Source organism: Punica granatum, chromosome 4, assembly GCF_007655135.1.
Source record: "Punica granatum isolate Tunisia-2019 chromosome 4, ASM765513v2, whole genome shotgun sequence".
In the NCBI taxonomy this organism is placed as follows: domain Eukaryota; kingdom Viridiplantae; phylum Streptophyta; class Magnoliopsida; order Myrtales; family Lythraceae; genus Punica; species Punica granatum.
The window spans coordinates 27,808,824-27,953,002 of NC_045130.1; the positions used below are offsets into that span (position 1 = coordinate 27,808,824).

A 144,179-nucleotide genomic window follows, 5' to 3' on the forward strand; every position below is an offset into this window, starting at 1 on the left:
GAGACAGATCATGCATAATCATTGTAGCAATCAATAACTCACGAAAGCGTTCAGGATCAAATGTAGCATCAAAGAAATATCATGGTTAATGAGCAACTGACCAACATCTCGTGTATCCTTACGAACGCATCTTTCACTATGCATTTTCAAATTTCCTGTCCCATATTGACTATCACAAATAAAAATAGCGCCACACTTCTTGCACTTACAACGGCTCTTACCATCAATGGTCCTTTCTGCCAACCTCTCATAAAAGTGCCACACAAGTGAGGTAAGCCTTCTGTTTTGCTTGCCTGTCGATGTCCCTGCCTGAGTTCCTGTTGCAGTGTCTTTGATCTCATCTCCAATGACCTCTACTACATCATCATCTTCGTTTATTGTGAATGAAGGATTTTCCTTCCCAGAGGATTCCAAGTTCACCTCCAAATTATTTTCTGAATTCATTATCCCTAAATAAAACAGACAATGAGAAACCGATTAATGCAAATGGAAAAAGAACACGCAAATGAAAGTGTTCGCAACGCATTTCGAAAGGAATTAGAGGCTCTTCAATAAAACAGATAGATAAATAAATTCCTCCTGCACGATTTGCTATGCTGAAAATTTACAACTCTCAGCAAGGATGGCTTCTCTAATTTGGCTTGATGAGATAAGCATTCATGTAGACATGAAGGCCGGCCAGACTAGCAAAAACTAAGGCGAAAATGTGTTGAAGAGGACAAATCTCAGTGGTCAGAAAGCAACCAATCTCGATGATATCAACAGGGAAAACACTTCGATAGAAGGCGGTGCCTTTTGGAGCACATCAATGTCTATTTTGGCTAAATTGCGTCATCCCAGAGAGAGAGAGAGAGAGAGCTGAAACCCATGACTATATGCAATTTGATTTCGCTTCTTCCTAACCGTACAACAACTCACAGCCGCATAGCTTTGTTCGACGAACGAGTCAGATGCAAGCAGAACCACGATGAGTATAACTTCTCGAGAAGACACAACCTCTGACCGGGGAGGGGAGGAGGTTTCAGCTAAACCCGTATTTATAGTCGCATCGGAGAAGAAGAAAATCAAAGACACGAAATGGAAGGAGAGGAATCGACAGCTCCAAGACGACAAATCCACGATGAATTGCAAAGGGTTCAATGCTCTTGGATGGAGAAGCGACAAGGGACTGAAGGAATCTGTGAGATGATTGTGAATGGAGAGGGAAGGAAAGAGCTTGTATAGTACCTGTAACCCTCCGATCCGCTGATGATTATCACTCGGAGAGAGGATCGAGGACCGAGCTGACGTCGCTTCATTTGAGGTCGGAGAGAGGGCTCGAGTCGTGGGTAGCAGTCGCATGGCAGAGGTCGCAGGGTCGAGCAAGGATCGAGGTCGATCGGAACGGCGGAAAGATTCAAGACCGTGGACGATGGAACGGTGGCACTACAAGAAATTTCATTTATTATGACAAAATCTCTTGCCACAAAGAAATGTTTGTCAAAAGAAACAATTATATAGTGATAAAAGATAAGTTTGTCACAATAATTGTCAAATCGCGACAAAAAATAATTCGTCAGCTCATTTTGTCATAAATAATACACTTAAGGTGACAAAATGTGATTTTATCACAATAGTTTGTCACGGTTGTTTTGGCTGACAATTCGTTACGATTCGTAATTGTAATATTGTGACAAAATTATTTCTTTGCGAAAAATTTATCACAAAAAATCATATCAAAATATACAGTGACAAAGATATGCATCACTAGTGACATGTTATATCGTGACAATTGTATTATGTCTCCATAATCTCATTTTTCAACTAATAGCTACAAATTATTTTTCACAATATATAGTATAATTTCTCATGATAAATGATTTTATCAAAAGAATTATTATTTACTTACGAAACATCCTTGATTTTTAAATTTTTAAATAATTTATAATATTCACGAATTCATCATTTTTATTATAAATAAGTACTTTCTGGTAAAATGTGATCATCTATAGAATAATTTCATAATTTTTAATTTTTTCATATTTGTTATCTGCAAAATATAAACTTTAGTTTTTAATTGTTTTTCAAATAATACGATCTCAATGCATTAATTTTTCAATTTTTCAAAGAAAGATCTTGACTCAAAGAAAGATCTTGATCGCAAGTAGCTCATGAGTATCTCGTTTCAGTTACACTCCTTATCTAAGCGATAACTTTGTCATATCTAGCAAACATAAAGTAAATGGACAACCCTTATAAATGTAACTCGTCTATTCTAAGTTCAAATAGAAGTAGTTCTCTTCTTAGACTTGTAATTTGGAATTTCTTTGACATTTTAATATTATAACTTTGGATTAATAGGTTAATATCTATTTGGTGCTCCTTATTCTAGTTGAAAATGTTTGTATTGCTTTTGTTTTTCACTAATTTTGCACCTCCAATTTGGCCTATGATTATAGTATTGGATAAAATGTAACATTCGTCAAATTAACCGTATGAATTATAGATAAAATAATAATGATGAAAGACTTCGTCAATCCTGACGAAAGAATTCGTGAAAAGAGGAATTTAATTTTATAGATTTTTAGAAAATTAATATTTTCAAAAAATTATTAATTATTTCTAATTACGAATATTCAATTTTATTAATTTTGTTATTTTGACGAATATTCGTCATGTATATTATCACGAGATATTTGATTCAAAAGTTATTCGAAAATTAAAGATCAACTTTTCATGACAAACGACATTTATTGCAACGAAATCATCTTAATATTGCGACATTTCATTTTGTCACGATAAAATGATTTATAATTACAAAATTTAACTTTCTCACAATATGTGATATGATATTGTGATAAAGTAATATTTTGTCACGATAAACTTATTAAGACGAGCTTATTCTAACAAAAGCTATGACAAAAAAAATTTGTCACGAGAAACATTTGGTGACAAATACTAACCATATTTTGACAAAATATTTTGTAGTAATAGTCTAATTTTCTTGTAGTGTGGACGCTTGACTCAAGGACTCAGGGTGGAGGCGAAACTGAAGGAGGAAAGGTTACTGAATACTGATTACAGGAAGTCAAGGACAATCGAAGGAGGAAATTTCAAAATTAGGGTTAGTGGAAGGGTATTTTGGTAAATTCAGTTAAATAAACGGGTTAACGGGTTACACGATTAAATAACATGATTAAACACGTCTAAATAAACAAGTTTAATCGTGTATAATCGGGTTACACGGGTTCAACCCGTTAAGACACGCTTATTAATCGTGTCTAAACGGGTTCAACCCGTTTAGGCCGAATATCAAAAAACCCTAACCCGAATCCGTTTAACTTCGTGTCGTATCCATGTCGTGTTATCATGTCGTGTCAAATACTGCCGGCCCTATGTAAAGCTATTGATGCTGGCAGGTACCACCACGTTCAGCGATTGGAACGTGGGATGTCCTTGATTGGTGCCATAGATGTTACCCCGGAATGAATGCTTGGCTTAGCTTCATCAAGGGCACTCTTAAAGCATTGTTCAAAGCCAAACAGACCACCATTGGTTATCGAGACGCTAATGACTCGTCCAACCATTTGTCGGCATAGTTATGCAAATGGACCCAAAAACTTATCAAATGCAAGTTTGATACTAAGCTTCAGGTCTCGAGGAATTATCTTCTCTCCTATGTGGTAGAAAATTATGACTCACAATTCTATCCTTACTCCTTTTATCATTACCTCCAGGAATTAGCTCGTGGCACCACTAGGATGGCTAGGATAAGTGAGCAATTTAACTTTGCCAAGGAGAAAATGTCTAAAGCAGAGGAGCATCTAGCTAACTTGCATGGCGAATATCAAACTTCTTGTGCCTTGCAGCTTACGATAATGGAGAATGCGGATTATTTCATCAATAAATTCTGCTCCAAATTTTCTGAAGAAGCTACTCCACCTACCTCTTACTACTTGAATTACTTCTCCGATGATTTTGATGGAGAGGAGTAATACTAGAAAGATCCACCTTGCTAGGCTTAGTAGAGATATTATTTTAGTCTCTAACTTTTACTAGCTGTTTTTGCTTGCCATTTCTGTTTCTTTAACGACAGTTATTTATGTGTACTTTACTTTCTCCATTATAAATGAATGGCTCCAATTCAGGTATCAGCATCTCAGATATTGCTTCCACAATTCAGGATATTTTTCTTGAATTTCCTTCGAATATTTGTCCCAAATAAATGGCACAAATTTCTTCAAATACTTGCCATTCATTTGCCTGGTCACCTATGGTTGATTAGGCTTACTAATTAGATTAGCATTCTTACTTATTACTAATTGTACGTGATAAGGTCCTTCCTAAGTATGTGATCATTTGCCTAGTATATGGCTTTTATGACCTATTGAAAATATCATCTTCCAAACAAAGTCACTTGTCTTGAAAGATTTTGGGTGTTCTCTTTTATCGTAAGCACGTTCAACCCTGGATTTTTTATGTTTGATCCTATCATGAGCCCTTACCCTTTTGACATCAAGATTAGCCAATTCGGAGATCACGACTTCTCTATGCTCTTGCTCACTGAGTAGGTCTTGGAACACGACTCTGAATGATTCGGCCACCACCTCACTCGGAAGGACGACGTCCAATCTGAATGTAAGTGAGTAAGGAGAAGCCCTAGTGGACTGTTTTTAGCATGTTCCTAAAATCCTATAACACATTAATCAACACCTCGTGCCAATTACATTCCGATCAATAGATTTTTGGATTGCCCTTTTGATAAATTTGTTGGTCGATTCAGCCTACCCGTTGGCCTGCGGGTAATATGCCGACAAATGAACCAACTTAATTCCGAAAGTATTGGCAAACTCTTGAATTTCGTCTCCAGTGAAGACGGTTGCTTGGTCAAGCGTAATAGTTTGAGGAAGTCCAGACCGAGATATAATCATTTCTTTAATGAATTGATTCACATCTTTCTGATTAATGGACTTATATGGCTTAGCCTCTACCCACTTTGTAAAATAATCAGTGGCAACTAAGTTATACACGTGTTGCATACTTGAAGCAAGATTGACCTCTCTAATAATGTCCATAGCCCAACTTTTAAATGGCCAAGTTTTGATAATGGACTTTAATTTTGTTGTCAGTGCTCAAGTAATATTGCAAAACTTTTGACAAGTTTCACAACCTCTAGCATAATCTAAACAACTTTTATATATTTGTGGCCAATATACACTGTGTCTCCAGAGAACTCGTTTCATTTTGTCTCCAGCAACATGAGCCTCACACAATCCTTCATGAACTTCTGCCATCACTTTAAGGGTAGTATCCCAACCAAGGCATCTTAGAAGCATGCCATCTACCGTCTTCTTATATAGCTCATTTCCTACCAAAATATAGCTTTTGGTTTAATGGCCTCTTTGGTAGATGTTGCATTTTGCAATTGGTCAATGATGGTTTTTCTCCAATCTCAGGACACACACCTCGTGTTATTCATCTTGTTTACTTAGAATGAGTTCACCATGTTGGGCTAGGTGATCGATGGACACTTCCATTCTTGATGTCATCAGAGCTAGACAATTGGCTTGCCTGTTGGCAGCTCTCGGGGCGTGACTTAATATCACATCATCGAAGCTCTCAAGACACTTTATGACGTTTTCCAAACATCTTGCAAGCACTTGATTCTATCACTTATAAACTCTAGCAATTTGGTTTATCACCAGCTGAGAATCTCCTTTAATTTCCGTGGTCCTAGCACCCAATTTGTGACACAATATCCAATCTCAAGATAAGGGCTTCATATTCTTCCTGTTTATGAGTGCATTCTTCTAGAATAAAACATGATATGTGGTGAGGAATCCCAATCGGTGATATGATCACTACACTTATTCCTCTTCCTTTGCTATTCTTGGTGCCACCAAGCCATAGTTTTCATGGCACAAACTCGATATAGGCAACTTCTTGACAAGAATAGCCAATAAAATCTACCACGACCTGCCCTTTTATGGCCATTTGCTTTACTACCTCAATATGAAATTAAAGCAAATAAAGCCTCCTATAATCTCCCTTGTGTAAAAGGAATATCAAATAAGTATTTAAGGACATCATGCGCAGTTATTACTTAATTTCATAAGTTAAAGTGTACTGCCTTCATTTCTTAATTGGAAAGTATAATGCTAAGCATAATTGTTCCGCGAGAGGATATCTTTGTTTCGCATCGTTCATTAACCTGCTCAGATAAAAGACAATATGTTCTTTTCTTTAATCATCATCATGTGCCAACATAGCCCCTATGAACCTTTTAAAAATCGCCACATAAAGTTTCAAGGGTTTCCTGGATTTTGGAGCAATTAATACAGGTAGTGAACTTAAGTACCTTTTGATTTCATCAAAGGCCTTGTGGTATTCTTCAGCCCATACAAATTCATCCTTACCTTTTGCTTTCAACAAAGATAAGAAAGGTTGTGCTTTGGCGGCCAAGTTGGAATATGAATTTTCTTAAATAGTTCACTGACCCAAGGAACCTCTATAATTCTACTTTTGATCGATGTGGCTCAGATTCTAAAATAACTTTAGACTTGTTAGAATCAATCTCAATTCCTCATTTTTGGATGGTAAATCCTAAAAATATTTCAACCTCAGCGTCAAAAGCACATTTGAGGGGGTTTAACTTAAGCTTATGAGTTCGCATTCTAATGAATGTTTGATCTAATTCGGCCAAATGCCCATGCTTCTCTTTGGATTTGACGATGATGTCATCAATGTATACTTTCAAAGTGTTTCTTATAAGGTCATGAAAAAGGGCATTCATAACCCTCTGATAGGTGGCTCCCGCATTTTTCAAACCAAAGGGCATTACTACCCACTTGTAAATCCCTGTTGTTAGGACAATGGAAAGCAGTTTTATGAATGTCATTTTCATTAATATAAATTTGATTATATCCAGAATACCCATCCATTAATGACATGATCTCATGGTTTGCTACTAAGTCAATCAGCACGTTTATAATCAGGAGTTATAGTCGATAATGTCTCCAGTGTCTCTAATAGACCCAAAGTGATAGCCTGCTCAAGCGTAATGTCTAAATCTCTATCTTTTATCTTATTACAGATCACGCTTCGAAAGACCATGCATTTATCTGTGGTGTGGCTCTCATTATGATGCCATCTACAGAATTTGTCGCGCTATTCTAAGGGAATAGTCACCACGAAAGGAAACTAGGGTTGTCTAGTGGCTACCATGTAGTCAAACAACTCATTAGCAAGGGCTGTTTTGTTTTCGTCCACCTGCCAAGCATCCACATGGTTCTGATTTAATAAATTGAAACTAATTATTTCAATCATATTGACTTCCTGAATGACTAGAAATGGATCTTTATCAATAGCCATATCGTACTTCTTTTTGGGAAATTCGAGCTCCTTAGACTCAATCTTATCTTGAATCAAGTTTCTATACAGCACACTTGATAGAAGAATGAGTAAAAGAATCATGTCATTCGCAATATTCTCTACCTTTGAAGTCTTGATCATTAAGAACTTTTCGCTTGCCTTTGACCTTAATCTTACTATTAGCCTTAAGCCAATCGAAGATTTGGTCAGTCTTAGTAATATCAAATGAATATTTTCTTTCAGCCTTGTCTTTGACTAACTTTTGGGCTTTGACATCCCTATGAGTCAAGGCTTCACAAATAATGGAATCTCCCTTAACAAATTCAGCCATTTCAACATCATACTCTTCATTATCAGAGTCAGAGTGAATGTAGTAATTCTGATAAAAGACACAAACATTCCTTTTGCCAGTTTTTTTTCTTTTAGCAAATTTTCACATTGTAAAGCTCTAGTGGCTAACTCATAAAGATCTACAAATTTAAAGCCAATGAACTTATCTCTAAGGTCTATGCTTATGCTTTGGTAGGCCATAGTAGCATAGTCTATTTCAGAGACAATAGCCCTACACTTGATTTTGGCTTTCTTGAATCTCTTAATGTAATCCATAATAGTTTCCCCATTCTTTTGTCTGATTTAGGCCAGATCTCCTACAATTACTCCTAAATTAGATTTGGAGAAATATAGAGCAAACATTGTTTACATATCTTCCCAGCTATGAATAGACCTCTCAAGAAAACACAAATACCAAGTGAAGGCTACTCTAATCAGAGACATCGGGAACATTCTTAACTTTAGAGCCCCATTATTGGAAGCCTCTTTACACTAGCAAGTAAATCTAGCCAGGTGTTCAACAACCATAACATCATCCTCTCCAAAAAATCTAGAGAAGTCATGGATTTTATATCCAGGAGGGAAAGGTTCATCATCTACCCACTCAGGATGGGGTGGATTAGGCAATTGAACTAACACTGGATCATGAATTATTGCATTGGCTCTCTTGTCCACAGTAATGGTAGTTTGTTCTACTTGAGGCATTTCATTCATAGCATCAGCCCTAATGTTTGGCATTATCTCCTCTAGTATTGTGTCAAGTCTATTCCTATTGCTAGCCTTGTAATTGGTATGTCTGAAATCACCATGGGTAGTCTTGACATCCAGGGAATGAGATATTTTGCTTAATCTAGCATTATGAGGATAGGTTGGCTCAAATGGCCTGATTTGAGGTTTGTACTACCGAAATAGGAAGAGACATAATGATTTGGCCAGCTGCTCCCTCTACTGCTCATGTTCCTTAGTGAACCCTCTGGATCTCTCATAGTACAGTCTGAGAAGTGAACTCAGCGACTACTAGCTCTAGGGCCATCATTAGTGGAACTTCCTATCCTAGGAGGGGGATATGAAGCACTAGGAGGCCCTAGCTCAAACATAGATTCTTTCCCCCTAGCCATTGAATTTGCCAAACAGTGGGTGTCCAAACCCTTGTGAGGCAGTTTCTCTAATTAAATTAGCTAGCATTTCATTCATATTTGATTTGACCCCGCCAATCTGGGATGTGATCAATAGATCAATGTGCCTCAACACATTTTGCATCTCATCTCAAGAAGGACTCTTTTCTTGCAAGATACTTTAATAAGTTTGATCAAACATAGATTTATATTTTCCTATCTCGCATTTCATTATGAGGAACTGTTGATTCAGTCCGTGGGTTGTCGCTAGACTATTCTGCTCGGTGACGAGCTGAAGTTTCAGCCTCAGCCTGGGGAGTGACTCCTCGAGGAGTCTATTCTGACTGAATGTCAGTACTTGATTAAGAAACAATAGGGTGATTATCGGGTTCTTTTTCACTATCCAGATCAACAAGAACATTAGTTCCCTGATCTGCCGTTAAGGTTATAGTCTCCTAAGGGCTAAGGGGATCAATGTGATCCTCTTCTTGCATGCATGAGTTGGGATTATGCTTTTTAGGCGGCATCTCTCTAAAGACTTGAAGATCTACCTCTCACTATAGCCGCTAGAAAAACTCTTTGCAAATTTTGACAGACTAGTGAAGGCAGTTTCCAATTTTTAGTTTTCTAAAGGACTTCTTTATGATAAAAACCCTATGGATTCTTTTAGGTAATGCTTTGCTTACAAGGACTACGTGACAATAGAGAGAAACACGATTGCAAAGCAATTAAATGAGAATGAATTGCGATTTTCAATAACAATACAAGAATTACAATTGGAAAATTAAAATATAACAGACTCAAAATAAAGTTACAGATGATGGCCTACTCCGCTTTCTATTGATAAAGGTAGTTTAGGCTTTGGAAACCTTCACTCAAGCTCAGCCAAGTTCAACGATTTGGAAGAATTATGACCACGTTGAGATGCTCGAAAGCAAATACCGTGGGATGGTGAACAACCTTCTTGAACAAGGACTGAAAGAGTCGTGACATTATCGTTGATGAATGCTCTTACCGCCACAGACTTTGAACTTGAATCGTTGATGGATAAGTCATACTGCTAGAAGTTCAGTTATCTAAATTACTCTACTACTATGATAAGAGGGAAGATGTCCCCAAGCTAAGCTAAGCTGCAATATATCAATAGTTGTGTGTTGAATTATTGTTGTTTCGATATCAGGAGATCAGCTAGTATTTATAGGCCTTCAAGCTCCCCTGGTTGTTATGTTGGTTTCTTTGAGGTGCAGATTATGTGCAAAGTGGCTAAAACGAACTTCCTTGCTGATTAAGGAAAATCTTTGTGTGCTCCCTATTCCAAGTAAATCCGTTAGTAACCGTCTGGGTTGTGTCTTTCACGCACATTTTTCACGTGATTTTATCCTTGAGGGTCATGTCTTCGTTTTATCCATGTGAAATGATTGCCAAATCGTTGTTCTCCCACTCAAAGTGATTCGGCCGAATGAGTCATTCGATTATCTTTCACTCGTAGATGGTCCGACCAACCATATCATTCTTTCTATCTTCAAAACGCAGCGTATTATCTCCCTATGCTAGACGACACAAGAATTCGAGTCATGAACTTATTAGTTACTGCAAACAAGTCCCTGATCTTTATCTATTTATACTAGTGACCCCGAATATATTGGCCTATCAGATTCCTGTACGTGGCATGGGTTGAAAAACTAACTTTGTGCTAGCAACAGATTCGATTCTCATATTACTTCTTTATTAACTATTAGTATTTCTATTCCAATATGCTATGCTCAATCGAGCCATTCATGGTATATAAAGACCTAATTACTTTTTACCATCAATCTAATATTATTATTTTTATGGGGTTTTTACCTAAAATGGCACATGATTTGTCCGTTTTGTCAAATCTATCCTATGCTTTTTTTTTGTCAAATCTATCCCATGGTTTACTTTTTGCATCAAATATATCCCGGCGTTATCTTTTTCGTCAACATCTAACGGCCGTGATGACGTGGCACGTGGAGAAATAGTGGGCCACAGTTGCCACGTAAGCGCCACATCAGCGCGGCCGTTAGATGTCGACGGAAAAGATAACGCCGGGATAGATTTGATGCAAAATGTAAACCATGTGATAGATTTAACAAAAAAAAAACATATGATAGATTTGATAAAACGGACAAACCATGTGCCATTTTAGATAAATACCCATTTTTCAATTAATGATTCCAGCGCTTTCTACAAAAGTTGTGCGGTATCAACCGAACTAGGCAACATCGATTTTAATTGCCAATTGCCCTTTTTTTCCTGCCTTCTCCCTCTAGATTTTATATTAGAAATTTATCTATATGAAAATAAAATATATATTTTATATGAATGATGTGATAATTAAATAAACATGTTTTCTCATACAATCATATGTTATTATTTAGATAAGAGTTCAATTTTGTAATAATCTCCTCATTTATCGGATGGTTAAATTTACAAAAATATCATTTATTCTTAATTTAGATACCATACAATTTAAAATAAAATAGAAAAATTGACGGACAATATTGTCATTCCTTCCCTTTCCTCTCATGTGTAAATAAAAAAATATTGGTTGAGTGTTACTCATCCACTAACAACCAATTCGAATGCTTGTCAGTAAGAATACATAGCCCCGTTATGGAGTCAATTTTCCACTTTCAAACATTCTTGTTGGGTGAGAAAGAGAGACAGAGAGAGACGAGAAGCAGGCGAATGGTGGCTCGAGCCGACCACCACCACCTAATCAAGGTCACCGGTGGCCTCACGGGGGCGGTGTTTGCCGGAGTTTGGCCACCAACGCCCCCTCTCCCTTTCTTCGCACATCAATTTTGATTTTTTTTCTTTGTAAATAATTTATAATATTATTTTTATTTTGAGAAATTGAAAATATAATTTAGGGCATCTTGATCATATCGGTCTCATGTCTCAATCCTATGCATACCTTAGCATTTATCACGCACTCATAATCCCATAGCGCCCTCGCAATCCTGCTCTTATAATCTATTTAAACCGAGCGACCAAATGTAGCATAAAGTCGCGCCTGTTCGCACTATTTATGAATTACATAAAAGCACGTAAATCATGCATCCTTGAACGTGGAACTTCAAACTCCCACAGCACGCTAGCCATCCGTTGTCCGGTAGCTTACCTCATTATATTTTGTTTATTTTAGTATATACATTCTGGTAAACTGTCATGCTTTATATGCATTCAATACAATTAATTTATGCTTGGAAATTAATGGATGTAGAGATGGGCCCGGAGAAATTCGACCAACCAAAAAGTGAATGTAGCGCAATGGCGTATGTTCTCACTTGACAATTGAGAGATTATAAGTTCGATACTCAGTGGGACTAGTCGTGCCCCTTTTGTTAACTACTAAAATTTCTATTTTTTTGTACTAAACCAGAGATCTCTTTTATAACTTAAAAGAAAAAAATTTGACCGACCATGCATGGCACGCGAGCATGCACACATATATATTCCACAACTTAATTAATAAACGAGTGATTAGAGGTCGCCCCAATTGCAACATTAAACTACACAATTATGAAGGTTTAACTTAATTCATCAACGGTTCCAATACGTCAGACCCTCTAGTCTATAATAAAAAAAAGAACAAATGAAGGATGACGTGGGAAAGTGTAGGCCAAATGAAGAGTCTGACTTTCCAAAGAATACAAGATTTACAAATAGGGTAATCCAAAAACTTATTGCAAATGCCTGTCAACTAAGATCTTGGGGTTTAATATTAATGGTGAAACTATCTGTACTCTTTTATTAGTTATTATAATTTTTATTTTATTGTACTAATCTCATTGATCTCTCTTGTAACTAGAAAAAGAAAAAAAAAAGTCTAAATTTCCAAAGAATAAAAGATTTTCAATTAGTGGAATCTAAAGACTTATTGCAAATGCATATCACTTTTCTATATTCCAAGAGTTACTAACTTTTTACCCCATAATTAAGGAGGTTTATGCGACAAAAATGAGAGGAGATGGGAAATAAATATGAATGGAAGTTCTACCGATAAGAATTAGAACTAGAATCTCTTGACTCTAAAAAAAAACAAATTTTAATATATTACTCCAATTCCCATTTTTTAATATTAGAAGTATAAAAATTTTTGTCATTACATACTTTTTTTCAATTACAAAAGAGACATATCGATTTTGTACAATAAAATAGAAATCTCAATATCTAATAAAGGGGACGAGTAGCCCCACGAAGTATCGAACATTCAACTTCTAGATAACCAGGTGAGAGTGTATACCATGTGCTACATGCCCTTTGATTTTGTCATTACATACTTATTTCGATTTTCAATATATGATAGGTAATTTCATTTTATTTTTATTTCAAAATCATTTTACTTATATCAATTTTAAATTAATTAAATAACAATTTGAATTAGGAGAATAGACTATTATGTTATAAGAAAACGACATATATATCCTCAATAAGATACAAATGTAAAAAAAAGAAAGATTCATCTAGAAATATAGACATAAAAGAATAAATGTCATAGTTATATTTTTCTAGGAATTATTTATCCATGAAAATAACGTTTGACAGAATAATAGAAATCGCAAACCAACCACCACCTTCACCGAGGCAAACAAAGCTCTTTGATATTAGATTTTTCTTTAATTACCTCATGAGTTTTGAGCTCTTAAAACCCCTTCTTCTTATTCTCCAAAACAAGTCATCGGGGATCAACCAGTCAAATGACATCGAAGTTCGCCTTAATCCTGGCCTCATTACCATTGATACTCTTTGGCAGCAGGCTACGGCACATTTGAAGGCCCCACCTTCTCGACCAACATGTTCATTACCGGGTGCTCAAGAACCTCACTCTTAAGGAATGCCGAGCCCCGAGACCCGAGTGGTGAGTTAACCATGGAAACATAGCACGAATCAAATTATTCGGGGTTGTTAGCTAGATAGGGGCTGTAGTTGAATATTTTGTCAGAGACTCGGGCCTTTCAGAATTGAAGTGGCAATGAAAGCTTAATTTCATTCATCAGTATATACAGACTCCAACACACCAGTCATGGCAAATAGCTACGGAAATGGAAAAGAAGAATTACATAGCCTAATCTGCCTAATGTATGGCTAAATAATATGGTACATGAATAAATGAGAATCAGAAGAAAATCTTCCAATATTAGGGTCTAACTTTAGTAAGAATTGCAAGGCCATCATGGATCTTAACCGATGAAAGTTGCACTGACTGTTTGAGGGATTCCTTTTGAATAATAGAACTCACGGAGCTTGGGTGATGACATAACGGGTGCCACTCCACCTCATCGACAGCAGGAGTAACACATGCATTCCCCAAGAGATCGGCCAATTTCTTGGTGGAAAAGTTACCGACTCTAATCGCCTAAGCCTCAGCCGAACCGCAGAGTCCTCCCATTGTCCTCCCAAGTGCTTGCAATGTCGCCCTTATGACATGAGATGATTCAGTCAAACAGGGAAACGCATCTCCAACGGCAGGCAGATGAACAAAATAATGGCAGGAGCTGAACTAACAGTAACAGCAACCGTTCATTACGAAAGAATTTGTGTATACTCATCAGGAAAGGATTAACCATGGGCCCCAACTTCGGATAATTACTTCAAAGAACAGAGGAAGAAGCTATGAACTAGTTTCCAGAGACTGATGACATACGAATAGAGACCAATATACCTCATCCATTCATATATCATACATTTACATTACAGAACAGTTCTGCAGCAGAAATTTTGCTCGAAAAGCACTTCAGACGCCATTCTAGTCTTAGACAAATCTCAAGTTTCCTTTCCTTTTCCACTTATTCTATTTTTGCCCCCCTTAAAGTTTGGCCTTTAATTAACCGACAGATCCTTCAAGCTTTATGCTCATGAGCTGGTGGACCTCGGCCCCAAACTCGTCAGGCAGCTCGTTGAAGACGTCCTTGCAGAAACCTGAGATTATAGCAGCCATAGCTTTCTCGTAGTCAATTCCCCTTTGTTGGAAGTAGAACAGCTGGTCCTCCCCGATCTTTGAGGTACTTGCCTCATGTTCAATTCGAGCTGTTGGATTCTTCACCTGTCCCAAGTCAAGGTACAAATTTTAGGTATTTAAGGGACAATAACATTGGCACTATCAGATGATATAACTGAATCCACTATCAGTTTCAGTTTTTTGACGAGTTTATGCTTGATACGACCTAAGAAGCATGTACATGGGACTTTTCATGAGCTGAACATCTGGTTCACATACTAAAGTGTGAGGATCCATGCTCACTGTGAACCGGCTAAATCTTCTAGAGAGTAATAGTGGCTTTCAACAAGAACGCACTGAAAATTGTCAAATGGGATTCTCTACAATGCAAGGGCATGACTGGTGCAGTTTCATGAAAAAAGGGAATTGCTATAAATCAGTTAGTGACACAAAATGTAAGGTCCAAATCTAGACCGGAAACAGTGCATGGGCACTAAGAACCAAGAAATATGACCGAGCAAGCACCATAGTCAGCCATACTTTGACCCGTCTTCAATCAGGAGACGGAAATACAGAGAACTAAGAGAACATAAAAGGAAACACATTTAGAAAAGGTTAAATTAAATAACAGCAAAGACGCTTCATTTATGAAACAATTTCACTTTCTTACTTCCATGGGTTCTTCAAAATAATTGGCACAGTTTCAATAGACACGGTCAGTAATATTTTTATTACACAAATTGGGGATAAGGAAGTAATTAGGGTGCTTAGATAGGAATCCGGCTTGTCACGAGGAAGAAAAGTTGGAATGGGTTGAAAAGGTCCCAATCCACACCCAAACCAACTTGCATTAACCACTGCAGCAAAGTTGCCCCCACATCAATTAAGATTATCTATGTGCTATTTCATGCGCGCTCTGAAGTATTAATAAATTTATATAATAATAATAGTTCTATGGCTATAGAGAAAACCTGTATCTTCTAAAGTTTAACCAACAGGTGATGTTTTTCTTATGCTGTCACAAGGTTCTCGAACATTTTCTAAATGTAATAACGCCAAAGCAAATGCTTAGGAGAACTAGGAATGACAAAAAAGATAGAAACAAATTGAGGCAAATAGGACCGCGACATCAAGCATTACGTGCTTATCTAGCAAGACATCAATGTAGCTTTTATTCACTTTTCACCCGCATGGCATGAACTCTACTAGCTTAACTCCATTTTACAAGGGTAATCCCATGTCCTAGACGTCATTTCAAATTTGCCTCTCCCAATTTTTCAAAATACATGAATCGGGTCCAACGAATTAATTCAAGTAGATTTCACAAATCTGTTAAGAACTCTCACTTGGATACAACCCACTGCAACTACAACACCTTCCGCACATGGTTATCTTAGGTCTTTCCCTCAATAAACTAGTAATCTGGTTCTCTAGTAGTTGGAATTTCTAAAGCACTTCTCATGAAGAACAGAGACATTGGAATTTTCCATGATCAGATGGGTAGATTTCCAAGAGGGATGTACAACTACCTAATTGAGTAGTTAACGTAATTGAGTTAATCAAGAGATATCAATCTATCAGAAGGAAATGAGTAACTACTTCTCAACTATTTACTTATGCAGCTAATAAATAAATATATGTATATGCATATACATATATATATATATATATATATATATCTAGATGGAATTATATCAATTTTTGAAATTACGTTTTGTAGTCTATTAAATCCAAACTATCAATCTCCATCACACAAGCCATATAAATGACGTTGAGATAGATATACAACCTGTAAAGTTATGGTGCTTATTGTTGATGATATAGCCAATTAAAGCTACTAACCTGGATATAAGGATAAGTGTTTGCAGCAGCTTTGTCACCAATAAGCATTGAATCACACTGAGAAGAGTTCCGAGCATTCTCTGCCTTCGATTGGACCTGAACCAGCCCCCTGTAACAGTTCCTCGACTTTCCTGCAGAAATACCCTTTGAGATAATCCTGCTCCTTGTGTTCTTCCCTTTATGTATCATCTTTGTCCCAGTATCAGCTTGCTGGTGATTGTTCGTCAAAGCAACAGAATAGAACTCCCCAACTGTGTCATCTCCCTCTAAAACCACACTCGGGTACTTCCAGGTGATTGCAGACCCTGTCTCCACCTGTGTCCATGAGATCTTCGAGCGAGCTCCAGCACAAACGCCCCGTTTCGTAACGAAGTTGTATATGCCGCCCTTTCCTTCCTCATCCCCAGCATACCAGTTCTGCACAGTTGAGTACTTGATCTCAGCTCCCTCTGCACAATAGAGCTCGACCACAGCAGCATGGAGCTGGTTCTGGTCATAAGAAGGGGCCGTGCAGCCCTCCAAATACTCCACAAAGCTGCGATCATCCGCGACTATCAGAGTCCTCTCAAATTGCCCCGTCTCCATTGCATTTATCCGAAAATACGTCGAGATCTGCATCGGGCACTTGGTGTCCTTGGGGATGTAACAAAAGGACCCATCACTGAATACCGCAGAGTTCAGGGCAGCGTAGTAGTTATCCCCGATTGGCACGACTTTCCCCAGATACTCCCTAACTAAATCAGGGAACTCCCTAATTGCCTCCGAAATTGAGCAGAATATAACACCCGCCTCTCGCAATTTCTCCCTGTGAGTCGTGGCGATGGAAACACTGTCAAGAACGGCGTCCACCGCAACATTTGCCAATCGGTTCCTCTCGTTCAGGGGCACGCCCAACCTATCGAAGTACTTGAGCAGCTCGGGGTCGGCTTCATCGAGGCTATTCAAGGTGGGTTTCTTCTTCGGGGCGGAATAGTAGCAAAGGTCCTGGAAATCAATCGGCGGGTACCGGTTGTCTGACCAATTGGGCTCCTTCATAGTCATGAACTTATCAAAGGCCTTCAACCTAAACTCAAGCATCCATCCGGGCTCTTCCTTGAGCTCCGATATCAGACGGACGGTCTCCTTCGTGAGCCCCTTGGGGATCGAGAAAGAGTCGATGTCCACGGCGAAACCGTACTTCTTGTTGTAATCGTTGAACCGAAGAATCTGGGAAATCTTCTCATCGTAAGTGGAGGTCGAAGTCGAGGGATTACCTAGGTTAGGGCCCGAATCGGAGGAGGGCTTGGTGTCGTACCCGACATCGGCACGGACCTTGAACTGCTGCTGCCGCTGGTGCTGCTTCTTGATGGTGCGATTTAGGGTTCTGGGGAAGGAAAGCTTGGAGCTTTCGAATTTCGGGAGTAGCCCTTTCGGGGGATCAGAGGGGGGTTGGGCGGTGAAGCGAGAGATGCCGTTGGTGAGCAGAGAAGCCATTGTTGTGGCTCGGAAGAGAGATGGGAGGAAAGAAGGAATGAGCGTCAGTAACAAACAGATATGTTCGCTGTTTCGAGGTTTCCAGAGCTAGAAGAAGGTGGGCGTTAATTGTCAGCCATAGGTGGACTCTGACTCGTGGACGGCACGAACCTTTTCTTCAAAATTTCACTATTCCCATTTTACTTTAATTTTATCTTTTTATTTTACTTTTTTTTTTTCACAAGATTCCACAACTTACTTTAATTTTATCGTATGTTGCCGAATTTAAAAAAAAAAAAAATTTCGCACGTATTAAAATGTGACGGGAAGTTAACATGATATTCCTTTTATGAAGGCTAATGAATTAAATAATTATAAATAAATCTAGCAAAAAATAACTTAACAAAGTAAATATAAAACTAGTCTTATAACTTTTCCATTGCACAGGCATTGTATCTTTTTAACCTTAAAGGCATCAGATAAATTGTTAAACTTACCATGACTATATGTAGGGGCGGATCCAACATTATGGCGGGGGGCAATTGCCTCCCCCTGGCATTGCGCCAATTTGTTGGAATTGCGCCCCCCACCCCCCACCCCCCCTGCGAGATCTCCCCAATCCCCACCACATATTAAAAAATTCCTCTTATTAAAAAAATCAATTTTAAGTTACTATTATCTTTGCTTGGGCAGGAAAAGAAGACAGATTCACAGTAACAAAGAGACAAGACAAGAGGCTAAAAGAGCCCCAGCAAGCCACACACGGTAACAGTAGTTCTGTGACAGAAGTTTCTCCAGTTTTTGCTTCTCTCAACCATGTTCTTCTCGGAATCTCGGCTATGGTACGTCTTTCTTTTGCCTATTGTATAGCGTTAGATTCTCGGCGAGGATCATTCGCTTTTGCAATGCGATAGCTTTGACAGAAGTCACAGAACGGTCAGATTGTAGAAAAGACCGAATGTCCCTCAGTAAAACTATGGAAGGATAACAGGCCGTTGGAGGTTCCCGTTCCTCTAATCCTCTGTAAAAGCATGGAGACAAAAGAGAAAATTGTAGAGAACTAACTGTTAATGAAGGTGACATATTAATGGAGGTGGGCCAGGTGGCTATTAATAGGCGTTGTAGGAAAATGGAAACATTGAGCAACTTCCCTTATTAAACTATAGGGATTAAATCATTAAACTAAGCTCTGATGTGTCCACATGAATATCAACTACCAAACTTTGTAGTTCATGTGCATTAAGTTATGTGCAGTGGTCGATGGTGGCGGTTGTGACAGTTTTGTTTCAGCAAAACGAAAGGCTGTGGAAATAATATATATGGTTTGTAGGCTGACATTCCTAGCTTCTTTTGGTATGTTTTCCGATATATTTCCAATCTCAGGCTCTTCTGTGTTCAGTTGCTTAAGCAGATGTTATCATTATGTGGAAGTTTATATATCAGAGAATCGAAACAAAGAAAACGGACCTAAAAGATGTTAATATCCTCTTGTGAGTTCTTGCAATTAGTTTATAGTTTTGATCAGGTTCATGTGAGTTTGCTCTTAGTTAGGCCTGATGTTGGCTCTGAAGCATTTACAAATTACCAGGAGCCGGCCTGTCTCTAAGTTTAGGCTTTAACATCTCATAATTCACTTGTTGTAGTATGAGACTCTGAGGGAATGAGGGAAAAGATCGGATTTCTAGCGGAGCAGTAAACTATAATCTTCTTCGTGTCCTCTCCTTCATTTGTAAATGTAAGTCTATGATGTTTAATCTTCGCTTCTCTCAATTCTCATACAGCATAAGAGTAAATACTGAATTTTTTTGGGTGCTCTATTTAGATTGATTTTTTTTCTTGTGTAGTTATGGATAAGTATCTCATAAAGAAGAAATCAACCATAGAAGAAACATTAACGACCAAAGCAAATAATGATTGCTCAAAAAGAAGACATGTGGAAATCAACTTGGAAGATCTCTCTTCGGATCCCGGGCTAAGGAAGAAAATTTTCGATTATCATCCTAATGATCGTGATAGAATTAGAAGGCATTATTTGCAACAAGGTCCATGTCAACTGAAAGGACATGATTTTCCTCAGAAGAAATTTGGGAATATATTCCGGCGCTTTATTCCAAAATGGTTTGAGGAGCATAAAAATTGGCTAGAATATAGTATTGCGAAAGATGCCTCCTTTTGTTTGTGTTGCTATCTTTATAGGCCGAACATTGGAGCGCAAGTAAGTGGTGAAGTATTTGTGTCGGAAGGATATACAAATTGGAAGAAAAAAGAAAAATTCAATGAGCATGTTGGAGGTTCGGATAGTGCCCATAACAAAGCTTGGAGAAGATGCGAAGATTTGATGAATCAACCACAACATATCCAATTTGCTTTTGAGAAGCGATCAGAACAAGCACGTAAAGATTATTGGCTTCGTCCTGACTGCTTCACTTGACTGCATCCATTTTCTTCTATCTCAAGGCTTGGCATTTCGTGGCCACAATGAAACAGAAGAATCGCATAATCAATGCAACTTTCTTCAACTCCTATATTTTCTTGCTAGTCACAGCGATGTTATAAAAAATGTTGTCTTGAATAATGCTCCAGGAAATATGAAAATGATATCCCCAGATATTCAGAAGGATCTTATTCGTACTTGTGCTATGGAGACCACTAATGCTATTCTCCATGAGCTAGGGGATGAATTCTTTGGTATTTGATGAATCTCGTGATGTTTCAGTCAAGGAACAAATGGCGATTGCTCTAAGATTTGTCAATTCGGAAGGGTGTGTTGTTGAGCGTTTGCTTGGCATTGTTCATGTTAGTGACACCACCGCTTCCTCACTAAAAGCGGCTATTCAACTTCTTTTTTTGAAGCATAATTTGAGCTTATCTAAAGTGCGGGGCCAAGGCTATGATAGGGCAAGTAACATGCGTGGGGAATTTAATGGACTCAAAACTTTGATCATGCAAGAGAATTCTTCTGCTTATTATGTTCATTATTTTGCTCATCAACTTCAACTAGCTCTTGTTGCCGTGACAAAAAAAAAACCCGCAAGTTGCTGCATTTTTCAACTCAATGGCTAGTATAACTACTCTTGTTGGAGCTTCATGCAAGCGTAGAGATCTTCTTCGAGAAAAGCAACAAAACAGAGTCTTGGAAGCATTTTAAATTGGTGAATTCTCAATGGCTAAGGGTTCAAATCAAGAGATAAGTCTTCAAAGAGGAGGTGATACACGTTGGGGATCCCATTATAGGTCATTGATAAGTTTGACTATCATGTTCTCATCGGTTATGGAAGTTCTTCAAATCATTGAGAAAGATGGCTCAACTGCAGATCAAAGAGGTGAAGCATTTTCCTTTATTGAGTGTTATGCCAACTTTTGAATTTGGGTTCATCTTGCACATGATGAAAACTATTTTGGGAATCACGAATGAGTTGTCTCTAGCATTGCAAAGGAAAGTGCAAGATATTGTGAATGCTATGGTTTTGATTGAAGTGGCAAAGCAACGTTTGCAAGTTATACGGGATGAAGGATGAGACTCTTTGATAAGTGAAGTATCTATATTTTCTGACAGAAATGACATTGATATCATAAATATGAATGAAATGTATGTGGCTCCAGGACGATCGCGGAGGAAAGGTGAAGCCTTGACAAACTTGAGTTATTTCCGATTTGAGCTTTTTAATGGTGTGATCGATTGGCAACTTCAAGAGCTCAACAGTCGCTTCAATGAGGTGAACACAAATTTGCTTCTTTGTGTGGTTTGCTTAAGCCCAAATGATTATTTTGCCTCTTTTGATAAGTCAAAATTGATTCAACTTGCTCGCTTTTATCCTTCGGAGTTATCTGAAATTGATATTCAGTTGCTTGACAATCAATTTGAGACTTACATTCTTGATATGAGATCTCACGAAGAGTTCTTAAACCTAGAAAGTATCGGAGATCTTTCTCAGAAGTTGGTTGCCACAAGAAAGCATATTGTCTATCCATTGGTTTACTTACTTATGAAGTTGGCGTCGATATTACCAGTTGCTACTGCATCGGTAGAGAGAATTTTTTCAGCGATGAAAATTGTGAAGAACCGCCTCCGTAATAAGATGGGAGACTCATGGACGATTGTTTGGTTACTTATATTGAGAAAAATATTTTTTGTAATATTGACAATGAAAGAATCTTGAATAGCTTTCAGGTTATGAAACCTCGAAAGGGACATTGGTAATTATTTAGTTTTTAATTCACTGAACTTCATATATCTCTATCGTTAATATACATTTGATATAATTTCATATATACGTCTATTTTCTTTTTATATTTTGCCCCCCGAGATAATTCCCTGGCTTCGCCCCTGACTATATGTATATGAAAAATGAAATAATACATGCATTAAATTGGTAACAATTTGGCTAATCTTGAAAGATATAAAAGCAAACTGGTCGGACAACCTTTATTGTTAAAGCCTACATAGCAAAATTAGAGGACAGTTGGTAGTTGACTACATGCAAGTAACCTCCCCCCCCGATAAGTGAAAGTTTTATTCATCCAAACCAATATTTACACAGTTCGCTAACTACATCATTTTAGTCAGACCAAAATTAGAAGCTAAAGCCTAAGGGGCATACATTAGCCTTTAATGCAAACTTAGGTAACGATGTCACTATAAGCCTCTTTAATTTCCTAATCTGCACAACAATACTATCAGAGCTAGAAAAATTCTTTTGAAAAACTCTTCTTGTCCTCGATTTCCACACTGCATACATAACAAGACCTTGTAAACTTACGATATTATAGACTAAACGAGAGAGCACGACCCAAAAGACTAGTCTATTAGGTGAGAGAGCCCATTTAGTTTATAAACCCCACATCAATTGCCAATACAATCAATGTGGGACAATTCTCATGCCTTCAACTAGTTCAGTCCATAACATACGAGTGACTATCTCGAGATTTTCCTTTCCACTGCTGCACAAATAAGAATTCAGCATTCCAATCACGGACCTCTTTGTCGATCCGCAACAGCTGCTGCAACTTAGACCATATGCTTTTGGTGAAATGACAGGAGAAAAAGATATGATCACGAGACTCTCCTTCCAGGTTGCAAAAAGAGCAGCAGCTAACCTGATTTGAACAACCCCAAGCTTCAAGTCGATTCATCGTTGCCAACCTGTCAAGAATCATCAACCAACAGACAAAAGAAACCCACGAAATATGCCCAGAAAACCCAATAAGTTTCTGCCATGGTACCCGCTGCCCTTGGCCTAAGAACTTTCCAAGTATCTGACATAGAAAAAGTTCTCTTTGAATTCCACGGAAACATCACTAGCTGCGGTGCCTATCGAAGAAGCTGCAAATCGAATTTCCCAGGCTTAAGGATCTCTACTTCTTGGCTAAATCCGACCCTAATCACCATTTGATTTGGTCGAATAGTTGGAAAGCAATTAACTCCCTTGTGCAATAGTCTACAACAGGACCCAAATCGCACCATCATACCAAAATGAAACTGTACTACCATCTCCAATCTTGCAACTAACAAGAGGTCTAGCAACTTCCCTCAACTTCAAAAGCTTCCTCCAATGCCAACAGCAGTTGCTTGAAACAGTAATAGACCAAATGTTCTTACCTTTAATTAGATATTTATAACACCAAGCGACCTATAGGGACCCAGCCTTAGTCAGGATCTACCACAGATTTCGTAGAACACAGGCTTTATTCCGTTTTACCAACTCCTTCACTCCCAAACCACCCGGTAAACAAATAACATCCCATTGGACTTTTGCACTAGAAGAGGAAGAATCAACTTCTTTCCAAAGGAAACTACTGCATTTCCATCATGGTTGTGAGATATTGCTCATATTATGTAGGAGGGACAAATCCTATCTTGAGCACTCGCATTCCTCTCCATGCTCTACGGCATACCCAACAACTGTTTTTATAACCAACTTGTTACGGTGGCATTTGACAGCATTAAAGTATACGACATTACATGTAGGAATCCATGGTGATCTCAAGTCAAATGATCACTGCACTATAGTCACTATGAGAACTGCTAATGACAACCACGTAACCCATGTAGCAGTCTCATGGCCAGTTAGTCCAGTACACATTACTCTTAATGTATACCTGCGGGATGACTCAATATCTCCACATCCATGACCTATGGGACTTGGTCATCAATCAACACCCGATAGGAATAGTGTTCATCATTGATAGGATCTCACAATCAAGTCACGCTTGATGCATATCGAACCTACAATTCTAGGGACGTTATTGTGTAAAATTAATATTTAGTACAATCCACACAATAATAGAAATGTCTCGTATTATAATGAAATACATATCATATTACAGAACTGATGACAGATTGCCTCTAGAGCATATACCAATTCTCAACGGATAGACCTCAGAAGCATGTATGTGAAATTTGACGTGATCACAACCGTTTAATCTAAGGACAATGCTTGGGTCCCGTGACACTTACTCTTGTACAACAAGAGTAATAGTTATGTACTTGGCTCGTGACTGAAAATTCAGCCACGGGACCCAAGAATTTCCCTTAATCTAAAAGGTTAACCTTATTAGACACAATGTGGTTTATTTGTTTATTACCCAATATCAGGAACATGGTGCTTTTCACCAGCTGAACATCTGGTTCACTTACTAAAGTGTGAGGATCCATGCTCACTGTAAACCGGCTAAGGCTTCTAGAAAGTAATGGTGGCATTCAACGAGTACAAACTGTCGATTGCGGGAAACAGGATTCTCTACGATCTAAGGCCATGACTGGTGCAGATTCATGAGAAAGGGAATTGCTATCAAAACAGTTAGTGACATACAAAATGTAAGGTCCAAATCTAGACCTGAAACAATGCATGGGCACTAAGAACCAAGAAATATGATCCAGCATCAAAATCAGCCATACTTCGATCCGTCCTCAATCGAGGAGCTGGAAATACAGAGAACAAAGAAAACATAGAAGAAAACACTTTCGCTATCAAGAAAAGGTTAAATTAAATTACATAACGGCAAAAACCCTTCATAAATTTTCCTCATTCCCACATTAAACAACTTCAAATCCTTACTTCCATGGGTCGTTAAAAAAAAAGCACAGCTTCAATAGGGACGGTAGTAGTATTTTTCGTACACAAATTGGGGATAGGAAACTAATTTGGGTTTGCTTAGATAGGAAGCTCGCTTGTCATGAGGAACAAAAGTTGGAATGGGCAGAAAAGGCCTAATCCACATCAAAACCAACTTGCACCGACCACTGGAGCAAGGTTGCCCCCCCTATCTATATGCTATTTCATGCGCGTTCTGAAATTTTTATCACAGAGGGCCAACGACTTTAAACTATATATCAAAGAAGCTGTATGTATTATATAATTTAGATAACGGTAACAGTTCTATGGTGATAGATCAGAAAGTCGTATTTTTCTAAAGTTTAACCTGCAGCTGATGTTTTTCTTATGCTGTCACTAAGTTCTCTAGCATTCACTGAATGTAATAACTCCAAAGCAAAATGCACAGGAGAACTAGGAATGACAAAAAAGAAACTAATTGAGCTAGAGAGGATAGGACCATCATATCAAGCTTCAAGTGTTTATCATGCAAGACATCAATTGAGCTATCATTCACTTCTCACCAACATGGCACTAAACTCCATTAGTGTAATTCCATTGTACAAGACCTCATTTTAGTTTTGCCTATCCCAAGTTAATTCATGTAGATGTCACAAATCCATTCAGAAATCTTTACTTGGATATAACCTACTGTAACTACAGCACCTTCTGCACATGGTTTTCTTAGGTCTTTCCCTCATGAAACTAGTGATCTGGGTTTTTAGTAGTCGAAAAATCGTGAACACTTCTTATGAAGAACAGAGGCCTTGGAATTTTCCATGATCAGATGGGTAGGTTTCAAATAGGGATGTACATAATTGAGTAGTTCACGTAATTGAGTTAGCCGAGAGATACCAATCTATCGGAAGGAAATGAGCCACTATTTCTCAACTATTCACTTATGCAGCTAAAACTAAGATATATATGGATGAATTCAATATATAAATTTTTGGAATTATGTTTTATAGTCTGTTAGATCCAAGTTATCAATCTCTGTCACACAAGCTGTATAAATGACATCGGAATACAAATATAACTGGAAGAGTGGCGCATATGGTTGGTGGTGGCGTCGAGCTGAACTACTAACCTGGATACAAGGGTAAGTGTTTGCAGCAGCTTTGTCACCAATAAGTATTGAATCACGCAGAGAAGAGTTCCGAGCATTCTCTGCCTTCTGGACCTGAACAAGCCCCCTGTAACAGTTCCTCGAGTTTCCTGCTGAAATATCCTTTGAGATAATCCTGCTCCTTGCTCCTTGTCTTCTCCCCCTTATGAATCATCTTTATCCTTGTGTCACTATCAGCTCGCTGGTGATTGTTCGTCAAAGCCACTGGATAGAACTCCCCAACTGTGTCATCTCCCTCTAAAACCACACTCGGATACTTCCACGTGATTGCAGACCCTCTCTCCACCTTGGTCCAAGAGATCCTTGAGCTAGCTCCAGCACAATGCCCCCGTTTCGTATCGAAGTTGTATGCCCCACCGTTTCCTTCCTCGTCCCCAGCATGCCAGTTTTGCACAGTTGAGCACTTGATCTCGGCTCACTCTGCACAATAAAGCTCGACCACTGCAGCATGGAGCTGGTTCTGGTCATAAGTAGGGGCCTCCAACTACATCCACGACTATCAAAGTCCTCTCAAGTTGCCCCGTCTCCATCGCATTTATCCGAAAATATGTTGAGATCTGCTTGGACACTTGATGTCCTTGGGGATGTAGCAAAAGGACCCTTTGAGTTCAGGGCAGCATAGTAGTTATCCCCGATTGGCACGACCTTCCCCAAATACCCCCTAACTAAATCAGGGTACTCCCCAATTGCCTCCAAAATCGAGCAGAATATAACACCCGTCTCTCGCAACTTCTCCCTGTGAGTCGTGGCAATGGAAAAACTATGGAGAACTGCGTCGTCCACAGCAACATTTGCCAGTCGGTCTCTCTCATGCAGGGGCATGCCCAACCTATCGAAGTACTTGAGCAGCTCAGGGTCAGCCTCATCAAGGCTATGCAAGGTGGGCTTCTTCTTCAGGGTCGAATAGTAGCGAATGTCCTGGAAATCAATATGCGGGCAAGCTGTCCAGTTGGGCTTCTTCATAGTCATGAAGGTATCGAAGGCCTTCAACCTAAACTCGAGCATCCAATCGGGCTCTTCCTCGAACTCAGCTATCATATGAGCACGGGCCTTGAACTGCTGCTGGCGCTGGTGCTGCTTCTTGATGCTTCGATTTAGGGATTTGGGGGAGGAAAGCTTGGAGCTTTCGAATTTTGGGAGGAACCCGTTTGGTTTTGGGGGATCAGAGTGGGGTTGGGCAGTGAAGCCGGAGATTCCGTTGGTCAGCAGAGAAGCCATTGTTGTGGCGAGTCGGAAGAGTGATAATGAAAGGAGAGGGAGAGAGAGAGAGAAGAGAGAGAGAGGGAGAGAGATGGTGGAAGAAAGGATTTTCTTTGCTTGCCAGAAAAGAAAATATTCCTGGAAAGGAGGCGGGAACTCAGGAAACACAAATCAAGTATTGGATCTTTGTTTGAAATCTTGGGAGATATTGAGGTTTCTACCCCACTCCAGTGAGGCTAACTTTAGGCTGGGCCGATGCGAATTTCGTGCAGAGTCATCAGATCATTAGCCAAACTCGGCCTAGCCCTCAAACGAGAAAAGGCCAACAACTCCCATCATAGCTCGGGGATCAAAATCAGCCCGAGGAAAATTCACGGCTTCCCGAGCCCCTATCATCTCTGTCAACCTCTAATTCCTGCTCACGTTGTGTAAACTTTGAGGAAATCCATAAGGTGTTGGAAAAAAAGCTTCTGCCATAAGCTACCCTTCATTTTTTTCTTGGTGCAGATATCGAATGTTGGCTGGATTTTTATCTTCAGCTGCAACCATGGCTGTGGTCTTGGGCCAATGGTTTTTGGAGTGGCATGCTGGCTGCTGTGGGATTGGAGAAACAAGGAGCTGTTTGAGGTTGGCATCATTCGACCTGCAAACGAAGTTGCTGCAATCTCAAGAGTAGTAGAGGAGTTCAGTAGGTTGTAATTGATGATCGCATCCTTCGCGAGCCGGTTCGTGAGTGGCGTTTGATCAGGTGATTAAGACCTCCTGTCGATGGATCAAACTAAACTCTAAAGTAACCAGGACCAGCCGGATCGGGTGGATTGTTACATGATGCAGATGGGTGATGGATTCGTGGTTTCATCCAAAACATTGGACTAGCTACAGCTGTTGCAGCAGAGCTGTGGGGCATCAAATCCGAGCTCAAGTTAGCTTGGTCTATCGGCTATAGAAGATTGACTGCAGAGGTGGACTTGGACATTGTGTGCAAGCTCATTTCAAAGTAAGACGTTTGTTCCCCATCTATTTCCTCTTTTGTTGCTTCGGTGCGCTAGCTAATCAATTAGGAATGGGATGTTCGTGTCATATCTACAGAGAAGGAAAAGTGTCTGCTTGCAAGGAAATCCCTGGAATTCTCTTGGGTTTAAATCTATTCCACTCTCCACCGGAAGGTCTTCAGAGACTTCTGTCCGACAATATCAATATATCATAAGGGATAGCATACCTCGCTTTTGCACGGTGTAATTTTACTTCCTAGGCATCTTATCCACCGAAAAAATACATACATGGAATATGACTGCCGTTTCGAGTTTTCCAGAGTTAGAATAAGATGGACGATGTTAAATGTCGACCATAGGTGGACTCAGAGTACTCATGAATGGCACGAACCTCTTCTTCAAGTGATACTTTCCATTTCATTTCATTTTATTGCTTTATTATCCGGTTATAAATCACCAGCAAAATACACCTTACCATACGGTTTTTAATTTTTTTTTTTTTTTAGAAGATAGCACAATTTGCTATAATTTCTCCATTTAGCATGTAAATTTTGAAATTTTTTCACCATATAGCCCACCTGGCGTAGGAGAAAAAAAAGGACTGAAAGACACTTTATAAACAAAAGTTGGGGAGCAATGTGGGTTTGGTCCAGTGATTCTATTACTTACTTCCCTCAAACAAAGTCTCAAGTTAAAGTCTTATAAATAAAGAAAAAATACAATTAGAAAAACTTTACCTCTTGGTGGGTCAACTTAATTGGAACTGAATAATCAAGTCCATTGGGTTTTCGGATACTGGGGTACACTAAATAATAAATGAGGGATTTTAGGGGCAAATTAGAAAGGAAAGAATTTTTTTTTTTCTTTTTGGCCATTAAGGAAAAAAGAATTTGAAGAGAGGGAATTATATATATTAAATAGTTTCAGAATCCAAAATCTGCCATGTGTCTTCTTTAAATATTTAGGAAGATTATTAAGCAGATTCTTTAGGAGGTTTTAGTATTTCTCTTTTGCTCTTTTGACCTTTTCGTGGATTCGTTTATTAGTTGTTCTCTTCTTTTTTTTTGTAATTCCCTTTTTGTTTTCTTTGTTTTCTTTGTTTTCTTGGAAACACATTCTCTGTTTGACATATATATATATTCTTCCCTATCTCTACCGAGGAGGTAATCCCAGCGAGAGAATATACACAGATATAGTGTGTGTGTGTGTGTATATATCCCAAGAAATTGCCTTTTCAGCTACCCGTATTTATTTGATTTGCTGTTTGTTCACTTCACATATTGAAGTCAGTCCCCTTCTTGCCAAAGAGATCTTTCTTATTCGTGCACAAAGCTTGCGGCTGTGGGGACGCATTCATCAACCTGTCGGGCATTCTCTGTTTCTTTTTCTTGGGATTCACTCGCCAGACCAATTCAGAGCCAAAAGCAGGTATTTTATGATGATCCATCTGATTGAGATGCTCCACACAGCGTCAAGTTCACGTAAATACCATCAAGTATATCATGTGGTTATTTCAATTCGTGCTTGTGCTGACTTATGAGTCCAGCGTTTTGCTTATGTGTCCCACGGGGTCGAAGATCACCCAATAATTCTTCATTTTCTTGGTGATTGGTCATTGTTCGACTTGAAGCATTGCCGTTCTTGTATCGTTTCTTGATGCTCCTAGGGACGTTTTACATCCTTCTTTTTGGTTTCGCATCACCCGATAATGTTTTTGTTTGCATTATTGGAACATTGCTAAACATTGCTAATAATGGAGATTGGAGCTTTCTGTAAATGCTAGAAGACTGTAAACTTGTTTGTTTTTTTCACGTCGAATATCTCCATCGAGGAACAGATGGGAGGAAGGCTCGAGCAACATTCTGCATATTGCTTTCTTTGTGAAATTTTGAGGTGACCACAACCTTTTCACCTAAAAGATTAACTTTGTTAGATACAGCCTGAGATGGATTATTTTTGAAGGTGCAATGCGTGAAAATAATTAAATGGGGACAAACTAGTGCGCGACGTATCAAACCTACGTTTTGGTAACATGTGAAATTTTGAGATTGCCACAACCCTTAATCTAAAAGTGTAACCTTTTTAGATATAGTGTGGTTTATTATTTTATTAGTCAATATTCTTGTTTTTACCTTTTTATTTGGATAATCTTCAGGAAAACCCTGTTGGAGTTGGATTTATGTACTTCCTTTTTGCTTGAAAGGATTTGGATTATATTTATGATGATCCGTCCAATTGAGTACCAAAATTAATAATTTGGATCATCAATACATTGGAGTAAGCATAGGAATGTTTAGAAGCTGTTTTGTTAGCACTTTTGGGGTAGTAAAGGTTCTCAAGTCTCAGGTTTCATATTTTCCTTGTACTCATTTCTGAATATTGCTTCTCGATTAACGTTTTGAATTCTCATTGGTAAAAAATTGTTCAGTGTCAGAGTTTCCTGTTTCAGTAAGAAACTACTAGGGATGTATGTAAAATTATCTTACTGAGAAATTCCTTGAATGAAATTATTTGGCGGGGTCAAGCTTTCTGTTCTATCTCTTTCTCCTTCTCTTCATGTCTGCTCACAAAGTGAGAGTATCTTGATAGTTTCCGAGTTCTAGGAAGTATACATCAATCGGTTTGGAGACTTTGCTATTAGTTGTGTTGATTAGTATCGGCACATATAATTAGTTGTAACAAGAAAACAGGAAGCCATCAGATGCCATTCCTCCCTATTGATGAAGAAAGTATGGAAGTTTTGGTACCAAATGACTGTAGCTTCTCTCTGTCATATCTAAGAGTTCATCAATGTCATGTGGACTGTAAATCGATTTCTCCATAGTCCGTTAACAGACAATTATCTCGTTAGCATGTGCTGATGATCTGATCAGCGTAATCCGGTTAATTCTCCCTGCTGGCTCTTCCCCCCCCCCCCCCCCCCCCCCCCCCCCCCCCCCCCCGACTTGTCTATTGATGATTTAGCAAAATGGTGTTGTATCTTGCTTCTGTTGGATTTACGCCGGATAAGGTGTGTAGTTTCACATAATGGATTCTGATGAGAGTGAATTTATACTGACACCTTCTTATTTGGGAAAAAGCATATATTGCAAATACACAAGATACTTTTACTATGTTGACCTTCCAAGAAACTGTTTGAATTCTTTTATTCCCAGTACTCATGTACTTGAAGCTCTGATCTATGTCGTATGCTGCAAACCCTATTCTTTATCAAAGAATTATTTAGCAGTATAGAACTAGGACATTCGCATATTTAGCTTTATCTTCACTCATTGTGGCTTATGGTCAGTATGATCCAGTTAAGTTGAATCACTCAGAAAGCAACCACATTATTTTGCTTGATTAGATCATTCTCCGTGTGTCACGGGGTAAAAGCATAATTCAGAGAAAGGATCTATAAGTGTTTAAATTGTCCATGGAGGGTGGACTTCACAACCACTTCAGAAGTTTATCTGCAGACTTTCGAATCTTTTTATTCTCTTATAAGTAACAAGTTGCTATTAATGGTAACTGGTAGTTATTTTATACTAATCTTCCACCGGTTTTCCATTTGTGCTTCTTGTTTGCATATTTCAGAATTTAATGCCTTTTAATACTAGATTTCCCTGTACATATCATATTAATTCTATCTTTAATTTGTTCTTTCCACTGAAATATGAACTGTTTGAGTCAATGGTTTTTCGATAATAATGATGCTCTTTCAGCTATAAATTGCTTACATGTCTTCTTTGCATTTCATATCTAGAGCCAGTCCTTTCGATTTCGCAGTCCAGTCTGCTTCTCTGCTGTGAGGTTACAATTCTCATCTATACAATAAATTAGTTTAACTGGCTTATCATGGCTTTGTTTCTCCTGTGTTCGTCCATCCATGTTTATTTTATTTTACGTCTTTGAGTAAAGCTGGCTGTCATATTCATCACGGTGATTAGTGTTTCTTTCGTTTTTCTTGTTTATCTTCAAATTAGTGTTCTAGGCACTCAGCTTCTCAAGCTCACCTTCTTATTTAAATTTATCACGTACAAATTGGCTACAAGGTTTGGTGATGTCATGAGCTTCGCTTTGTCTGGACAAGTGAAACATGCAGGAGCAGAGAAGCAATATCGATTCATGGCAGTCCTTATGAATTTCCATATGTTGATGTAGTTTTCACTTAACTTATCCCAACTTCTTTTCACTGTGAAAAAATTTGAAATCTCCTATTGGCCCATTATAATTCTTTCTTACAGAGGCCATGTTTGGTAACATGAATCGATAGAAACGGAATGGAATTAGTGAGCCAAAATGCATCACTTTGTATGGTTGATTCCATTCCATTCCATTTCATGCAAACTTTTTTCTGCTTTTGTTTTCCAAAACAGGTCTTTTGTTGTTTATGAATGAAAATTGCTTCCTTTTTTGACAATCCCGTGCAACATCAGTTGTTTTATGGAGCCAAGCCGGAGGCCATGGATTGGCCTTGGTTTCTCAATGCTAATCTGTCTAGATGTAGCTAAGCTGTAGGACTTCGTTGTGATCAAAGCCAGGTAGATTGCTTTACAAGTAATCCTAGATTTGAGCACAATCAGCATGAATAAGCTTTTCAATGGTTTCTTTCATCGCAATGATCATTTTTCCTATTCGCAGTTCTGTTGGGTTAATTTTTAGAAGTGGAAGACGTTTCTTCCTATTCGGTGACAGCGAGTTCTTATCAGATCCTCTAATCAGAAGTATATAGTAATGCAATCTATATCTGTTAATTTTAGGTTCAATGTCATTTAAGAAAAACTGATGCTCCTATGCAAGGTTGTTTTGAAGAGCCCAATATCAGTTGACATGAGCCAAAAGGGTGGCGGAAAAGCCACACTTGTGCCGGTGGAGCTTCCCATGAAGCGCAAGCGTGGTCGGCCTCGTAAAGGGGAGGGTTCCCCCTCAGCTCAAGTTGAAAAGCCGCAACCTCATCCTCCTCAACCTCCATCATCTGCGCAAGCAAACCAACAAAAGAACACCCAAGAGGTCGAAGAAAAGCCACCCTCACCAGGTCCTATAGGAGGAAACAACAAGATCACCAATGGTGACAACTCTGACTCAATGGTGGGTCAGGTGGTTCACGGTGTCATTGATGCTGATTTTGGTGACGGTTACCTTTTCTCTGCCATTGTTGGGGGAATCAGCATGAGGGGAGTCGCTCTGAAAGCAGGTCGGGTAGCTCCGGTCACTGCAGCAAATGATGTGGCCCCATATGCTAAGATGTTACGGAGGCAGGAAATTCCATTCCCAAACATTGGTCCACAGACTCAAGTGGAGAGTGCAGCACCAGCTTCCAGTAAGTTCAGTTCTGATATAAAAGCATACGGTGCTAATGCCTTGAAACGGATTGTCAGATTTTAGTTGTGAATTATTTGTAGCGTTCATCTCAGGACAATAGTTTATTATATCATCAGCAACTCACCTCTGATGTCGTGCTGTCACAGTTGTCCCAAGCAATGCAGCAGGTCAGAAGGTTACTGAGACTGGAGGTGAAACCCAACCTGTGAATGAAGAAGACCCTGCTTTGGTACAGAAACCCGATGAGGATATGAAGGAAGCTGCGGAAGACTCAAAGTCAGGTCCTGCGTCAGGATCACCCAGCGATCTGGCGCCAGGTCATGAAGTTCAAGCAGCAGATTCAGAGCTGAAGTCAAGCGGACCCGAGCCCGTCCATGCTGAACCCACAGAGCAGGATGTTGAGCTTGAGCAGGCTCCTGACCTGAGGTCTTCATCCCCTAAAAGCCCGATACCTGAGACAACCGTTGAAGCTATTCAAGAAGTGGCCATGGACTCCAAATCTAAGCCCAATGCTGTGGCCATTGACGAAATGAAGGCTGATCTCATCGAGCCTGATCGGGTTCCTCTTTCTGCGGAGCCTAAGAAGGCCTCTTCTCCCCAAAAGCAAGCTGATACTCTGGCTGGCCCTGAACCTGACTCGTTTGCTGAGATGACACTCACGCTGGGACTCAACCAATCCTTCAGTTCTTCAGAAGTTGAGAGCAAGTCTGCAGGCCCCAAGCCTAAGAAGTCCGAACCCATTCCAGATGTTGGGTTCAACCTTAACATTGGGATGGGCCAGACCCCTCCTACTACTCCAACAGATCCTGAGCCACTGATGATTCTCGTACCAGGCTTGGAACTTGCTGGCAGTTCTGTGGATGGTTCTGCAACTCCTCCGCTAAAGGATAATGCGATGAACGCTCCGAGCAGGGATAATAGATTGGGTGTGGAAGTCGGGCCTGCTGATGCTGATGCTGGCGATGCCAAGGTGGCTGAAGGATCTATTGCCTCCTGAATAGAATGAATAGGTGCTCTTTTGGAATTAGTTTCAGCTATAGTTAGTGCTAAAGGCGTTTCATAGATTACCCGATCTTTCAAAATTGTCTTCGTTGAGTATGCAGTCGTTTATGGTCTTACATTAGCGAGAAACTATTAAAATGCTTCTGTTAAGGTCTTACTAATGAACTAGCCTAGCGCAAATTTGGAGTGTTGATCTTTCTTTTGAATTTCCGTGTCAGATCGAAATTGCAGACGATTTTCAGAAAATTAGATAGAATGGTTCATAGTGTGAGTTTTAATTGTCATCAAGTCCAGTCATGTGGCAAAAGCCCCATAATTCAGTCACGACACCCCAAATTTAGGCGCACCTAAGTCGATAATATACTAACACCGTACATAAATCAGCCCCTTGTCATCTGTCGTCATAGAGAAGACGCATCATTTCCCGTAGTCTCCACAACCATTGCAAATTTGCTCTGCACATTGACGAACGATTCCGAATTCATAGCATGTCTACTACTCTGTGCAGCACGCGGGCTTCATACCCCATATATATAGATCTTTCATCTGAGGAAAAAACTGAATCTTGTGCAGACCTTTGATAGGGAAAAACCACTAAAAAAAATTGACATTCGAGCATGGAAATTCTACCTTGGTACTGTGTCCCGTGCTTAATAACCATTGAATCGGGCAGCGCCCTGCATACTCAATATTTGCAAACATTCGAGCTCTGCTCGTCGCAAGGTGGAATTCGGCTCGATCTTATCGAACAGTAAGTATTCCTTTTTAGGTGGTCTATCATTTGCAGCTTAATCAATTACTTATCAAAATTTCATTAACTCTTTGAATGTTATCAATACTTCTACATTCAGTTCGGTTAAACATATACTTTCTTTACTTCTTTCTATTTAGTAAAGAAATTGAATAGATATCTTCGTTATTGAAGGGATTCGATGCACGATAAGCATTATGGTCTGGAAAAATCCGGTCTTGAACACGTGCAGGCCACATGCGTCCTTTGAACCTCGAATGTCCACAAGTACAACACAAACAACCTGCAAAAAGGGAAGATCAGGAGGAAATCCCAATTTGCCTCTTCAACACTTACATGAAAGTGTACTTAAATGAGATTGTACGAGAAAAGTAGAGAATGGAATTTGTGAGTTTAGGCGTACCCGGATGGTATTTATAGGTTTTATGGAAGATCGGTATCAATTTGGAATCTCTAGACCGGCCCGAGAAGAATAACTCCCAAGAGTGGGAGAAGGTTTCCCGTTGACAACTTAAATTTTGAGAAAAAAGTTGCATATATCCTAATTTGTATATATAGTTATTTATAATATTAAATTTCTTCTGATTTTTCTAGACAAATATTGGGGAAAATATTTTTTTGGAAATAATTGATCCGATCTTAATGACTAGATTGTTTACCTCGATGGGTCAACCATATAACCTGCTAACTTGATCGTGTCAAATTTAAAAGATTAACAAGGGTTGAAAATTAAAAAAATGAGAATTAAAGAAATAATAAAGCAGGGCCGAGGGCATTGATGGGACAAAAATGACTGGATCATTTGTCGCAACGAATCAACCAGATTATCCGCTACTTTTCTTAGATCGAAGTTAAAATTACTAAAAAGACGAAAAGTAAAAAAAAAAAGTGAAATTTTAAAATTTAAACTCCCCATTCGCTCTCTTATTTAACTTATTTTATAGATATATGAGTTCATTTACATAATACATCATAGACATATCACTACATTAAGAGCATGTAAAAACCTTTTATTGAAAAATAATATGCTCTTGGATTCAATTCTTCATTTTGCTCATACTCTTTGAACTTAAAATTTTTTTCTTTTTTAGATGTGAAAAGATATTGAGAAGATAGATCTATTTAACATTTTTACCAATAAAGTCAATTTTAGAAAAATATATACACACTATAAAAGTGAAAATAAACCATTATTTGAGCATTTATTTACCTCTGAAGTTCAAATATATATACAAACACATATATATTAGCAAAGTAGATTATATATGTCTTTTAATTATCTAAATACTTAAATTTACGTGTTTTATCATGAAAAAAAGTATTTCTTTCTCTAATTGATAATTTATATTATGTTGGCAATAAGAATGAGCAATATAGTTTGAGTACTTCTTGTGAAATTGACTAAAAGTATGTTGACCGAAATAGTTCGTGGATTTTCATTAAAAGAACTTTGCTGGCCAAAATTATATTAATAGTTAAATGTAAAAGATAAAAACAAAAAATAAATCAGAAACGGAAAAAGGAATGGGGAATGAAAACAGAAAGACTTGTAAATTGAAGGACACCTTTCCACCTAGCTAATCTCTTCAATTTTACCATTATCATCCTTTTCAACTTTTCTTTTTTCTTTTTTTTCTTTTTTCATAATAAAGTTATTGAGGGCCCTTCAACAATAAAGTCTGAGGGCGGTGAACATAACAAAACGGGATACAATGTCTACTTTCACCTAAACTGGGGAAATCTACCAAATAGGGGACCCTTGACAACATGGACAGTATAGGGGACACGATGCTTGCTTTCGCCAAAACTGATGAAGCATTGATTTCACTACCATACACAAGACCCCTTATTCTCCCCTCTCTCTTTTTATTTCTCCCATGTGTCAAACCCTCGTTATTTTGCTCTCACGGCACAACCTCGTCCCATGATCTATTATTTCTTTTTCAAATTTTATCTCCATCTCCTACTCTGTATTTTCTCACTTTTATATATTATAATTAATAACTGAGTTTGTGGAGGGATTTGGCTTCTTTGGCCAATACGGTCAATGATGCTTAGGTTTTAGTGCGTGATTTTAATGTTCTTCGAGGCCTTGATGAAGCTAAGAGAGGCAGTTCAATTTAAAAAAAAAAAATCTCCTTATGGATGAATTTGATGAATGTCTCACGTCTCTATATTTGTTAGATCATCCGTTTGTGGGGTACAGACTAACATGGAGCAACAAAAGATCGGAGGGATGCCAGGTTAGGAAGTTGGATAGAGTCTTGGTAAATGGACACTGGTTGCAACAAGAATGGAGCTCAATTGTGGAATTCTAATCATAGTCCATCTATTGTTTATATCACAGGGTATCCAGACCCGCATACCTCTACGTAAGGCTTGAAATTCTTATATTTTCAATCGGGCATCCGAAAAATAATTTGGAATCACCATTGTGTTTAAAAAAATTCGAAAATCGATATTATATATTTTTTAGTCTCGAGTTTTGTGCCAGATTTTGAAATTCGAATTTGACGCGCGTAATGCCTGATAACGCCTCAAGTAGTTTTTTTCTGAAAAATGTCAAATTAAAGTAAAATTAAAAAAAATGCCCCTAGTTCAAAAGCCGTGAATGCTTGGGCAATTAATCAAAACACTTCCATCCGATAGGTGACAAAATGACGATTTTGCCCCTCCTCCATGGAATCATGCTAAGTCGTCGGTTTTATATTCTTATCGTGCTGCGATACTCTGCGCCTTGCTCCCCGACTGTCCGATTCACATGGCTGACCCGACTATGAATCATAACCCGAGGTTTACTGGGCCTTCTTCTGTTATGCTTTTCGGGTTGCGGCCAAGGTTGCTATTGATATTCTCTCTTGGAGCCGAAGGACAAAACGAGGTGCTGACAATCACGATAAAGTTCGAACCAAAGAAATGATCAAATCAATTCGTTCACTGATCTAGTCTAAGCAACAAAATCAGAGCAATATGATTCTCATAGACAAGCATCAAATAATTACAAATCAGACCAAGAATGACACAAAGCAATGGTCGGAACGGCAGCTTGGGATTAGTCTCGAAAGGAGTAGCGCTCGAAAAAGGAGCATGGGAAGTCGTAGCGGCCAACGGCAACGCAGCAACTATCATCGTGGGCAAGAGCAGTAAAGTAGAGAAGTAGCGGTCACTGAGGTGTGTGTTGCGGACTGTGGAGCAACACAAAAACGAAGGGAGCTTGGGGAATCTCTACCAGATGAGGTTGTCGAAGGAGATCTACCATGTGAGGGGACGGGAAGCTTTGCTGTTAGAGGGGGAGGGGTTCAAGGTTTGGGAATGCTCCGTTCTTGTGGGGGTGAGGAGTGATTGACTTATGAGTAGTGAGTGTGCTAAGGTTTTTTCTCCGATTTGATATATTAACATTATATATATATATATATATATATATATATATATATTGATTATTCTGATTTCGGCTCTGGTTCTGGGTACCATGTATGGTGGAACCGGAACCGAAACCGGTTTTCACCTGTTCCTCACAATGCTACATGGACCCTACACTATTTTTCTCAAGATTAGGTTCCAAATGGTTCCGGGTATATCTGATACCCATGCGCATCCCTATTCCGCCTACCCCAAAGGGCATGTTTGGTTCGCAGGATTTGATCATGAACACATTACATATTCCGCGGGGAATACACAATCCGACATTTGGTTCGCAGGTCATGCGGAATACTTATTCCGAATGGGCCAATAATCCGGCTTTCACCCAGATTGAGGAAGCCTCACGTGAATATCCGAATTAGCTAAGGAGCATCCGGAATTGACGCTAAAAAGACTAAAATGCCCTCAGCATTGTTCATTAATTTCAAAACGTGCCATCGTTCTATCCCAGCAAATTCGACCCAGACGACTCCTCAGCAAAGAACTTTAGCGACTCCTCTGTCGAAGAACTCCACTCCGACAGCAACTCCTCCATCGAAGCTCGGCGGCTCAACGCCTCAACGACGACATTCCTCTCGGCGACTCCACTCCGCAAGTCCCCGGTCGCTCGCCACCCACTTCCCCGCTTGAAGCAGCTGATCTCCCGCACTCTACCGAGGTAACATGCTCGATTTTTACCCCTCAAATTCGTTATAATTAGGCTTCTCCTGCTGCTTATCAAGTCCAAGCTTTCAATTTTGATTCTAGGGTAGTCGATTATCAAGTTTTTAGGTTAGGGTTTTCGAATCAATTTTCCGGTTAGGGTCCTCGAATCAATTTTCAGGTTAGGGTTTTCGAATTTCCGATAGGTTTTGATTTGGTTTTGCCGTTTTAGGTTGTCTTGAAGGCATAGCTTCGATTTTGATTCTTCTAATGGGCAGATTTTGGGAAAAAAATTTCGATTTTTTCCAACCTCGAATACAACAATGTGGGGAAAAATTTCGAAACATAGCAATGTGTTGTTGCTGACTAGTTTTCAATTCTCAGTTCGGGCAAGTAATTTTGAGGTTAGGATTTTCGAATTTCTTGTATGTTTTGAATCGGTTTGCGGCATAGCTTCGATTCCAAGTTTCTTCTGATAGGCATAGCTTCAGTTTAGCAGACTTAATAGTAACTGACTGAAAAAGGGTAGTAACTTGCTGATATTACATTATTAACTGACTAAGAATGGGTCATTAGAAGAGTTAATATTTAATAGAGGAATAAAACTTGTTGATTTACTGGTGTAAAATAAGAGGCTACATTGTAGCATGCAGACCAAGCCGGATCAGTCTAGACATCTCTTTCCCAATTCTTGAGGTGTTTATATGTGTTTGCTGATTGAACTGGGATATGTTGCGGTTGATTCAACTTGTACTGTGTGTGCTGATTGAGTTTGCTGATAGAAGGGGTGTTATGTGTTTGCTGATTCAATTAGGTATATGTGAGGTGTTTGTTGATTATGTTGTAGTGTTATCTCACATAATTTATATGAAAATACATGGGTTGTGACTGAGGCTCTTCCTGTACGAATCCATCTTGCAATTATGGATCGGTTGGGTTTGCAGAGTATCGCTTGGAAATGGTGCAGGATTTCCTTGCGAATCGCTAAAGCAAGACAACAAGGTTAATTTGTTCGTGGAGTTTTTTGGGAAATTGCTATTAGAGTAAAAATGAAATTGTAACTATATCGTATTTGGATTGGAGGTTGATATGTAACTATATTGTGTTTGGATGTACTGAGATGTTTATGTGTGTTTTCCACCTTCTATTGTTCATTATGTATTGCGTATGTCCTTTTGTTTTTGGGATGAACATTGTATTGTATCTGTTCCTCATCATGTTCACTCAAGAATGTACCTTTATGTATATTCTACGAAGTTGGAATGATCGGTTAAGAAAATAGTTAAAGACACGAGGATTCTATGCTCCTTTTCTTCACTTTCTCCGCATTATCGTTTTCAATTCAGCAGATTGTGAAAAAAATACCGCACACTCAATTATTTTTAGAAATTTAATTAAAATAATTAATTTTTAAATATTATGTACTTTCATATTATTTAAAATGTCTATTTTTTTATTAATTTTAAAAATAGATAATTATGCTTATTAAATTATTAAAATATTTACTTTTATTAAGAAAAACTATTTCCAGTAAGTTAATTAAAATAATTGATTTTCACAAATTATTTAATAATTTAATTTTTTTATTAAATAAAAAAATTCAGTTATAAATAGTATTTACTTTTAAATTATTTAAAATGTTTATTTTTTGTTAATTATAAAAATAGATAATTATGCTTATTAAATTATTAAAATATTTAATTTTATTAAGAAATTTTTTTAGTAATTTAATTAAAATATTTAATTTTAAAATATTATTTAGTTTTAAATTATTTAAAATTTTTATTTTTTATTAATTATAAAAATATATAATTATGCTTATTAAATTATTAAAATAATTACTCTTATTAAGAAAAACTATTTCTAGTAAGTTAATTAAAATAATTAATTTTCACAAATTATTAATAATTGATATTTTTTATTAATTAAAAATATTAAGTTGTAAATATTATTTACTTTTCAATTATTTAAAATGTTTATTTTTTAAATTATAATAATAGATAATTATGCTTATACATTATTAAAATAATTAATTTTATTAATAAACACAATTTTTAGTAATTTAATTAAAATTTTTAATTTTTAGAAATTATTTACTTTTACATTTTTTAAAATGTTTATTTTTTATTAATTATAAAAATTGTCATTAAAGTTATCTATTTATCTTATAAAACTCATTATATTTATATGAAGGGAATTTTTGTCTTTTTATCCTATACATGTTCTTTCTATTCTTTATTCAACTCAACCAAATATCAGAATTATAATTCTCAGTTTTTCTATTCTCTCCAACCAAATAAAAAAATTTCATCAGATTTTCTATTCTATTCTCTATCTATTCTAATCCTGCGAACAAAACGTAGCCAAAATGTTTGAAACACTCGTTTTCCTCCCAAGACTTTTCCTTTTGTCCCATGTAACTCCCTGCCCATGAGAAGTTTCCAACTCCTTCACTTTCGCCCCAAAACTTTTTTAATAAAATTCTACGGGCCCCACATTCCCTTTCCTCTCTATAAGTAGAGGGGCCTTGCACTTCATAAATGACTTTTTGGCACTACACACTTGGAGTTTTGCCAAGAAAGAGAGCCCGGTATACCAATTTACCGATAGTGAACTCTATTTAGCAAGTAAAAAAAAACGAGTTTGTCTTGATTCTCACTCCCGACACTTGTGCAACCTGAAATCAGCGAACAAAAGGTAGACCTCCTCATTGGGGCCCATTGCCCGGTGAGGATTCGAGCTTCATAGCTCGGGTCCGAACCTATCTTCCTCTTGTTCTTTCATTTCCAGCATTTTACTTCCCCACACTTTCTCTTCCCGCACTTTACATTACCACCATTTACTTTTCCACACTTTCTTCTTTCTTCTTTATGCCTAACCTCAACCTCACTTGGCAGGGCTGCTCGGCAAGGATCCGAGCTTCCTAGCTTGGGTCTGAACCCTTTATCTTCTTGTTCTTTCATTTCCCGCCCACATATATGCGTATACATACATAAATATCGCATTTTCTTTTTCCTCCCTTTACATTACCATCATTTACTTTCCCGCACTCTTTTCTTTCTTTTTTATGCTTCTTTTCTGTTTCTTCACTCCCCTTGGGACCCTCTGATACCGAGATTCGGTAAAGGAGAGAGGTCGGAGTTCCCCGAGAATTTTATTTCGTTAATTACACATTCTTTATGTATACTTATATTACGTCCTCATATAGATAAATGTATATATTTATACTACGTGTTTATACATATACTTATATAATGGTTATATTTTATATTTACGCCGTTATAATGGCCGTTTTAAGTTTAATTTTATTTTTTCATTTTAAGTCTCCTCTATCAAACCCGACCTAAGATAACCAATTAGTATCATGCATAGGGAACTCGATCTTTGTCTCTTTTCCATGATGGTTTTTGGGTTAACTTAGAAGGGAAGGGCGAACGATATTTGATGTTCATGATGTCCGATTTTTGTTCAAGTCACACGAAATGGATTAATCTACATAGGATCATAATAGGACGATTAATGACTGATCAAGCATGCTCACTTGGATTAATTGATAACGAAATTGCATGAAATTGAACCTTTAACTCGCAGCCATGTTAGGATAGTGGATTAAATCGGAAAATCACGCACACCCTGCTTTAAAAATCGAAAATGGATTATAGATATTCTATGTTTAGGCTCGGCCATGCATATGTTGGCACCCGATTCTTTAATTTTCTTCGATTTTGCCCCAAAATAGGATTCATGCTCTCTGTTATGTTTGCTGGAATGATGTCGAGTGGGATTAAGATCAACGGAAGGCAAATTGGTTTAATTGGATGTTAATTGGATGAATTAAGCTTAGAAAGTCGCGGCCACTTAGGATTAAACACGAAAGGGTTGCTTTGCCACACTTGGGTTAAGGAAAACGCAAAGGAAGAATCAGTGAAGTAGGGGTAAGGTGGCCGAAGGTGTCTTGCCCGTGTTCGGGTCAATTTGAAGATTAATCGGTCAATTGGAAGTCGAAATTGAATAATCATGTACACACGGCTCTAAATTCAAGGGATAAGGAATTAATCCAACACTTCGAATTTAATGAGTCTAGGATTAAATTGGAAGATTGAAGGTCTTGAGGGTAGGATCGTTAGGATCGGGAAATTAATCGAGATAAATCCATCATTTGGAATAATGTGGAATTAATTAAAGAAAATGGACAATTTTTGAAAATCGATTTAAGGAATCCAGGAAATGGAATGATCACTTTAATTCGATTTAATTCGCAAGTTAAGGAAAAACTCATCAAATGTGTTATATGATAATTTGAAGGTCATTCGATCTTGAGGTATTAGGATTTTTTTTTTTTAGATTTTTGGAAAATTTATAAATCATGTAAATCGGGATTCTTCAAAATTGGAATAATCGGAAGACACAAACCCGTAAATAAAATGGATAGACTTAGGAAAAGACTTAGGTTTTTCTAGGATAGGGGTATTAGACACATTTTCTATTTTTCGAACTCTACGTTCATTTTAGAGCCACTTGGCCTGATGAAAGCGCGTAAAGGATGTATGTATATGATTGTGCATATGTGGGTAGTGGCCCTTTCAATTTGTAATTTTATTTTTTTCATTATTTCTCGAAAATACTAATTCATGTAATAAACACTCTCGAGACTAATTAAAAGACTTTCAAGCTCGTTCAAGACCGTCGACCAAAATGCGCAAACAATTGGCCTTAAAGGTAAAATGGACAAGTTAGAGACTTAAACCGGCGGATGGGTACCAATTTGAGCGTACTTGTTTTACTCGTACGTAATAGGGTGCCCGAACTCAATCTCTAATTCAAGACCGACAATTAAATTTCTAGGTGGTTAGTATCTTGATCACTTAGAGGTTTAAATAGGTGGCTTACCGGCTTATAAAAATGGTTAGGTGACGACACTAAATCCCAGGTGCCAAGCTCCGATCACGTCTAAAATAAGCATCTCAAAGTCGGTTGGGAATTAAAAACTCCATTCCGATAATATCCAGAAGCACAATTGGGTTTCGACTAATCCAGTCAAGCTGGATCGGCCCACTAAGGGGTAAAGCTTTCACAACGTGGATTTTTTTCATTCACAAAATTCAAAACCGAAACCTTACTTAATTTGTCAAAACAACTCTTTGATAATAATTAATTCCGCATAATGCAGGTGTAACTGACTAGTTCATAATTAAGTCGAAACAAATAAACACAAAGACGTCTGTTAAATCTGCACCAACAGTGTATATGTCACTTGTAATTAAAAAAAATCTATTACTCAGTTGCCTTAGTCTACACTCCAAATATAAATAAACCTCCGTAGGGCAAAAAAAGTCAAAAAGGCGAAGAAAAATTCCAACCCTCCCCCCCCCCGGTCGATTGTTTGTTATCTCAAAGAAACGCTAATTTGAAGTGAGTTTAATCAAGAAGACTCAGGTGGGTCGACTCCATTACCATCCATCACCACAATTCCATATTATATCATCTCTAATATATGTAGTTCTATACTTATTAGTTCATTCACCTCTATGGTATTTAACATTGGTTCATTTATCCAACATTTGTTCATTTATCCAGTCGATCGCTTTCTCCCGTCACGTTTAAAAATATATTCATTCACCACCATTTGAGATGGAAAAATCAACTAGTCTTTCAGTCATCATCTAGTTGATACGAATTAATTGGATATACATACTATTTACATCAGAATGATTTTCCATGCATTCTAAAGCAGTAGGACCATCTGAAAGTGACAATATTTTGAATCTAAAGAGGAAGTAAAAATTTGGGAAGGGGAAAACAGAAAATATAAAAATAACAATTTCGCACCATAGTGCTAAAGCGAGAGGAAACTAACAATTATACAACATCCATGTACGGGAGCAAAACGATAAGGAAACCGCAATGCAAATATCCGTAAAAACAGTGTCGTAGTAAAGAAAAATAAATTTGGAGTAGCTAATCAAATTTTTGCATGTCCAATAGGTATATATGTCGTGAACATCGAGATTTAATGTTGAATAGTCAAGCTCATTGCCTTGGTCAGTCAATCACCGATGCAGCAAACCTCCATAAAGACAACATAAACAGAAAAGTCATAGAGCAGTCAATTTAAGAAAAAGCCACACCAAAACTGCCCTCATCACGCAGTTTGGTGGAAATTATTGAGGTTGCATGCATTGATGGATTTCCATCATAAATTATTAAGCAGTAGGACCACCTGATCAAGACGAAAGTAAAAGATTGTCGAGGGAGAATAATATATTATATCAAATACTATTACACAAATCCTCAAATTTTAAAAGTTTGAGATGTATTATATATGCAGATAAATCTGAAAAGTTAAAAAATAATAATTGGGTAGAAAACCACATTTTATCAAATAAAATTAATATAAGCTTCCGATAATTCAAAATTTGTGAGATCATCAATATTAGAAAAAATATTTTAAATTTTCCAAAAAACTTATTAAATAATATATAAAATTTTTAAAAATTTCAAAAATTCGAGAAAATTTCATTGAGTGATAGGTGCAATATCAAACCAAAGCCATAGCATTCTACTTTCATTTATACTAGAGAAAAAGCCTGCGCTTTGCCGCGGATAAATTTTATAAGTAATTATTGTGAGATTTTGAGAGGTCACAACCGTTTAATCTTGTTTTATACATCTATTATACTCCCCTCATGCGTGAGCTGGATTAGTTTGGAATTAATTGGGGGAGTAGGGTGGGGTGAGGGGGCAAAAGCATGTGCGACGTATCAAATTTGCTCTATGATATCATATTTTAAGAAGTCACAACCGCCTAATCTAAAAGTATAACCTTGTCAGATACGGTATGGTTTACATATCTATTACTCAATAAGTACACCTCAGACTTACATTTATAATACAATTCCATTTGAAATTATTATAATTTTCACCTTTATTATATTTGTAATATAATTTCATTTAATTTCTCTCATTATATTTGTGATTAAAGGCATACATTGTTCATCTTGTAAAACTATTTTGGTGATATAATATTTATATTCTCATACTTTAACTTCTCTTTCATGATTATTGCAAGGGTATAACTTTATGATGGAAAGACCTTAATTAATACAACTTTATTATTCATAATTGTGTCCAATTTTGTCTCTATATTTGAATTGGAAAATTATATCTAAATAAAATAAAATTATAAATGTAATATTAGAGGCATGAGGTAATATTAAGCTTTTAGGAGTCAAATTGAGGGAAAAAATGTAAGAAATTGAAAATAATATCAATGTTTAGAGAGTAAATTATAATAATAATAAAAAACGTTGAAAATAATCAAAGATAAAAGGAGGTAACTCATTCCATCCCACCGCAACTTAACTAACAAATTTTCATCATCAGTCAGTAAGTATTACCAACACGACGAGACCATGCGAGATATTTGGGTCTTCCCCTTCCCCTTCCTCTTCCTCTTCCTCTTCCTCTTCCTCCTCTCTTTCCTGATCATCTCACTCCAACTTGCATCTTCTGCTGTTGCTGTTCTCACCACATCATCCCAACATTATCTAAGCCATATCAATGAATGCGATGCTCAGCTTCAGTTCAGTAGTTCATTGACTGTCACAATAGATGCCTCCTATGATTATTGCGACGACCTGTCCAATATTACTTCATATCCAAAGACAGCGTCGTGGAAGAATGGCGCCGATTGCTGCTCGTGGGCTGGGGTCACTTGCCACCCAGTGGCAGCACATAGAGTGATCGGGCTCGACCTCGGTTGCAGTCAGCTCGAAGGTGCCCTCCATTCCAACAGCACCCCGTTTTTGCTCCCCAATCTTCGGCTGCTCAACCTCACCGATAACCATTTCTATAGCTCACAAGGAATTTCACCTAGGTTTGGTATCTTCACCAGAATGGCTCATCTGAATCTCTCTTATTCTCACTTCTCCGGGCCCATTCCACTAGAAATTTCTCACCTCTCCAGCCTAATTACACTCAATCTCTCAGACAACGTCGGTGACCTAACCATAGAAGATGACCGTAGTTTCAGATGGCTTACACATAATCTCACACGGTTGAGAGAACTTATTCTTGATGGTACTGACATGTCTAGACTTTCTCCTATGTCCCTAGCGAACTTCTCTTCTTCCGGCCTGACATCTTTGAGTCTTCAAAGCTGCAGTCTGAGTGGGATAGTTCCGATTGACATCTTCCATCTCCCAAACCTCCGCAGTCTCTCTTTTAAGTAATTATAATCTCACGGGCACTCTACCCCAGACAAAAAACTGGACCAGTCCGCTCGTCTCCTTGGATCTATTAGAGACAGAGTTCGGTGGGTTAATTCCTGCTTCAGTGGGGAATCTGACATCCATGACCATTTTGGACCTCGAGGGCACCAAATTTACTGGTTCGATCCCACTGACACTTGGAAACCTTGTCCACCTCACCCACTTGGACCTCGAGCATAACAATTTCAGAGGCACCATGGACTTTGAAATGTTTGTGAGGCTCAAAAATCTCCAGTACCTTTCCCTCAGAGAAAACAGTTACCTAAATGTATCGCTGCAAAGTGATGGCAACTGTTCCTTCCCTGTGCTCCGATATCTGGATCTATCAAATTGCAGCTTGACCAAATTCCCATACTTCTTGAGTTCTTCGGCTGAGCTGAAAGGGTTGGACCTCTCCACAAACATGATCAGTGGAGGGATTCCTGAATGGTTTTGGAGAGTAGGGAGGGACACATTGACATACTTGGACCTCTCAAGCAACAATTTTAATGGTCCGCTACCTGACCCTCCTCCTTCGATAGTGTACTTCGCTGCCTACAGTAACAATTTCTCTGGAGAGATCCCATCTTCAATCTGCCAAGCCAGTTCACTAGAAATCCTTGTTCTCTCAAACAACAGACTCAGCGGCACCATTCCGAGATGCGTAGGTAATTTAGAAAGCCACTCGCAGCTCGATGCCTCAAATAACAGTTTGACTGGAGAGATCCCACCTTCAGTGTGCCAGATGGGAAACTTAAGCCATCTCTACGTCTTGGATTTGAGCTACAATCTGTTAGAAGGTCCATTGCCACAATCTCTAGCAAACTGTACGAGCTTGCAGTGTTTAAATGTCAGTCACAATGCAATATCTGATACATTCCCGCGCTTGCTAAATGTTGTCTACGGGTTGGGTCTTGTAGCTTTACAGTCCAACAGGTTTCATGGAGCCATTGAAATTACCCTCCCTCCGCAAATTTCATACTTGAGCGTCTCCGATAATGAGTTTTCTCGACAGTTGCCAATCAATTTCCTTCTGAATTCAACTGCTTTCTTCGTTGACTTAGCCAATAACAATTTTGAAGGACTTCTCCTGATTCCATCACCATCCATCAATTACTATTTCATTTCAAACAATGAGTTCAGTGGAGACATTCCTTATCAGCTCTGCAACGCCAGTCAGCTAATGATCATCAACATGTCCAATAACTGCTTGACCGGCACCATTCGTCACTGTTTGATGAACTTTACGAACTTCCTATCTGTATTGGATCTACAAGGAAATCAATTTGTAGGTCGGATACCAGATATAATTTCCCCCCGAAACAACTTGGTCAGGACAATTCGCTTAGGTCAAAATCGACTCGGAGGGATGTTACCACAATCTTTGACACGTTTCAAGAATTTGGAAGTTTTGGATCTCGGTGAAAATGAGTTAGAGAGCCACTTCCCTTACTGGTTGGATACTCTTCCTCATCTGCAAGTTCTTATCCTAAGATCCAACATGTTTGGTGGACCCGTGGATAGTTCCAAGAGAACTAGTCATCCTTTCCCTCAGTTACTCATTTTGGACCTCTCTAACAACAGCTTTTCCAGTCGACTGCTAGCTGAGTACATTGCCAACTTAATAGCCATGAAGAATGAAGAGAGAGGTGGTTTACATTATATGGGTGACTCCTACTATGAAGATACCATTTCAGTGGTCATGAAAGGGGCGGAGTCGGTGCTGGTGAAAATTATGATTGTGTTTACAACCATCGACTTCTCAAGGAACTTCTTCGAAGGAGAGATCCCAGAATCAATCGGAGATCTGAAGGCACTCAAGGGACTCAACTTTTCTCACAACAATCTTACTGGCAGGATCCCTTCTTCTATGGGGAGTCTTACTAATTTTGAGTGGCTGGACCTATCCTCGAACAAGCTCAATGGGGAGATCCCCAAAGGATTGGCGGATCTTACGTCACTCTCCACCTTGAATCTCTCATATAAGCAGCTTGTGGGACCGATTCCTCATGGCCCGCGAATGGATACATTCAACCACCCCTTTGACGGGAATCCCGACCTGTGTGGTCCTCCATTGTCAAATCCACGTGACACTTTGGAGCAGTCACCACCGCATTCAACTTCCCCTGAAGAAGAAGAAGAAGAAGAAGGGCATTGGATGGAATGGAGGGCAGCGGCAATGGGCTGCGGATGTGGACTCATCTTCGGGATATTAGTAGGATACCTTATGCTGGAAACTGGGAGACTGAGATGGTTGTTGAGAATGGTTGAGAGGAAAGAGTGCGGGAAAATACAAAATACAAAATAATCAGGAGGAGCACCAGAGGCCAATGAGATGAGAGATCAGGCAAAAAAATAGTACGTGGAGGCTCCATCGAGCGGACTGACAATTTATCGGTGTGAAGTAGAAAGCTAAACAACTCTATACCATAAGCATTTTTATTTTTATTTTTGTTCTTATTTCGGGTTTGAAGTGGAATGGCAATACCAATGTGCGTTCTCAGCTGAATTTTAATCACAATACGGAATTGTCCCTTTTGTCTCAATAAATATATTGAAGAATCTGATCAAAATTAAAGCCATCCGATCCGAGTCCAAATGGAAATAAATTGCAGCAGATTGTAATAAACAACTGAACAAATGGAAGCCGATGATTACAATTTCGGTGCCACTTTATTGATCAATCTTTCTATATCATCTCACAAGATCTAGAGCCACATCGTGCTATGAATTCCATTAATTATAAATTGTTCAGAGTATTGCACTTCAGCATCGCCACAAGCTCCTCCTGCTCTGCCTTCCTCTGTTCCTACATTCTTTTGCACCATCATTAAACTCGAGAGCTCACATGATGAAAAATTTCTCGCATTCCACAGATAAGTCAGAATTTTCCGGATCAAAATGATCTGTGATACATGCAAAAACCTCTTTATACAATGGTATGTTAGATAAAGATAAAAATGAAGAAAGATTATTTATGGTTCATCAATCTCAGTTTTAGAAAGGACATGCAACAATATCAGAAAAAATTCTTCTCTTTTTCCAACTAAGTATACAGCGGTATGTTTGTAAGGATATAGAGAATTTTCTCAACTGTTAGTCAATTCCACCTTACCCCTAAGCAATGCTAATTTGACTCCACGGTAATCCATCTCTACAAGTTTACGGTCACAGTTCGTTCTAATACCAAACATTCATTCATTCATAATCACTTGAGATACTTTTGAGGAGCACTGCATCTACTGAGAACCCACCATTTCTTATCAAAATGACCTCGTGGAATAATGGGGCAAGATGCGATGCATTAAATATGGAGAATCGACTAGTATTCGACTTCGAGTCGTCAGTCAGCTAGGGATTAATTTTATGTGTGTTTATTGAGCTTACGGTGATTTCCAACTATTGAAAGTGATTTGACCATATTTGCAAGGAAAAGAAAAACAAAAAGCAGGAAAAATAATTTCTATCAGAGTTTATACAGCATGTCGTCAATATCAAGATTTTGTATGATAGTAATTCATTGCTGCTCGATGTAACAAACCTCCATAAAGAAAAATTCAGCCCGAAAATAAGTTCCATACGGATATATCAGTCTTCTTCTAACCCCTCGGAAAAGCTAATTAAGTGGCAGAATTAATATTTCTCAACTAGAGAAGTCTTGGGGCTGACTTGAGAATATCCATCACCACATATTTCTCGGTTATGAATTCTCTGGTTGTTGTGCCTACGATCGAGTTGATCATTAGTTCGTACGCGGGCACAGTCACCGCACTTTCTAGTTTGCATGTTTTAGCTTATCCAAATAACTCACCAATTCATAGACACAAGAGATGCCTGATCTGAACTTGAAGATCAGTACTTTGTGATCGCATGGTTGGATAATGGAACAACCGACTAGTCTTCAACTCAATATCAGCTACAAACGTAGAGCTGTAGAGGAGCTGCCAAGATAACTGTTCTCATACCCTTAGGGGAAGTAAAAAGGTATGGGAAGAGAAAAAACGTGGGTGAAAAGATAAATACCTGAAGTTCTTTTAAATTTCGAATTTTTTCTGTGTGCATTCTAGTAACCAGAAGCCCGATGGCCCCCTCTAATCTAGTTAAGCCAGAAACATATTTTATGAGTTTTAATTTTCATAAAATTAATAAGTTGTGAATTTTTAATTTTTTAATTAAAATATATGCTTTTTTATGACATGTTGTATCTACAAAGTATAATAAGTATCAATTTTCTTAGTTTCAAATTTCTGTATTATTACTGAAAATTATTAACCATTTATTTTTAACTAATATTTTTCAATAAAACATTGTTGTCTACATTTTTTTTTGAATTTTTCATGTTTATTTGCATAACATATTTGGAGTTTTTTTTTTTCAATTTTTCAATTAAATAGATTTTACTGCATTGAATTTGCTTCCTCGAGTATCGAGCAGAATTTTTTTCATATTTTTCTCCTATTTTCATAATTATTTAAAAATTCAATTTTACAAATAAACAAAACTGAGAACATGTGATAATCTACATAATTTTTTTAAGATTTTAATTCTTCAAATAAATATTACCTAAACCGGATGCACACAAATGAAAGCAGGTTCAAAGGATAGCCAAACCATCATTTACATGAGTAAGTAGGCTAGCATCCTCTAATCTATTCCATTTTACCCAAAACTAGACATTGTACTCCATTTATCTACCAAAAGATCAATAGAATTGTCCAAATTTTCAATAGCTCGATCGTTCATTTTCATCCATATAAGCCAAAAAGGAAATATACGGATCATTCTGATGACTTTATTTCCCTTTTTATTGCCTGACAAGCCCATAGTTCTACATTAACTAAAGATTTGGGTGCCCACTAAATTCCCAAGGAGAGTGTAAATTGTAGCCTAACATCGACTAGACTAAGAAAAACATCTAGTAACTAAAATCATTACTCGTTTTTTCATATTGTCAAGTGTCAAATCCTCTCTAAAACAACCTCCAATACAAAAAAAAAACTCACTCTTAAAAGGACATGGGCTCTCCATATCATTTTCAACGGATTGTCGCCTTTTGGGTCTTTGAGAAAGCAAAATAATAGGATTTCATAGAAAAATCCTTTAAAAACATCTTCCTTCCACAAAAGAGTATCATGACCTGCACCATTAAACTCGAGCCAATACAAAAAAAAAAAAGAGCACTAACACTTTAGCTTCCCAAGACAATGCATATCTCGAGATAGTTCGATATTCCACGTACCACCAACATGTGAGAAGGAAAAATAATCATTAGTAGCCGCATCTTTGTTTGTTTCTAGCTAAGTTGAACAGCAGGAAATAGAACTCTTAATGGGATCTTCCAGCACCATTTATCCTCCCAAAACAATGTCTTTAATTCATCACCCAATTTGATTTAAGTGTGAGTCACAAATTGATCCCAAGCCTCTCTACACTCTCTTTGATTAAGTGCTTAATTTTTTAATTTGCAATTTTTCTTTTTACACTTATCATTAAGTTAAAATAGACGCATACTAAGACATCCGTTAAATTTGCCTACATTGTATATTCACTTGTAATTAGAAGAATCTATTAGCCAGTTGCCTTAGTCTGCAATATATATTCACTTTCCAGGAATTCTAACATGACTCTGAATCAAGGTGACACTTGGAATATTAATTCAAGCGTTTAGTATTTTGGTTCAATTATTTTGTACTTTTACTATATGTTGATAAATTATACCAAATATTAAATATTTGAACTAAAATACTAAACACTTAAACACTTAACTGAAAGTAAAAGTAATAAATACTTGTACTAATCACAGTACTAAAAGTACTAGGTACTTGAACTGAAATCCTAAACACTTGAACTAAAAGTACTAATACATGCTACCGCGACTTCAAATCATGCTACAAAGACCCTCACTTGTAATTAGAAAATCTATTAGTCCTTGAATCATTGCCTAGCTCGAAATTAATTGTGTACTTACTAATTAGGTTAGATTGATTTTCTATGCATCCAAAAGCAGTAGGACCATCTGAAAGTGACACAGCCTACAGTATAACTGCAGAGTAAGTACAAATTTGAGAAGGAAAAAAAGGGGAAAGGTTGAAGTAATAGTTATATGTTACTTGTCAACGTTCTACACCTCAAGGAAAGCAATAGTTATAGCAGATGATGGCAATTTATAATATGACTCGGGGTCATGGAGACGCGTGGATCCTGACCTCAGATGCGCGCATATATGCGGGACCCACGCCCATCCAGGGGCAGAACCATTAAGGCTCCAGGGGGCACTTTTTTATTTGTTGGAGATTTTACATATAAATTTATAAAATTTTCAACTTTTGCCCCTAAAAAAAATCATTGCCCCCTGAATTATTTTAGCATTTGACTTTTTTTTCAAAACTTTTAATTTGCCCCCTTAATCTTATTTTTGGCTCCGCCCCTGCGCCCATCCGACGTGGGAGAGTCTCGTGTTACCGTGACCCCAAGTCACCGTAAACATACTCCAGATGATGAGAAAATCAGCCTCGTATAAGAATAGTGGAGTAGTAAAGGAAAGAAATTGGGAATTGCCAATCGCTTCTTGGCATGTAGTATTGTACATGAAAAGGTAACACATACAAGAGCAAGTATATATATATAGTGAATAGCAAGGTTTAATCTAGAATAGTCAGTTCATTGCCTGGGTCAGTCAATCCCCACTATAACAAACGTCCTCCATAAAGACAAAGTCAATCGAAAAGTCAATCATGTAAGCCAATTTGAGAAAAAAGAAACACCAAAGATCCTTTTAGTTTCGAATTAAAATTATAAAAATTTTAATTTTAATTTTAACTCAACACACTATATAATAAAAATACATATTTTTTAAATAAAAAATGTTAATTTTAACTTTAACTTAACACATTATACAATCATTTGTTCTTTTTCACTATCAAAATTAAAATTATTTTAACTTCGAAATCAAACGCATCACAATTGTCCTCATGCATCTCGGTGGAAATTGCATATTATTTAGTTGTAGCATGTGCAAGTATGTTATAGAGGCTGCCTACATTGATTGACTTCCATCGTAAAAAGCCGGACCACCTGATCAGGAGGAAGTAAAAGTCCGAGGGAAAAACTATTATGGATGATATGATGATAAAGTCGTCTTTACATCACATCAAATCAAATCAAATTTATATTTTTATTCTATTCATATTTACATTTATTATTATTTTATATAATGAAAACAGGTTATGAATCCTTTTTCACGAGGATCGGACACATAGTAAAATTTGTTAAAGTGTGAATCTTGATATGTGAAAGTTTAATTAGGCTACGATTAATTTAATCGAATTAGATCGATTCATTAAAGAGTAAAACTTTCACAGTGTGAATTTTGTCATTTTTTTAATTTTTGAATTCATAAAAAAAGACATCAACCTTTTTTGTTTTTCTATTCTTATTTTTTTTACTTTTTTTTCTATTGTTCAAGTTTTGTTCCATTATTTATGACGACCTTCGCTCTACAAGCGGGTAATTAAGATTGGCGAATAGGCCCTCTTCATGAGGGACAAACAAGTGCTTTTATTTAGCATTTTCTAGGGGTGTGTACGGATATCGGATATATCCGGAATTGATCAGAATCTAGCCGTTAGGGTAGGGTCTAGGTAGCTCATATTAAAAATAAGGTAAGGTCCGAGTATTAAAATAAGGAACCGGTGATAACCGATTCTGATTCCGGTTCATGCATATAGAGTATCCAGAACCGGAATTGAAATCGATACTCGGATCCGGATAATAATTTCATTATATTATAGATGAGACATTTTTTAATTTATTTAGTTTGACAAAAAAATTTATAGGTTCTAACAAGATACTCAGAACCTGTGATATAATACATGCTCTAGGTAGGTTTTGATTTCAAGACTCAATAGGGTATGGTCCGATTTCAAAATCTTGAAATATGTCCCTTATTAGGTAGGGTCCGAATATCGTGAAAAAAAAAAGCATGATATCAGGACCGCACACCCCTAGCTAGCTCAGTATCCTTTATTTCAGATCTTCCCAAATTTCATGTTCCTAGCTTGCCTCCAAATTTCTTGGCTGCTGATATTTTAAATGCGGAAATCAGGGATGCTTTAGGTCGTTTGGTTTCATAGTAGGATTTTAAAATTAGATTTTGATTTTGATTTTGAGTGGTATAAATGGAGCCCACCTTTGACTTTGTATGTGTTATGTTGTTTTGTTGTGGAAAAAAGTGATATAAATAGGACCCACTCTTTGACTTTGTATGAATTATTTTGTTTTGTAGTGGGTAGAGTTAAGTTAGAATTGTGATTCTAAAATATCATCTTGAAACCAAACAGGCCCTTATTTTCGATGGATGGTTCTAAAGCTCCGGGACCTGATGGGTATAATTCTCATTTTTATAGATCTTTCTGGTCCGCCGTAGAAGATGATTTTATGGCTGCTTTGCATTATTTCTTCGACACCGGGAGGATTACTCGAGAGGTCAATTCAACCATTATCACATTAGTGCTTAGAAAAGATAATGCAGATAAAATGAAGGATTTCAGACCCATATCTTGCCGGAATACCTTTTTCAAGTATATCATCAAGGTTATTGCTAATAGGTTGAAGAAGGTGCTCCCAATGGTGATTAGTCCAAATCAGGATGCATTTATGAAGGGCAGGAAAATTGTGGACAATGTTCTGTTAGCACATCAATTGGTGAAGAATTATCACAGGGCCTCTCTTTCTCCCACATGTGCTATAAAAGTTGATTTGATGAAAACTTTTGATTCTCTTGACTGGAATTTCTTATTGAATACTTTAGAGGCCATGAGATTTACAGGCAGGTTTATCGAATGGATTCGAGCTTGCATTGCTTCTCTTTTCTTCTCGATTGCAGTCGATTTTCAGCTAGTTCAGCATGGGAGCACCTTCATGCTAGAGAGGCCAAGGCATGTTGGATAAGAGCAATATGGTCTCCGTGGAATATCCCCCGAGCTTCATCTATATGTTGGCTGGCTCTCCAAGATAAGCTGCTCATAAAAGCGAGGCTGCTGCTTTAGGGTCTTTCTATATCCTCCTCTAAGTGTGAGAACTGTGGCTGAGAAATTGAAACCGGGGAGCACTTGTTTTTCACGTGTGTTGATACTCAAGCTCTTTAGAAAAGTGTGCTTAGTAGATTTGGTGTGCGGAAAAAAGTGAAGGACTGACATTCGGAGGTTGCATGGGTTAATCTATTCCGACATAGGAATTGGATTCCATCATCCTTCGCTTGACATGGTCATGTTATATTTACCAGGTGCGGCGGGATCGTAATCTCCGAGTTTTTTAAAAGAAGATCAGCTCGATTGTATCTCTTTTGCAGCATATAGTGGGCCTTTTCTATAGTTTAGAGTGCATTCTATTCTTAATCTGAGACTAAGCTTGGGAGCTCGATTGTATCTCTTTTGCAGCATATAATTTTTCTATAGTTTAGGGTGCATTCTATTCTTAATCTGAGACTAAGCTTGGGACCCCACTAGCAAATAGTGGGCCTTCTAAAGCTCTTTTTTTTTATTATATATAAAGAATACACGTCAATCTAATAGAGAAAGGGAAGACGAACAAAAAAACAAAGGAAATCCCATTGATAAAACCGCAGGTCCAGTTTTTTTTACTTCGTTTAGTTTGGGAGTCGCGATTTAAAATTTTAACTTTAACTTTAACTCAATACACTATACAGTAAAATATATTTTTCCAAAGTCAAACTGGCGGGTCCCATATATTATTCAATATATAATCTCATACACTACCCAATACACTACACAACAAAACTAGTGGGGTCCACAAACCCTATATTTATTTTTGTCTTTTTTCACAATCAAAATCAAAGTTACAAATTCAAAACTTTCAACTCTGAAATCAAACGCATTCTTTAAGTTTCAGGTTGAGATGTATATCGTCATTATAACCCTCCTTCTTCCTTTTTTTAATAAGCTTTCATTTTATTTTCCTTTTATATTACAAGGAAAACACCATATTTAATAAGTGATAGGAAAGGCACCAAAGGAAACCCACATATTTAATAAGCGATAGGAAAGGGAACAGAGGAGTACAGTAAGTCCTAGGGGCGCAAGGAAAAATTAGAAACTCAAAACTATTTATTTTTTTTTCAAATGATGTTTGGGCAGTTTTTTAGGCTTAACCAAAAAAAAAATGGGCCGCAGAAGTTGAGTCCTGAAATAAAATCCTAACTGGAGCTGAACTTGATCTGAGTTTGTAATTATTACGTATTTATGTTTCATACATTCTTACTAGTTTTCTAGTCGTGTGGTGCACAAATTTTCTTTATATATTTATTAACTTAACTTTAGATTGCTCCAGAGATAAGTTTTGTATATTAATTTAATCGAAACTAGTCACGTACCCATGGACGTCAATTTTACTGAAATATCATTAACCCGTTCTATATAATTTTTGTAAGTATTTATTGATAAACTTCACATTCTATGCAAATTAAATTATATATTTGCATTTTTCTAAAAAATAATTATTCGAATTATTAAATTTTCATTGGTTTATACGGAAATGAGCCATATACACTTAAAAGTTCAAACTGATAAGTGTTAGTACCCAAATCTAATATAACCTCATGATTATTCTTTCATTTTTTGCAATGTAGGACTATAATTCCTAATATTTGTCATCATGTGCAACGTATGGTCTATTTCTGCCTACACGTTCTCACGTGCCCTCAAACACCCGCCCTCAATAACTGACCTAGAGCCGGGCTCATCTTCCGTACTCGGGCGAGGAGTGACTAACACGAGACACTCTTTTGACTGCTCTCGATATTGGATCGGCATAGTGTAAGCCCATATGAGTACGCAGAAGCGTAATCTGTTTTGATACTATATTAAATTTTCATGGACTTTTACGGACATGGGTCTATATTCACTTAAAAACTCAAGCTGATAAATATTGGTACCCAAGTCTTATCTAACATCATGGTTATTCTTTTATTTTTTTTTAATGTGGACTATAATTCCCAACACAAATATTAAAAAACAAAAATCTAAAAAATCATACAAATTAATGACAGGGAGAAAAAAATAGGAGAGCAATATGAATAAGGCTTTCGAGAATCGTAAATAATTAGTGGGAGAAGAGTCAGAGGAAGAAAAGAATCAAAGATGACTTAATGGAAGAAGAAATATATTTAATAGGATAAATAGCTTACGTGACAATTCCTCCTCGTAGGAAAAAAGCTTTACGTGGTAGTTTCTCCTCGTACAAATAGAAGACCGTCATGTAAGAGTAGTTCGAATTATACATTCTAAAACTTGAGATTCATTAATTAAAAAAAACAAAGACTAATAATTTAAGAAAGAAAAATGAAATGCACTCCCAATCATCAATAAAATGAGCTCCTCAAATTGACCCAAAGTTCTTTCCGATGGGCTTTGACGTGTCTGACAATCACCAATGTTAAGTTTTTAAGAGCAAGCTGTTAGACTCTCCAAAGGTCAAGATTTATATTCAATAAAAAAAAGGTAAAGACATGCCATTTCATTTTACCATTAACCATTAGAGCAAGTCCAATAAGAGTGCCCTCTCGGGGACCTTCGCCCACGTGGCGGCTCAAGGTTCCCGGCCTCAGCCCCACCCCCATTAGAGGGATCATTGGGAGAGGGCGCTATCTCTCTGTCGAGGGATGGTGCCTTGTGGGTGCCCATCCAATAGCCGGACGCAAGCTACGTGACATGCTGCTGTCGGACTTTTTATTTATTTAATTTTTTTAAAGCGTGGCTCTTTTGCTCTTGTGGAGCTTGCAGTACACATAAAAGATGAACCACAGTCTCAACGAGTTGGATGTGATTTGGGGTAGGAGCGATGATGAAGTATTTGCATATGTCCACCACGTCCTTGTACATGGGACAGCGAAGCCCCGCAGGGACATGGTCTACCCAAATCACCATTTCCCCTTCTCGAGGGTTGTCAAGGGTACGCCCAGGGTGAGGAAAGTAGGGACCCTCCATCACTGCCGCTTGGAAGGTCTCCTTGATAATATGGTTGACGGAGAAGACGTCGGTCGTACCTCCACCGGTCTTTGGAGTGGAGCTCCCCGTTCCTGCTGCTGATGCAGATCGGCCCTCCTTGGAAGTGATCGCACCTTGCTTGCTTGTCATTGATTTGGTGGAAGTGATTTTGAAAGGAAGAAGAGAGAGTGAAAGGTTCGTCGGAGTGTCGGTCAGAGAAGGAAATATGGAAACGGAGAGGCAGAGCTTCAGTATTAGTAAGTGATTTCCTCTGTTAACGGAAAAGGCTTTTATAGGCAGACGAAGAAGATCAAAGACAAAGGGGTGGCGGTGACGTTACTGTTACAATCCTAATCATGACCCTCTAACACTCCGCGATGGTGAAGCGACGCGTGATCTAAAGGCTCAGGTGGCTAGTCTGGTCTAATGTCTAGGGGGCACGAGGGGAATTTCAAGCAGATTGACCCTCAGCTGACTGTTAAATTAAACTGGATCCGACGGAGGCAAGACTCGTGAAGTTTGCTTTTCCGTGGGGCGTGCTTCCCAATTCATCGAGCAACATGTAACGATAACTTCCTCGACCACGCGCGATGCACGTGCCTGAGTAGGGGGCAACGTTGGGGACCGGGCTTTGGGCCTGACCAGATTAGGCCCATGAGCACGATTAAGCCAAGCGAAGCCCATCGAGGTAACGAGCGACGCTGGCCTAGGTCCATCACACGAAACCCACTTGATCGAATTGGGTGGATTACTTATGAGTCAAGTGACCTCGGGTATCTTCCCTATTTTACCGAGATATGGTGATCAAGTAAATTGGACAATATTTCTGAATGTGGTAACATAATATATCCAAAAACTCTATAAATATGTTATTCATGCCTAGGGTTAGGCTAATTGTCACTTTGCACTTCTTTCTCGCGCACGTAAGACTCGATCCGACTTGAGTGTTAGAAAGGAAAATCGGGATATCGCCCCCCTATTTCCCCTTGTGCAAACACTGGACTCGATGTTTGTGGTTCGTGGATTCGCCATCAATCGTTTGCACTTGATTTGCTCGTGGTCGTGACCTAATTTTCTAGATCCCAACACAAACCATAGGCCAAAAAACTAGTAATATAAATGAGTCTTTTATATTATTTTAGAAATTATTTCACTAATTTCCTGCCATTAATGACATACCATTTATTATATGAAGAGACAATTTTACATATATATATATAATAATAATAATAATAATAATAATGTATATAGATTATAATTTTATTTTATATTTTTTTCTCTAGAATAATTTGATAAGTGCTTTCGATTATTTAGGGTGTGTTTGTTTTCGAAAAAATGTTCAACTCAACTCAACTCAACTCCACTTATTTTCAATTCAACATCATAATCATTACTTTTTTTATTTTTAAAATTTTTTTAACCATTCAATTCAATTTTTAATATTAAATTCTCTCAACTATTCATTACTTTTTCACAATTCAACAACACAATCATTACTTAATCATTATTTTCTCTCAATTATTTATTATTTTTTCACACTTTTTCTCATAATTCAACCATACAATCATTACAAACCAATTAAAATCAAAACTCAACTCAACTCAACTCTCAATCCAAACGCACTCTTAATTATTTGATTTATCTATCTATGTTCATTTTATTTGGCATGAAAATGGTTATATATGTGACATGGTATAGTTTTGGGCGGATGGTATTGTGTTGGACTTGTTTATATGTTATCATTGTAAGTCGAGATAGCACGGCCTGATTCAACAATTTTGTTTCATATTATTTAAGGAAAAGTGCTCCATATAGCACAGTTTTTATATTATTTTCACTTCCTAGTACGTTTTTAAAAATTGTCACGATCTAGCACGAATAACCATTTTATTCCCATATCTAGCACACCGTTAAACTCCTTCTTCCTCCTCCTCCTCCTCCTCCTCCTCCTTCACGACTTAAACGTAGAAGCAGAGATATCAAGAAGGAAGAAGATGCCGCCGAAGTCAAGAAAATAATGATGAAGATGGTCACGGAGATTGCTGGTTGCTTGAGGCGTGAAGGGAGCAGCAACATGTAACGATAACTTCCTCGACCACGCGCGATGCACGTGCCTGAGTAGGGAGCAACGTTGGGGACCGGGCTTTGGGCCTGACCAGATTAGGCCCATGAGCACAATTAAGCCCAGCGAAGCCCATCGAGGTAACGAGCGACGCTGGCCTAGGTCCATCACACGAAATCCACTTGATCGAATTGGGTGGATTACTTATGAGTCAAGTGACCTCGGGTATCTTCCCTATTTTACCGAGATATGGTGATCAAGTAAATTGGACAATATTTCTGAATGTGGTAACATAATATATCCAAAAACTCTATAAATATTTTATTCATGCCTAGGGTTAGGCTAATTGTCACTTTGCACATCTTTCTCGCGCACGTAAGACTCGATCTGACTTGAGTGACCAGAAAGGGAAATCGGGATACGGCCCCCCGATTCCCCCTCGTGCAAACATTGGACTCAATGTTTGTGGTTTGTGGATTCGCCATCAATCGTTTGCACTTTGATTTGCTCGTGGTCGTGACCTAATTTTCTAGATCCCAAAACAAACCATAGGCCAAAAAACTAGTAATATAAATGAGTCTTTATATTATTTTAGAAATTATTTCACTAATTTCCTGCCATTAATGACATACCATTTATTATATGAAGATTCAATTTTACATATATATATATATATATTATAATAATAATGTATATAGATTATCATTTTATTTTAAATTTTTTTCTCTAGAATAATTTGATAAGTGCTTTCGATTATTTAATTATTTGATTTATCTATCTATGCTCATTTATTTGGCATGAAAATGGTTATATATATGACATGGTATAGTTTTGGGCGGATGGTATTGTGTTGGACTTGTTTATATGTTATGGTTGTAAGTCGAGATAGCATGGCCTGATTCAACAATTTTGTTTCATATTATATAGGGAAAATAGCTCCATATAGCATAGTTTTTACTTTATTTTCACTTCCTAACACGTTTTTTAAAGTTGTTACGATCTAGCACGAATCACCATTTTCTTTCCGGATCTAGCACACCGTTAAACTCCCTCTAAAAATCGTTAAACTCTTTCTTCCTCCTCCTCCTTCACGACTTAAACGTAGAAGCAGAGATATCAAGAAGGAAGAAGATGTCGCCGAAGCCAAGAAAATAATGATGAAGATGGTCACGGAGATTGTTGGTTGCTTGAGGCGTGAAGGGAGTAGGAGCAGTAGCCGTTGGAAGCTGCCGAGAGTTGTTGGGAAGATCAGGAAGCCATGGGAGGTCTGTCTGTGATGGTGAAGGTACTGAGGATGGGAGAGAGCAGCCGAGAGATGGTGGTGAGGACAGGGAATAGGCGTCGATGTCTGTTCTCTGTATGCCCCTGCCCGAGAAGAGAGAGAGTGAGAGAGTGAGAGAGGTTTGTGGAGTGACAGAGCTGAGGAGCAAAGGATGGTCACGGTGACGTTGTAGTATAGCCAGGAGTAGGCTGGTCAGCTTGTAGAGGAAAAGGAGAAGAGGAAGAAGAGTAGGTTGGTTGCAGGTCTATTCAAGGAGTGGGTGTTCATTGCAGGTCCCGGACTTGCAGGGAGGAAAAAGAAGAAGAAAAAGAGAATATCGTTGGTGATGGTGATTGACGTGTGATTAGATGGAGTTTGCACGGAGGGCGTGTGAAGCAGAGTCGGTGGAAGCAAAGTCGTGAAGCAACCAAGAGTAAACGGGTTAGCTTGCAGAGGAAAAGGAAAAGAGGAAGAAGAGTAGGTTAGTTTTGTTGCAGGTCTGTTCAAGAAGTGGGCGTTCATTGCAAGTCCCGAACTTGCAGGGAGGAGAAGAAGAAGAAAAAGAGAAGAATTGTTGGTGATGGTGATTGACGCGTGATCAGATGGAGTTTGCAGGGAGGGCGTGTGAAGCAGAGTCGGTGGAAACAGAGTTGTGAAGGAGGAGGAGGAGGAAGAAGAAGGTATTTGACGGTTTTTAGACGGAGTTTAACAGTATGTTAGATCCGAGAATAAAATGGTGATTTGTGCTAGATCGTGACAACTTTTAAAAACGTGTTAGGAAGTGAAAATAAGATAAAAACTGTGTTATATGAGGCTATTTTTCATATTATATATTATATTGTGCAAACTTAAATTTTATTTTCTTTATACGGAAAGTTCACGGTTAAAAAGTTGAAATCTCGAATCTGAGTTCAAGCTTCGGAAACCGACCCGAAAAATCCAATTGTTAGTAATTGGTTTCTTTCACCCTAAGTGTTTCTCTGGCGGCCTTGAGATTAAAAAAAAAAAAAAGGAAAATCAGCTGAAAAAGGACTGAGCTCGAAAATATGTTCAAATATCCAAGCCGATCCGACATTTGACTATGCCCCTGCCAAGTTCCATAACTAAATAAAAAATCTTTTGGTTTCATGTTAAGGCGGATTTATATTTAATTTAAACCAAACCGCTTGGCTTAATTTATATTCACCTAATGCCCAATGATGACTAATCTAAATAACACGCAAATCCTTTACTTATCATAAATAAATAAATTACACACAAATCCTACGTGGTAAAATCTGATTGGTCGTTCCAATAGCGACACTCTACTCTATTCGTTCCTCCGTTGTCACTTTCTTAAATACATCGAATTAACAGAAAAAAGAGAGCTTCCATTTTTCGTAGCAAAAAAAGAAAAAGAAAAAAGTGTTCCCCTTTAATCATTTTCTTTTTCTTCTTCTTCTTCGTCTTCCATTAAAGGGGCCGTGGGATTTCGCTCTCTTCCTTCGACTCTTCTCCCGCACCAGCCGAGGAATCCAAACCCATCCCTCGAGACCCTTCTCGCAGCTCCCCCCCTTCCCTTCACCCGAAGAACGGAGCAGGAGAAGGGAAGAAGAAAGAAGAAGCAGCAGCAAAAATGGCGCAGGCAGTAGAGGAATGGTACAAGCAGATGCCCATCATCACCCGCTCTTATCTCACCGCCGCCATCATCACCAACATCGGCTGCTCTCTCGAGGTATTGCGCCCCTCCCCCCTCCTTTTTACTCAATTTATATAGACGACCCATCAATTTGAGTGGCCTTGTTATTTAGATTGGATTTTAGGCATTGATTATGCATTTCTCAGCTCGTTTCTGCTCCCCCTTCTTCCCAAATCTTCTGAGGAAATTGAACACTCCGGGGGTTTTGTAGGGCTCTAGAACGCATTTGCGGGGCGTCAGTCTTTGTGTTTGTTGCAATGGGCGCTCTTGATTAGGGTAATGGGTTGGGTGCTCTTAATTGGGGGATTTTCGTGAGTGGTCTGTTATCTGTGTTTGCGAGTGATTTTGGATTTACATGTTTACGCGAGTTCATTTTTCCATGTTTCTTGATTTACTCAGTCGGGGAAGTAGTCATTGGACTACTTCAATGGTTGGAGGCATTGTAGCTCGGGCAAAAGTGGATTCTTTGCTCGATTCCAATAGGAATCTGGGTTCAATCAGATAACTGGGTTTTTCGGTTTTAGTTGATTCTGAATCTTTATGCTGGATTGCTGTTTCCATATCTATGTCGTCACTAGCCTTGGCATGAAGTGGACTTAATGATTTGGGTGGATGAAGCAAAGTTTAGCTTCTCTCATGACTGATGATTCAGGGTCGTCTTGACTTTTGCAGATAATATCACCTTACAAGCTTTACTTGAACCCTGGATTGGTGTTTAAACAGTACCAATTCTGGCGTCTCATCACCAATTTCCTCTACTTCCGAAAGATGGGTATGTAAAAAAAGCTTCTTCTGGTGTTTTCGTTCTGAAGATGATGAAATGGGATAAATGTCTGACGAAAGTGTGGCAAGTAATGCTGGTTGAAAAATTCTTTTGGTGTGAAAGGTTTCATTTAGTTTGTACTGTAGAACGAAGTGGATTTGTTTTCAAAAATGGACCAATTTATAGGGATGTCGAGTTCAACTGTTGATTTTTATAGTGTTGCTGGAAGATTATGGACCATGTTGTTTGGCCTCACAATGAGTCAAATTGAACCAGCAAGTTGGTGTGTTTGAATTTAGAAATTTTTTTAACTCAACTCAATTCCATTTATCTTCAATTCAACAACACAATTATTACTTTTCCCTTTTTTAAAAATATTTTTAACCATTCAATTCAATTTTTAATACTAAATTTTCTCAACTATTTATTACTTTTTTCACAATTCAACGACACAATTATTACTTTATCTCAACTATTCATTACTTTTTCTCATTTTTTCTCTTAATTCAAGGACACAATCATTACAAACTAATTAAAACCAAAACTCAACTCAACTCAAATACCAAGCACATTTAGTCTTTAGCATAGTTCGACTGTCATTGAGATTCATGGATGTGTCTTTGTGAGGATATGAACATCGATGAAATACGCATACCTAGAATAATACAATTTTCTCTACTTGGCTAGGAATGGCTTAACTAGTCTCATTACTTTGTTCTCTCTCTTTCATCCATGGTAACAAAATTTCAGTGGAGAGCTCTAACTGATCATGGCAGCGGTTCCAATCTTTATTAACACATATCATGATATCAAGTCTAAAAATTGCAGCTGTATTATGTAAATAAACTTAGTCATTTAGTATGTTGTATTTGATTTGAAGCTATGATGGTTTTTAAAATATATTTGTCCCAAACATCACAAAATGTTGCCTTGAAGAAAAATGACCAATTTGTCAAATTAGCTGGTGTTCCTTACATGTTATACATAAATTCATTGCTTTGCTTCATAATCTTTATTAATTGATATTTTCAATACCAGATAAGTATAATTTTAGGCTCCAACTACACACGTCACATTGCCATGGCTTTGTTACCTACTTCGTCCTCAGCTCCTCAGTTTATTGCAAGACGTAGTCGCAGTTTCTATTTATACTTGTTTCAAGCTTTTGTACTATGTGATTGATGTTGCAAGACTGCTCTATGGTTAGTTTATAGATATTTTATGAGCTCGAATGGGAGCTCTTCCGAAGATGGATGGAAATGGGGGATGCAACTGAGAAGTCTACATGTGCATTATATTCTTCCATGGATTACAATCAAGAATCTTTTTTTCTTTTTTTCATTCTGCTGCAGACTTGGACTTCCTGTTCCATATGTTTTTCCTCGCTCGGTACTGCAAGCTTCTGGAAGAGAACTCCTTCCGGGGGAGGACAGCGGACTTCTTCTACATGCTCTTGTTCGGAGCCAGTGTCTTGACAAGCATTGTTCTTATCGGGGGAATGATACCTTATGTCTCAGAATCATTCGCCAAGATCATATTTCTTAGCAATTCACTGACCTTCATGATGGTTTGTCTCTCTCTTTACCTTTATCAGTTGATTGCTTATTTGCAATTAGTTGCTTCATAAGCAACATAATTTGTTCCTATTCTGTAGGTATATGTGTGGAGCAAGCAAAATCCTTTCATCCACATGAGCTTCTTGGGGCTGTTCACTTTCACTGCAGCTTACCTACCATGGGTGAGTAATCTCTTCTACATCTCGTCTATCTTAGAAGTTACTGAATAATTGTTGATCTTGCCCTGTACCGATGAGGTGGAGTTGATGAAACATAATATATTGAGTGTTTAAAAATCAGTTATAAGTTCCTCAGGAAGAAGAAAAATGTTTGCTCAGAGAGAGGTTGGCGAGACTTCTTAAAACCATCACTTCATGGATCGTGTGTATTTTTGACTTTGTTGGTCCTCTTTTCTCTGACTTTAAGCATCCAATCTATATAGTATTATCAACAGGGCCACCGTTCTGCTTCGCGTTCTTTCGGTTATAGGTTTTGATTTATCAAATATATGATGCTTACTTGATCTTGATGGCTGCTTCATTTTTTGTTTCCAGGATTCGGCTTTTTTTTTTTATTATTATTGTGACATATCTGTTTGTCTTCATCTCAAGAATTGGAGATGATTGAGCTTTGTATGCTTTGTCGCAGGTTCTTCTGGGGTTCTCAGTCCTCGTCGGTGCGAGTGCTTGGGTGGATTTATTGGTAAGTCATGAATCTAGATGAGTCTTATGATGGTTTTTGTTAGACGAGATTAACTTCTTTCTGATTAATTTGGATGGATAATTTGAAGAATCAGTAACCTCGGTCCCCCGAACGAAGGAATGCAGATCGCAATATTCAGTTCTTTAACCTTTGCAGATGTACCTTGCAAAAGCTGTTCTCTTAACATTTGTCGGTCATCACGTGTATACAGGGAATGATCGCAGGACATGCCTACTATTTTCTCGAGGATGTATACCCAAGGATGACTGGGCGTCGGCCCCTGAGGACTCCTTCGTTCATCAAGGCCCTGTTTGCGGATGACCCCGTGGTGGTTGCTCGGCCTGCAAACGTCAGATTTGCCGCTCCCCCTGCCGAAGAAATCCACCAGGACTAAACATCGTGTGGAGCACTCCCAATACAGACGCTGTGGATTAATCAATTATATCTCCACCCCATGTTAAATTTCCTAGAGCTGAGGATAGGCAAGGTTAGCGCGGTTAAAGATTCCGGTGGGCCGTTTTGTGAGTCAAGGACAAAACCCAGGTTTTATCTCACGACGGTGGCTCCTGAATCGGATGCTTTTGTAATTAAGTTTTTACTCATAATACCTTAAAAACTCTTCTTTTTCTTTTGCTTTTGACGATCTACTCATTGTATATGATTAAAGTGCTGGCGATGGTACTGGTGAATTTGAGAGCCTGGTGTAAACAAGGAGATCTGCGGTTTTGGGGATATTTGCTGGTAACACTATCTCGTCATTTGGCATTACGAGGATATACCGATAAGATTACAGGGAACGAAAGGATTACCATTTAGCATCCAAATGTTGGACTAAGATCGTATTTCTTAAGGTTATCACATTTGAATAAGATCGTACTGGGAATTCTCTGCATTTATGTCGAAGCAAATTCATGTGTAAGTCGACTAAGCCAGTCCCTTTGCGTACGCCATCAATTCCTTGGCTTGATTTTGGGGATCTTCAATTCCTTGGTTTGAGTTTGAGGATCTTGGCACGCCAAGAAGCAACCCTATATGGTCACCAGAGGCGCATCTAAGGAGAAGGGAGAAATAAAGGAAAAACGAAGGGTCGGGCGGAGGTCTGTCAAACAGCTGCACGACTGCCCATTACCCGAAACCGAGGGCTGAGAACGGTCTTCCAGCGTAAAACGGTGGCCCCCTGGACGACGGAGCTGTAAATTTACATCCTTAGTTTGAGAGTTTCGGAACATCGACAGGCGCCCCTATATGATCACTAAAGGCCATTCCAAGAGAACAGAGAGGGAAAAATATTAGAAGAGGGATCTGTCAGACAGTCGAGCGACCGTCCAGCACCCAGAATCGAGGGCTGGGGACGATCTTCAAGTGTAAACCCGCATCCTATATGATCACCAATGGCGCATTCAAACTCAAAGGAGAGGGTAAATTATCAGAAGACATAATCTCAGCGAGTACAGTCATTAGCTTACACTAATATTCATTTCAAAAAACATCATAATCTCATTATTTCATCTCAATTGCATCACAAAGTGAGGATTCCATGATAACAAACGCTCCTCATTATATAGATGTATATATATCTGTGTGTGAAAGCAAAACTATGTTGGTCCCGGTCAATGGCCTCAGAATGGTCTATTTTTTAATGGAATTTTCTCAGTTTTGGAGTTATTTTTTATAAACAAAATTTTTAAATTTTTAAAAGTAAAAAAATGTAGATTTGTGGAGCCGTTCTTTATTTTCTCGATTTTTTAGTTTTCTTTTTTTTAAAAAAAAATTAAAAGATATAAATATAGATTTATAAGACCAATCGTTACTTTCTCGGATTTTTCCTCTAAAAACGATTTTTTTAAAAGTTTTTTTATAACATATAGATAAAGATTTATGTGACTTGTCATTTTTTACTTTTGAATTTTTAAAACTATAATTAGAAGATTAGGATAAAATAAATCATATAATTTGCTTTTTCAAAAACAAATTAGATCACTTTTTCATTTATACGATGTGTCATATATTTACTTTCAAATGCAAATCTAGTCATATTTTTATAGATATAGTTAAAATGGGTTATTTATATTATATTATGGATGACACCTTAGAAATAGCGAAGGTATCCACATAAACTGCAATCAATTTACCTCTTAAAAATATTGCTATCACTATAGTTCTTTAATTTTTTGCACACATGCACGCGAATTTATTTTAATACGCCTATAATTAGACTTCTGAATGTGAGTTTTTTAACTTTTTATTTTTCCTCACAGATAAACTTTTGCAAGGTTCTCTAATTTTATGTATGTGTTAACATAAGACAGATCGTAACACCACATGAATCGTGATAATATTGAAGATAGAATATCATCTTGTCATGATTCAAATTTTTATTTTTAAATTTGTTTTGCATGATCTTGACATTATTGGATTTTTCGATATATACATTAAGTTCTCTTCTTTATTTAATTTTTTCATTTATCTTATTCGTGAAATTAAATTACCATTAGTATTATATATCTAAAAGTAACCGCTAGTGATTGTTAAATTACTATCTTTTTTTTCGGTGAGGTAATTTTATACAATAAAATTAACAAAAGAAAGATCACATGTTATTTTATGTAGCTCATGAATTCCACGACCCATATTAAATATTATATATAAATTGGTAAATTTTAGTGACCACCTTGAAGATTTTTAAAAAGACAGTAACACTCTTTCCTTTTAAAATAAAATATATGTCATCTTTCATTTTGTTGACATGGCACTCAGGCAGTAGTGCCAGTCATCACCATGTGACTGACGCATCACCCCGCCCCCACAAACCCACCCAGTTAATACCCAACTTGATTGCTGACCCGAATTTGACCAGATCAAAAAAGAAAAAAGAAAAAGACAATTAGAACCTAAAACACCAAAATCAATATATCACAACGTTCAGAAATCAAATCTCCTTCTCCTAGTCACTTTCGTCTTCCACCATTCCTTCGTCTTCTTCTCAATCACCTCAAGGTTTCTACATATCCATTAAACCCTAAAACAATGGGGGCTTAATAATTTCCTAAATGAAAAACATCAGCTTATTTTTGTGAAACACATCCAATTGAACTCGTCATCAAAGGATCTTCTGAATTTGGGGTGATTTGAGCAGGGAATTTGATTTTTTCGTGATTTACTGATTTTAGGTTTTAGTTTTTAATTGTTTTTTCCCCCTTAAATCGGGTCGGCGATGAAGTTGGATATTAATCAGGTTGGTCTGCGGAACATGGTGACGTGTTAGCCATGTGGTAATGCTTGCCCAGGTGGTAGTGCCAGCCACGTCAACAAAATGGGAGGTGATATATGTCTTACTTTAAAAGGAGAGAATGTCAGTGTCTTTTTAACAAGATATAATAGTGACGCGACCATTGCAATTTACTCTATGTAAATAAACTCACTCAGGATGGTTTGGGTATAATCCATTTTTATATGTTGAAACTTATAAATCCGCACCCGAAACCGGAAAATGAACATAGAAGGGAGTACTAGCAACCGTACTACCGAACCTGGTTCTGAAAGACCCGAATATTGGGGGCGGATCAGCTCAGTTTTCCAAGTTACGGGGTTTGTTGCTCAACTCAGCCATAGGTTTCAAGGCTAGCGATATGTGCTAGGCTAATAAAGTAGACTTAAAAGTTATAAGCCACCAGCAAAGAAAACACATGAAGCGAAAAAAGAAGCGAGTACTAGCAACCATACTACCGAACCTGGTTCTCAAAGACCCGAATATTGGGGGCGGATCAGCTCAGTTTTCCAAGTTACGGGGTTTGTTGCTCAACTCAGCCATAGGTTTCAAGGCTAGCAATATGTGCTAGGCTAATAAAGTAGACTTAAAAGTTATAAACAACCAGCATAGAAAACACATGAAGCCAAAAAAGAAATTGATTCATAAATCTTACAATGGCTCATGCTTACCGAACCGGTCCAAAAAGCAGGAACACATTACACCGTTTCTACAATAGCTACTCAATCAACTCATACGAACAATGAAAAATTGTTCAAAAAAGAGGAATGGAATGGATGAGGAGAGAGATGACAATGTTGAGGCCTACAACACTAAAATGACAGGCACTTAGCTAATTCCACATTTTTACCCAAGTAGCTGCATCTAGCGACATCCCGGAAAAACCAATCTCAAGTCAATGAAGTAATCAATTGAAGATATCTCCCCATCAACAAACTGCAGGTATCTCCACCGTGATGTACAAAATGCAAAATAAGAAAAAAAAAAATAATGCCGGCATCATGAGCCTACCGGTAATGATACATCTTGGCTCTGGATATTCTTCTTCCAGACGGCTTTGATTTGCTGCTTCCCGTTATTGCACAACTTGTGAAACCACTCTCCATAAGAGTAAAAGAATTTAAATCCTAGAAAACAGAAATGAACCTACTTGCTATCTGATGGGATGGTATTGGGCTGAGATCCGCTTGGGAGGCAGCTTTCGCAGGATGTAGAGAACTAAAGCGGAAGGAAGAATCTCAACGAGCTGTAATTTATGCCAATGACATTCAGACACTCGTCAATAAAAATTTAAAGAGTCACCATTTAACTGAAGTTTGCCCAAATAATTTTGAGAGAAGGGTGAGAGAATACCGTATAATAGATCAAGTTCAAGATTGGATGATCTAGGACGTCGAGGGATGCGTCCTTTTCGTCGAACGCAGACAGAAGGACCTGCATATCAAGAATCATGTTAAGTAGTTGATGCAACAACAAATCTCAATCATGGAATTGACGGAGCTAGGGAAGATCCTTTTACTTGCTCCCCTCAAGTTCATCAGAACTGTTAGTGCTTTGCCAGAGGGTACACAACTTTTGCCTGAAAACGGTTCTCTATGGACTTCTAATGAGAAAGCCGAAGCTAAGTGCTTAACTAGAAACACATATTTTCTCCTCAAGTTCATGTCAACTGGTAACGTGGCAGCCCAGACTATTTTAGTCCATAGGTAGACAATTTTTGGTGATCATAAAAATTGCCTCATCATTCCCTCCTAAGTCCTAACCTAATCCGAATCCGATCAATTTGTCCCTGTACTGAACAATCCCTCATGGCTTGTCCACTGGAGGGTAATGGAAAGGGAATGCATAGCATGAATTCATATTTTGGATGGTCCTCTTTCATTTTGACTTGTCGATGGGCTAATAGGGAGATTCCCCATCCCCAGTCCATGATAATTCCATGCTAACACCTTGTCTAACTCTAGACAAATAGCTTACATCCAATGCAAGATAATTGCAAGGCAAAATGAGAAGCCTGAATGAAATTTCTGCAAGCATCAGAGAAGATTTCCCTAAAATCTCTAGTTGTAATATTAAGAAGAATGCTTACCACAAAACATCTGATGAGAAAGCAAGTGAAGCATATGGCTGTAACAGATCCAACCTATTCGACAGAGAGAATGTGATTTTAGCACGATGATGAATGATTGAAAGTTGCAAATGTGCCATTCATCTCTTTTTCAACAATATATATTGTTTACTTTCATGTGCCGCCATAAGAGGAGGATTCCTGAGTGGATGAGTTGCATTAATCAAAATTTTAAATGAAGTTTGATATTGATATTTACTCGGAAAAACTAAAGTTGGATGTGCACTAACATGGTTATTAACAGTGAACAAAATTTGCGCGCACTGTCTATGGTATGTTGGATGTTCAGCCAAAAAAAAAAAGAAAAAAGACATATTTAATCATGTCATCTTGATTTTAGGAGCAACAGATAAAATTTAGCTTTATCTCAGTAGGGGCTCTGTAGCTATAAATCAAACGTAAACCACAATGATCAATTAATTAATCAACTCAGCTTGCCAATATTTTTGGAGGGAAAAAAAATTATGACAATGAAAATATAATTGCTGCACTCTATCAGGCTTGATGATTGAATTATGAACCACATAGGTAAGGGCATCGTACCTCATGAAGCTTCTTCCTTCTTCCCTTAGATTCAATAGGAAATCGTCTAAGCATGAAAAATAATCTGGCCATATTTACGGACAAATTGAAAGTCCTAAGTGAGAAAATCACAAAATAATATAGCAGAAGAATTGAGTATAGAAAATTTATTAACTATAAACATCTATTGCACTTCGGACTCACCTTCCACCATACACCAGGAAACCCAATGCAGCAATTATTGAAATAACTGCAAGAACAAACATTATGATGTTAGTAATAAGTGTAATTCAATTGCCAAAAAGCTGGGCTGAGGGCCCGACTACAATAATTTGCTTTCCAATCAAAAGTTTCTTTTAGGGATAAATACTATACGATCAAAGTTTATAGAAGCAGAGCATAACCTGCAATAAAAATCTTCCCAATAAGTTCCACCACTCTGTTGTCATCTATCCACAAATAAATCCAAATGCAAGCCTGATACCAAAGACTTATAGTAAGTGTACACAAAGTACCGGGTTATAATAATGGACACTAGAAGCCCCAAGAGGACAGACTGGCGGCGAAGACTTGAGTGCAGACTCATCTTCCACAAAAGGAAAAAATCAACATGGACTCCTAAAAAGAGTTCCATTTTCTTTTAGTTGATCTAGGAAAACGGTTGATCCACTTCCATTTTCTGAAGAAAAAAATACAAGGATGGAAAAATAGTATTAAACAGTTCTATCCCACAGCCCTGACAGTCTTAAGAGAAATTTATTAACTAAAGGAAAGCTGGGAGCTGGGAGCAGAATCTGCTGCAACTAAACGGAGCACTTGCCCTGGGTACCCTTAATCAAACATTATGGACTGAATCTGTTTCAAAACTTAAAATACAGTCAATCAGTACATGAATTGTCAGGAAAGGTTTGGAAGAGTATATTTCACATCTATAGATCAGAATTTATGGAAATGTAAAAAAGTAGCAATTATTTGGCACTTGTCGATCTCACACAAGCTGCTGACCAGATTGTGAACGACAAGCAACTAAATTCAAAAGAAAAAATTAGTGGTAAGACACCTGTATAAAGTACATTCCACCATTCACTGAAAGATAGATCGTCCTAAGCTTATCTGTTGGTAAACTTCTTGCCTGATCAAGAAAAAACATCAAAACATACAATTATTGATCAATCATATATTAGACCAAGATTCTACCACAACCTTATAATAAATAAATAAAATAAAAAAGACTCGCCTGATGATATATCTCGGCCCAAAACAAAACCAGTAGGGTGTATGTAGAGAAAAATAGTAGACCAGGTAGATCCAAGAGAACAAAAGTCAAGACCTGATACAAGATATAGTTGCACAATGAGGAAAACTACTGATCCATTCAGGGTCGGAAGTTTAAAAATCGGGGCAATTGGCACATGCATACAAGATCTCTGTTGATACTATGCAAATGAGATCATCCTTTTCAGATATCAGCATCTAACCCCTTTAGTGACTTTGGCTCTTGACCAATGGCAACTAAATAAGTGAAGTGATAGATGCCCAGTAGGCAGAGTAAGGTAAAACAGTGTGACCCATAAGAATTGTAACATCCATAAGCTCTTAGGACAAAGGCCCACAATTAATTGACTTTTAAATTTGGTCTCACAGTGACTATGCAGTCTTTCTATAACATGTAGAGAGAGTTAAGAGACAATCCTCATCCAGTTTCCCATATGGGTCAAAATAAGAGAAGTAATCAAATACTGTTCCTATATTGGGAAGAAAATGCTTTTCATTGGTACTTTTGAAAGAGATAAAAAAAAATGTGAGACATCAAGAACCATTCAAAACTACTATAATATTGAAGAATGCTACAGTGGGTCAAATAATTCTTTGATATGTGTGGTCTGTGGGCCTAGGCGTTCAGCGCAGTGGCAATGGTGATGGGGGTTAAGGACTCAAGATTAAATCCACAGTAACCTTAATAAGTTTTCAAAATATACTTGCTTAGTCCAAAGGATTGACATTAGTCTTCTGCTTAATAGATTTTGGCCTGTGAGAGAACATGGGATTTATGTTGCGTTACGGATTGTACTCTCTAGTGCCCTTAGAAACATGACAAATTGCTTTAAAATGCGCTTTATTTATTACCGGCAATATTTCATTTGGTTGCCCGCGGCTCACCCATTTATTACGTTGCACAATATACAGCATGAATTTGATTTAGTAATGGCTGATAATGCGCCTTTGCATATGCCCCTTGGGCAATATGAAATCTACAAGAGATCATAAGTAATGAATGACAGAACCAAGGACTATAATATCAATAAATGCAGCATACAGAAGAGCAAGATAAAAGGTGTATGATGAAAGTTTACTGCATAAAGTATGTTGAACTAACCTTCGGATGCAAGTTGAAGTCTTGATTATGAAATCCAAACACAACAGCACGTACTGCAAACGTGTATTTCCAAGATTCAGCACTGACAATCTATATATTTATTGCACGAAGAATTGATTTGACAAGAGATCAGCTAAATCTGAGAGCCTATCAAAATCATGAAGCATTACCTCCATTGACAACGAAGTTCATGAGATGAAAAACCTTCTGCGTCGTCCAACCATACTCAGGCACTCTCAATTCAATCCTTATCAATTGTATCTGCATATCAGAATATTCACATCATGGTTGATCCATCCACAAAAAATTCATAAATACGCCAAGAAAGACTGGCATGTCGGATTAATTTATTCGTATGCAAAATGAAGGAATCGTAATCGAACAAATACAGTGAACAAGCTTTAACGCGCATATGAAAGAATCCACTCAATCAAAGTGAGCACCCAATTGCGCAATCCGAGTCAATTAGAAGCTGAAATTTATAAAATCGACAATCAGGACGGCCAAGTCACTATCAACTCAACTCAATCAGTTACAATTTGCAGTGAGAGCAAACCTTACTCTATTCTAGTAAAGCAAAATCAGCTAAATTTACGACCTTTCGGATCGATATGTACTCGCAACGACTAAAGAAAAATCAACAAACAGCAGTAGAGGTAGAGAGAAGGAGAGAATGAGACCAAAGCGACGGAGGCGACGAGGGCGTAGGCGCCGCAGAGGGAATAGAAGATGCCGTCCTGCCACTGAATCGACTCATTGACCTCGTCCCACCAGTCGGAGACCAGAACTCCGACCTCCGCCGGGTTCAAATTCAACCTTGACGCCCCCACCCTCCCCATTCTCCTCCTCCTCCTCCTCCTCCTCCTCCTCCTCCTCCTCCTCCCTCCTCAGAAGCAGCTGCCAGCAGCCGCTGCTCCACTGATACCCAAGTCAAACCCTCTCTATAGAGAGAGAGAGAGAGAGAGAGAGAGAGAGAGAGAGAGATGCAACTTCTCGAAGGAAGGAAGAGGAAGAGCAATCAGACAGAAGCGAGGGAAAGAAGGAAGGAAGCTGAGCAGTGTGTCCGTATAGAGAGAGAACTTTGGCTAGTAATCAATCCGATCGATAGTCAGAGTGGAGGAGCCCTTGCTTTGCCATCAGAGGGGTTATGCTCAGCTACGGCCGGATGCAGGTGAATCCGCTACCCCTGGCGAACTGGATTGGCGGGATTCTGGGCACGGTTTGACCGTTTTACCCTTCAGTAGCACGTTCCCGTGCTCGGGCTGTTCAATGGCTTTTATTGGAGGCGGGGCAGGTGACTCATACTTTTGTAGACACCAACCAAAACACGACTGCCGTTTGATTATGACCCCCTTATTATGACGGAAATGCCCCTTCTACCTAAGAGGCAGCATTTATTTGAGTAAAAACGAAATATCTAGCCAAAAATAATATATATTAAATAAAAATTGTAATACGAGTGTTCTCATATATTCTAATATTTGAGGGAAAAAATTCTAATAACCAATTTAAAAATTCTCCTAATTCAATAATTTTATTCGTAGTGGTATGAATTGTAATTTACGCGGCGTTATGGAATCATATACATATGAGTAATACTAGATGCATATTTTTCAGGAGCATTTATATAGTATTTCTCTTATCAAAGATAACCTTCAAGTATTATGAAAGCTTTTGTAATTGGTAATTAAAAAAGAGGGACCAAGTGGGCGGCAAAATTAATTCCTTCTATGCAATGTATGCATGTAATTCAGTCCGTTGGCCGAGTGAAGATTAGACATCCATGGCATTCCTCTAATCACGATTCGCCCCGTGACGGAGGTTGAATTGGGGTCGAAGAAATTTTCTAGTAATCAATAATTATCGCACATGTTGAATTTTCTTTCCCAAAAATAAAAAGGAAAAAAAAATTAATAATTGAAGGATGAGGAGAACCGTCAGGTTGAGATGCCACGAATGATTCCTCCGGCCGTAAATGGGGGCCCCACTCTGCTGCCAACGCACGGGGCGGTGATGGCCGGGAAACTTTTCCTCACAGGGAGACGAGTAGAAAGAGCTGACGCTCTGAATGGGACGGACGGCTTTGGCGGTGTTCTTTGTCCGCCGGAAAACGACACTTTTTTTCCTTTCTTTTTTAACATTTCTAGACAAATTTTTCATCAATTTGGCCGGTCATTGGATAATGAAAAGTATATTCTCGTGCGAATTTTCTTTATTTTTTTAATCATATATGTGGCCAAGTGATTGTCCAGCTTATCTCGATTCGTGAACCTCATCGTACGAGTCAAAACGAGTCATCCGCACTCGTGCTAGAGATTCACATAAATTTAATCTTGTTAGTATGATCTTAAAGGTATTTAAACTTTGGCGGGGATTTGAGGTTTTCTTGTAAATATGGGTTATGTACGGTGAACCACGTCTCTTCTTTACTCGGGCTTCATATATTAGAGCAAGTCCAATGGGTAATACTCATTTGAGTACTAAGTTGGGCACTACACATGTTACAACGGTGCCATGTCAAAAAAATATGACATTAACGCTAACTATAAAAAAATCACTCAAATAATTGACACTCATATTAGACCAATTGTTTTAGTATTTTTTCCTCTCTTTCTTTCTCTCTCGCGATTTGGACCCATCACTTTTTTCCCTACTCCTCTCTCTCTTTCTCTCTTTGATTTTTTATTTTAAAAAAATTAATTTCCTAAAAATACAAACTTTTCACATTTTATCAATTTTAATACAATCTTTTTTTCTTAATCTAAAATGTACGAACTATTAATTTAATATTAATTTTAACACGCGTCAATTTTTCCGTTAATTTAAAAGAGAATGTATGATCACACCTTCCCATTAAGGTAGTCGAGGTTGCCAGCGAGCTTATAGGGGTGGCGGATGAAGCCCTTACTGCTCGAATTTGAAAAAGAAAAAGTAAAATCGAGAAAAGAATGAAGGGGATAAGTGGTGGAAGTCTTATCCACGGCTACCTTTCCTCTAATTGAGGTTACCAGAGACCTTTACCAACATGAGCAATCCCGATTGGGCCGGGGATGATTGTCGTTGAGGCATATCGATCGGAAAAATAGATGTCATGCTAACATTAATATCAAATTAATAGTTTAAGTGATCAAGAAAAAAAATTGTACTAAAATTGATAAAACGTGAAAAGATTGTATTTTTTTATAATTAATCCCATAAAAAATAAAAAATAATGGGGGCGGGTCGCGTGGGCCCCAGCAGGCCACGCGACCTGCCCTAGTTGCCTGGAACTCCCAGGGGGAGTGCCAAAGGCAGTGCCGCCGCGCTAGAGCAAATCCAGTGACAGCACTGGCACCCAATTTAGCAGCCTCTAGACTTGCCTTATTGATTTATTTGCTTGATATATATTATGATCACGTTATGTAGAACACTGTTGATGAGCTTACTGGGATAATATGTTATATTTTATTTACTTATAAAGAAAGGAAAAATATTAAAATGGATATATATTTATATGTATATATATTTCATATAGTTAAGATTAAGATAGGATGGGATGGATTGGTAAGTGATAATGACATATTATTAATTTATTGGCCAATAAAAGTGATGAAGATATAAGACATCCGCATATTTATGTTTTGTCTATCTACGCCATGAGCATGGGCAAATCGTCTGGAGAGTTGGAAGGAGCATTAATTTTCTCATAAATGTCCATCTATGGTATGCTCTGTTATAAAAAGGCCTCTCGCAAACATGGATGGACCAGGTTGGTAAATTACCACTTGGTTAATACAACACGAAAAATATTTTTCACATCCTTATTATATAACAAAAAACTGCCCTATAAACCTGTGCATTACACAGGATTTGTTTTTTGGTTCTAGTTTTTCTAGAAATTCATTTAATCTTGTGATATGATTCTGAAGCAATTTATTTGAGCTTTGGTGGAGTTATCAAGTTTTCCTTGTATGAATTACGGATGTTTCCATCTTCTGCATTTTGCGAATAACATCTCTTCTTTATTTGGGTTTCATTTTCGATTATATTACTTGTTGGATAATCACGATAAAATATTGTTGCTGAGCTTAATGGATAAAATATTAAAATGGACATATTCTCCTAGTTAAGATAAGATGGATTAGATGGACTGGGTACGTGTCATCCATAAATAAAACTAAAACTTTTGCTTGAATGAGATGCATGTCAAGCCAATAAATTTTTGTTTTTTATTTAGATTTTTTATATTAGTTTATAAAATCTCATCGATCTAAGACTTATATATATATATATATATATATATATAATTTATTTACATAAATATAAAATTTGTATTTTAAGTCGCCACCAATTTTCAGTGAAATGCAAGATTACTCCAGCGTATTGACAATCCTCGCTTAGGATGATCATGGCCGTAAGATACTTTAAATGAATATTGAATACCACTTAAGATTAACATGGTTCTCAATAATGAGTTTGCAATTAAATTTATACTTAATAAAAATTATAAAAATTGTAATATTTCGTATATATAGGTTTGTTGTATTATTATAATAATGTGCATATTTTCAAAAGTTATAATGCACCCCATATATTTTTTTACTTTTTATTACTAAATAAAAGAATCCTCGTAATTTTACACAAAAATAAAAAATCCTCATAATATTTGATTACATTCTAGCACAATATCATGGGTCAAAAAGGTATCGGAATCAAATGAAATATATTGTAGTAAGACAAGCATAGTAATAGTAACATATAAAAAAAATGAGATACTTAATGCAAAGGAATTAAGTAGAATTGTATGCTAATAAACATAGTGACAACTCTATGTGTAACACAAACAGATATGATACAGTTATATCTACAAACCATGAATTAATATTTTAATTTTTATTAAATTAATTATATCTCCATATTTAATATTTCATATAAACTTTTGCAATTTTATACTTTCTTATCATGTTATCTAATTAAATTTATCATTTTTCACGTCTATATGCTTATTAAACTAATACAATTTTGAATTTAAAGTCTTATCTCAATTTTAAAATATGTAAAGCAATGTTAATTTGTTAATATTTTATACTTTTTAATATTACTAATATCATTTCTCGTATTTCTATTATGTGAAAATATTATTTGATTGATATCTTTTTTGAAGAACCGCGGCATCGCGAGGGCCCGTTGCTAGTAATGATATAAAAAGTTGCGTAATTATGTTTTGTCTAAAGTCTATCTATCTACGACATGATCATGCATGGGCAAATCGTCTAGAGAGGCTTTTTTTATAATTAATCGTCTGGAGAGATTTTTCTTTTTAACTGAAGAGTATATTAAATTAAAGCAAATCAATGAGAGTCTGCTGAAAGATCAGCTACAGTACATAGGAAATAAGTTCCATTTACATTTAAAAACAACATCTGAGAAAGTAAAATAGGTGCTAAGTCAAAAATTACTAAACTTGCATTTTGATCTCTCCCCATCTTTGCTAGAACATCAACTCATCCATTTGTCTCCTTGTAAATGTGTGTGGGTCGAACCTCACTCATTTGTGCGCACAGTTTCCTGCAATCATCGATGATAGGTTGAAGCAGAGTATTAGTACCATCACCCCACACCCAATCAACAATTAATCGAGCATCAACTGGAATACATAGGTTTCTAACACCACCTGAAAGGGCTAATTGTAGCCCTTGACGGAGTGCGGTAAGCTCTGCCACCGGGATAGAAGCGTGCCCCGGGTTCATGCTAAAGCCTTTCAACCAATTCTCACAGTGATTCCGAAGCAAGCCCCCATAACAAGCCCACGGACCCCTCAGTGTTAAGGGTGAAGAAACCTTCAGGTGGGGCTTCCCATTTTAGTAGAATTTGTTTGGTAGGCTTTAAGGGTACTTCTAGCAAAGGAACTCCAATACTCAACAGTGAGCTCATTGGTATGGGTGTACAGGTCACCATGGAGAGGTTTGTTGGAGAATATTAGACTGTTTCGATTCTTCCATAAATTTTGAATGGCTATCTGGAAGAAGGTTCCCCACGGAATTCCTAGAGAAGGAAGGTTGAGAGGAGGAGCAATTAAATTTGATCCAGTCTCCCAACGGGATAAAGAAGGTGGCTCGTTTAGACGACGAGATGCAAACACTCTCCCAGAAATCACGAGCGATGGGACACTACCTAAGAATATGCAGGATTGATTCTTCTTGGCAGTTGCAGAAGGATCATCGTGGGTCCATAGGAAGACCTCTGTTGGCCAAGTGAGATCTGGTTGCCAACTTTCCATGACAGAAAGCCAAATAAAAAGTTTGATCTTGGGGATGGCGTTGCTCTTCCAAATCCAAGACTAGTCCGCTTTAGGCGACAAATTGGGACAGTTGAGGAGAGCATAGTAGGGGATCTTTGTTGAAAAATACCCATTGTTGGTGAGGCCCCATACAAAACGATCTTCATGATTTGTGGAGGAGCTGAGAGGGATGCTGGTAATGGCTTTCCTGATGTCAGGGGGGCAGAGAAAGGGGATGTTGTTGAAGTCCCATGATCTAGAGCTCGAAATGATCGTGCGAACAGTCCTTGAAGTCTCGGCTTGAGGTAAAGGGCCCTGTATACAATCACGTAATGGGCGATTATCAAACCAAGTGTCGTTCCAGAGGTTCACCCTGGATCCATTATCAATGGCCCATTTGGATCCTCTGTCCCATGCAAGCAATTCCACTCTAAGAGCTTTCCAGTTAGCCGATCCTTTCCATAATAAATCCTATCTTTGATTCTCCATTTTTTGTTTAATGAGGCGAGCCCAAGGGGTATCTTCCAGGATAGCTCTCTTGACAAACTTCCCAAGGCATGCTTTGTTCTTGAGATCAGATCTCGAAATACCTAAACCGCAATCAGCCTTAGGGAGAATAACCGTGTCCCGATTTACTAAATGCATCCTTCTCTTCTCGGATGAGGAACCCCACCAGAAATCGCGATTTAGTCTATCAAGAGAGAAAGTGATAGACTGGGGCAGCATCGCGCATTTGTATCGGGCAGGATGGTATGGCTGTCATAACCGACTTTATGAGTACCACTCTCCCTACTTGCGATGACAATTGAGACTTCCAACCCGTGAGTGTCTGTTGCATTCCGTCCACAATATATGAGAAGTCTTTGGCTCTATTCGATTTGAGGCCAATGGGGAATCCTATATACTTCCAAGATCATCAGTTAGCTCAAACTCAAGAGTATTGGCAAAACGATTTATAGCCTCGGTTGGTGTATTCTTTGAGAATAGGATTTTTGTATTTTGGGTGCTGATTCTCATCTCTGATTTCTCGCTGAAGTCATTACGGATACTCGAGATAGAATTCAGAGTATTGGTGTTAGCTTTCCTAATTAAAATGATATTGTCGGCAAAGAGGAGATGAGAGCACCCAAAACATCATCGCCCTGGCTTAATTTCCGACCACTTATTCGCTTGAATAGCGTTTACAATCATGTTGGAAAGATACTCCATACAAAGGATGAAGAGGTATGGTGACAAAGGATCGCGTTGTCGGATTCCTCTAGAGGGTCGAAATTCATGAAGGTAGCCTCCATTGAACATCACAAACACAGATGTTGATGATACACACTTTATGATAAGCGTAATCCAAAATTTAGGGAATCCGAAGTGGAATAGAACTGTGCGAATAGGCCAACTGCCATCGCGTGAACTTCATTTGCCAATTGCCAAGTAGCTCTGACTAAGTCTCTAAAACTCCAATGGGAAACCCATATTGTTTCAAATTGGAAAGGCCGGGGCAATTTGATCGTATTGGAAGGCTTCATGGAAAGGAGAATGGGGCAATGGTCAGAGTGCGACCCCGGTAGGTATATGACTAAGGCTTCTGGGGAATTTAAGTCTCCAAGATGGGTTGGCTAAGACACGGTCCATACGTTCTTGATTAAGCGTGGAAGAGTCCCTTAAGTTCGACAAAGTGAACCAAGCTTGGAGAAGCTCAAATCTGAGAGACAACAATCATCTATACCAACACTGCAGGGATTCATTATGGAAGTGTAGGCGATATTACCCCCTAATTTTCCATTATGGGAGGAGATATCATTAAAATCTCCTAATAAAACCCAAGGTAATGAGTCGGAAGTAGCATTATTTTGCTCGTTAATGTCCCATATGCTCCTATTATAAAAATGCCTCTCCTCATAATTATCATGGTCCAAGTTGGTAATCTTTACTACCCGCTTTGATAGTAAGACATGAAAATATTTTTCACATGCACGTATATAATACAATAAAACTAGCCTATAAACCGGCACATTGCACGAATTTATTTTTAGTTTTTTATTAAAAAATTTCTTGGTGGATGAATTCTTACAATCATATTGATTATTATCAATTTAGATTGTCGTGTTTTAATTTATTTATATTTTAATTTTATTAAAAATTACGATATATGTACGGTTGTAGTTGAAATTGACAACATTGTTCTTTTACGAACAAAGCTAGATTTATACAAATAAGTCAAGACCTACAAATAGATTGATGAAATACCTTAGATAATCTCTACATGCTATCATCTATCTATAAAGTTGATTTCACCTAATCAGTAGAGAATTAGAATTGTATTCACCCTCACCCAAATTATAGCGTGTGATCATAATGGTAATTTTATCTTATTGTAAAATTACATTTTGATTTATTATTATTTTATGTATTTAATTAATAGATCTAACTCGTTCTCACCTAATTAATAGGGTAATAGGCAAATTTCAGAAAAAGAAAGAAGCACCTAATTTCCCCCATTTTTTTTATAATAGAAAATGAACAGCATTTGAAATTCAGACATATACTTTTTGATTTATTTTGTTTATATTTTTTTCATTTTCCATTAATTTTTCCCCTTATCCTTATAAATTTCGAGAAAATAAAAATGATTTTCAAAAAACAAAAAAGAGCGAATAGAATAGAACGATATGACTTGGTTGTCGAGATGCAAAATCTCCAGCTCCGGTCAGATCTTGGGCCCATGCGATTTGGTCTCTGCATCGTGGCTTAGACCAGTCGAGGTTGAGCTTAGCGAGGCCCATCAATGGTTAGGCTAGCTGACCTCGCCTCGCGTGGCTCTGGGACCTCCAAGGGGAGCTGTGCTACGATCTTCGATTCGGCTCTTCCGATTCAGTGGGAGGTGACATTTTCGTAATAATCATGAAATACATGGCCATTTTTATCCAGAGAGGGGTTCCGAGGATAATCCTCCGAAACTTTTCACAGGAATAATAATTATTGCCCCCAGGTGCCAAAAGCCTATATGGGCTACAACCCGATTAGCTTAAGCCATAGCCGAGATTGGATCTAGTGGGGCCATGATCTAGCGTTGATTGGAAGGCTTCCCAATCCGGAGGACCGTCGTACGCGGCAATAATAGCAATGTCAACTACCCCATTACAATCGCTCAATCCTAAAAATTGCACTTAAAATATCTATGGTGTATTTGGTTTCAAAGTTAAAGTAATTTTAATTTTGATTGTAAAAAAAAGATAAATAATTATGTAATATATTAAGTTAAAGTTAAAATTAAAATTTTTTACTTGAGAAATGTGTATTTTTGTTATGTAGTGTGTTGAGTTAAAGTTAATGTTAAAATTTTTGTGAATTTAACTGCGAAACCAAACAGAGCACTAGACTTCGAATTAAAAACAAACATCTCTACACTAAATTCTCTTTTATAGTCTTTGAAGTATTTTCGATCATTGATTTATTATTATATTGATGACTCTTTAACGACATATCTAAGTGCTAAGATAATTTCTCAACACCCATTTACTTTAGGTTAAATTATGAATAATTAAAACACTCCGGAATTGTTTTTTCTTTTTCTTTTTTTGAAGTTATTTAAGACTATGATCGTGTTTTTGGCTGGCCATAAACAAAGGATGCAAAAATTTGCTATATTACTATTACATAAAAGAAACTTTTGGGGTTCCAATACTGTTATAAAAGTGTAGAAAAAGTCCAGAATGTCCCTCAGTCTTAGTTAAGCGAAAATATGTTAAATAACTGTGTAGGACAAATTTGTCCATTTGATGATTATTTTTCTCTCTCTCTCTTTTCTACTTGAAAACATGTATCCACTGTTATATACTCTCTCTCCCCTCACTTCCGCTTTCCTCTCAATTATCCCGTACACGTTCTATCCCTTTTACCTCCCCACTCTTTTTTTCCTCTTTCCTACTTTTATCTTCCCGACTCTTTTTTTTTTCTTTTCCATCTCTCCCTTAAATTTCTATTTCTTCTACAAATTGCCCATTTCTAAATAATAGAAAGAATACAAATGATGAGCTAATCATATCCATGCATATGAATAGAGCACGAGAAAATGTTCTATTATCAAATGTAAATAGCAATTTCAAAAAATAAAAATCTTTCTTAATCCGCGTGGGTCAGCGCTCTAGTAGTGTATATATATTGATATTGATATGTTGAATCCTTGATGTGGACAGGACCATAGAATAGAGGGCTCAAGCCCGAAAACAAAGGGGGTATTGGGCTGGCCCTCTGGACCAAAGCCCAACACAAGGGGACGAAGCCCAACCCAACTATTTTTTATGGGAGCTTTCCAATGGTGTGGTGTGGGGGCAGCAGCTTTCCTTCTCAAGTAAAAGGGTCCTCAGCTCACTCTCTGGCTCGCCGCCGGCTCGGGACTCTCTCTCTCCCGAACCTCACTTGCCGGAAAACCTCCGTCCCTGCCGTATTCGCCACACAAACCACTACTCCACACCGTCCGATAACCTTGGCCTTATCATATGTAATATATTATATATCATATAATAATTATGAGTACGTGACTCAGCGGCAAATTGAGTTTTCAGTGGACGGACTTTATATGTAATGCTAGAGTTTCTAATCTGTTACAAGTATTTCGTGCTCTGATCAAGTCGATACCTTACGGGATCAATCATCGGGCGAAAGATACCCATACTTTTGCCCCAAAAAGGGGGAAAAAAAGAAGAAGAGAGAGAGCCCCTTCCAACCCGTTTTGCTAGCTAACCAGCTTTCAGCCCCCTTCAACTTGTTTGCTTGTAAACTTAAAAACCTCTCTCCAATCCTCATTGCCCCGAGCAGATATACATTAGAAGTTCCTCCTCGAAGCTTTAGCTGATGCTCCCGCATCTGGAACCCTTTGGCGTCCGTCCACTTATGTATTTGCATTGGATGAAAGGGGATTCGCTATATCCCCGATTGGTTATGAAAGTAAACATTCCTAATATACTAAGCAAATCCCTTCGTTCCTTCCCCATTATGATGTCATGTGATCGTCAGTTTTATTTTTGGTGTTGCACGAGTCGGGATTAGTCTCCAAAAATTGGTTTAAGATACGTCGCTGTCTCACCCAAAAAAAAAAATTACTTGATGGTAAAAATGGCAGATTTCAAAACATTTGGTCAATTATAATATGTTTGGCATGAAGGAGCACCAGCGGATCCGTGGCGCAATGGTAGCGCGTCTGACTCCAGATCAGAAGGTTGCGTGTTCGATTCACGTCGGGTTCAATCCCCCGATCCTCAAACGGGACCATCCTTTTTTATTTTTTCAATTTTTTGAACTTTTCCTGGTTTAATCGTAACCGTCCATTTCCCCAACAAATCACACGATCACACGGTGTGTATCCTCCAACCCATCCGATCTCATGTCTTCCCATCCGCAGAGAATCGACAACCCTCTGACCATCACCGTCATCTGCAACCCCGTTCTGCTTTTTCCCCCGAAACCCTAGCGATTAGCTTCACAGTCACTGCTACTCTCCTCCATTTCCAGCTCCACCGCATCAACAGCAATGTCCGTCTTCGGCCGCCTCCGCTCCACCTCCAGCTCCCTCGCCCGCCGCCACTTCTCCTCAATCCTGAACCCCAACACCAACACCCCTCTCTCTTCCAAGGAGAAGTCCCGCGTGGCCCTCTCCCTCCTCAAGTCGGAGAAGTCCCCCGACCGCATCATCGACATCTGCCGCGCCGCCGCCCTCACCCCGGAGTCCCAGCTCGATCGCATAGCATACTCCGTCGCCATCTCCAATCTCTCCAGGTCCAACCACTTCGAAGGGATCCGCCAGTTCTTGGAGGAGTCCAAGGCCCGCCCCGACCTCCGGACCGAGCGCTTCTTCTCCCACGCCATCGTCCTGTACGGGCAGGCCAAGATGATCGCCGACGGGATCAACACTTTCAAGCAGATTGAGGAGCTCGGCGTCCGTCCCACAGTGAAGTCCCTCAACGCTCTCCTGTTCGCCTGCATCCTGGCGAAGGATTTCAAGGAGCTGAAGAGGATCTACATCGACTTCCCGAAGGTTTACGGCATCCAGCCCGACTTGGAGACGTACAATCACGTGATTAAGGCGTTCGCCGAGTCGAAATCAACGAGCTCGGCCTACTCCATCCTCGCCGAGATGAAAAATGCCGGGGTCATGCCCAACGCCACTACTTTCCATAACATGCTCGCAGGTTTCTACGGGGAGGAGAAGTTCGAGGATGTCGAGAAGGTGCTGAAGTTGATGGAGGAATACAAGGTCCCCCGGAGCCGCAGCACTTACAACGTCCGGATTCAGAGCCTGTGCAAGCTCAAGAAGTCCGATGATGCGAAGGAGTTGCTCGATATGATGTTGCTGCGCGGAAAACTCCCGAACTGCGTCACATACAAGCATTTGATTCACGGGTTCTGCAAGGAAGGGAAGCTTGAGGAGGGAAAGAAGCTGTTCAAGGACATGAAGAGGAGGGGTATTGGCCCCGATAGCGACTGCTACTTCACTTTGGTCTATTATCTGTGCGAAGGGAAGGATTTCGAGGCTGCCCTGGGTATCTGTAAGGAGAGCATGGAGAAGGGCTGGTTCCCAAACTTATCGACGATGAAATTGCTCGTCAATGGGCTAGCAAGCATTGACAAGGTTGAAGAGGCAAAGGAGATCGTGAGGCAGGTGAAGGAGAAGTTCCCAAAAACTGCGGATTTGTGGGATGAAGTCGAAGCTTCTTTGCCTCAATGAGGATAGGAGGGGAGCTGGTATGCGCTTTTTCCCCCTTCGAATAAAGAGCAAGCAATTCGTGTATTAACAATATTGGTTTTCCTTTTTTTTAAGATCAAAGTGCAAAATTTTGTATTTGTAGGCTTAGAGTGGTTTTGACGTGCGATTGCTATGAATTCAACAATGCCTTGATCATCGATGTCGCCTGATTGCCATCGAGCAAGAGATTGTTTCTCCGGGAGAAGACATGATAGCAAATGTTTTGGAGCTTTGGTTTAGTCATTTCCTGGAGAGACATTGTACAAATTGTTCGGTAGCTGCTGGAGATTATCTTTGATTAGATTGAAATGCCGAGCCCATTTGACGGCGAGGAATTAATTGTCCATCCCAGAATGGAACGGAATGGAATGGAAAAGGAGGAACATGGGCAGTCCCGGCGCTATATAATCGAGTCTGTACGATGTGGCGCTGCTTAATGAGAAAAGGAAACCTATGTTCTGTGCTTTCCATGATACATTAGTTTGGTCGATGGATAAAGTGTGAATGCTGGGTGACAAAATAAAATGGGATGGGTGATATTGATACATGTCGGAATTACATTTTCGTACTTGGCTTAAGATCCTTACTTATTTCCTCCATCAATCTTCTCATTACGATCACTGAGTCCCTGTCCATGTTTGACAGCTCTTTAGGTCAGTATCTTATGAGTGATCTCTATGGACAAATGATGATCTTTCAGATTTTATATATATTTGAAATTGACTTGCCTATTCGTAGTCCGAGAAACTACTCATCCTTCATCGGATTGATGCCATTTGATTTTGGTGTTTCGGCTTTTGTAATTCAGAAGACAGTGACCGTAGTAGAAACTAAAAGATGTTAGTTCACCGGCCAATTAATTTCACGATTGAGATAGGGAAAAATAACATAAAAGAAGACAAGTTAATATAAGTTTGGAAGAATTCAGCTTTGTTAAGATTATGCATAAAATATTGAAAAAATAGTACCAGTCATGGCATGATGAATTTTTATCTTCAACATTATAAAAAATGAACTCTTAAATCACATACGTAAAATTGAAGAACCCTAAAATTCTATATAAAGTTTATGTGTGAGAACTAACAAAAAGTTGAACAACTTCATCTCAAAAAATCTGACTGTAAACTTATCTAAAATAAACTATATATATGTGAAAAATTGAAGAAATATGATGGTAGCAACATTTTTTGTCATATCGTCACGGTTTATGTATGATAAACCTGCTATTGATAGATATTACATCGTACTTTTATATATAAATATATATATATGATCTAATTTTCTGTTTGAAGAATAAATATATAACACGTTATAATTATAAAAAAACAAATCTATATCTAAAAAAAGGCTCAAAATCCGATAAACTAAGAGTCGGTCGCAAACCCAAAACGGTCCCTCAAATTTTTATATATATTGCTAGTTTGACGGGGTCTATAGAAAGATATAAGAAAGGGAAATTCATAATTTTCCTATCCGTAAAACTAATTCAAACACATATTAGAAGAATAAGGACAGATAAAGCATATCCAATTGCGATCTTATAATGATATGATAATCTCGATTCGTCAATTGAGCGCTCCAAGTGCCCCACCTTTACTGATATCCACACCGATTGAATCGATAGGTCTTCGAGATCAATGGTGCTAGTAACCAACCCTCGAAAGAAACCATCAGTGCAATTTTCATGGCTATTAAACTAATGGACCTATTCAAACTCAACTTTAACATTCGAATTTCCACAGACACATACACGAGGACCACACACGCGCGAATACACATATACGTAAAAACACATACACGCACATGTATTTACACCCATACCCGTACACATCCTATGCATACATAACGCACTTCCATTCATCACTCTTTCAAGCCTTCCCCCTATTCCTCTTCCTATTCCTATTACTATTCCTATTCATATCCATATTCTTCATATTTATAAGTAATCATGGGGCTTTAAGGTTGAATGGAAGACCATGTGTAAGCATGCATGAAAAGCATGCAAGATGACACGTCATGAAGGCCCACTTGATCTATAAGCAAAATGTCATTATGCGAAACATGACCATCAGTCGACACCCACACTGGTCTTACTGTATTATCACTGTTCTAATTAACAATAATACTTCGACAGTAGACATTTAGCAATAATGTTCAATAATTATAGGATTTCACAATCAAATCATACTTGATACGTATTGAACATACTACTTTAAGGACGTCACTGTGTAAAAGAATATTAGCACAATCCACACAATAAGAAATGCGTTTAATTATAAATAAATACATGTCATTATATAGAATTGATGACAGATTGCCTTTAAGACATACATTAGTTCCTAACATATATATATTTAAAAATTCAAAGTTTTATTTTTCAGAAAAAAAACTCAAAAAATCAAGAAAATTACAATAAGAAACGAAACATTTTGGAGCTATTTAGCTGGACCCACCTTGATCATATTTTCATATATATATATATATATAGATGTATATCTAACTCATTATGTCCATAAGTTCCCCATCATGAGATCGACTTCAATAAGGATAGTTCCTACCAAAATAGCCTTAAAAGGATAAATTGACCTAAAACATAAATGCACAAATGGTGTGTAGGTCTGGATACCCTATATTTTTTTTTTCATACTCAAACCTCACCCTATTGCGATTTGGACCCAACCCATACCCAAAATATACATTACACTGCAAGTTCCAGATATATGTTGGAACCTATGATTCTTTTCCCCCATTAAATATAAAACAAAAATAAAAAATATCATCCACATCATCCATAACCATAAGAGTACAATAAAGTTGAATGTCCAACAAATAAATCTCATCAGATCGACTAAAACTAAATTTCATCTCATCCATCCACAAAACTCGTCGAGAGTTAAATCTCACATGAAAAATAGAATAAAAAATCACAAATTTATAAAAGAGATCGTGTACTATATAAACCTATCAACTTGAGCTTTTGGGTTGAAAATGAACCAAATTATTATAGGCATGATGAAAATTTTATATGGTTCCAGAGGGGTGACATTTCTACATGCACATTTGAACTTACACCACGCCAAGTCTAGTTTCAAGGTAATCAAAAGTGCGTCTCATTTTAGTCAGGCCCGAGAGTAGCCTAGTCTAGTTTTGAGGTAGCTAAAAGTGTGCCTATAGTCAGGCCAGTATTGAACTCATTGTTTGTTTAGTTTGTCCCCCTCACCCAAGCACGAAAGAGGATGCCCGGCTCGTGGTTGGTTATTGAGGGTGAGAGTTTAAAAACACACAACAAGTGATGGACCACACGTTGCCACGTGAAGGTGAGTGTTGAGAGTTACATCTCACATGGAAAAGCATAATAAAAGACTAAAACTTTATAAGAGAGATTGTGTATCATAATATATCATTTTAAACTTTTGGATTGGAGATAGTTCTAATCATCATAGATTTAGTGAAAATTTTACAAAACTAAAGATCTTAAATCAAAACAAAGAGTAGTATTTGCTTACAATCACATGCATAACTTTGTTTTTCGTTTTCATTAATTTTAATAACAACAAGTTTATTCTTTATAATATTTTACAAATATAAAAATTATATAATTTTTTTAAAAAAGTTCCCGATAGAGGTTTTGATTCCGATTCTGGATACCTTGTGTAGTGAAATTGAAACTGCAACCTGTATTCACTAGTTCCTTAAATTGTTGCCCAAACCCAACCCTAACAATTGGATCTATCCTGCCCTAACGAGTAGATTCCTACCAGTTCTAGGTCTATCCAATACCGACAAACCAATAGTAGCATGCCAATAGCCACCCAACACTCCATATAATAAATCCAACACAATAAAGTAGTTCAAGGCAGCAGGGTAATTTCCCTTAGGACTTACTAGCCCATCATATATTATAATATGGCATATTAACCTATAATAACTTGTCTAAGTTGAAATAGCGATTTAGAACTTTAATAGCCCCACAAAAAATGAAAAATGGATTTAGATGGTGTTTGGTTCGAGTATTGTTAGATTGCAGGGAAATATTAAATTATTAGAAAAATAAGCCCATAATGTCATATTTCCAAGAATTTTATATATTACCATGTTTGGTAAGTATAATGTATTCCTTGGAAAGTACACGGTATTATGATATTATGGCGTTTGGTACAAAAATATATTGATGAAGAAGATATGCAATTTTACAATAATGCCTTTATTATATAATGTTTTTAGGTGAAGGGTAAATTACAAAAAAAACCCAAATTTTGTAAAATGTCTCAATTTTGTCCTAAATTTTGTTTTGTAACAGAAAAAACCATAAATTTTCTAAAATGTCTCAAAAATGACCTCCGTCATAACTTCCGTCAATTTTTGCCTACGTGTGACCTACGTGGACTGTTAAAGGGACCCACCATCAGCAGCAAAAATTGACGGAAGTTATAACGGAGGTCATTTTTGAGATATTTTAGAAAATTTATGGTTTTTTTTGTTACAAAACAAAATTTAGGACAAAACTGAGACTTTTTACAAAATTTGGGTTTTTTTTTGTAATTTTCCCTTAGGTGAATTAAATAGTTAAAGTTAAAATTGAAAAATAACACATTAAAACTTATTTTTCGAAAATCTTAATTTTAATATGAATAAACATATTTCATTGTATTTATATAAATAATGAAAAATATTTATTTTTAATTTAACTTATAAATTATGAATATTTTATAAAGGAATTGATTTTTTGAAATAATAAGTTTTTTAAAAAAATAAAGCAAAACGTGGCCCTTTTACTCGATGGGGTTAAGATGGTCAAATTTGAAAGAAAAAGTATTATTCTTGGGAAAAAATCATTTCCCCCTAAGAAAACGAGCTCTCGCAGTGGTAATTACTCTCCCACTGAGGAAGGGAAATTTGGGGCCCCATTAGTGACTTTTAGCTTCGGAATAAAAATTCTACTCCATTCTATTTTACTCCACTTCATTATGCTCTCAATTTAATAACATAATTATTACTTTATTTTATTTTTCTATTATTTAATAATAAATTATCATAACTAATTTTTTAATAATAAATTCCTCATTTACTTTTACGTCCATATATAGATATACTTTTTTTTTTATCTTTTTCTTCTATTTAATAATAAATTCTCACATCTATTTTTTTCTTAACTACTATGACAATCCATTTTTTAATAATAAATGCTCACCAACACAATGATCACAGAAAATGTGACATAGAAAAAGCAAATGAAATCCAATATTGCGATAGCCTTAGTTTGGAGTGTTAAAATAAAACAAATAAAAACAAAAATATACAACGAAATATTAAAAAAATATAAATAAATAAATAAATAATATACAATAAAATAAAGGGATTTTTACCTACAATGACACATGGTTTAAAAATTTTGTCAAATCTATCATATACTTTTTTTTTGTCAGCTATATCACGTGATTTACATTTTGTTTCAAATCTATCATGCTGTTATTTTTTCCGTCGACATCTAACGGTCGTGCTAACGTGGTGCCCACGTGGCAAGTAGGGGCCCGCTATAGCTCCACGTATCACGTCAGCACTGCCGTTAGATGTCGACGGAAAAGATAACGTTGGGATAAATTTGATGCAAAAAGTAAACCATGGGATATATCTGACAAAAAAAACATATGATAGATTTGACAAAACGGATAAACCATGGGCAATTTGGGGTAAAAACCCCTAAAATAAATAAAAACTTAAAAATCATTTTTACTAGCAAATAAAAATTTGTTTAAAAATTAAAATAAAATATATAAAAAAGAAATTAAAAATTAAGAGAGAGAGATTGAAAAGAGAAGATTGGAGAAGGGATGAGGCATCCACGCTGGCCACCACCCTTAGGGCCGAGGTAGTAGAAGGGCTTACACCCCTTGGCAACCCAATAAGGGATGTGGTAGCTGGATGTAGCGCCCTCACCCCTGGAAGTGGTGCCCCCACCCCCTTCTCTAAGGAGATCTTAGTCGAGATCTCCTTGGAGAAAGGGGTGGGGGGCAGCCCCTTCTCGAAAGAGATCCTATTTGAATCTCCTCAAAAAAGGGAGTGCGAGCATTCCTACCCCTCCGGAGCAAGGTTACAGGCGGGGTCTGAGCTTGCCGGCGCCTCGGTCTAAAGGTGGTTACTGGCGGGGCCACTCCCACCCCGTTTGATTACCTCTTCTGAAAGTTGTAATGAAGGTTAACTTGAAATATATCAACTGATCAAAACGCTATATAATGAAATAACAAATATACGAAAAAATAATAAATTCAATATAAACTCATCGCAGAGAATGTATAGCTCAATGGAATATATACAACAGAAGAAAATATGCAGTAAAATATATACATTGGCCAATATATAGATTATTTACAGCAGAATATAGTCTAATAAGGACATTACAATAATTTATTGTCATTTTCATTAAATGATAATATATATAGATTACATAAATATAATTAAATATATTATACACCATTAAGAAAAAGGTGATGATGCATATATATTAATGTCCGTATATTTAAAGTTTCCTTATTTAATTCAATGTGTGTGTGTATATATCGCACGAAGAATCAATAAAAAGCGTATAATATTGTACACATATATATATTTATATATTTATATCTATTCCAATTATCTATATCTTATTTCGATATTTTAAATATTATAATTCCTTTTATTAAAATTAGACATCTCTCTTTAGTTGATTATAAATATGTGTTTTGTACTACTCAAGTTCTTCAACAAGTAACAAACGGTAGTTTCTTGAATGAATGTCGTTTCTCCTCTCTTTTTTTAAAGGGAATTGTCACATGCAGATTTTCGTCTCTATGATCGAAGTTCCCCATGTCCCAATCCAGATTCAAGTGGTAAGGGATTCAATAGACCCTATAAATTCAATAAACGGTAGATTCCCGAATGAAGGTCGTATCTTCTTTCTCTTGTGATGAGTTGTCAAATGGGGATTTTTTTTCCATTATGTTTGACAGGAATAAATGAGAGATTCTTGAATGAAGGTCATTTTTCCTTTTTTATTTTTGATGAATTTTCACATGCAAATTTTCTTCACTATGTTTGAAACTTCCCAAGTTGTGCTCCAAATTCAAGTGGTGAGGAATTTGATAGACCCTAGATGCTACCCTACAAGGAGATGATATCTTACCTACATAAAAACTATTTATACAAGAAATGATCCAATTATATATATATTTTTTAGGAGTTTTGATCAACAATTTAAATTTTCACTAAAATTTTTTGTTGCAATGTCGATAAATATATCACGCGGAGTTAATTATTTTTATTATTTGCCAAAAATTATAATTTTTTATAGAATTATTGCAATTTTATTTATTAAGAATCCAAAAGTTCCTTATTTTAATATTTAACCGTTTCACAAATAATTTTTTCATAATAATGAGATACTATATAAATATATTGAAATATTGATATTTGATATTTTGAATTGATGATTATTCTGTCTTATTGGATATTATATAATTTTGGGAAATTTTATTTTGTGCTATACATCATATCAGAGAAATCAAAATTTGATACTTATGAAGTTAAAGATATAAATATACACTACCCATTAAATATTGAATACAAACAAATATTATTTCTTATGATTTTATTTTTATAATCCATGATAATTATATATATTTATCAACGTGCAAGTTATAAAAGATCCTAAGTAGGTCTTTTTTTCCTAAGCAAATTTCTTAAATTTTGTATTTTTTAAATTCAAATATACACTTTCCAATTCTTTTGGTTTTCTAAAATAATATTTTAGATTATCTGATTTGAAGCTGGAACCTATATTAAACTTATTTGTTGTCACTTTGGCGAAATAAAATAATACTCCTCCACACAAACTAAATTATGACAATGTAATATGATCACTATCAATATAATATTATAACAAGATTATTTATATTGAGAAAATTTAAAGTATTTCCTGCGCTTTTCGCTGGTTTTCATCTAGTTTATATTCAAGCATTTAAGAAATAGTAAATGTATCCACCGGAAAATATATATATATATAGATACACACACAAATTCTACCTCACTATCTGCATTATAGATAGACTGGGTTGTCTTTCATGTGATAGGATAGAGAGATAGTGAGTCGCAAAATTCCTCTTCTTTTTGCGGTGCCAAAGGACCCTCGGCCATCCACAATGAGATAAAGTCGTCCTTACCGAATTCGTAGTCCTTGGGTAATAGCGTGCAGTACACAAAGCAACGCTTGTAGATCAAGCGAATATAGAGGTAGCTGAGCTTCAAAGCCTGGGGAACGCCGTTAGTCTCTTCTGGAAGATCCGATGCCTTGAAGAAGCTACTGGACGTATCATCGACTCATCTTTCTTACAACAAAAGACGTGCGAGTTCATATTGTATTTAATGAAATAAGAATATCGCTAGTTCATGCTCTTTCTTTCCAGGGCTTGGGACTCGGAAAATCGGTCGCTTGAAGATCGTCCATATGAAACAAGTCTTAGGCAGGAAGCTCTCGATGATGGCCATTGGATTCTGTCGACAGAGGGGCCTAAATCTGAAAGAAATCACAGCGGAGATCAAAGAGAAAGAAAATGCTATCTTTGAGTAAATCCGGACTAAATCTGAACCGTAAACCGGTTCCTGTACAAACTGCCAAGGATTTGTTTCCAAGAAATCCATGAAAATGGTGACTACTAAAGCAGATAAAATGGTTTAATGGTTTAACCAATCTGTTCACCTGTTGATAATTATACTACAATCTGTATGATGCAAAGATCTTTAGGACTCCTCGAATAAAGCCCAGATAGTGGGAAAACTAAAAACAACAAAAAAAGAAGAATGACTTGCCTAATAAGATTGGAAGGTCTTGAACTCATCCCTAAGGATCACGTAATTGAAGCCACGGATATCGTTCGGTTGTTCGATGTCCGATGCATCCGATGCTGAGCACACGCTTGATCGGAACCCGCCCCCAACTCTCTGCTTCTTCCTTCTTCAGCTCAAGCCGAAGAACCAAAAACCGGGCCTCGAGTTCTGAGCCTTACAGTGAATAGAGTTCGAACCCATCTCTAGGGACTGTGCAGCCTTGGGTCTCTTCTCGGATCTCCTCTGATTGCCGAACTCGATGGTTCTGAAATACTCGATCTCCTTCCTTATGAGGGACCCGACTGTTCCTCGTGTGCCCACTGCGACCGGAGCAGCCAGATTAGCTGCCATCGTTGTGAGGGATGTCTTTAGGAGGGGATGGGGAGTAATAAGCTGAAGTCATTGGGGAGTGTTGCCCATAAATATAAAGGAGGCTTGTGGATGAAAAAGTGAGAAGAGGGAAATTGCTTTGGTTTGCTTCTTATATTTATTTATTTATTTATTTATTTTCCTTCTTTTTTATTTTCTCTTTTCGAATTAAAAAGATCCAAAATCCCAATATATCGAAATAAAAGATTCAATACAGGAGCATCAGTAGTTTCATTAGTAAATCAGAGTTAAAACTTCTACATGTATGATACTGTAATCGAACCTAAAATTTCTAGACGTGAGACCATATTACACTATTTTTTTTTTCCTTTTTAGGACCTCTTTGAATTGATAATTGTTTCCTACTGTTGCTTTTATTTATTAAAGTTGAGATGCATTTCTTGTCGGGCATAAAAAGAAAAGAATTTCAAAGGTTGGGGAAGCATTAGATTCAGGGCAAAAAGTATGCCACCACAGACATCGACATTAATAACAATAGAGTATCCTATACGTAGGAAATGCAGGTGCATCTACGATGTGCCGATGAATTACTCTTCGGGGTCGGGTCAAGCCATACGAGTCTGATAAGTTTCATCAGACTTAAATTTAATAATGTCTTATTTGCTAATAAGAAGGTTTGCTTCCTCTTGCTCACTCACTAGTTCCAGCCTAGCCTTCTTGTTGGGATGGGATCCCCATCAAAAGCATCGTCCTCATTCCCCTCCTAATCTAAACTCGGTTACGGTGGCGCATTGCTGCACTACGACAAAGTATTCCCATCAATTTCGAATTATCGTAGGATATATAAAACGAATGAGAAAGGACTGCGTTGCTCTCAGCAAATCTATATTTGATCAGAAACCGCGGCTGTCATTACGGAAATGCTCGAAAAACCATGATCATCATCATGTGTGTGTGATCCGATAGACCTCGATGAACTCTGACTTTGCACCAAATGTACAATGATAATTCTTCCAACCACGCCCCTTCGCATTTTAACTTTGGGATCGATTCTTAAATCATTTTGATCTTCTTCCAACTTTTTTCGTTCTAATCATTCCTTTAATTGTGGTGTTGTGAGAGGCCTGCAATCGATGCCAAGCCCCTCCATCATTAACATCATACCCTCAGTGATGTGAATCATTGCCATCACCTACCCTTCAATTTTTTTTGTATTTTGAATGCGACCTTCTCAAAATCTTCACTTATACTATACCAATTAAAAACACCGGTTGAGCTCTCTATTTTTTCATTTTTGTTTTTTTTCGAATGAAATTCAAACAGAAACTCGAGTCGAATTGACTCGGTCTACGGACTTGACTTTAATCGTCAACACTAGTACTGACATTGCTCTTGTTGATCAAATTTTAAATGATAATACAATATGCACTTTCAGTCTCCCGGAATCATCCGATAAAATAGAAACAATAGAAAGGAAAATATATATCCAACAGCTATACTTTATATATATATATATATATATATTATATAGATGTGTTGAACTGTTTTGGTGCTGAGGCTTTGAGGTCTCTGAAAACCTATCATCAAGCTGGAATGGCATAATTAATCTTTCACAGGCACTTTTGAAGGCTTCAGAATTGCTTTGAATGTATTCCTCTGTTGCAGCGTCCAACTTTAGCCATACTGCTGGATCAGTTTCATCCAGCTCCATGCCACAACCTTCGTCAACTGGCGGCACATGCAAGTATTTGCCATCTTAGAGAAATAATGTAGCTATTCTAAAGAACGTTTTATGAAGAGATCGATCTTGAACTAAAGAAAATGAGAATAAAAGGACACACCCCCTTGTCTATGTTAACTAGGAAAAGACCAATAGATGGAGCAGAACACGACAATTACCTGGATTATCGATGATACTGTATTTCAGGAAGCACTGGAAGTAACGTACTCAGAGCTTCCTCCACAAGATCAATAGAACAGGCACTTTCGATCAAGACTTGTCCGGTATCCAGATATCGCCAACCCCCTTTTCGCACCTATGATAACAGACTCAATGGTACTGATATGTAGCAATGAACTACTAATGCAGTCTCAGAATTCCCAGGTTGCTGAAGCAATCAGCCATCTCTGTTCATGATGTAACCAGCATTCTTAGCTAATAAAGTAGAAAATTAAGGTAGACCGCAAAATTTGCTCATATATAAAAAAAAGTGTATATATATATATATTTGGATAAGTAATTTGCTCATATATTACTTTACAGGAATAAGGGAGTTGAACATAAACGGATGGAGCAAGTATCAAGTGCCAACAAAGACCAGCTGCATAGCCTCAGCAGGAGTTTCAAATCTTATAAGTTGTATAGTGCCACGCGGAACGAATAAATGTGACTATAAAACCTTAAGGTATTTCATACCTTTGCTGGAACAGAACCACATCCAAGTGAAACAAGACAGTCAATTTTTGTGTCAGGCCACAGAAGAAGTGCTTCTCTAATAGCAAAGACTGTAGGGTTGTTTGCTACTATTGCACCATCTTGCCTCCGATGAATATCTATGGAATATTTCAAAGAATAAGAAAGGATTAAAAAATTGGAGACAGAAAAATGGCAAGGGAATAGAAGATTAGAGTAAATTGATAGGAAAAGGGTATTATACCATAAGAGAGATCATCAAAGATAATATGGAGCTGCAGATGACGCTCTAATAGCACTTAAAACATCTTGACTTCGAATTAAGAACAAACATCTCTATACCAAATTCTCTTTATCGCCTTTAGAGTATCTTCAGTCAGTGATTCATTATTATATTGAGGACTCTTTAACGACCTATCTGAGTGCTGAGACATAATTTCTTAATACCTTTTACTTAAAGTTAAGTTTATGAATAATTAAAATGCTTCGCGATTTTTTTTTTGTTATTTAGGACTATGATCGTGTTTTTGGCTGGCCATACACAAAGGGTGCAAAAATATGCTATATACTATTATATAAAAGAAACTTTTGGTGTTCCGATACTGTTGTAAATTGTAGAAAAAGTCCAGAATGTCCCTCAGTCTTAGTTAAACGAAAATATGTTAAATAACCGTGTAAGACAAATTTGTCCATTTCATGATTATATTTTTCACTCTCTCTTTTCTAATTGAAAACATGTGTCCACTTTTTATAGTGTCTCTCCTCTCACTTTCTTTTTCCTCCCAATTCTCCCCATACACGTTCTCTCCCTTTAATCTCCCTACTTCCTTCTTTTTTTTCCTCCCCTCTCTCGCTTAAATTTCTATTTTTTCTACAAATTGCCCATTTCTAAATAATAGAAAGAATACGAGTGATGTGCTAACCTTATCCATGCATATGAATAGAGCACGTGAAAATGTTCTATTATCAATTGTAAATAACAATTTCAAAAAAATAAAAATCTTTCTTAATCTGCGTGGGTTAACGTTCTAGTATATTTACATTGATAATGATACGTTGAATCCTTGATTTTGGCAGGCCCATAGAATATAGGGCTCAAGCCCGAAAATAAAGGGTTATTGGGCTGGCTCTCTGGGCCAAAGCCCAACGCAAGGGGACGAAGCCCAACCCAACTATTTTTAATGGGAGCTTTCTAGTAGTGTGGTGTGGGGGAACAACTTTCCTTCTCAAGTAAAGGGTCCTCAGCTCACTCTCTGGCTCGCTGCCGGCTCGGGACTCTCTCTCCCGAGCCTCACTTGCCGGAAAACTTCATCCCCGCCGTATCCGCCACACAAACCACCACTCCGTACCGTCCGATAACCTTGGCATTGTCATATATAATATATTATATATTATATGATAATCATGAGCATGTGACTCAGCGACAAACTGAACTTTTAGTAAATGAACTTTATATGTAGCGTTAAAGTTTCTAATCTGCTACAAGTATTTCGTGCTCATATCAAGTCGATACCTTACGAGATCAATCAACAGGCATAAGATACCCGCACGTTTGCCCCAAAAAAAAAAAGAAAAAGAAAAATATATGCCCCTTCCAACCCTTTTGCTAGCCAGCTTCTAGCCCCCCTTCAACGTGTTTGCTTGTAAACTTAAAAACCTCTCCCCAATCCTCATTGCCCCGAGCTGATATTCATTATAAGTTCCTCCTCGATGCTCTAGCTGATGCTCCCACATCTGGAATCCTTTGGCGCCCGTCCACTTATGTATTTGCATTGGATGAAAGGGGATTCGCTTTGATATCCCCGGTTGGGTATGAAAGCAAACATTCCTAATATACTAAGCAAATTTCTTCGTTCCTTCCCTATTATGATGGCATGTGATCGCTAATTGTATTTCTGGCTTTTCACGATTCGGGATTAGTCTCCAACAATTGGTTCAAGATACTTCGTTGTCTCACCCAAAAAAAAAAATATATATATATATACTTGATGGTAAAAATGGCAGATTTCAAAATGTTCTTTCAATTAAAATAAGTTTGGTAGTAAGAAGCACCAGCGGATCCGTGGCGCAATGGTAGCGCGTCTGACTCCAGATCAGAAGGTTGCGTGTTCGATTCACGTCGGGTTCAATCCCCCGATCCTCAAACGGGTCCATCCTTTTTTATTTTTTCAATTTTTTGAACTTTTCCTGGTTTAATCGTAACCGTCCATTTCCCCAACAAAATCACACGATCACACGGTGCGTATCCTCCAACCCATCCGATCTCATGTCTTCCCATCCGCAGAGAATCGAGAATCCGCTGACATCACCTCATCTTCAACCCCGCTCTGCTTTCCCCCCGAAATCCCAGCGATTAGCTTCACAGTCATATCTATAAAAAAATAAATCTATATCTAAAAAATTCGTTTCTAAAAAAAGGCTCAAAATCCGATAAACTTAAGAATCGGTCCTAGAATTCTACATATGTAAGTTTTACGAATAAAAAATAAATTTCGTTTTTCTAAAAAATAAAAAAATCCAAAAAAATAACGACTAATATCACAAATCTATATTTATTTATTTTAAAAATCTAAAATTTAAAATAAAAAATAAAGAAAACTCAAATAAAAAAATAATGAACAGTCTCTCAAATTTATATATATTACTAGTTTCACGGGGTTTACAAAAAGGTATAAGAAGGGGAAATTCAAAATTTTTCTATTTGTAAAACTAACCCAAAGACATATTAGAAAAATAAGGACAAATAAGGCGTACCTAATTGTGATCTTATCACGATGTGCTGATCTCGGTTCGTCAATTGAGTGCTCCAAGTGTCACGCTTTTACTGATATTCACACTGACTGAATCGATGGATTTTCGAGATTGATGGTGCTAGCGGCCAACCCTTCAAGGAAACCATCAGTGCAATTCTCATGACTATTAAACTCATGGACCTATTCGAATCGAACTTTTAGATTCGAATTTCCATACACACATACACGAATACACATACATATATACACATACACATACAAAGACACATATATTTGCACCCATACCCGTACACATCATATGTATACATATACACACTTCCATTCATCACTCTTTCAAGCCTTCCTCCTATTCCCATTCCTATTCTTCATATTTATAAGTAGTCTTGGGGCTTTAAGGTTGAATGGAAGACCATGTGTAAGCATGCATTGAAAGCAGGGAGATTTAAGGTTTTGAAAATATGTGATGTTGTGTGAACAATTAACTCTACTTATAGTGCGTGTACTTATACAGAGGAAGCATTTCTCATGCAATTATCTAATTACTAAACTATGACCCATTGTTTTTGTTATTCTCAGGAAAAATAAATGCAAACTAATTAAGATTTCAAATATACATCAAATGTCGCGCTACACACGGGCACAAATTCTAGTGTAATATAAAGAGATTATACATATATCGCGCGAAAATTATGATGAAAGTCAGAGTCAATATACAACTACAATGAGCAAAAAAGCTACTTTTAGCCTCTATATTTATTTCCATAAATTTTCTGAAACAAAAATAATTTATATCATAACTTTTTATTATGAACACTTGTATTACATACGTTCAATATTGAAAACTTTCGAAATCATTTCATGGAAATATTTAATAAAAATTAAAACTTATAATTGAATAACTTTCTAATTATTAAAATCAATTTAGAAAATTATAGATAATATTTTATTATGGACTATTGTGTTATAGGGGTATTTACCTAAAATGTCTCATGGTTTGTCCGTTTTGTCAAATCTATCCTATGCTTTTTTTTGTCAAATCTATCACATGGTTTACTTTTTGTATCAAATCTATCACGGCATTATCTTTTCCGTCGACATCTAACGACCGTGCTAACGTGGCGCCTACGTGGCAAGTGTGGCCCACTATCTCTCCAAGTGCCACGTCAGCACGACCGTTATATGTTGACGGAAAAAATAACGCTGTGATAGATTCGATGCAAAAAGTAAACCATGTGATAGATTTGACAAAAAAAGCATATGATAGATTTAACAAAACGGGCAAACCATGGGTCATTTTAGGTAAAAACCCCTTGTGTTATATATATATTTATGATTGAAAATTCGTAATCTCGTTTTGTAGAAATATTTCATGAAAAATGAAATGAAATTTGATTAACCTTTTTAATTAGTAAATCTATTTAGAGAATTATCTCTCTCTATATATATATGAAAATAAAATTCCGATCTGAATTCTCATGCCGCCACATTATTAAAAATAAAAAAAGGAGCTATCTCATGTTACCACGTCATCGATTTACATCAAGAAAATTATTATATACTTATAAAGAAAGGAAATATTCTCATATAAATTGTTACAAATTTAATTTAATTTAATTAATTATGTAATAGTAGAACATATAAATTATATGTATATAGCTCAACATAATATATACAAGGGAAGAAATTATGTAGTAGAATATATACGTTGTATATACATTGGTAAATATATAGATTATTTACAACGGAATATAGTCTAATAAGGGCATTACAATAATTTATTGTCTTTTGCACTTAATGATAATATGTATAGATTACATAAATATAATTAAATATATTATACACCATTAAGAAAAATAAAATAGATGCATATATATTAACGTTTGTATATTTAAAGTTTTCTTATTTAATTCAACGTGTGTGTATATATATTGCACGAAGAAGCAACAAAAAAAGTATAATATTGAAAGCATATATATATATATATATATTCCAATTATGCATATCTTATTTCGGTATTTTAAATAGTCTATTTCCTTTTATTAAAATTAGACATCTCTCTTTAGTTGACCATAAATACGTGTTTTGTACTACTTGGGTTCTTCGACAAGTAACAAATGGTTGTTTCTTGAATGAATCTCGTTTTTCTCTCTCTCTCTCTTTTCTCCTCTCTTTTTTTAAAGTGAAATTATCACATGCAAATTTTCTCTTCTATGATCAAAGTTCCCCAAGCCCCAATCCAGATTCAAGTAGCAAGGGATTCGATAGACCCTATAGATTTAATAAACAATAGATTCTTGAATGAAAGTCGTTTCTTCTCTTTCTTGTGATGAGTTGTCACATGGGGATTTTTCCACTAAGTTTGACAGGAATAAATGGAACATTCTCGAATGAAGGTCGTTTCTCCATTTTTATTTTTGATGAATTTTCACATGTAAATTTTTTCACTATATTCGAAACTTCCCAAGTCACGCTCCAAATTCAAGTGGTGAGGAATTTGATCGACCCTATAAATGCTACTCTACAATGAGATGATGTCTTACCTACATGAAAGCAATATATACAAGAAATGATTTTTTATATATATTTCTTAGGAGTTTTGGTCAACAAATAAATTTTCATTACGGTTTTTATTACGATATCGATAACTATATCACATAGAGAAAATATAGTATGAACAATTAGATAATAATTATTTTATTATTATTTTGCCAAAAATAATATTTTTTTAAATAAAATTGTTGTAATTTTATTTATTAAGAATCCAAAAATTCCTTATTTTAATATTTAACCGTTTCACAAATAATTTTTTTTTTATAATAATGAGATACTACATAACTATATTGAATATTGATATTTGATATTTTGAATTGATGATTATTTTGTTTTATTGGATATTATATAGTTTTGGGAAATTTCGTTTTGAGTTATACATCATATCCGAGAAATCGAGATTGACACTTATGATGTTAAAGATATAAATATACGCTATTCATTAAATATTAAATACAAACAAATATTATTTCTTATTTCTTATGATTTTATTTTTATAATCCATAATAATATTATATATATCGAACTGTAAGTTATAAAATATCCTAAGTAGGTCATTTTTTCCTACCCAAATTTAAATTTTGTTTCCTTTTTTTTTCATCAATTCAAATATATACTTTCGAATTGTTTTGGTTTTCTAGAATAATATTTTAGATTATGTAATTTCAACCTCGAACTTATATAAAACTTATTTATTGTCACTTTGGTGAAATAAAGCAATACTCCTCAACACAAACTAAATTATGACAATGTAATATGATTACTATCAATATAATATTATAACGAGAATATTTTAATGGAGAAAATTAGAAGCATTTCCCGCGCGTTGCACAGGTCTTCATCTAGTTTATATTCAAGCATTTAAGAAATACAAAATGTATCCACCGGAATATATATATATATATATATATATATATATATATTGTTCAAATTCTACCTCACTATCTGCATTATGGATATACTGGGTTGTCTTTCATGTGATAGGATAGAGATAGTGAGTAGCAAAATTCCTCTTCTTTTTGCGGTGCCAAAAGACCCTCGGCCATTCACAATGAGATCAAGTCGTCCTTACCGAATTCGTGGTCCTTGGAGAATAGCGTGCAGTACGCAAAGCAACGCTTGTAGATCGAGAGAAGATAGAAGTAGCTGAGCTTCAAAGCCTGGGGACGCCGTTAGTCTCTTCTAGAAGATCCGATTCTTGAAGAAACTAATGGACGTATCATCGACTCATCTTTCTTACAACCAAAGACGTGCGAGTTCATATTGTATTTAATGAAATCAGAATATCGCTCGTTCGTGCTCTTTCTTTCCGGTGTTTGGGACTCGGAAAATTGGTCGCTTGAAGATCGTCCATATGAAACAAGTCTTGGGCATGAAGCTCCCGATGATGGCCATTGGCTTCTGTCGGCAGAGGGACCTCCAAGAGACAGTAGCAGAACTCCTTGGGATGTCTCATTGAACAGAAAAGATTCAAGCCACATAGGATTCAGACGACAGCAGTTTTTTGCCCCTGTTGTCGATTCGATGGACCCAGAAATCACCGCGGAGATCCGGACTAAATCTGAACCGTAAACTGGTTCCTGTGTTCCTGTACCAACTGCCAACGATTTGTTTCCACGAAATCCATGAAAATGGTGACTACTAAAGCAGATAAGTTGGTTTAACCATTCCGTTCACCTGTTGATAATTATACTACAATCTGTATGATGCAAAGATCTTTAGGACTCCTCAAATAAAGCCCAGATAGTGGGAAAACTAAAAACAACAAAAAAAGAAGAATGATTTGCCTAATAAGATTGGAAGGTCTTGAACTCATCCCTAAGGATCATGTAATTGAAGCCACGGATATCGTCCGGTCGTTCGATGTCCGATGCATCCGATGGTGAGCACATGCTTGATCGGAACCCTCCCCCGACTCTCTGCTTCTTCCTTCTCCAGCTCAAGCCAAAGAACCAGAAACTGGGCCTCGAGGCCTGAGCCTTACAGTGAATAGAGTTTGAGCCCATCTCTAGGGACCGTGCAGCCTGGGGTCTCTTCTGGGATCTCCTCTGATCGCTGAACTCGACGGTTCTGAAATACTCGATCTCCTTCCTAATGAGGGACCCAACTGTTCCTCGTGTGCCCACCGCGACCGGAGCAGCCGGATTAGCTGCCATCTTTGTGAGGGATGTCTTTAGGAAGGGATGGGGAGTAATAAGATGAAGTCTGTGGGGAGTGTTGCCCATAAATATAAAGGAGGCTTGTGGAAGAAGAAAGTGAGAAGAGGGAGATTGTTGCTTTGCTTTTTATATTTATTTATTTATTCCTTCTTTTTTCTTTTCTCTTTTTGAATTAAAAAAAATCCAAAATCCCATTATAAGAAAATAAACAATTCAAAAACAGCAGCCTGACTAGTTTCATCACTAAATCGGACCTAAAACTTCTAGATGTGTGGTACTGTAATCGGACCTAAAATTTCTAGATGTGTGAGACTGTATTACACTACTTTTTTTTTTTTTTTTGCTTTGGCTTTAGGTTTTGGGTGGGAGTGTTTGTTTGTTTGTTTGTTTTTTTTTTTCCTTCCCCCTCCCTTCAGGGTCTCTTTGAATTGATAATTGTTTCCTGCTGTTGCTTTTATTTATTAAAGTTGAGATGCGTTTCTTGTCGGGCATAAAAAGAAAAGAAATTCAAAGGTTGGGGAAGCATTAGATTCAGGGCAAAAAGTATGCCACCACAGACATCGACATAAATAACAATAGAGTATCCTATACGTAGGAAATGCAGGGTTCGTCTAAGATGTGCCGATGAATTACTCTTCGGGGTGGGGTCAAGCCGTACGAGTCTGATAAGGTTCATCATACATAAATTTAATAATGTCATCTAGTCAAGTAATGAGGATGTTTCTTAAAAGATGGATAGATATATTTATTTGCTAATAAGAAGGTTTGCTTTCTTTTTGCTCACTCACTAGTTCCAGCCTAGCCTTCTTGACGGGATGGGATCCCCATCAAAAGCATCGTCCTCATTCCTCTCCTTATCTAAACAAGGTTACCATAGCGCGTTGCTGCACCACGACAAAGTATTTCCGTCAATTTCGAATTATCGTAGGATATATAAAACGAATGAGAAAGAACTGCATTGCTCTCAACAAGTATATATTTGATCAGAAACCGCGGCTGTCATTACAGAATTGCTTGAAAAACCATGATCATCATCATGTGTGTGTGATCCGATGGAACTTGATGGACTGTGACCTTGCACCAAATGTACAATGATAATTCTTCCAACCATGCCCTTCGCATTTTAACTTTGGGATCGATCCTTCAATCATTCTCATCTTCTTCCAACTTTTTTCGTTCTAATCATTCCTTTTATTGTGGTGTTGTGAGAGGCCTGCAATCGATGCCAAGCCCCCGCCATCATTAACATCATCCCCTCAGTGATGTGAATCATTGCCATCACCAACCCTTCAAATTCTTTTGTATTTTGAATGCGACCTTCTCAAAATCTTCACTTATATTATACCACTTAAAAACCCTAGTTGAGCTCTCCATTTTTTTTCTTTTTTTCCTAATGAAATTCAAACAGACACTCGAGTCGAATTGACTCGGTCAACGGACTTGACTTTAATCTTCAACACTATTACAGACAATGCTCTTGTTGATCAAATTTTAAATGATAATAAAATATGCACTTTCAGTCTCTCGGGATCATCCGATAAAATAGAAACAATAGAAAGGAAAATATATATATCCATCAGTTATACTATATATGTGTGTGTGTGTGTATTATATAGATGTGTTGAACTGTTCAAAAATTCCATCAACATTCTTTCAATGAAAGAATACAGAGAAAGAATTTGCCTCTTTTTTTTTTTTGTGGGGGGGTTGGGGCGCTCATCAAAATTTGAATAATTCCCCTCTTACTCTGTTTAACTCTTTATGAACATATACTTCTCACCCTCTCTATAAATTGCTTTCTCCTTTTCTTTACTATCCATTTCACAGTATAGCATCACTTGCAAAATGTAAGCTCTCTTCAGGCCCATGACCCTCCCTCTTAACCGGAAAAGAAAAGCGTAAGCTCTGTCCTGCTAAAATGGACAAAAAGTAATAAGAAATGAAAACTAATGATTACTGGGCAGATGGCAGGAGTACCTCACCCTCCGATGAGAAGCGAGAGCATGTTGGAGGGCGACTTCCACGCTCGCCCCTTCCCGGAACATTGAGTCATACAATTGGCAGACAAACTGAGACAGCTCTGCCTCATCATCGTCCCAGAAACCCTTGTGGGGGAGATGGTTGTCCTCACTACTCTCAGGATTACTGTCCTCCCAATCACTCATGGGGCTTGTGGGCTCTGCTTCCTCGTCCTCATCAACTTCTTCCTCTCCGATCTCGAACCTTCCGTTCTCTAAATAGTCAAAGTCTCCAGACTGGAATGCTGTGAGGTGGGACTCGGGAGGGGGGTCAGTTGATGGGCTTATCACAGCTTTGGCACCCGAGTCTAGGAAAGCCTTGATCAGAGTTGGTGCAGGGCCATACATCCCCGTGCAGATTATAATCCGATCTCTCCAAGCTCCAACCTGATGAGTCCAGCCATAAGTCATCAACTTGGGAGAGGGGGTTGTGAATCACAACTCATTCAACACAAAATATTATAGATTCAGATTAATCCTCAGACTATAGAATTCTAGTGAGTCTGCAGAACTGTTAGACTAAAACAAGATACCATCCAGCGAACGTCATCAGCAGTCAAATGCATGGAAGGGACTGTCCTTCGAAACATATATGCTGCTATCTCTTGGTCATCTTCCATGACCTATCCAAAAGAGGAAAAAGAGATGAGAGGAAATCTCCTACTGGGGGGGAGTGGGTGCGGAAGTGGGAAAAAGGAGAACAGACAGGCAAACCCAAAAGAAGCCATACCTGGGTTTGACGTCCAATATACCGGTGAGCAACACATCCTATTTGAAAGTATGGTCTGATGGCAACCAAATCAGCGACATTTGAAATGTTTGAAAGCTGAGATACAGCTTTCCTTTGATGGCTCCGAACCATTGAGAGCAAGCTCATCTTCACACTCTGCAGGAACCTATCTGCAAGTTCCCCAGGCTCAGCTACCACAAATACGTCATTTTGCCAACTGGAGGGGGGGAAAAAATCCATTCCCATAAGTTAGAGGTTTACACCACTTTACTTCTTTTAGACTCGGGTGGGATGATAATATAATAAGTAATTTAAAATAAATTAAATAGTACAATAAAACTAATTAGAAATTAAAAAACAAAAAAAAGGAAAATATCAATGGGAAGAGCCTTCACAGGAATGACGAATATTTCAAAGTAAACATATACTAAAATGAGAAAAGTCTGCCATAATCATAAATCCACTTGGGTCACAATCAAACAAATTGGTCTTAGAAAAAAGGCGAAAATAGAAAAAGGCATATAACAATATAAATTACATAACAATTCTTCATTGCACTAATCGGAAACACCCTGACAAATAAACTAGACAAGCCAAAAGAATCAAACTAAAAGAATGATCATTGATTTTACATGTAGAACATACTTAAATCAATCACCACATAGGATATTACATTATCATCAATGCTCCTAATGATAACCCATGCAATGCTGCAGTATTTATCTTCAATTTTCAGATATTGGGAATAAAAGAAAATGTTAAAAAACTGGTGTTGCACCTTCAAGTCCCCAAATTATAATATAAAAAAAATCTAAATAAATCCCGTCAAAAGGGCAGCCACATAGATGCTTTACTATTGTTCTAGTTTCTTGGAATGGAACTTGTTGATCTAGGTGACATCTACCAGTAAAAGAATTTCTATTCAATCATTACTTGAAATAAGACAACGGTGCTTTCCTGAAACCTATGTAAAATAATGATAAATAGAAACTACAGTTTAATAGGAAAGCAACGTTCATATTGAGTATGATTTCCCAGTTTCACCATAATATTTTACCTAAAATCATGGCACAAGATTCCATAAAAAAAATGACACAAATACTTATAAAAAAAAAAAAAGGCACAGCCTAAACTTAATGAAGATGGAAAGTTGACCTTAATATCAAGCCAGAAGAATCAGTCTGCAGAGCCAAATGAATGATGCCAACTTGAGGCGAATTCTGTAACTTTTCATGCAAGGCGCGGACTGGTATAGAGAGCTCTCTGGGTCCTGAAGGAGACTTTGGAGGTGACATTACTGGCTTTCCATCTAAGCTTAGTGGTGGAACCAGATCGATTCTGCCGATCCTCTGGTGGCTAAGATCAGGACTATAAATAAGAGGGCTCGATGGGAAGCTTCCGGTGAACATCGGTGATGTAAATGGTGTTGGGAATGCTGTTGGTGGGGCTGCCTTTGAAGCTCCGAATATATCGTGCCCAGAAGATAACCTAATGGTATTGCTGGAACAGAATGACTCTAAGGCACGAGCATGGTGAACAGTTCTACCTGAATAGGGGCTATTTGATGCTTCAAGTAGGAGTACATTCCGCCTCCAACCTAAAGAAGGGCCTGGATTTTATCATCAAAGGAGAAAGTGTCAAGGGAAACAGAGTCGGTTAAAAATATATGAACTTTAAAACTTCCTGCATTAATTGTAACGAAACATATAAAGGGACCTGAAGTAGAAAGGGCAGCTTTCGGATGGTGCTGAGGCTTTGAGGTCTCTGAAAACCTATCATCAAGCTGGAATGGCATAATTAATCTTTCACAGGCACTTTTGAAGGCTTCAGAATTGCTTTGAATGTATTCCTCTGTTGCAGCCTCCAACTTTAGCCATACTGCTGGATCAGTTTCATCCAGCTCCATGCCACAACGTTCATCCACTAGCGGAATATGTGAGTATTTGCCATCTTAGAGAAATAATGTAGCTATTCTAAAGAGTGTTTTTATGAAGAGATCAATCTTGAACTAAAGAAAATGAGAATAAAAGGACATATCCCCTTGTCTATGTTATCTAGGAAAAGACCAATAGATGGAGCAGAACACGACAATTACCTGGATTAAATCGATAATACTGTATTTCAGGAAGCATTGGAAGTAACGTACTCAAAGCTTCCTCCACACGATCAACAGAACAGGCACTTTCTATCAAGACTTGTCCAGTATCCAGATATCGCCAACCCCCTTTTCGCACCTGTGATAACAGACTCAATGGTACTGATATGCAGCAAAGAACTGCTAATGCAGTCTCAGAATTCACAGGTTGCTGAAGCAATCAGCAATCTCTGTTCATGATGTAACCGGCATTTTTAGCTAATAAAGTAGAAAATTTAGGCAGACCACAAAATTTGCTCATATATATATATATATATATATATATATTTTTTTTGGATAAGTAATATGCTCATATATTACTTTACAAGAATAAGGGACTTGAACATAAACGGATGGAGCCAGTGTTAAATGCCAACAAAGACCAGCTACATAGCCTCAGCAGGAGTTTCAAATCTTCTAAGTTGAAGAGTGCCATGCGGAACGAATAAATGTGACTATAAAACCTTAAGGTATTTCATACCTTTGCTGGAACAGAACCACATCCAAGTGAAACAAGACAGTCAATTTTTGTGTCAGGCCACAGAAGTTGTGCTTCTCTAATAGCAAAGACTGTAGGGTTGTTGGCTACTATTGCACCATCTTGCCACCGATGAATATCTATGGAATATTTCAAAGAATAAGAAAGGATTAAAAAACTGGAGACAGAAAACTGGCAAGGGAATAGAAGATTAGAGTAAATTGATAGAAAAAGGGTATACCATCAGAGAAATCATCAAGATAATATGGAGCTGCAGATGAAGCTCTAATAGCTTGCCATACGTGATGCTTACAACTTCCAATAAAAGCACTGCGTTTGTAGCCAACTTGAGCACTAGCAGTTGGTGAAGCTAAAGTAGTGATGCCCGAACTTTCTGCTGTTGCAAGAGGCACTTCCGGTGTTCCGACAGGATACTGTAAAATGTCAAGAAAGAATCTGGTTAGCAAACTGCTGCAACAATAAATTAATATGCCAATAGCAATAGCCGCATGAACGCACAAACAGACACATATATAGGTTATAAACAAGTTATACAGATAAAAGACAAGTATCGAAGTGGAGCTCACGCCAGACCTGATAATTGCGGAATAAGAAAGGCTGAGCTGGCATCATGCTCACCAAAGTTGAAACTATGAAAACTTTGGGAATGTTTTTCACTGCAGACTCTATTAAAAGATCTCCATCTTCATCAGTGCACATTTCTCTCAACAGCCTCTCGAATTGATCTGCACTATGCTGTAAAATAAACTGTTAGACTTGCCTTGTCAGAATTGAAAGAAACTAAAGTTCAGCATGAACATGACATGAAAACAGTTCTATGTTTTAATATATGTTCAGGTACCCGAGAGTTGTCATAAGGATCAATGTACTGACTTAACAAATCCAAGAATCATATAACAAAGTAACCACCATGTTACTTAGACATTCAAGACCAAATTGTATTGATTAAAGAAAAGTTTAAATACTAACTGCTTATAGATTTTTCAGATCCATCCAGATAGAACCCCAGTCCCACAATATGTACAAAAGAGTTCCTAGAAAAGTAAATGACTAGAGAATATGAGCATACTTACTTTAGAGCCATGCACGACAACTCTAAAACTTTGGGATGAACTTTTGTAGAGCTGATCCAACTTTTCTCGCCAACTGGCAGCTTCATTGTCCTTTGGCACAGGATCAGCGAATACCAGTTTGCCTAGGGCACAACAAATCAATAGGCAACTGTTATCAATTAAGACAATACTTAATAATATATACTTCTAAGGATGGGGTGTCGTGTATGCTCACCAAGGTTTTTATATATCTCTTCACACTGCTCCAGGGTCATTAGCTTGATAGCAAGGGCAACAGCAAGCATTCCTCCAGTTGATGTGCCACATATCAGATCAAACAATTCATGTATCCGCTTTCCCGTACCCTTCTCAATTTCTTTAAGCATTTGAACAGTAGCCAGACCTTTCATGCCACCTCCATCCATTGCAAGAATGCGCAATCCTTGTTTTGAAACTGGTCTACCCCTTATGGAACGCCGTAGGTTTTCATTCTCTCCTACACACCCAAACAATATCAGCTTCATATTGTTTCACAAGAAAGAAGGAATTGAAGGTGAAACTAAATACAGGGTGTTGATACGAACCAAGAATTGCTAAAGCCCGAGCAGCTGCTTTATTTACACGTGGTACAGGTGTAACAGTTAGCCGTAATAGTAGTTCGCGCAAGCTTTCAGAAGTAACCAGAACTCGACGATTCTCTAAGCAAAACCCCAAATTTCCAACCGCTAGCAAAGCTAGCCTTTGCACCTAGTTTAAGAAAATATATAATCATAAGTTAATCCATTACAGAAAGTAATATAACTCATAATCTGTAGCCAGGAACTTACCTCAGGATCTTTATGAGCACACAATGATTTTAATGATTTTAATACATCCTTGGTCAACATCTTCTGTGATACGGTATCAGAAGTAAACGCTAAACTTATGACTACTTGCAAGACAGATATCACTTCTTCAGCCATGAAAGATCTCAATACGGTTTCAATTGGTTTCATAATGTCACATTTCATCAACTGCAGTGCCACAGTAACATCCGCGGCAAGAGATGAAAGAGCAGAGCATGCTTGCTCAACCTGCAGGAAGGAAAAATAGTTAAAAGTTTGATGCAGTCATGAAATCGGGGAATATTCTGACAAAGCGGCCGAGGACATACCACATGTCGATTGTCACTACTGATCATGCTTATTAGCTGTCTCACAGCATTCTCATCTTTACCAACAAAAATGCGGTTTCCCTGGTCTTGCATTATCTTTGAGAGTGCAGATGCTAGTAAAGGGTGATGGCAAGAAGAAAAGCGGAATATAAGTGAGAAAAATGCACTTAGCTTGTGCCTAGATGCAACAAAGTAAGAACTGTTTTCCATCTGCAATCACCCATGAAACAAATGTAGGATTTTAAACAGTGTTTTTCAGCGAAGGGAAAATAAAGTCAACAATGCTTCAATTTTTCAAGCAGGACTGTTACCTCTATCTGTACATTCACAGATCTCAGATTCTCATCAGCCACAATTCTAATATTAGCAAGAGATAAGTGGCGTAATTTGTGTAGGGGCAGAATTTCAGGAAGGAATTCCAGAGGATTTCCAAACAGCCGAAGAACTCTCAACTCAGCCATAGCCCTACAGTTAAGTTAAAAGCACCATCACACCAATATTTTGAAGATAGGGGGAGAATACATGTTTGCCATGTTTCTTCAAGCATCAAATAAAAGAATAGCATTGAGTAAGGCGACCTGAAATCAAGAAGAGGTCGGACAAGCTTATTGTGTTCTAACGACAATTCCACCAGTTCAACGCACTGTCGAAGTTCCACTGCTCGTAATTTACAATGAATATCATTGATTAATTTGCAGAAGATCACCTTAAGAATCTGAAATAGAATCTGCTTATCCTATGTAAGAGACATCTACTAGTCATAAGTGAGAACACAATCCAGATACAAAGTAGTTCATAGCTCACCAGGAACGGAAACCAGCATATTATTGTCAACCCTCAGAACCTTCAGATTCTTTAAATCCCCAAGTTCAGGTGGCAATACGGAAAGCTTATTGTTATCAAGATACAGCTTCTCAAGGTGAGGCAATCGAGTTATCTCTACAGGGAGTACCTGTCAATGATGAAGGATGACAACCAAAAGGAGTCAATTCCTCACCTTCAAACATCTTACGATTGACCTATACAAACAAACTATCAGATCTCTCCATCTTGAGCCATAATGCATTAAAACATTGGTCTCTTGTTTGACATTCGGGGGGGTTGGGGGGAATTTCTTCTCAGTCAAGCAAGTCATTCCCATTAAAATTTGCCCGACTTTGAAGCATGATGAAGGTAGGACAGATAAAATCACAGCAGGTTCTCGACCCAAAGGTCCCATTTGGTATGCAGGAGCATTCCATCCTTCCACTCCATCTTCTCTTTTGGCATCACTCGTGTAAGTTTGGGAAGGACATTCCCTCATGATAACATGCCTTTTTTAATTTGATCGGATGAATATTCCCTCAAAAAAAGAAAAGCAATGGTCATTACCTCATTTCGACTACTTTTTGTGCAAGTATCATATATCTTCTTTTAATTTCATATATCTAAGAATATATATCATATAGAATGATATCTTGGTAAATAAGTCTAATATTATAATTATGTTCCTTCATATTAATATGTTCAACAAAGAGATTTATTTCTCTCAATACCATCGCATTCATTCTAAAATAACATTCCATTCCATTCCTTTCTCCACATAGAATAAAACAATTGAAAGAGTATAATGAAACCCATCTGGCCTCTTCACGCAAACCGGCGGCTAAGACATCATCAACTCTCAAGCATTCTCATTTGATGACCAAGTTCCTATATCCTAATGAAAGCACATAAACGAATCCCATTCCCAATGAATATATATACAGATATAATTAGGATCTATTCCTCGAATTTTTACATATTCCGATTTCCAATCAGATGATGAGAAGAAGATGAATACTGACCGTCAAGCCGCAGCTACTGAGGCTGATCGCAGTGACAGTCCTCCAGTGCTCTCCACAGCCCACATTGCCCTCTCCACTGGCTGCCGAATCAACAAAATTCCACCGCAAGAGCCTCGTAAGCACCCCCATCCCATCGTTCTGCTGACCCGAGCCCGCGGACTTGCTCATAACCACCGCTTTAAGCGGCTCTCTCCTCCTCACCACCTTCATTTCCACGCCGACATTCTCATCCTCCTCCTGACAGTTGAGCTCCAGCACCACAGTATCCTGCGGCATGGGCATCGCCACCATCAGCTGCGACTGCAGCCTCAAGGCCACCTGGTCCTCGTCATCGCCGGCCGTCCAATCGAGGTCGATCCTGCATCCCGGGTCCTGATCTCGCGGGGACAGTGAACTCAGCGAAGAATTCGACGAGGTCGACGTCTCCGAGGACACCGACGTCCGATTAGCGATCTCGATGGGGGTAGGATCGTCCGTACCGAAAGTCAGAGTCAGGCGGAACACCTCGGACGGCCTCTTCCACCCCAGTCCCCACGACATTGTGACGGAAATGCCGTTCCTACAAGAAATCTCAGTGCCTCATCGCCTGATCCGACGCTCACCGATCGAACTGAACCACGGCGCATGCCATCAGCGATGAACTGCAGCCCATTACCGGTCAGAGAAGCCGGAGGGAGCAGCACGGAGACGAAGCTCGGAAAGGGTTAGGGTTTTAGGGAGAAAGGAGGACATGACATGGAAGGTCCATTGCGCGAGGAGATGAAACTGAAGAGAGTCCGTCTGCTAACAGATATCGGAGCTCGCTAGAGAAGAGAAGGAAGAAGGAAAAACTGAAACAAGAGAGTTGTTTTTGTTTTATTATTTCAGCCGTCGCGGGGGGTATGCGGCTGATACGACGCAGTTTTGAGGGTCTCCGGGCAAGAAGTTGAACGGTGCCTCTTGATGTCGTTTTTGGCATATGCTTGAAGCTGCTTTCGTGTCGTCGTCGCCGATTAATAACGGGAATGACGACGGCAAGATCCCGTGTTCTCGACACGTATGGTATGGAGGGTTCCTTTGGCATTTGGGTATCCGCGCTCTTCATCATGATTCAGAGTTCAATTCTCCTTGAAATTAGAAAGTTGAAAAATCAAACTGAAACCTGTTTGAAATTTTTTTTTTAAATGGTTTGATTTTGGTCTAATTTTTCCTAAAATACTTGGTTTAGATTTGTATTTTGGTTTCAAAGATTTTAAAAAAGTAAAAAAAAAAAACCAAAAGCGAATATGCATATGTAAGTAAATTTTCCGTGACCATACCCATACCTACATTAGGGTTTTATTTGGATATGTTACAAGTTTGTTTGATTTGTAAAAATTATTTTAACTTTACTCCACTTATTTTCAATTCAACAACACAATCATTACTTTTTCGAAAATTCAGCAACGCAATCATTATTTTTTTCCAATTATCTATTATTTTTTCACATTTTTTCTCATAATTCAACAACACAATTATTACAAACTAATTAAAATTAAAATTAACCAATTAAAATCAAAATCCAACTCTAAAACCAAACACACTTACTATATTAATTTATATACTTTTTATTTTTCATGTATTTATTTATTAAATTATGATTAGGTTTATCTGAATATGTAAGGTATATAATTCTTTATATTAGAAAACTTTTATTTAATTTATTTAGATTTGAAAGTGTTACTAAGGTTATTAGGGTGCAATACCCACGCGATACTGCGAGTCAGATAATTTTTTCATCAATCTCTTACTTTGTCATAATAGTTTATGCAATAACTAATACATAATATAACTAAACTAATGATTTTATCAATGTGAGTTAGGTTTTTGAAGTGATTCTGCTCTTATTCTGCTTCACTAAGATCTCATGTGCGAGTCTTGTGATTAGAGACGATCGAGAGAGTTTTATCCCTAAATAAGTTGACTTAACTCAAATATAAATTAATTGGATCCATTGGACTTTCGAATATCAAGTGTTCAAAAAAAAGAGATATTTATACACAAATTCAATAAAAAATCAAAAGTATTAAAAAAGAAAGAAAGATGAAGGATGGGTAAATGTTAACTCTATGAAAATAAAGTTATTCAATATCTTTTATGTGTTTATTTGGAATTAGATTCTCGAGTTTATGTTAGTTTTGGTAGGTTTATAGTCTAATTAACATTCATTTGCATTTTGATAGGATTTTAGAGTTTTAAGTGTTTTTAGGTATTTCGGGAGTTAGTTAATGAATCGAGATTTTTGCAGCATCTAAGTTTTTGGTATTTTGAATAGGTTAAACTGGGGCTAAAATGGTCCAAATTACATATCAATGGAAAGCCCGTCGAGTTAGGAGCGTAGCAGTTCTAACAGTTCGTCAATCGTATTTCGGATGAGAAAGATATGATCGATCGAAGTTTAGTGCTCGATCAGAAATTACTGACCCCTTACAGCCCTAGCCATGAAATTGAAAAGCTGCAGCCCTCCGAATCAGCCCGCACCGAATCAAGTATGCCTTGTTTCGGGATCTATCTCTAGATCTCAAGGATTTCAATAAGAGGAAACATCTAAAGAGATATTTTATATTATTATCAAAGATAGGAAATCTAATTAGGATGATTAAATTAGGTAACTACATCTTCTAGATGAGGAGATCCTCGGAGATTTTGTGAAGGTATTGTTTTTCACATTTTTAACCTAGGAATTAGGGGTTGAATGCGAAAACACACAGAGAAGGGAGAGACATGAGCTTTGGGAGCAAGCTTGAGGTGGAGAATGAGATCGTGGTGATGGCAATTCGAGTTAGAAAATTGTCTACATCATTCTTTCTCGTTTTTCTTCCAATCCTTGTTATCATTTTTATGTTTTCTCGTAGGGGTTAGATCTTTATCATTACGATCATGAGTTAAACTCCCTTATGTAGGGCTTCGATGGAACCTAGTACTTTTGTATAGAATTGTGATTTGTCTTATCTATGCTCGTTGAATTCAATTGAATTATTTATCTTTTTCTTGCACTTAATGTTTTCAATTGATTGATCACCAGTTGAATTCATCAGGAAATTTAGATGAGCTTGGGATAGGATTCTAGGTTAAGTCGTGCATAGGATAGCTCAAGATTAGTTTGGGTTAGAAAACTGACTAATTCATGTGAGGGATAGGAATTATAGGGAAAGATAGCCATAGATAACAAGTCATTAATTGTATATAAAACCCCTTAAAAATTGCATAATTCTTTACAACTTGTTTGAACTGCCTAGGAGACTCAAATCTCAAGCCTTCAATAAATTGAATATTAGCCATATCACAGTTGGGATTAAACACATTAAACCTTACCCTTCCACTGTTGTCACCCTCGTCTTCAGAGCTCACGGGAGTGACAATCTCATCATCTGAGTCAGTATCACTAACATGCTTAGAAGTAGCAGGGACATTTTCCCTAATTATTGTTCCTCATTGTGATTCACCTTGCCTCATGCTCTTATCAATTTGGCATTGTCTTCTACATGCTCTTCTTTTATGCATTCCAGTTATGTATCATCATTATATTCCCCACTCTCTACTTCTCCATCACTCGAATTACCATCACCAGTTTCTTCATTAGCATAATCAACATCATCATCATTACAATTGTTATGCCCTGCTTCATGCTCATCAATATGCCCTGCTTGATGGTCATCTATATGTCCCGCTTCATCATCATCTATATGCCATATTTCATGCTCATCTATATGGTGTGCTTCAAGATCATTAACATGCACTATTTCATCCTTCTTTTCAGCCTCAACAAAAACATCTACAATCCCATGTTTCAACTAACTCAATCATATCACGTACTTCATGATCTATCTGCATCTCACACAATCCAGTCTTTAAACTACGCTTTGGAATAGCATACCACATAAAATTAGGGGGCTTGTAGCCTATCTCATCAAGTAAAGTCATAAGCTCGACCCAACACATTTTGTCAGGGTCCTATGTCGAAATCGCGACTTTACCTCACATATATCTCGTGTGAGGTCTCATCACCATATTCTGATTGGCTACCAGTTGAATTGATCCGGAAATTTAGATGAGCTCAGGAGAAGATTCTAGGTTAAGCGTGGATAGGATAGCCTAAGATTAGTTTGAGTTGGAAAATCAACTAATTCGTGTGAAAGATAGGAATATATCCGAACACCTTAGATACCCAGTTAGGATTGATAGTTAATGGGTTCCTGCTTATTAATTGCCTATGAATAGAGTAGTTAATTCGATATAGGGAATGCATTTATGCAACGTTTGGAAGAAATGCATAAATATTATAGAACCCTATATTAGTAATTCGGGAATCTGATAGAATATAGAGAGAATGATTGATTTTGTATGAGGTACTAGGGAAAATTGAAAATCCTAGGTTCATCTCTATTGATTTCACTCGTGTTTATCTTGTTACTTTAGTTAAGTTCTTAGATTTAGTCTTAACTACTTTTCTGGAATCGATTGTCTGGATAAAAACTAGTTGTTATAATTTCGGTACTCAGTGAGATTTAGACTAGTCTCTATGGGATAATACTCTTATTCACTCTGATGCGAACCCCGTTGAACCCGTCGCGGAACCCAGCAACAATAATATGGAATCAAATCTCGGATCATCCAAGATAGAGATTTCTAAGAGTGGAATATTGACCCCGTAGCTATGTAGAGTTAGAAACCAATATTATACGAAGTTTAAGAACTACAAGTAATCGACATGCAACCCTTGAAGCATAAGTTCAACAAGAATAATTTGGAGAATATCTCTCACACCAGTTAGAAAATGACAGAAAGTTGTGAATAATAACCTAAGGAAGAGCTTATAATGTTCTTGTAATCTGAAGACAACTAAGGAAAGCACAAGTTCCTAACATAGGAAAAGAGAAAAACGTTGAATAAATCAACCAACAAGAGTGGTCATTAATGTTTGGTTGAAAATTCGGCCAAATGTTGGTGGTCGTCTTCTAGAAAGCATTCCAACCAGATTTGAGGTAGTTGTGGTCATCCTTTAATGCCCCGATGTATACTGATGAGGTCCAGCACTTTTGATGATCAAAATCAGTCCTGAGTCGACTTGTTCGTCTCTCAAACTGCGTGCCTCTTCCCGAATATTCGTCCATAAGTTCTACAAGGCTTGCTCCAATTTCTTGGCACGTGTTCTGGTGATCGGTCCAGTAGAAATATGCAACTTGTCCTCATGCTCGGAGTCTGGCTCAACCCTATCATTCCCCCCTTCTTCAAAAGGATTCGTCCTCGAATCTACGCCCACGTCAAAGGGAGAAAGATCAGAAACATTAAATGCAGAACTCACTTGATACTCACCTGGCAAATCGAACTTGTATGCATTGTCATTAATCTTTTCTAAGACTTGAAATGGTCCATCTCCTCGTGGATTCAGCTTTGATTTCCTTTGGCTTGGAAACCTCTCCTTCCTGATATGAACCCAAACCCAATCTCCCGGTTCGAAAGTGACATGCTTTGTTCCATTGTTGGCTTAAGTGGCAGCTTTCTCGTTCTTGTGCAAGATGTGGTTCCTTGCCTCTTCATGGATTTTCTTCACCAATTCTGCCTTATGCTTTCCATCAAGGCTAATAATCTCACTAATAGGCAATGGAGTTTAATCCAATGTGGTTAGTGGATTAAAGCCATAAACAACCTCAAAGGGAGAAAACTTAGTAGAAGAATGCATTGCCCGATTATATGTAAACTCAATGAATGGAATGCAATCTTCCCAAATTTTAAAGTTCTTTTTAATAACAGCTTGCAGCAAAGTTCCTAAGGTTCGATTCACAACCTCTGTTTGCCCATCAGTTTGTGGGTGGCAAGTGGTAAAAAACAATAGCTTTGTTCCCAATTTACCCCACAAAACACGCTTAAAGTGACTTAGGAACTTAACATCACGATCACTTACAATGGTTCTAGGAATGTCATGCAAACGCACTACTTCCCTAAAGAAAAGATTCGCCACATGAGTAGCATCATCCGTCTTCTTACAAGGAATAAAATGAGCCATCTTTGAAAAATGATCTACTACTACAAAGATAGAATCCTTACCATTCTTAGTCCTAGGCAAACCCAAAACAAAATCCATTGATACATCAGTCCATGGATGACTAAGAACGGGAAAAAGCATGTAAAGTCCATGAGGTTGAATCTTAGATTTAGCTTTCTTACATGTGACATACCTAAGACAGATCCTCTCAACATCTTGCTTCATATGTGGCCGAAAGAAACGCTCTATCAAAACATCTAAGGTCTTATCCACACCAAAATGCCCCATTAAACCTCCCCCATGGGCTTCCCTAACAAGCAACTATCGCATGGAACTTTGTGGAATACATAGCTTGTTCTCACGAAACAAATACCCCTCATGCCTATAAAACTTGTCAAATGCCCATTTTTCACATTCAGAAAAGACTTCTTTAAAATCATGATCATACAAGTATAATTCTTTGATATATTCAAATTCCAAAAGCTTGGCATCAAGAGTTGAGATAAGAGTATACCTGTGGGATAAGGCATCGGCCACTACATTTTCTTTACCTTTCTTATATTAGATCACATAGGGAAACATCTCGATGAACTCGATCCAACGTGTGTGCCTTCGGTTCAACTTGCTTTAACCCTTTAAATGCTTCAAGTACTCATGGTCGGTGTGAATGATGAACTCCTTGGACCACAAGTAATGCTACCATGTCTCCAAAGCCCTCACCAAAACATAGAGCTCATTGTCGTATGTGGAGTAGTTCAACGAAGCCCCGTTGAGCTTCTCACTGAAGTAAGCAATAGGCTTCTTCTCTTGCATAAGGACGGCACCTATACCAATACCGGAAGCATCACATTCGATTTCAAAAGGTTTAGAAAAGTCCGGTAAAATCAGTAAAGGAGCTGAACTTAGCTTTTCGTTCAAGGTATTGAATGCCTTCTCTTGCTCCTTGCCCCATCTAAAGCCAACTTCCTTCTTGATGATCTCGGTCAAAGGAGTAGCTATAGTGCTAAAATTGTGCATAAATCTTCGATAGAATCTAGCAAGGCCATGGAAGCTTCGGACCTCAGCAATGGTAGTGGGTGTAGGCCATTCTTGGATTGCTTTCGCCTTCTCTTCATTCACTTCCACACCCTTGGAACTTACAACAAAACCAAGAAAAACAACACTTTCCAAGAAAAATTCACACCTCTTAAGGTTAGCATACAACTTCTCCTGCCTCAGCACCTCAAGAACACACCTCAAATGATCCATATGATCATGCTCAGTCTTGGTATAAATCAGAACATCATCAAAGTAAACAACAACAAATTTTCTAATGTAAGCACGCAAGACATGATTCATAAGGCGCATAAACGTGCTGGGTACATTAGTCAATCCAAATGGCATCACTAACCACTCATACAATCTACTCTTGGTTTTAAATGTTGTTTTTCACTCGTCTCCTTCTTTCATGTGAATTTGATGGTACCCACTATTCAAATCAATCTTAGAAAATATAGTGGAACCATGTAATTCATCAAGCATATCATCCAATCGAGGAATAGGATAGTGATACTTTACCGTTATCTTATTCACAGCTCGACAATCCACACACATCCTCCATGAGCCATCTTTCTTGGGAACTAGCAACACGGGCACAGAGCATGGACTCATGCTTTCTCGAACATAGCCCTTGGTCAGCAGCTCATCAACTTGCTTTTGGAGTTCCTTTGCTTTTTCGGGACTATACTAATATGCTAGCCGGTTTGGAATGGGTACTCTCGGGATGAAATCAATTTGATGTTCGATCCCACGGATTGGTGGCAATCCCGGTGGCATCTCATCAGGAAATACATCATCAAACTCCTGCAAAAGAGAAACCACAACACTAGGCAAAGATGAGTTAAACTTAGTAGATAAATAGGCCTCTTTGTACAAGAAAAATATCATTGGCCTTTCATCCTTACTAACACTCTCCAACTCTCTTTCTTTTGTGAAGAAACTCATTTTCTTCCACTCTTTTCTTTTCATGGCCAAACTCTCGCATTTTTCTTTCTTTTTACTCTCTTTCCCACTTTTCTGTCGAATTTCTTTCCTCCCATTTTTACTTTCTTTTTCTTTTGGTTTAGCCACTCTCTTACTTTCTTTTGAACTCTCAGCACTGGACTTCTTGATTTGGAGTTGCTCTTCGAACACTTGATGTGGTGGCAGCGGGGCAAGTGTTATGCTTCGACCATCCTTGATGAAGCTATATCAATTCTTGTACCTGTCATGTGTAGTCCTTCGATCAAATTGCCATGGCCTCCTGAGTAACAAATGACTGGCTATCATAGGAACTATATCACACAAAACTTCATCATGGTACTTCCCAATAGAAAATGAGATCAACACTTGTTTTGTCACCTTCAATTCACCACTCTCATTCAGCCACTAAAGCCTATATGGCCTCTGATACTTTTGAGTGCTCAAATCAAGCTTCTCCACCATCAGCTTGCTTGACACATATATGTATTAGCATGGATAAATATATATCTATGTATGTATGACTACACACACGTATATTTTTATATCTATTGTAAGCAAACCCTTAGCCTTATTTATAGGCATTTGGGGAATGCTTTTGCTGGAGATTGACCAGTGTGGGATTAAACAAATTAAGCCTCCCAAATAACATGTGTTCATGCACATGTCCATCCAAATGTCATCATATATATCGTGTATCAATCTGATCCAATTTATATAATAAATCGGGTCTAATTAATCGGCAAATTTAATCTCATTAAATATCCGATTAATCGGTCGCACCTTAAATCATCTAATCTCTATTAGACGATTTTATTTGTTTCAAAATATCTCGTTAATTTAGTCGTAGTGTGTGACCCTGTAGGTTCCCAATTATGTTGACAGTAATATCGAAATCTCTATTTCAATATCACAAATAGTGAGCGGCATCTAGCAATGTATCGCTGTTACTCAAGTAATCGGAAAGTCAATTTCTCGACGAACCTTGTGACTTACGTTACCGTGTAATATAATCCCTTTGTCCTCTATATCTCTATTGAGCCCAAGGCATGGTCGATGACATCCTTGTATGGCTCAATATCTCTCTTTCTTGGTTTACCGGGTAAGTCTATCAGAACAAATGAGTTCGATAACGCTATATCGACTCATTTGGGTATGCATACACTTTTAGACTTAACTACCAAGTGACCGTGAGATATCGCTCCCGTTTCGTAGGAGGGACAAATCCTATATTGATCACTCACATTCCTCTCCATGCTCTGTGGTATACCTAATAACTGTCTTTATAACCAGCCTGTTACAGTGGTGTTTGACGGTATCAAAGTATATGACATTACATGTAGGAATCCATGGTGACCTCAAGTCAAAGGACCATTACACTATAGTCACTTTGAGATATGCTAATGACAGTTACGTAACAACCCATGTAGCAATCTCATGGCGGGTCAGTCCAATACACATTACTCTTAATGTATACATGTGATGTGATTTGATATTTTCATATTCATGACCTATGAGACTTGGTCATCAATCAACACCCACACTAGTCTAACCGTATTATCATTGTCCTAATTAACGATAATACTTTGACTATGGACATTTAGGAATAATGTTCGGTAATTATAGGATCTCACAATCAAGTCACACTTGATGTCTATTGAACATACTATTCCAAGGACATTATTGTGTAAAATCATATTTAGCGCAATCTACACAATAACAGAAATGCCTCGTTTTATAATGAAATAGATATGATATTACAGAACTGATTATAGATTGCCTCTAGGGCATACACCAATTCCCAACAATTCACAGTGCTTTCTCCATCAATAATCAGTCCACATACTCAATCCTTCACGTGGTATCGAGTGTAGAAAATGTTCTCTCTTTGTAGCTCATCACCATCTTCTTTGGCCTGCACATGTAGAGCTCTCAAAACAACAAGAGTTTGACTCGATACAGCATGCTCCATATCATCGGCATCTTCAATGGATGGTATAGAGTCTGTGTCACTCACATGCTCATCTGCACTTCAATCTCCCTATTATCTAACATAATCATGGCTCTCTTGTTCAGGCATTGAGAAGCATAATGACCAGAACCCAAACAACGAAAGCACTTTATATCACGGTTTCTTTGAGGTTAGGAAGAAGAGTTACCCCTCTCCTTACAATCAGATGATGGCTTGGCTGCGGGCTTGTCTCCCTTGGCCTTCTCCTCTTGCTTCGAATCAGCCTATTTAGGTCTAGCCCCTTTAAACTTGGAAGTCCACTTCGAATTCGAATTAGAGGATTCGAATATGGATGACGATCGTCCCCTCTTCTTGAGTTGCCTTTCAACCTTCATAGCCATGTGTACCAATTCTTCAAGCTCCACATAATGGTGCAGCTTCACAATATTAGCAATCTCCCGATTAAGTCCACCAATGAACCAAGCCACGGTTGCCTCTCATTCTCCTCAACATTGGCGCGAATCATGGCAATCTCCATCTCCTTGTGGTACTCTTCCACGGTCTTAGACCCTTGCTTAAGATTATGCAGCTTCAAGTGTAAATCCCGGTAGTAATGAGATGGGATAAACCTCCTCCGCATGACAGCTTTCATGTCCTCTCAATTGTCAATAGGTCGTTCCCCATTTCGGCGTCTATTCACCGTCAATTGATCCCACCAAACTATGGCATAGTCGGTGAATGCCACAGCTGCAAGTTTCACCTTCTTCTCCTCGGAGTAGTTGTGACAATCGAAAACCAGCTCAACCTTCTTTTCTCATTTGATGTAAATATCGGGATCCTTCTTGCCTTGGAACGGAGGAATGGTCAGCTTGATGGACCCTATATTACGATCAACGGTGTTTCTTTCTTGGCGCCTCCCACATCCGCGCCATGGCCTCTCAGCTCTTGCTCCTCGAGCTCTTCTCATTGTGGAAATAGAAGACATATCATCCTCATCACCATAGGATCCCTCCTCGTGGTCATCAAATGGATCAATAATAGGTGCAGCTGTCGGTTATTGTTCCTCCTTGGTTGCTGATTGGGAGCTTGTCACAACTGGTCAATACACTCATCGTGCCTCTCCAACCGGTCATTGATCGTATCGAGCACCATGTTCATTCGCTCAAATTGTCGTTGCATAGCTCGAATGATTGTGCTCTTATCAAGCTCTCCACTACTTTGTTCAAGTCCCCCGCTATTTTCTTGTGACATGTTGAAATCTGCAAAGAAATGTTAGAATAAAAGGACCTTATAATCACTCCCTCACGTGTTTACTCTCAAATCAATGTCACACAAACTCTCGTATTTCACTCGATACAATGGCTTTTACCCTATGATGATCTCACTCGCTCTTGCCTTTTTCCTCTCGTAGATTTCTCCACAAAGTTCTAGAGAACTAAGCAATCTAATTACAAGTCCTTGAGGAAATTACTTGTTCGCTCAAGCCACTTATAATATCAGTTCCAAGTAGCAAAGAAGTAAAGAGATATGGATGGACAAGATGTATGTGAAAGGAATGAGCTCGGACGAATCAAAGATGGAATGGACACAAATACGATCGGAGAAAAACAGAATGAGAGCAATTATGACAGATCAGCTTAAGGCCAGTGTAATCAGTGAAACAATCAATCAATCTAATTTACCACAAACCAATTACAACACAAAGACAGCAAATTGTTCAATAAATTCTTCGCCCACTTCGGATCCATTTCTTTTTTCTTTTTTTTTTACTTCGATCCTTTTATTATTATTATTTTTTGGACGATTTTTTTTTAGATAACTATGAATAGATTAGACAAGACTAAATGGAAAGGATATAAATGGAAGATCAATCTAAAAATTCCAGAATGATGAACAAGGAAAGAACAAGGATAGATGAAACCTCGATTTGGAGCCTAATCTCTGATACCAAATGATGCGAACCCCGTTGAACCCGTCGCGGAACCCAGCAATAATAATATGGAATCAAATCCCGGATCGTCCAAGATAGAGATTTCGAAGGGTGGAATATTGACCTCGTAGCTATGTAGAGCTAGAAACCAATATTATACGAAGTTTAAGAACTACAAGTAATCGACTTGCAACCCTTGAAGCATAAGTTCAACAAGAACAATTTGGAGAATATCTCTCATACAAGTTAGAAAATGGCAGAAAGTTCTGAATAATAATGTAAGAAGAGCTTATAATGCTCTTGTAATCTGAAGACAACTAAGGAAAACACAAGTTCCTAGCATTGGAAAAGAGAAAAACATTGAATAAGTCAATCAACAAGAGTGGTCATTAATGTTTGGTTGAAAATTCGGCCAAATGTTGGCGGCCATCTTCTAGAAGACATTCCAACCAGATTTGAGGTAGTTGTGGTCATCTTTTAATGCTCCAATGTGTATTGATGAGGTCCAGCACTTTTGATGACAAAAATCAGTCCCGAGTCGACTTGTTCGTCTCTCGAACCGCGTGCCTCTTCCCGAATATGCGTCCATAAGTTCTGCAAGGCTTACTCCAATTTCTTGGCACGTGCTCTGGTGATCGGTCCGATAGAAATATGCAATTTGTCCTCATATTCAGAGTCCGGCTCAACCCTATCACACTCTATGTTACTTGAGGCGATACGTGTATTTGCGTGCTCACTGTTAGATTTATCGCAACAGTGGGTGAGGGTGGAAAAGTCTATCCTACTCGCCACCTCTTCATATGGACTAATTTTAGATGTTTTGCGTGATCTAAGATTCGAGTCTTGTGAATAGAGAGATTTTACGGTTTAGAGAATTTTTTCTTTTATTGGACTGACTCAGCTTGATCATCAATTGGTTGGGTCATTTGAATTTTCCAAATAACGGGTGATGTATCCATCGCTGTCGGAAAGTAAAAAACAGTTTAAAATTATTATTTTTTAAAGTATCGAGGGGTTTTCCCTCGCAAAGTCGATAACGTATTGTATTGTTTTTTTATTTAAACTACTAACGAATTCTATCGATAAATCGCCGGTGAGCCACGGGAAAAATTTTTCGGCGGCTTACCGCCGGCTTAATGACAGAATATCGAGGGAAAATCCCTCGAATTTTAGTTGTGATAAAAGGATTTAAAAATTCTGGTAATAACCCAAAAACAAAGCGCGGCTCTTTTCTCTTCTTCTGTTTTCTCTCCCGCCCTCTGAACTGAACACTCCCCAGCTTTGACATGCGCAAGTCACAGCTCCGTCGCCTCGGTCCTCAGAATCTCAGCTTCACGTATGCGCGCGTCTCTATGGATGCCTAATCTCCTTCTCTCTAATCGAGCATATCGGATAATCTGCAACTTCTGTAGCTCCTGTCGAATCAGAGGATGGATGAACCATGCCTTAGGCCATTCTATGCATTCTCAGTTTGCCTTATTTTTTTTACATTTTTGGTAAAACTTTTGATTGACAAGGATTTAGCTTTCGAAAGTGCGAACTGAAATTGACGAATCGACACGGCAATGGCCTCTGCCTTGGTCGAGAATGCAGGAAAAGAAAACCCCCGTTTGCCTGCTTCTCCACATGTCTGCTTTCGAATATTTTGGCCATGTATGTCCGTAATTGTTCTTATTACTACTTTTGGGGTTTGTCTTACACATTCCATTGCGTTTTTCTTTTTCCTCTCAGCTGAATTATCATAAATTCCTTCGCCGTCCTGTGTATTGAAGAAAGAGATTGCCCGGGAAAATGGTATGGAACGGATGCTAATTCTCATCTCACGGAGGAATCGGATTGAATTGAAGGGCAAAGTGGGATATATATGAGCTTGAATTTGTTCAGCATCACCTCAAAGATATCTTCCCTTGCAAGATCAGGCCGCATATCATGTGCCCGCAAGCTGTTCGACGAAATGCCACACAGGGACTCTGTTGCTTGGAACGCTATGATCACTGCCTATTCCCAGCTGGGGTTTCGCCAAGAATCCCTCTTCCTATTCGGCCGCATGAGGATTGCTGGTGCTCAGCCCGATCACTTCACTCTTACAGCATCTCTTACTGCTTGTGCGGGGTCGAGCGAGCTCCTCTATGGGGCTAAAGTCCATGCCTTGGTATATGTGTTGGGCTACCAATGTCATACTGCAGTGAACAACTCTCTGATCGATATGTACGGGAAGTGTTTAAGCCCTACAAGTGCTGACAAAGTTTTTGAAGAGATGGGCGTTAGGAATGAAGTGAGCTGGTGCTCGCTCTTGTTTGCGCATGTAAATTGCAGCCAAATTGATGCTGCAAATGAAGTGTTTAATGCAATGCCTGAACGCGTCACGGTTGCTTGGAATATCATGATAGCAGGCTGCGCGAGGCATGGGGAAGTCCAGTCGTGCTTAAGACTGTTCAAAGAGATGAGAGCCAGCTCATGTGAGCCTGATCAGTGGACTCTGAGTTCTCTAATGAATTCTTGCTCAGAATCTTTGGAACTCCAGTATGGGTTTGTGGTGCATGCTTGTATCATCAAGAGTGGTTGGGAATTGGCAGCAGAGTCGAAGAACTCTATCCTGACATTTTATGCTAAGCTTTGTTGCCAGGACGATGCTGTGAAGATGGTTGAATCTTTTGAAATGCTGACTCCTGTCACGTGGAATGCAATCATTGATGCCTATATGAAGTCCGGAGACACCGAGAAAGCTCTTTTGGCCTTCCAGAGAGTGCCCGAGAAGAATATCATCTCGTGGACAACTATAATTTCAGGGTTGGCCAGATATGGTCAGGGAGAGCAAGCACTAATTTACTTTGTTGATATGCTTAGGAACTCTATTCGTCCTGATGACTTGTCATTGGGAGCTGTCCTTCACGCCTGTTCTTGTTTGGCTGCACTGGGTCACGGTAAAATGATACATGGTTGCGTGATTACTTATGGTTTTCAAGCTTGTGTCTATGTGGGTAACGGGCTGATAAACATGTATGCTAAGTGTGGGGATATAACAGGGTCAGGGCATGCATTTGATGAAATCAGTGGCAAGGACTTGGTATCTTGGAATGCCATGCTGTTCGGACTCGGGATGCACAGCCGGGCCAATGAGGCTTTTGAGCTTTTGGAGGAAATGGTAGCATGTGGAGCAAAGCCTGATAGGGTAACCTTTATCGGCCTATTAATGACTTGCAGCCACTTGGGACTTCTAGAGAAAGGTCAAGCCCTATTTAAGTTAATGGAAACAAAGTATGGGCTGGGACGCGAAATTGACCACTTATCCTGCATGATCGACATGCTAGGGCGAGGTGGACACTTGTTGGAAGCGAAAGAGCTGGTTAAGGAGAATCCAGGAACTAGCACATTGGAGGCTCTGTTGGGAGTGTGTGCTGCTCATGAAGAAGCCGAGATTGGGATCATTAGTGGAGAAAGCTTGAAGAATTTGGAGCCAATGAAGGAGATGGGATATGTGATGTTATCAAATCTGTATTGTGCAAGCGGGAAATGGAAGGAAGCAGAGATGGTGAGAAAGGCAATGGCAGTTAATGGGGTGAAAAAGGAACCAGGTTGTAGTTGGGTTGAGGTGAGAAACTCAGTAACTGCATTTTTATCCGGGAATAATTTTCTTTCTGAAATGGTAGATATATATAAGGTATTGAGCTCTCTAGATTTCGAAATGAGGCACCCTTGCACATCAAAGAGAGAAGTTGAATGAACGGGCTAAGGAAAATGGGGATAAAAACTTATGAGGTTCTCTGACAGAGTACCATCCTTTAAATTGACTGATCAGGAGCGGGAAAGAGTTTCTGAAGGTTGTATTGAACTTGTCCCTGCTTCTATTGCTCTGGACAATGAAGAGATTGACCTTTCGGGCAATCATGGTGTTGTGGAGTAGGAGGTGGTAGCGAAAGTGAAATCATCTCAGGCTGATGGAAAGGTGGAGTGTCTCGCAACCCCACCATCCTCCTGGTTATCCTGGTCTTGAACCGATTTACATCTCCGATTCGGAGTTTTGCAATTTTCATGACGTTAATTCCTCAGAGAACTTCCAAATCGGTCAGATCTGGGCCCTGTATTCTGATTAGGATAGCTTCCCAAAGTACTGCTGACAGATGGTGAAAGTAAATAGTTGTCCAGAATTTGTGCTGCATGTCCTACGGCTCCCCCCCTGCATACTTCCAGATGATGTTACTGGTGGGAAAACAGAGACATGGCCATCTGCTACTGGAAGTTCAAGGTCGCTCAGGAAGGGCAATATTGCCATTTAAACAACTACAACCTCTTTCTCTGGTCGCATGAAGGCTGAACATGGGAAGGTCGGGTTTGTTCAAGAAATTACCTGAGAAGGGGGATGTCTGAGCACTGTACAGGCACTGGAATCCTGGGACAAGGTGCTCTGATCTGGAGAGCTGCGAATAGGATTTAGTTGGTAAAAGTCATGGTTTTGGAATGTGTAGACGGCTTCAATTGAGTCATTTAAGTTCTAGCTATCAGGAAGCTCGAAGGTCACATGAGAGATCCCTGTGGCTTAGATCCTGAGGCTCTTCCATCAGGTGCCCACTATTTGGTTGGCTGAAGAAAGAAATGGCAGACTCGGAGGTTGTTGGGAGCTCGCCGCTGCAGCCTTGCCCTGTTCATTTTCCAGTTCCAAGCGAAGTGAGCATCTGCATGAATATAAATTCTCGCTGTCTCAAACCAGTGACTTTTAACCATTGGCAAATTGGTAGGGAGTTGGAATTCATTTTATTCTGGATTACCTGCACAGGAAGATCGCATATAGCTGCAACTAGGAGGTTCATTCTGTCGACTATGTCAGTATTTTGTTTTGAACTTAGATCCTGATATTATGAGACCCTAGTAGGTAGAGAGATGCTTTGGTTTTGTAGATAAATAGCTTCTCCTCCTGATTCTATTCGGGAAAATTGTTGTAGTTTTAGTTTCACCCCAAAGTTGTCAAGATATAATAGGACGTTTAACTCCTTCTCTTTTATTTTGTTGAAAGTCCTCGAAAATGAATTCTCGTGGTATGGTTCACGTTCACATCTTCTTCGACCAACCTTCAAATGTGAATACTTGCTTTCCGTGCCTGAACTGGGAATCTCATAGCATTTTTATTTTTTGTGTGCCTTCTTAATCATCGACTTGACTGGTCGGTGGTCACGTAGGTCTTGTTGAACATTGTGTACCTTCTTAATTTTATCTTCTACATTTTCACTGTTCTTTGCTGCCAACTTTGGGAACAAGGAAAATTGAACAAACGTTTATGGTTAGTTTTGGGAAGTTTTAATTTCAGACGGGAAAATACTTTGCTTTCTCAATCACATCTCGAATTTATCAGATATGAACGAGTTTGATGGTCTCTAAAAATGATTTCTCCCAGACTCGACATTGGCAAAACTAGCCTAACTTTAAGAAGGGGAGACGAGAGCTTCTGTTCCAGAGAAAATCATAGGATCATTAAAGGTATTAATTTCACGTAACTTGCGGCAGTTGAATTCATCTTTTCTCCCAAAAGACGGCAAATATATGCACGATCCTACTTGCGCCTTCACCAACAATTAATCATGACCAACTTTTTCGATCGAAACTCACACTAGGCTACTTGTGCTTTGGGAAACTTGAACTCGCCAAAAAATGTACAGTGAGTTGAGGCTCATTGCCGTATCAAAACCCAATGTTGATGCAATTTAGTTGTTGGAGCATAAACTGCCCTTCAGGTGAAGCTGCAAATGTGAAATCGAAGTGCCATTGTCAAAAGCAGAAACATGGAGATAAACCCTGAACAAGATGAGAACAGAACGAAGCATGCTAATAATGTAAAAAAGCATGTTAAAAATCTAATTAGAATTTTCCCCAAAAAGAGCCGCTCGATCAGTATTTCGCTCGAGATGTTGCAGGGGGTGGGCGGTTTCTTATGGTTTCCGATTCTTGCTGCTTTTTGAACCTTGTGCATCGATCTTCTACTTGACCGGTTGTATATATATACGCATATAGCTCTTCTTCAACCCCCTGGATTTTCTTTTCTACACTTTCGTTGATCTTGCTGCCAACTCTGGGCACAGGAAAAATTGCAATGATGAATGTGCTCATGATATCTGAATTTTGTTGAAAATTTTAATTTCAGATGGGATAAATACTCTGCTTTTCTCTGTTGCCCTCGAATTTCTCAGATGGCAAGAATGAGTTTTCATGGTCTCAACGTGCGGGTGAAAATGAATTCTTTCAAACTTGGCGCTGCCAACAGAACAAGCCTAAATTTCAGAGATATCTGTTCCACTGAACCGGAGAAAGGGCCCGCATAGCTTATAGAAGAGGGCTTTTGTTCCGGACAAATTAACAAAGATCATTAATGAGATAAAAACTTGAGACAAGGACATAAAATTTCATGTATTGCAGTTTGAATTCATCATTGCCCCCCCAAAAGAGAGCAAATATATAATATTATTTACAAGTTCCTGAGAGTCTTTATTGTTGGACAGGATTCGATGTAATTCCCCCCTAAAAAGACAGAACATACCTTGAACAGCAGCAACAACTGATGCCAAGACGCTTAGCAAGCGAGGCCGCTAATATAATCCAAGAAGCGAGTTGAGCATACAAAGAATGGATAAAATTAATGCTGCGTAAACTGTATCATTAATGGGCTGAAGACAGATTTGAGCTTTGAAGGAAACTTTGAATATAAGAAGTGAATTGAAATGGGAGGAAACTATAATCAGGGATCCACGCTTGACAAATTAATGAAGCTTGGCCTTTATGTAATAAGCGAATATTATTCTGATGGGAGGAATAATAGCAGTGGAAATTAACATTGCTCGTTCTTTAGTATAATTGATATAAAATATACCATGTTCGTTATTGATAGGGTATAGCATTGTCGGCTCGGATCAAGTCTCATCGATCCGAACCCGAAGCACTCGACAAGGACCATGACTCCGCACCTATTTGAACGACCCTAACGAAGACCTCGTACGCTCCAACCTTATGAGGACTTGGCGTGACATCTGCTTGCCACACGAAAGGGAACGACTCGCTGATCTCCCCCACTCCTTTTCCACGGGGGCTCGACGAGCCTGCCTCATGAGGAAGACTGAACAAGCCTCCCCACAATGGAGGGCTCGTCGAGCCCTCCCAAGAACGGAGCATAGGCGCGAACGCGTGTAGGCGCAGAGGAGTTGCGGACGCGCATAGGGAAGGACGCCTACCTCACAAGCAAAAGGCTCGACGAGCCCTTCTCAGGAAAGGACTCGACGAGCCCCTCCTTGAAAGGATTTGATGAACACTTTTCCTCTTAAAGGAGCTTGATGAGCCCTTTTCCCTCTCCCTCTCAGAGGGGCTCGACGAGCCCTTTCCCCTGAAGGGCCTCAATGAGCCGTTCCCCTCGAAAGGGCTTTGACGAGCCTCCCCCTAGGTCGAGGGGCTTGATGAGCCACCTCCCTCAAAGAGGCTCGACGAGCCCTTTCCATGAAAAGGGCTAAACGAGCCCCTCCCTAAAAAGGCTCGATAAACCTTCCCCCAAAAAAGGGCTTCACAAGCCCTTCCCCTTGAAAGGGCTCGATGAGCCGCTCTCGGGAAAAGACTCAACGAGCTCTTCTTGGAAAAGGAATTGTCAAGCCCCAAACTTAGTAGGTTGCTCCACCAAGTTAGACAAGCGTAAACCCCGGCAAGTTAGACAAGCGTAGGCCCCACTCGACTCATGGAGCTTCAAGTCTAATAGTTGAGATGACAGCTCAGATACCATCATGTATATTTTCTGGGATTATATATAGTTTCACTCATCATATATTTGGTAAGTTCATGCTCTCTCTACTCTCTTTCAAGCACTGGCCACCACCGTCTCAACCGACGTCGCTAGAGTCCTTAGGGGTCGCTAGCGACGTCGCCAATTGATCTGTATTATCGGTTTTGATCAAGTATATATAATTTTTTGATTTTACACTGATGTTGCAGAACGTGGAAAAGTTGGAGAACATGCAACTTTAATGCTTTGATCCTCCGAAGTAGGTAAACGTGTAGTGCTACGTTCTTCTCTTCACATCTTTTGTCAAATTCTCCAAGTGATTATGTCTTGTCAGTTACCACATCTTGATGAATGTGCTAGTTCTACTCTCTCACTGAATGTGCGTGACTGCTCACTCCACCAACTGCTTTAAGATTATTTCCCATTTCTGACGGTATTACAAAGATAAAACTGACACCTTCTTCTTATCCTCTGATTCTTGACAGAATTGGGTTGGGCCCTAAAAATCATTAGGCTTCTACAATTCCATGGGATGGAGTTGGGCTTCAATTTAAATGCGAAAATGGCCGAAAACTTATTCGGTTTGAAATTGTGATGGGTCATCTAACTTAATCTCATCAATTGGGCCTTAATTTCAGAAAATATGAAATATCGTGTCAACAATTGTATTCTCAACATTCCATGTCAACTTCATCTTCCAAGTCTCAAAGACCTAACTCTGGTAAGAGTCATGTTAACAGATGAAGAAACAACCCAGAAGCAGCGTTCTTCTTCGTACCTCGAGAGATTATATATCGTTAAGTGCAACTGGAAAACTCTGAAGGCCATCACTGTCTCTGCCCCGGGGCTGCAAACTTTTTCAGTAAGTGGTCTATCGGGATGATTGTTCTTGGGCACAGACACGGGCTCCGAAGTAGTGATCTATGCCCCCCAGTCTGAAGCACTTCTGTTATAAAGGTGAAGTCCCCAGGAGCAAATTTGTTATACCAAGCTCACCCTTTGTTACCAAGGCTGAGCTTTGCAGAACCAAATTTTCTTCGTTCAAGGGGCTACCCAGGTCCAAACTTTTGTATGAGCTCCTGCACGACATTTCCGGCGTGAAGAATTTAACTTTATCTGTTGATTTGCTCAAGGTACATAAATTCACTTATCTGTTTCGTACGCGTGAAAAGTGTTGTCCTATACATAAATAATGCGGCAGTTTTGGTATACAGTTTAATATACTTTGTCTTCAAGGATCTCGAAGTCCTGGACCAGGAAGATCCGTTTGACAAGATTCTGTTATTCCCTAATCTGGCAAACCTGAAGATTGTCCGAGTCTGCAACCACTTGGACTGGAAGTGATTCTCGTCGTTACTCAGAAGATGTCCTTCCCTCAAAACGCTTGAATTTTATACGGTAAACTTTTCTAAGGAATTTCTCATGTGCTTTGCCTTTTTTCTGCTATAAATATGTTTCTTTTAATAAAACTTTTACGGATTCCATCCACAAATATTGATTTCAGGGATGCAACTTTTATTATAATACGCCCTCTGGAGATATCAATATCCATTGCCTTCTGACGGATTGAGCGAGCAGAAACGATGATAACCGATAAAACATTCAAGGGTCGAACCTGGAATCCCATCCCGGGCTGGGGAACACCCTCCATTGACTTAGATAATGTGAAACTAACATCTACGATTTAGGATTTCCTCTTCAAGCAATAGTCCCGTAGATGTTAGTGCAGGAGCCGTCCAGGCATCCGTCCTCTAGCTCGTCCACAACAACTCGATCTTTGCCAAGCGGTGTTCCATCTTCGGTCCGAACTCATCCCTATGGGTGGCCCACACAATGGGAAGAAGCTCTCGAATGGAAGACGGGTCATTGGAGTGGTCTCGGGCTTTTCGAAAAACCGAAAAACAGAGTTGACATGGCCTCCGATTTCCAGCAAGAAGGCAGCGGCAGTAGCACCACAGTGAGCTACTGTGTGTTGCTCCATTTTGCAGTGAGCTATTTTAGGCTCTTCCCTCCTTTTCTCTTTCGTGGCTAAGAGCCACTCTAATTATTGGGCGGACAACAATTGATGCTAAATTCAATGTATACATATATATTGATTAGAAGCTTGGGATCATTCAGCAATTACTATTAATTCATAATTAATTATAACTTGCAAACAAGTCTCAATGAACTAAAGAGGTTCCAAAACCAACCATGAGTTACCTAATAACTCACTTAGCTCCAAAGAGAAAAGCCCAAATGCACTTGAGATAAGTTTCCATAAATGGACTTTCTATTTATATGGTAACTTTTTAAATAAGAAAATTATTATATCTCATATAATAATTCCTTTTGAGGATCCACCTCCTAATTGGATTTAACTTTGGGATGTGCTAGCAACCCTGCATCTTAATTGCAATTCTAATTCGATAATTGATTCCTAATTAGCTGTCTTAGTTAAATCAATTCAGTCTTGACTTAAACATGTTCTATTGTGTGTGACTAACTAAGTTTATCATTAATTGGCAATTAAATTATAATGTCAACTTCTTTGACATTACCGGAAACAACTTTTCTGCACCATAAGACAAATTTCCAAAATGCCCTTAGTTCTCATATGGGTAACGCCTAGCACAACATGCCATGACCACCCAAGTAATGACAAATGTGCTATTAAGACATTCTAATGAACCAATGACCCATGCAAATCCCTTCATTATAAGATCCCGATCAAATTAGGGTCGTGGTTAATGTCGAACCTTAGAGTTGACCTTATGTAGTCTCTGAATTTACATTCTTAGATCAACATGACTAAAATAGAAACTTCTTTCTATTTAAGTCCAGCTACCTTGGCCAAAGATTTCTTGATCAATAATCAACCTCATATCCATAGGATTTTTCCCCGTTTACTCGGATTAATGAATCCCGTCTTGATTGATCACCTACCTCCATGATTAACTAAAGCCACATACCATCGGATAACGTGCTAGGCATAAGTATATAAACAGTAGCAAACTTTAGCTACTTAAGCTCAAGCTAACAGTGCCATCTCAAGCCTAATGCATTAATATAGTCTAGATAATATTCAGTGACAATTGTAAAGTACCAAGTGAATATTATCTATGTGTCATGTTCGACCTACTTATCACATAAGTGTCCACATGTTTTTCTTGACATCTAATATCGTATAGCATGAAACTCGCTATTTCATAATCATTAGAATCTTATATTAATCGTGGATATAGACAGAGATTGCAATCTTTCGGAGTGATATTGCCCAATCAAGAGTCCTATGATCGTGCATTGTTTTAAGAAACTTGTACCATATTAGTTCGTCACTCATATTCTCAACTTATTAAGAATGAAGCATTTGACAAGAAGTTTCTGGACTTATTGTAATAAACATAATCATATTATGAATAATAGAATAATAATTGCCATACTTAGGAATTATTTAAAGCACGTATATTAGCTCTTGGGCATATAACTAACCCCATCTTCCTACTGAACCTCGAGAAGATTTACCGTACGTTGTTTTAATGGGAGGAGCGATGAACTCATGGCGCTGCACACTTTGCTTTCGGATGCTCCAGTGTTGGAGAAATTGGTTTTACACGAGTGGGACGGGTTGAAGAGGAAGAAGAGGAAGAAGAAGAAGGAGAAGAAGGAGAAGAAGAGGAAGGGGAATAGAAAGAAGAGGAAGAAGAGGAATAGGAAGAAGAGGAAGAAGAGAAATGAACGTATGGTACCTTCAAGTAAGGGTGGGCACAACAATCTTGAGAAGAAGAAGAGGAAGAGGAAGAGGAAGAGGAAGAGGAAGAAGAGGGAGAAGGAGGAGGAGAAGGAGAAGAAGAAGAAGAATGGCGGGTTAGCCTATGATACACAATCTTGAGAAATGAACGTATGGTACCTTCAAGTAAGGGTGGGCACAACAATCTTGAGAAATGAACGTATGGTATCTTTCAAGTAAGAGTGGCACAGGACAATCCGGTATGGTTTTTAGCATAAATCGTAACCATCTCGAATTTTTGTTTCAGGAATTCTAGTAACCGTAACCATAACAAAAACCGTACTAGAATGAAAAAATCGTCTTGCAAAAATCAGTTTTCCAATTCGATTAACCGGACTGGATTGATATTGAGAGAACTAAAAAAAAAGGGGGTGAAATCAAGAACTTAGCAATGATTCAGCTCCGCAAGACAAAAATGGGAATTAGCCGATTAGAGATTTAGATTGTATTGTTTGACATTTATTTAATTAATTATAATATACTAATATTTTTTTATGTAAATATAAAGACTAGTACGTAAAAGTGAAATGAGAATCGCGGAACTGGATTAGAGACTCAAAGATTCTACTGACTTTTATATTAAATTTACATTAATAGTAGTTATTAATAATAATATAAATTGAAATATGTATATATTGGAGACGGAATGGTTAACCGCGGATTTTAACTTTGGAAATTGTAACTGTTCCATAACCAGGTTTTCCTTCAAATTCCCGAACCAAATTATTATTGTAACCGATTAATTCGGTTTTTTGGATTTGGTTAATGGTTTCTCGGGATGGTTCGATTTTCGGGATTTTTTTGAACAATCCTACCTTCAAGTAAATTATTTCATTTAACTAAACCGGCGTGGCTCTGGGTGTCGGATTCTTATTATTATTTTACCTTGTACTTTTCAAAATATTTTTTAATATCAATTCATCAAAAAAGAATATTTAATACCATATATTATTTTCTTACTGTGTGTTTAAATCAGTGGTATTTTGGCCTTTTAAGATTTGGCTCAATGTCATTCCTCGTTTATTCCAAAGTGCAAATCAAACAAACTGGTTCAGGGGTCCAGTCCGTCATCGGCTTTAAAGAGATGAAACTAATAGGATATCTAGCTAACTAGGGACAGTGCTCGTCCATCTTCGATTTGCCTGCAAATAAGATCCGCGGTGTCGTTGAGGGCTACAGGAACTTCCAGTCAGGATGTACGGACGGAAAAGAGTGTTGAAGGTCTTCTAAAAGCGATTGAAGCGGATATGAAACCGTTCGAGTTTACAGAGCAAGAATACATATTATCCCACGTCATATATAAACTCTCGCAAATATTAAAAATACCTTATAACTTCCCAAAATGATGAAATGCGCCACGGAATCATATCAAGCAAGGCCTATCAGTTTCTTTCGAGAAATTTTTTAGTGATCCTATCTCGCCAAGTGACGTAAGGAAGCACTTATTAACATAGGAGAATTGATGCTAAACACTCAAATAATTATCATAATCATTTTTCATTAAGGAATTCTTATTTATTCTTTCTCGCTATTTCAATATGAGATATATGCTCATTTAAAATTTTTTGGTTTTCAAAGATTTTCATTTCTCTCTAATACAAAGGAATCGCTCTTTTTCTTATGGTAACAATTAAATGCTCGACTGAGAAAGTGGGTGTAGTGCAATAGCTAACACTCTCACCTAGTTACCAGAGGTTCCAGGTTCGATTTTCATTAGTGGGACTACATGTGACCCTTTATTGTAACGGTGCGTTTGGTTTCAGAGTTAAAGTAACTTTGATTTTGATTGTGGAAAATGACAAAATGTTGTGTAGTGTGTTGAGTTAAAGTTAAAGTTAAAAATTTTGACTTGGAAAATATGTATTTTTGTTGTATAGTGGGTTGAATTAAAGTTAAAGTTAAAATTTTTATGATTTTAATCCTAAAAACAAATGGGCTATTTTTCATTTTCATTTCCTTGTACTAGGCTATGAGCCTTCTATTGTAACCGAAAAACAATTAAATGCTCGACTGATGTTAGTGGGTCGTTCTGAATTCATCCAAGTATACATTGGCTCTCCAGAAACGAAAACTATTTGCTGGATTTTGGGTTTCAGGAAATCAAGACGACAACAAAGGTATTTTCAAGTAAATCTTGCATTTTTCATGATCAAACTTAATAATCGACTATTTTATTTAATTTAACTTTTGAAAAAAAAATCAAATGTTAAATACTTACTAGGTGCAACTTATTTTGTAGGTCTTGGAACAAAAAAAAACCTAGAATATTCAAAATAGTAAATTTTGTAAGTTGCCAAATTGTATCTATTGCGTGTAATTTGCAAAGAAATGTGTTCGAGTCTGATAAATTTGATAAGATACGACGCTCTCTACTTTGGCTGACCCTCCGCTTCGATTAAAAAATTCGAAGGAAAAGGAAAGGGAAGGGAATTTCGTATGAAAATATATTTAATGACCATACGATTTCCCCCCCCCCCCCCCCTTTCTATCATTTCCCTCCTAAAACACGTCGTAGATCTCAACTGATATCTTGGCACAATTAGCTTACAATCTCCAGAATAAAAGTTAATTTATATCCTCCTTCAAAACGGAGAAAATACAACTCTTGATCATCAACTTTCCCACTGTTAATATTATTCTTTAATTTCTTTCTCTTTCCAAAAAGAATTTTTTATTCAATTAAAAATGCCACATTATTTTTTTTTTCTCAATGGACAAGCTATGAATGGGAAAGATTGAAAACCCGTGTAAAGTTGAGAACAAAGTTAAAGAAAAAATGGTATCTAATGAAAACAATTAAGAAGAGCCATCACTTTTAGAAGAAAAGGAAACAGCTAAGAAATATTAACCAAAAGTGAGTTTTTTTCGATTTAATGACTGAGTTTATGCAGTGATCCAGGACTAAAATCATGAGATCCTAAATTCGATCTTAGTTAATGACACTTTTGTATCCCTTTATGTAACGACATTATTATTGTACTAGAGTGTGCATGGGTACCGAATATACCTGGAATCGGTCGAAACCTACCCGTTAGGGTAGGGTCTGGGTAGCTCTTATTGAAAATAGGGTAGGTTCCGGGTATTAAAATTATGAACTAGTGAAAATCAGTTCCGGTTTCTGCCTACAAGGTACCCGGAACCGGTTAT

The 144,179-nt window shown here is 37.9% G+C and overlaps 9 protein-coding genes, 4 long non-coding RNA genes, 3 other non-coding genes and 1 pseudogene across 19 annotated transcripts; 9 read left to right on the forward strand and 8 right to left on the reverse strand.

The window, feature by feature from the left end:
* Positions 1-727: 727 nt before the first annotated feature.
* On the reverse strand, positions 728-840 carry LOC116206464. The gene has a single exon (XR_004156697.1). It is a non-coding gene; the product is annotated as a small nucleolar RNA snoR127 (small nucleolar RNA).
* Positions 841-14,391: 13,551 nt separating this feature from the next.
* On the reverse strand, positions 14,392-18,182 carry LOC116204428 (UPF0051 protein ABCI8, chloroplastic-like). The gene is made up of 2 exons (XM_031536497.1): positions 16,606-18,182; positions 14,392-14,868 (listed from the first exon to the last, which is right to left on the reverse strand). Exons 1-2 carry the CDS (start codon positions 18,076-18,078, stop codon positions 14,650-14,652), a joined length of 1,692 nt encoding a protein of 563 aa, XP_031392357.1. The 5' UTR covers positions 18,079-18,182; the 3' UTR covers positions 14,392-14,649.
* Positions 18,183-25,068: 6,886 nt separating this feature from the next.
* On the reverse strand, positions 25,069-27,515 carry LOC116202680 (annotated as a pseudogene).
* A 1,872-nt stretch (positions 27,516-29,387) lies between these two features.
* On the forward strand, positions 29,388-34,965 carry LOC116202681. The gene is made up of 3 exons (XM_031534286.1): positions 29,388-29,897; positions 33,252-33,771; positions 33,920-34,965. Exons 2-3 carry the CDS (start codon positions 33,282-33,284, stop codon positions 34,768-34,770), a joined length of 1,341 nt encoding a protein of 446 aa, XP_031390146.1. The 5' UTR covers positions 29,388-29,897; positions 33,252-33,281; the 3' UTR covers positions 34,771-34,965.
* A 4,476-nt stretch (positions 34,966-39,441) lies between these two features.
* LOC116206010 lies at positions 39,442-40,833 on the forward strand. The gene is made up of 2 exons (XR_004156617.1): positions 39,442-39,604; positions 40,533-40,833. It is a non-coding gene; the product is annotated as an uncharacterized LOC116206010 (long non-coding RNA).
* A 7,107-nt stretch (positions 40,834-47,940) lies between these two features.
* On the forward strand, positions 47,941-50,145 carry LOC116204266 (receptor-like protein 34). Its single transcript, XM_031536345.1, has one exon. It carries the CDS (start codon positions 47,941-47,943, stop codon positions 50,143-50,145), a length of 2,205 nt encoding a protein of 734 aa, XP_031392205.1.
* Positions 50,146-64,568: 14,423 nt separating this feature from the next.
* On the forward strand, positions 64,569-68,595 carry LOC116203375 (derlin-2.2). The gene is made up of 6 exons (XM_031535071.1): positions 64,569-64,876; positions 65,513-65,612; positions 66,956-67,170; positions 67,258-67,341; positions 67,808-67,861; positions 68,073-68,595. Exons 1-6 carry the CDS (start codon positions 64,778-64,780, stop codon positions 68,253-68,255), a joined length of 735 nt encoding a protein of 244 aa, XP_031390931.1. The 5' UTR covers positions 64,569-64,777; the 3' UTR covers positions 68,256-68,595.
* Positions 68,596-71,749: 3,154 nt separating this feature from the next.
* Positions 71,750-77,256, reverse strand: LOC116203376 (tobamovirus multiplication protein 1). Of its 2 annotated transcripts, XM_031535072.1 has the most exons (11): positions 76,837-77,254; positions 76,327-76,417; positions 76,157-76,209; positions 75,017-75,109; positions 74,840-74,911; positions 74,184-74,256; positions 73,984-74,029; positions 73,801-73,864; positions 73,219-73,272; positions 72,483-72,563; positions 71,750-72,375 (listed from the first exon to the last, which is right to left on the reverse strand). In XM_031535072.1, exons 1-11 carry the CDS (start codon positions 76,993-76,995, stop codon positions 72,283-72,285), a joined length of 879 nt encoding a protein of 292 aa, XP_031390932.1. In that variant the 5' UTR covers positions 76,996-77,254; the 3' UTR covers positions 71,750-72,282. The 2 variants fall into 2 exon arrangements, with proteins under 2 accessions (XP_031390932.1, XP_031390933.1); XM_031535073.1 differs by lacking the exon at positions 75,017-75,109 and having other exon boundaries at positions 76,837-77,256.
* Positions 77,257-81,518: 4,262 nt separating this feature from the next.
* Positions 81,519-81,931, reverse strand: LOC116203377. Its single transcript, XR_004156250.1, has 2 exons — positions 81,810-81,931; positions 81,519-81,703 (listed from the first exon to the last, which is right to left on the reverse strand). It is a non-coding gene; the product is annotated as an uncharacterized LOC116203377 (long non-coding RNA).
* LOC116203378 lies at positions 81,876-83,422 on the forward strand. Its single transcript, XR_004156251.1, has 2 exons — positions 81,876-81,981; positions 82,086-83,422. It is a non-coding gene; the product is annotated as an uncharacterized LOC116203378 (long non-coding RNA).
* Positions 83,423-87,586: 4,164 nt separating this feature from the next.
* Positions 87,587-87,658, forward strand: TRNAW-CCA. Its single transcript has one exon. It is a non-coding gene; the product is annotated as a tRNA-Trp (tRNA).
* Positions 87,659-87,843: 185 nt separating this feature from the next.
* Positions 87,844-89,862, forward strand: LOC116205347 (pentatricopeptide repeat-containing protein At1g61870, mitochondrial). The gene is made up of 2 exons (XM_031537926.1): positions 87,844-89,153; positions 89,258-89,862. The coding sequence occupies exon 1, from the start codon at positions 87,943-87,945 to the stop codon at positions 89,134-89,136; it is 1,194 nt and encodes a 397-aa protein (XP_031393786.1). The 5' UTR covers positions 87,844-87,942; the 3' UTR covers positions 89,137-89,153; positions 89,258-89,862.
* A 10,473-nt stretch (positions 89,863-100,335) lies between these two features.
* LOC116202679 lies at positions 100,336-101,096 on the reverse strand. The gene is made up of 3 exons (XR_004156129.1): positions 101,001-101,096; positions 100,760-100,896; positions 100,336-100,379 (listed from the first exon to the last, which is right to left on the reverse strand). It is a non-coding gene; the product is annotated as an uncharacterized LOC116202679 (long non-coding RNA).
* A 1,716-nt stretch (positions 101,097-102,812) lies between these two features.
* TRNAW-CCA lies at positions 102,813-102,884 on the forward strand. The gene has a single exon. It is a non-coding gene; the product is annotated as a tRNA-Trp (tRNA).
* Positions 102,885-107,846: 4,962 nt separating this feature from the next.
* LOC116204267 lies at positions 107,847-108,215 on the reverse strand. Its single transcript, XM_031536346.1, has one exon. It carries the CDS (start codon positions 108,213-108,215, stop codon positions 107,847-107,849), a length of 369 nt encoding a protein of 122 aa, XP_031392206.1.
* A 1,548-nt stretch (positions 108,216-109,763) lies between these two features.
* Positions 109,764-118,467, reverse strand: LOC116203351 (phospholipase A I). Of its 2 annotated transcripts, none has more exons than XM_031535040.1 (18): positions 117,631-118,467; positions 116,609-116,756; positions 116,383-116,461; positions 116,116-116,269; positions 115,805-116,014; positions 115,479-115,724; positions 115,236-115,398; positions 114,887-115,147; positions 114,673-114,794; positions 114,173-114,334; positions 113,820-114,012; positions 113,582-113,718; positions 113,062-113,200; positions 112,683-112,916; positions 112,122-112,575; positions 110,967-111,183; positions 110,770-110,859; positions 109,764-110,623 (listed from the first exon to the last, which is right to left on the reverse strand). In XM_031535040.1, the coding sequence occupies exons 1-18, from the start codon at positions 118,168-118,170 to the stop codon at positions 110,165-110,167; spliced, it is 4,008 nt and encodes a 1,335-aa protein (XP_031390900.1). In that variant the 5' UTR covers positions 118,171-118,467; the 3' UTR covers positions 109,764-110,164. The 2 variants fall into 2 exon arrangements, with proteins under 2 accessions (XP_031390900.1, XP_031390901.1); XM_031535041.1 differs by having other exon boundaries at positions 112,683-112,889; positions 117,631-118,170.
* Positions 118,468-130,641: 12,174 nt separating this feature from the next.
* Positions 130,642-134,610, forward strand: LOC116205774 (pentatricopeptide repeat-containing protein At2g36980, mitochondrial). Of its 2 annotated transcripts, none has more exons than XM_031538434.1 (2): positions 130,642-131,166; positions 131,245-134,610. In XM_031538434.1, the coding sequence occupies exon 2, from the start codon at positions 131,378-131,380 to the stop codon at positions 133,235-133,237; it is 1,860 nt and encodes a 619-aa protein (XP_031394294.1). In that variant the 5' UTR covers positions 130,642-131,166; positions 131,245-131,377; the 3' UTR covers positions 133,238-134,610. The 2 variants fall into 2 exon arrangements, with proteins under 2 accessions (XP_031394294.1, XP_031394293.1); XM_031538433.1 differs by having other exon boundaries at positions 130,642-130,849.
* The last annotated feature ends 9,569 nt before the right edge of the window (positions 134,611-144,179 follow it).

Excerpts from the sequence above, each read along its gene's own strand:
- LOC116204428 (XM_031536497.1), bottom strand. The coding sequence starts at position 18,078 with ATGGCTTCTCTGCTCACCAACGGCATCTCTCGCTTCACCGCCCAACCC. Across the intron at positions 14,869-16,605 it reads ACACTTATCCTTATATCCAG|GTGAAGAATCCAACAGCTCG; the intron begins GTTAGTAGCTTT and ends GACTTGGGACAG.
- LOC116202681 (XM_031534286.1), top strand. The coding sequence starts at position 33,282 with ATGAGCCAAAAGGGTGGCGGAAAAGCCACACTTGTGCCGGTGGAGCTT. Across the intron at positions 33,772-33,919 it reads GAGTGCAGCACCAGCTTCCA|TTGTCCCAAGCAATGCAGCA; the intron begins GTAAGTTCAGTT and ends GTGCTGTCACAG.
- LOC116204266 (XM_031536345.1), top strand. The coding sequence starts at position 47,941 with ATGACCATTTTGGACCTCGAGGGCACCAAATTTACTGGTTCGATCCCA.
- LOC116203375 (XM_031535071.1), top strand. The coding sequence starts at position 64,778 with ATGGCGCAGGCAGTAGAGGAATGGTACAAGCAGATGCCCATCATCACC. Across the intron at positions 67,171-67,257 it reads ATTCACTGACCTTCATGATG|GTATATGTGTGGAGCAAGCA; the intron begins GTTTGTCTCTCT and ends CCTATTCTGTAG. Across the intron at positions 67,342-67,807 it reads CTGCAGCTTACCTACCATGG|GTTCTTCTGGGGTTCTCAGT; the intron begins GTGAGTAATCTC and ends GCTTTGTCGCAG.
- LOC116203376 (XM_031535072.1), bottom strand. The coding sequence starts at position 76,995 with ATGGGGAGGGTGGGGGCGTCAAGGTTGAATTTGAACCCGGCGGAGGTC. Across the intron at positions 75,110-76,156 it reads ACTTCAACTTGCATCCGAAG|GTCTTGACTTTTGTTCTCTT; the intron begins GTTAGTTCAACA and ends ATCTTGTATCAG. Across the intron at positions 73,865-73,983 it reads TTCCTGGTGTATGGTGGAAG|ATTATTTTTCATGCTTAGAC; the intron begins GTGAGTCCGAAG and ends AAATATGGCCAG.
- LOC116205347 (XM_031537926.1), top strand. The coding sequence starts at position 87,943 with ATGTCCGTCTTCGGCCGCCTCCGCTCCACCTCCAGCTCCCTCGCCCGC.
- LOC116204267 (XM_031536346.1), bottom strand. The coding sequence starts at position 108,215 with ATGGCAGCTAATCCGGCTGCTCCGGTCGCGGTGGGCACACGAGGAACA.
- LOC116203351 (XM_031535040.1), bottom strand. The coding sequence starts at position 118,170 with ATGTCGTGGGGACTGGGGTGGAAGAGGCCGTCCGAGGTGTTCCGCCTG. Across the intron at positions 114,335-114,672 it reads TTGTCGTGCATGGCTCTAAA|CATAGTGCAGATCAATTCGA; the intron begins GTAAGTATGCTC and ends TTTATTTTACAG. Across the intron at positions 111,184-112,121 it reads TCTTCTGGCTTGATATTAAG|TTGGCAAAATGACGTATTTG; the intron begins GTCAACTTTCCA and ends CCCCCCCTCCAG.
- LOC116205774 (XM_031538434.1), top strand. The coding sequence starts at position 131,378 with ATGAGCTTGAATTTGTTCAGCATCACCTCAAAGATATCTTCCCTTGCA.